Here is a 144,179-nt window from a genome sequence, read left to right on the forward strand (position 1 = left end):
ACTGGAAAATAAAGGGTAGAATTTTCAAACTAAACAAAGTTGATCTGTAATGCCTCCAGTACAGTATTTCTAAATTTTTATTATGTGAAAATAACTGTTGTTACATTTTTATTTGAGTAGATAAATTATAAACATTACTCTAAATGAAAGTTATTTTTCCTTAACAATAAAAAGGATGGAAACAAAGCCCAATTCAGCTCCTTGGTGGATCTTCCCACAAAAAGATACACCCTATGTTTCATAAAAAATAGCTGACTGTTTATAACACATAATATATTCCTTCCCTCCTTTCAAAAGCCAAAATGTCTTAAATCCAAGATTTCTTAAATAGCATTTTTCTTTATATACCTACAAAAAAAAAATAGAATGTTTCTAAGTGTCCTTTGCTGGGAAGAAGTAAACAGAAAAAAAAAAGCATTCTGGAAGGGGAAAATATCCTTACAATAAAATAGATAACTATTATCATCAATACCAAATCCAACTGCTGCAGAAGAGCCTCGCTCAGAGGAAATTGAATTAAGAATGAATTTAGTCCCTCTTTTTCTCTCAACAAAAAGTAAATCACATGGATAGTTCTCAGTATTTGATTAGAACAACCTGTAGAGGGCGTTCTTGCACCAGGAGCCATAAAGAGTTGAGAATTACTAAGGGGGAAAATCTTCAATCAAAACAGTACTTCCCTAGTCAAAGAAAATGTCTGTTGTGTTGTGAAATTATCTTTAACTGTGTGACACTGGCATTACTGTGTTAAAGTGCTTCAAAGATTGCCTAATGTATTTCTATATTATATAAATGAATATTCATTGCAACAAAGAGTAATGAATTGTTGGACAAGAGCTAAATATTTTAAAGGAAGAATGGCTATGAAGCTTTGGATGCAAAGAGACCTAATTATGATTTACCTATCAGGATAAGGTAGTGGCTAAGAATGGGCTTTGGAATCAGATGCTTGGGATTTGCATCCTGACTGTCGAACTGGATATCCACAGTCAACTTGCTAGACTTTAGGAACCTTGAGAATAATAACAGAATGTACTTTGAAGAGGTGTGAGAATTAAGTAAGCATTGAAAAGTGCTTTATAATTAAGATACCGCAAGTTCATATCACTCAAGAGTTCTTGTCTAATTCTTTTGCCCCCTCCCCATTTTGTCCTATCAATTGGATAAGGGACATATTTCACAATTGAAAAGGTACATTCTGTTCTTTTTCCTAATGTCCCATAGCCTAATGTTTATTTAACTTAATTTATGCACATGTCCAGCTTCTTCTCTATGGTTTCTATTTGCTTTTCCCTTTTGAGGTACCCATTCTCTACAAAGGACTGAGTGAAACACCACGCCCAACCCCAGACACAGGATCCTTGAGGCATTTGTCTCAGCATCTGGGTACTAAAGAACAAAGAGAAGTAAACAAAGCATTCCCGAGTCTTGAAAACTTTCTAAGTTTCTGAAAAACCTTTTGCTTCTGTGTTCTTTGCACATTCAGGGAATTAGGCAAGAGGCATAAATCCTTCGTGCTGTGATTCCACTGGATAGGTGATGCTGTTGGCCACTGCCTGCCAAGTACACTTCCCGCAGGCACAGCAGAGCCTTGGTCTTATCCCCAATTGCCTGATTTTTCAGTAACTGAACACCCGCCTCCCATTTTTAAAACCATCGCCAAAATGTGAAAATAATCACAACTCCCAGGGATCAGGTATAGCTATCATCCAGGACCTAGCGAACTCTTCTAGGTACTGCTGGGTTATCAGGAAGACAAATCTCCACACCTGTTGGGTGTCGCTCAAGTGTAGAAAGAAAGTCCTAAACCAAGCCGAATGCCTGCGATCAACACCACTGGACAGTCAAGATTCAAGCATTAACTGGAAGGGATTCAGAGAAGACTGTGTTTGGAAAACGAGGGAGGAGAGAGAGAGTGAAGAGAGAATAGAGAGGGAATATACTGTCGGAGAGGGAGAGAGAGTAGAAACTGTGCCTTCAGTTAGCAACGGGTAAAAAGCCCATTTCTCGGCTCATCCCACTCCCCCACCCCCATGCCTCTCTGACCAGAAGAGGGGACGCGTGACGTCCCAGGGGTCCCTTTGAGGGTGCTTCTCCTTGGGCGTCTGGTCCACCCGCGTTGGTGAGCTCGCCACCGGGCGCTCCGCAGCGTTAACGCGGACTCCAGGGTCCCCCGCCGCCCCGCCCCCCGCGGCCCGCAGCGCCCCCCGGCGGCGACAGGCTCGACCTCGCAGACCCCACTTCTGGCTTGCACCTCGCTCTGGCCAGCCCTTTCTGCTCTTCCTCTTCCACCGTATTTGACCCTCAGACTGTTGGCGTGGCCGGGCTTGCTGGCATCTCCGGCGTTGCCAGCCTTGCGTCTCTGCCTTCTTCTCTCGGCTCGCGCCCCCTCCTCCTGTGCGGCTTGCGCCCGCTCATCCCCTCCTTTCCCCTCCCTTCTCATCGCCTCCTTCCCAGGCTTACTCTCACCGGAGCCGGGAGGCTCCACGTCCAGCAGCTCCGGGTGAGGGCTGAAGCCGAGCTAAGAACTTAAGAACCGCAGGTCGGGTAGGTGCTGCAGGAGTTTCGCCACCCGCAAGGAGGTCCGAAGCAGCATGACCCGGAGGAGCGCCTTCCCTGCCGCTGCGCTGCGGCTCTGGAGCATCCTCCCGTGCCTGCTGGTGCTGAGGGCGGAGGCCGGGCAGCCGCGGGAGGAGAGTCTATACCTGTGGATCGATGCGCACCAGGCAAGAGTGCTCATAGGTAAGGGCCCCTTCCCTGCCCCGTGTCCTCACTCTCTCCATTAAAGGAGGAATACCTGTACTTAATATGTTTAAAACTTAATGTCCAAGGGCTATCGCTACCCACCGCCCCCACCTCCGTTCCATTTTTTTCCATCTGAATGCTTATACTTTTCTCTCAAGAAACGAAGGTTGAGCAAGTGATCTGATCATGCAGCTGGTAGTTACAGCCCTACGTTTTTAGGTGCGTCCAGAGTTTGTATCAATTAATTCCATGTCCATTCCCCCCCCCCCCCGAAAGCATGTGTCTGTTCCCATCATCCTTAAGCACGTATAGAGAAAAAGTAATCTCAGTAGGGTTGTGGGTACCAAAGTCAGGTGCTTTGTGGCAAAAGTGACCCGTAGTAATTCTTTGGTTTTCTTTTTGTATGAAACTTCTGATTTGTATTCTTTCAAGTCCACCTAGTTTGATAGTTTTGCTTATTATTTAAAAAAACAGGATTTGAAGAAGATATCCTGATTGTTTCCGAGGGGAAAATGGCCCCCTTTACGCATGATTTCAGAAAAGCACAACAGAGAATGCCAGCTATTCCTGTCAATATCCATTCCATGAATTTTACCTGGCAAGCTGCAGGGCAGGTAAGTTCTGGAAGTGTGGGAGAAAAAAATGCCCTTTAACATTTCTACTACCTGATGGTAAATAGGAATGATATTATAAAGTGTGTAATATGGTACATTTCATTTTAAAGAGTATTTTCTCATTTGGTCGCCAAAAAAGATGATTCCCATTTATTTAAATATTTTAAGTTGTCACATAAATTGGAGATTCTCAAAATAAAGGGACAAGCAATGCCCCCGAGCTTACTATTCTGATACCACACGTTGTCTTTAGACTACTAGAAATATAAAGACCTCAAATACTAACATCACTATGTCTCTCTGATCATTGTCATTAAAATTTAACATAATATATAAAACACTCATTTTTCCTTAGCATGTGCCGACCATTTGGACATTGTTTATACTTTACAGAAAAATTGAAGGTCTACATAAGTATTTTTGACACAGTGCATTTTAAAAAGCTGATGTGCTAAATGTTTTTCACTGGAATGTGAATGCTGTATATTTCTGGTAGGAGTTCATAGACTGAAAAGGTGTCAGTTACATAAGAATGTTATAAAACACTTCAGCCTATTGATTTTTAAAGTTACTATTTAAATACTTTCCTGTGGGAAAAAAACTGCAGTCTATTTTTATGAAGCATTCTTTTTATTCCTTAGCACCTGAGTGTCTTTTGTACGTTACCTTTTATACATTTTTCAGTATAATACAAATGGCCTTTTATTTTGGAAAGAAAGGGAGAATAAAAATGCTTATGGGAGTTTAATTTCTGTAGTACAATTGGAGAATATACTCTAGAGGACAAATGGCAAGTAATAAATTCTTTTGCTCATTAGTTGGTAAAATGTGCCTACTATGAAAATCATTGTAGTTATAATTAAAATCACATTTTAGGTCTTTTTATTCTAGAATTACTGGAGTGGCTATTTTCAAGAAGAATAGGATTAAAAGAACATTTTATAAAAAGTAACTATTTTAAATTGAAAAACCACTTTGGTTTCCTCTAATTGCCTGTTATAGTATGGGCATGATCATTTTAGCTGTCTTTTTTCCTTCAAGTTTGTCCTCTATTTTAAATAAATTTTTCTAAAATAGATCAAATCTAGACAGTTCAATGCTTTCATTGCTATGTGGTTAAAAAATAATAACGACGCTTTGGATCCACTGACATTCATAATAGGAAGATCATGTATTCTAGTACTCCATTGTGCAGATAAATTCACTGAGGCTTCTATTGTTCTACAGGGATAATGTTCCTTTTCTCCCTGAAATTCCCTCTTTAGAGATACTCTTTGGGCAATTAATTTTGTAATATTGTGAAATTAATAATAAATCAAGGAATGATCTTTCATTATCTTCTTTTCTTTTTATCTGAATCTGTTTACTTATGGTTGACCACTTGACAGATGGGCTTAGTATTAATTCTATGTTTTAAAGAAAGACATTTTGACCTGTATCTTTATGGATCTTTCTCAACCATTAGAAGGTATCTTGAACTGCACCCCATTAGCTGAAGATGTTTGGTAACTACAGGAGAGGCAAACAATGCCAGGAGCTCTCTCCTGCCTTCCTTCCTTCCTTCCTTCCTTTCTTCTTATTCCTTTTGCATATGAGTTGGTCTTCTGAAGAATGGAATTGGAGGCAAAGTCTTCAATTCCATGTTCAATTCCCCTATTGCTTTAGAGCAGTACATGCTAGCAAATATGGGCATATTGTTGAATATAAAATGGATTGGCTTATTAAACAGCCTCGGGAATATGTCTTTTGGAGGATTAGGGACATAGTGAAACTGGCATAAAGATGAAGCTTCTATCATTCCCCCTCCTGCTTAGGTCTTGATCATCCAGATGCATTATCTAGACAGTGTTAGTACCTCAATTAAGTTACTGTGCTCTCTACATTCATTATGCTCTGGGATAGGTTACCTCAGGTAACTACCTGAAATCTGGTGTCTCTTTTCTTTATAGGTGTGTGGGGGGATGATCTACACAATGTCGAACAACAATATGTTTAAAATATTATTTAAATATGATTAATTTTACTCACTAAAGTTGTGTGATTCCAGAACTTTAAGTTTTCGAATGCAAGGACATTTTGAAGATGGGAAAAATAATGACTTCAATACCAATTAAGTAGTTTGAAAGGCATCTATGGCTAAAGCCAAACCACATCAAAACATTTACATGGAAAATGAAAAGTTCTTTCCATTACATAGTTACTTCATCCAAATAATATCAAACACTTAGGTGTTTCAGTAACACATAAACAAAACACATACCTGATTAATGAAATTTTAGACTTTATAGTTAAGTATTTTAGCAACATGAACAAAGTTAAAGCAACTTTAGGATGGAAGACCTAGTAGAGGCAGTAAAGTGTCACCTACTTCCTATAAATTATTAGTCTGGTAAACAAAAGTATTCTTGGAGCTATATAAAATACATTGCATAGTCTACTTTAGACAGATGCGAATAAAAATTATAGTGAGGTTCCTTTCCCCACATCAAGTTGGTCCATTCTTTTAAAAGTTTGTGGGGTGTTTTGTTTTGTTTTTGGTATTTGAAGAGTTTGTCCATACTCATATGTTGCTGATGTTTTGATGTTTGTGTTAGCTTTTTTACAGGGAAAATTGAACTGAATGAAAAAAAGGCTTGACATGAATCCTTTGAATGGGAAATTTTACTTCCATAATTCATTCTCAGTAAATAGTCATAAACATGGTCCAGAAATGTTTCTTATCTTTATTTCTTTTTCTTTTTTTAAAATTTTTTTTTTAGTTGTAGTTGGACACAATACCTTTATTTTATTTATTTTTATGTGGTGCTGAGGATCAAACTCAGTGCCTCGCTAGTGCTAGGTGAATGCTCTACCTCTGAGCCACAACCCCAGCCCTCTTTCTTTTTACTTTTTAAAATATTTTTTAAGTTCTAGATGGACACAATACGTTTATTTATTTATTTTTACATGGTGCTGAGGATTGAACCCAGTGCCTCACTTGTGTGAGGCAAGCACTCTACCAGGAGCCACAAACCCAGCCCCCTTATCTTTCTTTTTATACAAGTAAAAGCATGGACATAACCTAGAGGTCCAGCAATAGTAGCAGAACACAATGAAGCAATAATAAGTATATTCTAAGCCTCCGTTTGAGGCCATGGAAAGATATTCATGACTAATTAAGAAGTCTGCAACATAGCATCTTCTGTATTATTCCATTATGAAATAGGTTGGTAGACACAGGGGAAAAAACCCTCTGATCAACATCTGATCCTCCAAAGTGTAAACATGGATTACATCTGCATCTATTATGTCTTTGTTCTTCCACAATGAGCATGCATTGGTGTATAATATTTAAAAAATTACATTAAGATATGTAAAAATCATGTGTTTAAAATTGTATGATGTTCTAGATTATAAGTATTTCATCCATTTTTATTATCTGGCATAATTTTCCCACTACACCTTACTCAACAAAATGATAAAAACAGTTGGTTGCTGGGTGTAATCTATCTCTGGATATCAAATAACTCATTCACGTGCATCTGATTCTCACCAATTGTTTCTTCTTTCTTTCTTTTTTTTTTTTTTTTGAGGTCTCCCAAAACTCTTTTTTATAATGCTTTCCTGCCTGAAATCATCCTACCTGATCCCTCTCTCTTTCCCTAAAATTCTTGTTTTCCTGGCCTCCATTTTATCTCCTATATAAAATACTCATTTTCTGGTATGCCTCTTTTCCAGGCTTTTAGTTGAGAGAAGATTTTCCACTGAAGAGGCCGCAGCTTAAAGGACTTTCAGTCATTAAGGGGAAATTCTCTTTATTATTGTATGTAACTTTTTAATAGTTAATATTTTTTGATGAGGCATACTTTTTTCCCCCTAAATTTGAGACAGGCAGGGGCCATGAGCAACCATTTTGGTTCTCTAAATTAGGTACTAATTAAACATTTTATTTGGAAAATAACACTTCCTAAACCCAATGGTTTTTGAGTAAAAATTTAATGAGAGGTTTTGTTAGAAAAATCTGAATTCTAACATTAGGACAACGCTACTGATTTCCATATGAACCAGTTTGGTGTAAGGCCAAAAGGTTTTATTTACATAGCTCTTATAAATATATCTTCATTTATAAAGATCATACAGACTTGATCTTAATAACTGTAATATGTTCTATTCCCTGCAAAAAAACACGCTAAGATACCGTGAATCTGGTACCAAGTTAACAAGGCATCTCTTTTGATGTTGCCCTTTTTTAACAGTGGTGATGGATTTATGTTGAGCCATCTGTACTAGTTTTCTAATCTCCTTGTGACCAAAGGCCTGGATTTCTGAGATGGATGGCAAAGGTTGGGGTGAAATTGGTAACTGTGGAATAGGAATTCTCTGGACAAAGATAACCAACAAATATTAACTTCAAATCCACCACTTGGATTACTAAGCAGGCTCTAGCCATCTGTACCACCAGGTTGAGATCTTAGAGTAAACTTTTGTCATGTATAGTGTATAGAATTCCTACAACCACTAGAAGTCAGTGGTGTAGCTTTGTTTTTATCGGTTTCAAGATGTTTAAAAATAAGACTTTAATGTGCTGCTATTGGCTATAGGAGAGGAAGAGGAAAATTTAGCTGCCTTGGCATTGAGTGTATTGTAGAAGAATTGACTTTATTGAATTAAACTGCAGTAATATGCTCCTTTGTTTTTCTGGATGACCATCAAAAGTAGAAAATATTAAATACATTGAAGATGCAGTGTATCAAGTGAAACATTTTCCAACGTGTAAAGCTAATTATAAATTAATCCATGACCCTCACTAGCTCCCTTTCAATTAGAAAAAAATCTTGAATTACAGAAAACTGCCAGAAATTATAACAATAAAAAATAAAACATCAAGTATAAAGAACATTTGAGAACTTTGCCTGGATTGTGGTTCCTTTGTGAATAATAATAGTTAGTACCTCCCCAGTGTAGCAGGAAAATGAGAAAGTACCATTGGCTAAAAAGGAAATTAAAAAACAGGCCATTTTTTTGACAACTGACTCACATTTTTTTTTTTTGCAATTTTTAAAAAACAGAATTGTTTTATTGACATGTTGTGTAATGTCAACTAGATAATCCAATCTCATCATCAAAATACCCCTACAGTCCCAGATAGCTTGTTTTTTCAATATGGCGTTTGATATAATGGTCCCATTAAATTTTGGCTACAGTTTGTCATCTTTTGCTTCCCATTGGACTGGTTGAGTTCAGGGGAACTGTATTTAAAATGTTCTTTCCTTCCTTTCTCCCTTGACACAAATCAAGAGTAACAATTCAGGGTGAATTTTAATTCAAGTACTTCCTCTCTATCTTCAAAGGAGCTGCCAAACACCCTTTCCAACCTGAAGTTGTGATAATACTGAGTTCTATTATTTAAAGCCCTGAATGGGTACTGTCCACATTTTTTTCCTAATGAAGTTATGATTGTTTGGATAGTTATAGCCCAAGTGGTTTCATACCTTTGCCCTCTTGGGGTTTGCCATCATACCTCAATGTGGTTTCATACCACCAAATGAAGGACATACCTTGTTTCTGACCCCTGGTCATGGTTTCCGAGTGGGAATGTGAATATGTTTACATGCTGTGGGCATGATTTTTTAAAGGAGGGACTCATGTCAAAAGGACAGCTTTAAACTTTTCATGTTTTGATTCTGCTCTACTGTGGTATTTTGCATTGTGGTGCTGTGGACATGCCACTAGGGATCAAAGAGTAATTCTGCAGAGAGCCCATTTCATTTAGCAAAGCAGGCATGTGCCAGCCATCTGTTCCATTTGCTGATAGAAAACAGCGGTTAGTTTCTCAAACTTTTGCCAGAAATAAAAAAGGGGCTTTATTGCTTAGAGGAGATGAGTTACAAGGCACCTTGCAAGCCACATCTGGTTCTATAGCAATTTACATGGCATAAATGTAAACTTTGTTATGTCTTCCTTCCATGGTGGTGTAAAAGTGTGTAAACAAACCCACTAGTATCCTCTCTGCTTATTCCTGACTTTAAATTACTCACACAAATAAAAGTCTTTAAAATTGTTGTGGTGAAGCAGAAAGGCATGATATCCAATAAGGCATTTTGTTTTGGATTATACTCATTTAGTTTAACTGTCCTTGGTAAATAAAATGGACATTTTGAGGGAATAATTTGGGGGGGGATTAAGAGTTTAGTGAAAATGTCCTTCACTCTGTTGCTGGAACTCTGGAGGAGGTTGTGAGATCAGGGCTTCTTTTGCTGTAATAATCCAGCCAACTGGCTATAGTTACATGGGAGTGACTTGGTTCCATTCCCATGGACCCTGGTAGATGGGAGAATCGTCTCCCATGCAGCGATTCTGATTCAAGTACTCCATCAACAAACATGGAGCAACACACAGAGCATACCAAAAGGAATAAACCCAGCGCTGCCCAGAGGATGCTCATAGCGTAGGAAACAAATACTCATCACACTCACCCAAATGAGGTTGGAAAGTGCAGGACTAACTGAGAGCACAAAGAAAGCCACTCTTTCTCCTCCTGAGGGAAGATGGGTGCCAGGGGTGCTTCACTGAGCTCTCTGAGCAGGTTATGTTCAAATTAATTCTGGAAGGATGAGTTAGATCAGCCAGGGAAGAAACTACCTCCCACAGAGAGGGCTCGGGATGTCCACATACATGGTCTAGGTGATGATGAAGGGCCTTGAATCTCAACTGACAGGAAATGGGAACCCAAGGAAGGGGAGGTCAGGGTCAAACCATGGAGGAAGGGTCTGGAGGCAGAGAAGTGGAAGTAGAAACAACTCAACAGGGGTTATTTCTTCTTTGCAATGAAGAGATTGGACTCAGTCTCTTGCAGGCTTATCCTAGGGATGTGTTGAGTTGATCCTTGATTATGTGTTGGGCAGACAGTGGCTTCTCCACAGCCTTCATTTAGCTCTTTTTCTTACTAAGCTTTTGGAAGGGTTTATGATGATTTTCTTCCCTCCTCCCCCTCCTCCTCCTCCTTCTTCCTCTCTCTGTCTCTCTCTGATTAGAATATGACACTATAAAAAATAACTTTCTCTGAGTATGTAGAACAAAAAAAATCATTCTAATTTTCTAATGAAGTCTAGAATTTGAATGTAACATAAAAGGGAGCTTAAAGAAGGAAAAACAGTATGATGGTTTAAAAAAAAACATTTACTTAACTTCTCTTTTCAATTCCCACACTACTTTTTGAAGTACTGAGGAAAGTATAATAGAAGTATAGAAATTCAGTTTGACAGGTTCTCCTTCAGTTTAAAGAACGAGAAGTTGAACACTGGCCCTGGATTTATGTGAAATCTGCTTTTTTCAAGTATTTGATTTTCTTTTAAAATTTATTACTATTTAAAATCCTGAAGTCCCAGGACACTTACTGTTCTTCTATGTTTTTTTCAGCTAGGCACATGGATGTTTATCCTTCTGAGCTATACATTTATCTTCTTCTGGGATTTTATGGATAAATGTGATGAAAAAATCTTGGAAATTGTCAGGCATCCTTAAAAACCCATTCACCTGAATAAAATCTCACAGGGCAGCTGGTTGTTAAGGGCCTGGGATAAAGGGACACTTTAGTGGGTAAGTGTTTCAGCTGGCAACATGAGAATAGTCTTGCGTTGCCACTCTTGGCCAGAACTTAGATCTTGCCCTGGAATTAAAACATGATTAAGAACCATTCTTTGCCCTTAAGAAAATTAGCAGCTAATTGGAAAGACAGAAATATAAACAGATTATCTTAATAATTTGGGGGTGTGATATTATGGAAGCCCTGAGGTATTCCCAGGCTAGTGTGAGAATACAGGCAAGTACCTCCTGAGCTGAGTCTGACTGTTGAGCTAGCCAAGCAGCAATGGGGAGGACGGAATGGCCTTTAGGGAAAGGAAAGAGCACAGAGACCAGACGTCTGTTTGTCTGGGTAACTGGGGTTTGGTGTGTCTGAAGAGGATGGTGCAGCATCAGAAGTGGAGAGGTAGGCAGCACAACTAGGTCCCAGAGGGTGCTGTCCACCATGCAACAGCCTGTGGGACTTGTTCCATTGATAATGGTAGGTCAGTCACTGAAAAGTGGAAAGTGGAGGATGGCAAAGTCAGAATTATGTCCTCAGATCATCCTTCTGGCAAGCAGAGGAGAGCTCAACTAAAAGGAGAGAGATCTGGGATCCCAGACGAAGAGGAGGGAAATAGGAGAAATTTTTAGGAGATAGAATCTGAAAGTCTTGGTGCTAGGAATAGGGAGTGACTCATTTCCTCTGCTTTGCCTCACTCACTCCGTGGCCCTGTTAGCCTTTTTTATCCTCTACCTCTGCTGTACGTAAGGATAAGAAACTACTTGATTATCTTTGGTTTTGTCTGACTCTCCCATTCTATGTCAGCTCATGTGAGCAAGGACTCTGTCCTGTTCACCATATATCTCCATGTGCTGGACAGCTCCTGGCTCCCAGGAGGCAGTTGATAACTCTTGACTGAATGCATAAATAAACGGGGCAGGTCCCATTATTATTCCTGTTGGACAGATAAGGCAACTGAGGCACTGAGGAGTGAAGGCCACACTGCTGGTAAGTGGGGAAGCTCGGATCAAACCTAGGCAGTTGGGATCCAGAGCCCTCGTTCTAAGTGCTCCAGGAACACAGAGGGAAAAGCAGCTAATTTTGGCTGCAGCCTTAAAGGGAGGCTTCGCTTGGGAGTATCTGTGACATTAGAACTGGGACTTGAAGGATGTTCATGAATTGTTTAATCAGCTGAGATGGGAGGAAGGCATGAGAAGAAGGGCTGGCAGAGGCAGAGAGAGCAGTTGTGGAAGTGCTTTGTGGGAGAGGTCAGTGGTGTCTGGGGTAGAGGCTGGGCATGTGGAAGGGAAAACACTAGAAGCTGGACGTGGGGGAGGTAAGGACTTGAGGGGCTGGATGTGTGGTGAAGTCCAGATGAAAAACCACTAGAACTTGTGGAAAGGTCATTTAACCATTTGAGTGCCCATGCTTTATATGAAATATGGTTTGGGTTACTTCTAAATTTCTTCCAAATTCTAAAATACTACAATTCTAGCTCAAAAGAAAACATGTTAAATTATTGAACATTAATGATAATGTCTTCATATGAAATGTAAGATCTGTCTCTAGATTTAAAAAATCAAGACACAAAGATTTATTTCCCCAAAATGGTCTTGTTTGTTGCCAGACTTAAAAACATTTATACTATGTTAAAAATAATAATGTCCAATATTAACATAGAGCATACTCTGGGCCAGCCAGTCTTTGGAGCACTTCATAGCTCATCTCTCATCAAATGCTCACAACCTTGAGTTATAGTCAGGCAAACCAGGACATAAGAAAGTTAAGTGACTTGCACAAGACCACACAGCTAACAATACATTTACATACGTCTTTGTACTTCAGAGATCTTCCTCAGATCTGCTCTATAACTTTTGGGATATCTTCTCACTCGAAAAAAATTATAATTCTGAGAATATTTATCAATGCCTACTATGCCATCGTTCATGAAAAATACAAATTTTAATTGAAGTTAACTGCCTCCAGGAGGTTATCAGCTGGGGAAGAAGAATGCTTATTAAGCATCAATAAGGCTATCATAATAACTGTGATAAGTTCCCAAGGCCAACACAGACCAGGTTTTACATTGCACATGGGGATCTAGCCAAAGGATAGGTGGGAGCCAAAAGCCAACCCACATTTCACTTCTCTGGTCTTTATACCCTGGCACAGAGGGGCTGCTTTTACTTAATTTGTGAAGAGACTTCATATGGACTAGCTGTGGCTCTCACAAATGCCCTAAGGAAAGTGCTGTGAGAGCATAAAGCCAGAGGGTTTTGCCATTGTTCAGGTACATTGCACTTGCTTGGATGCTACAGAAGATATTGGAGGTAACATCTGAGCTGTATCTCAAAATATACAATATAGAGATACATTCTACCTCAGCAGAATGGGGCTGAGGTAAGCATTCTAGCTAGCTGTACCCAGTAACCCATAGGGAGGTTTGCAGAATGAGAGTCATTGGTGTCACTGGAGAATGACAATTATTGAAAATGGTTAGAGTTTATGGAACAGGAACTGAGGAATATGGACCTAAAAAGTAAGCTTAGGAAAGATGACAATAGCTTCAGTAAGCCATAGTTGAATTTGTCTCATAGACAGTGGGGAACCATTGAAAGTTTAAAAGAAAGTAAGAATGTTGTGTGTGTATGAGGGCTAACTTCCGTGGCTGATGGAGGTGGATGATGAGATGCCTGACTGAGGACTAGAAGCCAATTAGGAAGTTATTTGAGGGACCACAAAAAGGTAAGATGGGCCTGAACTAAGGAAGGCAATGGAGAGGGAGGAAGGGAGGGAGGACAATGCAATTGACAAGGCTTATTGGATATGGACATGGGTGTTCATGGCAATGAGGTAATTGAGAACAACGCAGATCAATGCATAGTGGTATCTTAACTGAGAAAGTAATTATAGGAGCAAGATAAGAACTATTTAGGGTTCACTGACATTGGGGTCCATTTGGGAACTGACACATTTTCTACCAGATGGCAGAGTCTGATAGGCAGTTTAAAAAAATTTGAGTCTAGACCTAAGACATGAATAGAAAAATATGGATTCTTGTCCTCCCTTCTTCCCTTCCTTCTTTTGACCTCAACCCAAATATTTATTAAGGTCTTATGTAATGCCGAAGTTTATCCGGAACACTAAAAAGACAAATGTAAATTGGATATAAAGCTTGCCCTCAAGGAGATTATTGCCCAAAGTGGAAACAGATATGACCCCCAAATAACCATGATACATGCATTATTTATAATTGCAATATGAACAAGCTACTGTGAAAGTACTGAGGAAGGAGCTGTATTGGAAGAGGAGTGTGTACCTGATAGGGCTTTGATCAGGATGAACCCCAAGGCCCATAACAGTAAGAGATGCACAACTGGAATAACTTTTGCTCTGCTTAACTTCATGGCTTGTGTGTACTTGAGATAATTGAGCCTAATGAATCCTGCCTTCCACTTGCCATCAGTTTTTTGGAGATGGGTATGACAAATGTCACTGCATCACAGAACAAATCAGCTCTCACACATGACACATCTAAAACCACTCTTGAGGAAACTAGTTTGTAAGAGTTGAAGATAGCTTTGAATAAACTTATACTGTAGGGCTTGGTAGGATGCTTTGGGCTTCCAAGTAGTATTTCAGTATCATCCATGGATGTACCACTGGGGGAATTCACATCTGAAGTAGAATCCATGTGGGATACCTCATACTTAAGGCAATCCCCAGATGGATCCCAATAGTCTTGCAGAATTATTCTGGTATTTGATTCTTGTGTACTTAGCGAAGCCATTTGATTTCTACTCTTTGAAGGTTTCATTAATATTCCTATTTTCAGTTAGTACTTGATTAAGATTTGAGATTGTATTTATATTGCTGTCACTTACAGCACTAGCCAGCAGATGGCAATGTAAAAGTTACTTCAGGGAATTTTCCACCTTAATGTTTTTTGAAACTTCAGGTGCCATCTGTCTACCAGACCCATATGGGGTATTGTGCTCTTTATGTTACTCGTTTAAATAGACCATTAATATATTCAGTGGAAGATAAGTTTTCTGAAATCTGTGCCACCAATAACATTAGAACTCATGCCGTTTAAGAACTCACTGTCAATAAAAGTGTGAATGATTTCATGACATATCGACTATATATTTCTTTCTTTTAAACAATTGCTCAAATTCATGTAAGAGTCAAATTTCGAGTTATCTTCCCACGTTCATTCAATAGATTCCTTGCCTTTTCTGGCTGTATATTTAAAAGATGCAGAATAGCAGGGTTTGAAGAGATTGCAGAGCTCATCCAACTCAATGACCCAGCCTTTCTCCAATGTATCCATGAATTGTGGTTTCTTTCACCCTGAATAATCATGTCCAGTGGCTAGAAACTTATTAAGGAAGGGTTTTAAATATATTTCATTGTGTTAACCATAGAGAGTTGCTCTTTGTAAGGAGGCACACTCCTGTCTTCCCAGTGTAACTTGAATATCTGTGTACTCTATCAGTCTATGGGCTTTCATTTGGAGAGTCCCACCTGCATTATCAAGATAGCTGCATTATTTCCTTCATTTGCTCATGGAGGACCTCTAGTTCATTTACTTCTGTTCATTTCCCAGCCAAGATTAGCTCATTTTGAGTTCTAAGAAAGGCTCCACAGAGGCTATCCTGGACAGAAATACCTTGACCTGTGCTGCTGCCACGCTGCCACAAGTAAGAAGGCTGCTTTTCAGGTCCAAGTGCAATCTGTCCTTGCTCCAGGAGCTGTAATCACCCAGAAGGCCACACTGGGCTGTATTCTCCACAGGTCATCTCAGGGTTTTATTGCAGCTTGGTATTCTGTGATGAAATGGGGATGCTGCCCCTTTTCTCAGTCGGGCATTGAACTGTGTCCCTTGGTACCTTAAGACTCTGTTCCTGCAGCCCATGTTCATATAGATGTCAGGCCCCATCTTTAGGGCCAGGCCTTAGAATCATTCAGTTCCAGTGCCTCTTCCTTATTTTTACCCATCCCTGATTTTCCAGTCTACTGAATAAGGAACTCCCAATTAGCGGGTCCCCTCTATCCCATGCATGCCAGAGGATGCCACAGAAAACCAGAGATAGTGGAACCCCAAGTCCCAACTGAGACTCCCCTGGGATGCCTGCTCACATCTGGAATTCCTCCCTCAACCCGCTCTCTGTTGTCTGGACCAATGGTCATGTTTTAACCCTCCTGTCAGTGGAAACCAGACCATAGGCATTTGAGGACGGCTCTTGTCCCCTTCAAATTGTCTTTTCTATATACCAAACACCCCCAGATTCTTCAGCTACTTCATATTTATCAGCTTTGCAGGGTTTTTGTTTGTTTGTTTTTTCTTTTCTTTTTTTTTTTTTTTGTACCAGGGATTAAACTCAGGGGTACTTAACCACTGAGCCACATCCTCAGCCCTTTTTTGTATTTTATTTAGAGACAGGTCTCATTGAGTTTTTAGCACCTTGCTTTTGCTGAGGCTGGCTTTGAACTCAGCAATCTTCCTGCCTCAGCCTCCCGAGCCACTGGGATTACAGGTGTGCGCCACGGCACCCGGATGCTTGGAGCTCTTCATCCTTGACTCCTAGATACTGATCAGAAGTATAAAATTCTCACAGGTGGAAGTTATTGGTACTTTATACTCCAATGGTAAAAGAGTTCATTGCTAGAGTTGGAGATTAAGTCAGAGAATTTTGAAATCATCTTTTAGTCTATACACCTTGTATGATAAATTAAACAAGAAGGGATGGAGCACAAGGAGAAGAAAAAAGAGGAGGAGAAGGAAGAGGAGAAAATAGAGGGAAATAGCTAACACATGTTTTCTCTTTGTCAGTCATTGTGCTGGTCACTTGTCTTCATTATCTAATTTAATTCTCACAACAATCTGATGAGATAAACACTACTAGTTTTCCCATTTTACAAAAATGGTGCTGGGCATGATGGTGCATGCCTGTAATCCCAGCGACTTCGGAGGCTGAGACAGGAGGATCACAATTTGAGGCCAGTCTCAGCAATTTAGCAAGGCCCTAAGCAACTTAGTGAGACCATGTCTCAAAAAAAAAAAAAAAAAAAATTAAAAGGGATGAGGATGTGGTTTAGCGTTTAAGCACTCCTGGATTCAATCCCTGGTACAAATAATAATTTTAAAAGATACCATTTTATAAAAATGGCAGCTGAGTCACAAAAAGATCAAGTGACTTGCCTGAGATCACACAACTAGGAGGGAATGAAACCAGGATTTACACTCGGGCAGTCTGACTCGAGAATCCAAGATAAAATTGCAACTTGAAATCTTCAAAATCAAGATTCTTCTGAGCTTTGTTAATTGCATGCATATGATGGATACCCTGCTATGTGTTGTGGAACATGATTTTGAATAGAGACCCTGACTAAGAAAAGTTATACTTTTAGAGGTGATTAAAGTATCATGGCTTCAGATTTTCTTGAAGTTGTCATTTTTAGTAGTTTGAAATGATCAAATTTCATGGAATTCAACCTAATAAGAATTGACATTTATTGAGTGTTTACTGTGAGCCAGCAGCTGTGCTAAGTAATTTACATGTATTATTTCATTTAATACTTGGACCAATTCTATGAGACAAAGTATTGCTTTTTTTTTTTTTTTATCTCATTCAACATATGAGAAGACCAAGGTTCAGACAGATTAAGTCTTAGGCACCTGCAGAGTTTGAGTTTGAACCCTGACAGTCAGTTGCCAAGGTTGTGTGTATATCATTTCACCTTTATGTTGTACAGGATAGGTCAACCTGCCATTTTTTTAAAAAAGCAGCTTTATTTATAGTACTCTAAAAGGCAAATATCACATCATCTAAGTCAAGCTCTAGTTGAGAAGCCGAAGAGAACAAATACAAACTCACTTGACTCCAGATTGACTGATGGTCTTTAATTCCCAAAGTTGGAGCATTCAACTTTCCGAATTTCCTGTATGCCTGCAGGCTTGAGTTTAAAGAATTATTGCTGAGTGCTCTGTGTTGTCCAGGGGTTCAGGATGCATTTCCTCATAACTGAGGGAGAGAGAGTAACTTGGTGCTTCTCTCCAGAATTGAGATAAGAGGGTCATTCTATCATTCTGTGAATAGTATTAGACACCTTTCATTTAGGTTGTGCATAATAGTTTAAAACATACTTCCATTTATATTATCTCATTAAGTTCACTTAGTCTTCCTAATAACTGTCTTTAGCCATGCATTAATGAAACTTTAGATAGCTAAATGTGAGGAATAATTGGTAGTTAGTAACTTTTAGCCAAAAGTAAAAGACTTCAAACCTCAAATAATTGTGCATTTTCTATAATACACAAAAGATATACGTGTTTGTGGTTTTAGAACTGCTTTTGCCTTTCAATAAGAACAAATAAGAGTCCTTTTCAGCTGAAAATATAAGTGGATTTCCATTCCATTCCATAGCAAGCACAGAACTAATCATCCTTCATCTGTCTTTATACTTGATGTTTCAGATATTCTTTGTCATCAATTTCTTGAGAAACTCTCTATACCCAAGACTTTTCTAGAATGGGATTTACTTGATAGAAATTTGTCTCTGCAATATAAAGTGCTACAAGTTCAGAGAGAAGACTGAATCTCCCCTTCTTTTCTGGGACACAGGACCAGAACCAGGACAGGGCACGTGAGGGCACTCAGGTTGCCTATGTGGGTCTAGGGGATGAGTGTCTCTGTAAACTTACACCCTGCAGGCCCAGCTTGTTCTGTGTCCACTTGACTGAGCCATCAGATGTCTAGAAATTTGGTCAAACATTGTGGTGGGTATGTCTGTGAGTGTTTTTCTAGATGAGATAAACATTTAAATCAATAGTGTGGGTAAAACAGATTTACCTGCCTAATGTGGGTGGGCCTTATTCAATCAGGTGATGGCCTTAATAGAACAAAAAAACTGACTGTTCTGTGAGTGGAGAAAACTCCTTCTGCTTGATTGCCTTCAGATGTCTTTTCTTCCTGAGTCTCTAATCAGCTGGCACTCAGTCTGGAACTATAGTATGGGCTCTTTGGGGACACCAGCCCACCAACTGTAGATCTTGGGATTTGTCAGTCACCATAATCATGTGGGCTAATTCCTTACCATCTATCTGTCTCTCTCAATATGTCTATAATTCTATCTATCTGTTTATCTAGAGATGTATCTCCTATTAGTTTGGTGTCTCTGGAGAACCCAGACCGTACACCAGAGGCTAAAGTCAGCAGCCCATGCTAAAACTTGATCAACTTGACCTCTTGGGGCCTCAGTTTCTTCAAGTACTAAAAAAGACACCATTAATTTACTTTTTACAGTGACAGCAAAATGCAGTTGCTTAATGTGTACAAAGTACTTGGAACATGGTAGACACTGGAAAAATAGGGTCTTTTCTTTCCTTTGTATTTATGAGCCATTAGTGTTAGGTGGGAGTCATAAGGCTAGAGAGAGATGGTCTGCCAGACCCCAAGCAGGGAGGATGCTGGCACAGTGCCCATATTCCATCATCAGCGAATGGCGGCCACTCTCTGAACTCAAGAGTGTCACACTGAGCTGGCCTCGGGAGATCTGGCTTCCAGCCCAACTCTCACACCAACTTGCTGGGACCTCAGACAAATATTGCCCTCTATTTCTCATCTGTAAAATAAGGAGGTTTCTTTCAGTTCTATCACGTCTGTGACTTGTTATTTGTCATTATCATTTCTGCATTGTTAGTAGCTTTGTGTTTTAATCCAAATCACAGTAAGAAAAGCAGTTTGTCCAATATGATTACTTGTAACAGAAATAAAATGAACTTGGAGCAGAATTAAATATTTTCAAAATACTGTTTTCCTGAATAATGTTACTAAAATCTACTGAACTCTAGGCAGTTTTTGCCTGGTTTTTCTGTTAGTTTGGTTCCAAGCCATTCAATTTGGTTAATATGGAACTTTAGGAGTTGAGGTAGACAGGACTGCTATGTTACTAATATTTGCCCTTTAAAATTATCCCCAAATGGTAACCACTTTCTAGATATTCAAAATGTTTAATACTGGTTTGGCTCTTTATAAAGAACTGAGAAAACAGTTCTGGGATTTGTCTCTGTTACAGGCTGAGATTTTTACATTGCTAGTTGTCTTTGTAGCAATTATAATTTGCAAAACCCATTACTCAGGAATATAAACTGGACTTCATTAGAGTATGCCATACTTAATTTCCTGGGTAGAACTATTTCTTTTTATGAATCCTAATAGCATTTTATTCGAGTTCATTACTTTTTTCCATCATAAACTAGTACACTTTCTAAAAACGTTTGGAAAATACAGAAGGAGAAAGAATGGAAGAGGAGAAGTCATATATAGTTAACAGACCTAAGACAATGTTAGCATGTTGGTGTTTTTCCACTGAGTAGTTTTTCTACTGAAGTAACAATACTTTTTTGTTTGTCATTTACTTAAGAACAGTTAGGACAGTTTCCCGAAACTTGATTTTTAATAATTACATAATATTCTATGATATAGGTCAACAGTCTCCTATTTAGATTTTTTTTAAAAGAGAGAGAGAGAGAGAATTTTTTTAATATTTATTTTTCAATTCTAGGCGGACACAACATCTTTGTTGGTATGTGGTGCTGAGGATCGAACCCGGGCCGCACGCATGCCAGGCGAGCGCGCTACCACTTGAGCCACATCCCCAGCCCCATATTTAGATTATTTCTAATATTTCACTACTATAAATAATGCCATGAAGAGCAACGTGATGTATAATTTTTTTTTTCCGTATTAGGATTACTTCCTTAGGACTGAATCCCAGAAGTGGAATTTCTGAGTCAAAACTTTGGACCATTGTAGAGGCTTTTGGCACATCCATTATGATTGAATGGCTTGTAGTGGCTACTCGATACTTCCAGCACAATTATGCAAAAATGTCCTTTTTAATATTCTTTTGTGACTTAAAAACATGAAGTTTTGTAAGTGGTACTGGTGGCTGTTGATTTGTGCCTGCATTTTTTGTGGGAATTTCATACTGTAGGGGGCGGTGGGGGACCAGTACATGGTAAGTAATTCTCCCTTTTCATATGGGACTGTGAAGGTCCTTCAAGGTAAGAGGCTTTGCATAGGGATATTAATTGTGAACACAGTATTCATCAGCTATATAGCGCATTAGACACTATACTTCTAGTCTACAAATACAAAACTAGTGGATAATTTTTTAGATGGGTCATTTCTTTTGAACACAGCAAGAAAGTACATTTTTCTACTAAAATTTAATGAATTGGAGTAAACATTTATGAACTTCTCTGTATGTTTCATATGTAGATACATTTATCCATAATATTTTGAAAAACAGTGATTACAATATTTATTTTGCATATTTACTCTTTAAAATTTTTTTATATATTAAGTAGGTTTACTCTGCCACAGGCAAGGGTGTTATTTCCTGTTTTCTTAGGGACAGAGCAATGTGGGATCAGCAGGTAGATCATCTTTAAAATTCAGAGTCATTGTCATTAGTGGCTAGAAGACAGCCCTTTAAAGAGGAAGAATGGGTATATGTTACATTTTGTCAAAATAAGGGAAATCTTAGCAAATAAATTCTTATGGGTATTTGTAAAAGAAGAGACAGGAGCTGGGTGTGTTGGTGCATGTCTGGTATCCCAGTGACTCTGAAGGCTGTGGCAGGAGGATCACAAGTTCAAGTCCAGCCTCAACAACTTTGTGAGACCCTGACTCAAAATAAATAAAAAAGGGTTGGGGATGTAGCTTAGTGGTAAAGTGCTTGCCTAGCATGCATAAGTCCCTGAGTTCAAGTCCCAGTACTACAAAAAGGGAGGGAAGGAAGGAAGGAAGGAAGGAAGGAAGGAAGGAAGGAAGGAAGGAGGCTGGAGATGTAGCTCAGTGGTAGACCTCTTAGTTCTCTTTCTGGGATCCCAAGAACCTCTCCCCCAAACACAGCCCCCTCAAAAAAAAAAAGAAAGAAAGAAAAGAAATATTAGTTTGCTAGTCAGAGCTTCCAGAGATATATATCTGAGTGAAAGAAAATAAATAAATAAATCTAGGAGTGCCTAAAATGGCCCACGCTGGGCATGATGGTGCATGCCTGTAATCCCAGTGACTCTGGAGCCTGAGGCAGGAGGATCGTGGGTTCAAAGCCAGCCTCAGCAACAGCAAGGCATTAAGCAACTCAGTGAGACCTTGTTTCTAAATAAAATACAAAATAGGGCTGGGGATGTGTCTCAGTGGTTCAGTGTCCATGAGTTCAATCCCCAGTATTCCCAACCCCCAAAACAAAAGCCCAAGAAAAAGGAGAGGAAGCCTAGTGGGTAGATATGAATTATTGTTTATAAACTGTTGGCCTCTGTACTGCAGAACATCTTCTGCAGCCCCTTCAAGCCAGGAGCCATCACACAGCTTCTTTGAGCAAAATATGCAGTGAGCACACGGCACACAGGGAAAGAGACAGTTCTGGCGGAGGGTAACCATTCTCAGCCACCTCATTGGCTTGTTCTATGCAATTTCATAAATTGGTTATCAAAAAACATAAATTGGTTAAACAAAAATCGGTTATCTAGAAAACATCAGGAACTGGTAAAGGCAAAAGTGGGGATACTTGTGCACTGAATTTCCCTATGTTTCTGAGAAGATTACTCATTATCTTAGGTCACTAATAGCACAGACTTTGAGAACTTACTACTGAGCTTATGGATTCTCTACATAGATATACATGCAGAAAGTACTATATTCTTTCCAAATGCTTCGGATCTATGGTAAACCTTGGGAGAAATTGAGAAAGGCTGCCTTAGAATTATAAACTCTCAAAGAGAAGAAATCATAAAGATTAGTTCGACCACCTCATTTTTTTCAGAGGAGAAAAGTAAAGGTCAAGCATGATGGCGGACTTCTTAAAACTTGAGAGAGAGAGAGAGAGAGAGAGAGAACTGGGAAAAGAGCCATGTTTTCTGACAGGGAGAGCAGAGCTTTGTACTTTGTTTCTGTCTTGAACTTTAGGCTGTGAGAAGGCCCAACAACATTACCACATTATAATTCAGTCCTGTGACATATGGATGAAAAAAAAGTTGCCTGCAGTTTCTCTGTTGGTATGGACAAGAGGGAAGTCCTTTATTCTCTTTTTGTGTTACTTAGTCCAACACACTCACACACACACACACACACACACACACACACACACACACACACTTTAATGTTCAATTTTGAAGCACTAGCTGGGTAGGCTGATACAGGCACCTATCACCCAATGTAGTGCTCAGAACATGGTAGGTATTTAACAAAGGCTGATGGAAATGGTTGGTAGGAAGGCAGTTGTGGTATCATGAAAGGTGTGCTGCCAAGTCCTGACTGTGTGGGCTTTGGAAATGTAACTCACCCTCCCTGGTTCTCAGCTCCCCCACATCATCTCCCAGAATTTGTCCAAGTGTCACGATCTGCCATTTTACCTCGAGGGCTTTGTGAATCCTCCCCTGTTTATAAAATTCTCTGCAATACCTTATCATGGAAATTACAACAGCATCAAAAGGAACGACAGACACAGAGTTTTCAGAGTTGAAAGGTGTTTAATAGACAATCTATATCTTTAAAAATAGCACTGTTCTCACATGACTGAAAAGTTGGCCTGACTCTGTGTAAACCTGTTTTTCAAAGCCTGTGTTCATAGATTGACTTTGTCTTTTATCCACTGCCTACGAAGAAAGACATTATGTTAGCACAGTGTGTACTAACCCCTATGTTTTTTTTGTCTTTATCTTAATCTGTTTTGGAACTTTGGCTCTTGCTAGGTGATGAGTTCATCCCAGAATCCTCCAGTCCTAGAATTCCCTCCTCTTTTCCTTCCTTCTTCCATTTAGTGAACATGTTTTGTCTCCCATGATACTAGAACTATTATAACTTAAATTTCCTTTAAAAGTTACCCAAAGTGATATGGCACAACCAAAAACTGAGGAAATAAACTAAAGACAGGAAAACATGAGAGAAGACCAACATGATCCAAAGAAAGGCTTACAGACTTTGCAAAGACTTTACAGACCTCTGCAAAGACTCTTGGGTGAGGACATAATTAGAAATAAATATGGAGAAAATATTTCATTTTTTTTTGAAAGAAAGTGATTTTGGAGGGATCAGGAAGAGGAATAGAATACATGATAAGGCCAAGGAATGGGAAAATTAGAAAACAGAAGTAAGCAATGTCACATCCAGAGCAGGAGGGAAAGTTGACAAGGAAACTTCTTATAAATGTGAGAGTCTTTTAGATGTCACCTGCCTGACAGAGGTTTATGCTTTTGAATGTAGCTCTTAAATGGATTGTTTAGCCTTCCCATCAGATGGTGGAGTCTAGAATTTCCATTTTCTCAGTAAACATGCCATGTGAAAGGAATCAGTATCAATTTTGAAGCAAAGGTAGACCCCTGATATTCCTCTATTTCTCTTTTGAGGAAGGACATCAATTCAGTCTGGCACTTTGTGCTTCTTATGAATTTATGTTGATGTTTAGTTTCTTTCAACAGATATTGAAGCTGCCGGTTCATAGTTTCTAGTCATTTTTTTTAAAGGTAAATAAAGGAGACTTGGTATTCAGGTCTTTTTAGTTTCCAAGCATTCACCAAATCTTGATTCAGATCACACCAGACTTGCTGTACTGCCCTGTATACATCTAGGTGTTCTATTGATCTCTTTCTTTTGATTTTTTGATTTTTTTTAATCAAAATATCTCCTGATATTTTGATTCTTGTTGTCTCACGTGGCCTGTCACAGTTGGGGACCCTAAGAAGCTCACTTATATTTTATTTAAAAACAGCCCAACAAAAGATATTTAAAAGCCAGATCTTTCTCCCCCTTTATTGTTACTGGTCTTCTCTGATCATCACATGTCTATATGTGTGTAAGACTTAATTTTAGAAAATAAACTGGACCATTGAAAATCTATTGATAAATAATTATGGTCTCTTTTAAGAGTTACATAGAGGAGATATGGAGTCAAACGTCAGATATTTTGATTCAGATGAGTTTGATGGATGCTTTGTGAGTCAATACTTCTTAACTTGGAAGCTACTAGCATATTTACAAGTGGAGAGGTTCTGTACAATGGCAGTAGAGACCCAAAGATCATGTTAGCACTGCTATTTTGAACCAAGGAATCTAGAGGTATGTCAGTTTGCTGGGAATTATTTTCGGTAACTTTCATAATATGTTCCAAAGGAAAGAAAAGTCATGATAATAGGTTAAATAATAAAATAAGTACACTGCAGGCTGGGGGGGGGTAGTTATGGTTATTATAAGGGAAGGGGACAAATGGAAAGATAACTCTTTGATGTGGTCTCCATTTTTTGCTGTTGGCCTTGTATACTCACCTCGTTTTAAGTCCCAAATGACAGACTAATCTTCCCTTAGATATCTTTTATTCTGTTATTTTTCCTTTAATTCAGACTTCTTTGTCTCTTTAGACAGATCAGAAATCTTGTTAGTTTTATTTTTTCACTATTGTGGACCTGGGTTGGGTACTTTTCCTCCTAAATCTTCTCTTTCATGCTTACTGCCCTTCCTCCTTCAATGAAGACAATTAAGCTGTGCTCAACAGTCACATTTCTAATTTGCTAAAATAATGGAATTTAGTTTAACAAGAAGGGGGATAAACATAAATCATAGATAATGTAAATAATGACATAATGGCTTCCTAGCCAAGACCAAATCCTTTGAGAACCTCGGATGAGAGATACTGTTGCTAAATAAATACATTTTCATTTATATTTTTAACAATGATTTTTTTGGAAAAGTCTATTTTTCTCCTGACATTTTTTTTTTTAAGGCACACAAGCCACACAATTAAGTAGAACGTTAACTGGCTTTGATTACACTGCATTTCGTAAATGAGTGACTATGGGACAAGGGGGAAATATTTATTATTCTTTTAAGCTTTCCCCAAATCCCACCCTTTAGGTACCTACACCCAAGCCTAGGGGTCTGAAGAGTTCAAGGCTGACAGTAGCTGTGAAAAGTTTCATAGCCTTTTAAGAAAGTTCTGTGGCTGTGTTTGGGGGAAGAGATGTATGTATTATGCAGGACTGCTAGCTAATGCAGAGATTGTAACATATGGGATTCATAAAGGTCCAATTACAGGACCTTCACTGTTTGCGGCGGTCTTAACTTATGTAAGTTATGGATTATACTTTCATGAGATCATAATCAAAAGGTTATTCTTTGGTAATGGTGTGTTAGAAGAGCTTTATCCTGAACTTCAAAGCCATCCTCAGAGCCCTGAGAACAAAGGCTGAGAAGTTTGAACCGAGGCCAGAATCAGTCTGTATGAGTTAACGACGTTCCGGACCATCCAGGAGCCACATCAACCCATCCACGTGCATGAACTTTCTCTCATCACATCAGATCAACAGTCATCACTAAAAGATGACAGTTGATCCAGCTTTAATGTGTCTTTTTTTTTTTTTTTTAATGAATCAGCTTGACTAACTGTGGTGTCTGCTCCTATTTGCCTCAGACCCGTTTATTTTGGCTGTAAAGTCTGTCATTCACTGTGCTTCTACAGGGTGATTATCATTTGCAGGGGACACACCTCAGAAAAGGAATTGCAAGTACTAAGGAATTTACAGAAAAGAACTCCTAGAAATGAAAAAGTTTATGTGTAACAATCTAATAGGAGATAATAAAGAAGAGTGGCAGGTTGTCCTAATATTTTGGCATGTTTTAAGTGGACAGCAAAGACTGTGAGGTTATCTAATACCGAAAATGGAAAATCTGCTGCCTCCTTTAGCTCTTAAAATCCTTAAATAAGGGGCTGGGGTTGTGGCTCAATGGGACAGCACTTGCCTAGCATGTGTGAGGCACTGGGTTTGATTCTCAGCACCACATATAAATATATGAATAAAATAAAGATCCATCAACATCTAAAAAATTTTTTTTAAATACTTAAATAAGGAACCAAGGGCTTAAAACTATTACACCAAATAAGCAAAATGCCATTTTGTGTCTTCACACAGAACAACTGTCCCTCTTTTTCCCAGCAGCCCTGCTAACCTCCTGTGTGGGCAACTTTTCCCTGGGTCTTTGGGTGAATCCTGGAATTTCTCTTGTCAAATAAAATTGTCCTCTGATTACTTCACTGCTGTGATTATTCTCATTTCAATAATTAAAGTATCCACTTCTGTGTAGCGGCTCAAGTTCGGATCTCTAAAGTTAAGATTTCTCCCCTCCCTGGGCTGCAGCCTGGAAGGCAGTTTGGCTGGCTTGTCTCACTAGTTCACCTCTGGCTCCTCTGGGGCTAGAAGATTAGGGTGCCTGTGGAGGGCATAGCAAAGAGAGATGAGTGGAAAGAGGCAGGGCATTGTTGTCATGACAGGGTTTCCTCTGGCCCTGGAGGATGTTTAGAACTGATCTTGTCACTCTGATATGCTGTTAATATCTCAATTTGGAAACTTTTTTTTATTAATTAAATTGGATTTCCTATCAATTTCAGGATAAAAAGCAAGATTGATGTAAAACAAACGTGTTCAGAAAAATAAGCACAGCATCATTTAAGTACTAGAATATTTGACCTGGCATGTTATTTCTTCTATTGAAATTGCAATACAGGAAATTAGTTGCATGGGAATAAAATATTAAATTCACTTCAAACAGAAGCAAATACTCTTATATTTACTTAAATGAGTTCAGACAAATAGGTGTTTTTGTAGTTGTTGTTTGTTTGTTTGTGGTGCAGGGATTGGAATCCAGGGCTTCATGCATGCTACACAGGCCCTCAACCACTGAGCTACACCCTCAGCCCTGACAATCAGCATGATTATCAGAGTTACTCAAAGACATAGACACCTCTTCTGAAGCTCTTGCTGTGGCTAGTGCTATATGAGCCAATGTAGGTGATAAATGTTGCTGGCTTACACCTGTACTTTTTAAACACTCTTCATTGTTTTGTCCTCAGGCTGTCCACAAAGATCAAGCCAGGCCTCAGTTTGTGGATTTTTATCATCAGTGATGCTCAGTAAATTGCTCTAGTTTCTTTTTTCTCGAGAGGATTAACAATGCGTGTGTGAGCGACATTTTTTAAAATAGCAAATGAGTAGAGAAGCTTAGAAGATTAAAAGGGACAATTATGTTATATTTTCTAGAAAGGCAGTGACTTTTTCTGAAGGATAAAACAAAATGTATTAGAATAAGTGTCTATTCTTTGAATCTTTGAGTGCTAGTAAGAGTAGTCCTCTAAATTTTGGACTTTGAAAAGCTGTAACCATGAGGTTATAAATCTTTTCTTTTTCTGTTTGACTCAGGAACAGAGGAAACTAATCACCAGAGGATGTCTTGTAGCACAGTATTCTGACACATGAAATTGTAATTACATAAATGAAATAGTCAAATTAAGGCACATCCCATAACCTTTACCAAAGTAACTTGAATGCATTTTTTTCAAAACATTAGGTTAAGAGGAAAAGTCTGTTTTTCTTAAAATTTTTTTTTTTTTATTAAAGAAGTTAATACTGTCCATGTGAATTCAATAAAAATATATTAAATAATTTAAGAAAACTACCTGGAACTAAGACTAAGGAAAATATGCCTTACTTTAAATATTTTGAAAGTCATCACAGAGAATATCTCTGGATATTTCTAAATTAAAACTTTTCAGATGCTCTTACTTTTTATCACTAGAATGAGACAAATATATATCTTTAGAGATAACTAGATATCTGAAAGAATTGTGAAAGAAATGGAACATTCATTTTTCCCCTTTTGAGCTACTCTCTGTGCTACCTGAGTTTGCGTGTACATTTTATATGCCTTCTGTTCTAAAATAGGCAACATGCTAAAAGGTACCACCAGGTGAACAGCAGGAAAGAGCCAACAAGGCAGTGAGATATGGGTAAAGAACAAATGGACCGCCTGGGGTGGAGGGGTAGTTGCTCAGTTGTTTTTATAGTTATTATAAAAGAAATCGCTTTTAGCACAGTTCCCACCCCCAAGTGAATGAATGCTCAGTGACTGTTTCTGAAACATTAAGAAAATAAATATTCAAATGTTCTTGAGATGAAAAGAGAAAAATACAATAGGGATTTCTTTTCTTTTTTTCCAAACTGAAGTCTCCCTCTCATCTCCTCCAAAACGCTTACCTCTTACATCTGCTTTCTTAGCCTATCCATATTCTCAAATAATTGTTATCCTTGTTATCTCACAGAAATTCATAGCTGTGTACCCATGCTTCTTACTTTGTTTCTTTTCCTGCAACTCCTGTTTGGACTGTCCCTGGTCCCCAAAGTGTCACCTGTGCATTCGTAAATGACATTTTCTTTCCTTGGTTCCTTACCTTACACTGCCATAATTGCTCAAGCTATTCTTCCTCCCAGTGTCTAGGTTTTAGGTTGGCATCACCCATGACTTTGCAACTGCTTGGGTTCTAGCAGTAGTACTATAAGAAGCTGATGCGTGTCCTAGGAGCGTAAGGAATAAAAGGGGAGCAGAATGCCTACAATGCCCTTTCCATTAAAAATGCTGGCAATCCACCATATGTAGTTCTTTTTAAAATAGGACTAAAAAATGTTTTAAAGATTATGTTTATACCTATACCCTTTTTTAAACCTAGAGGCAAACTAAAAAAAAACTTTTCTCTGTCTTGCAATGCTTTGCTTTTCTACTTCACTGTTACCCCTCCCTAAAAAAAAAAATCCTTAACTTTTGGTTTTATTTAATAGAAAAGAGAATATAGCCCTCTGTTGCTTCTCTGTCTTTAGGAATTTTGAAAGAGACTGACTAGCCAACTATTTGTCAGATAGCCAGGTCTGTTTCTGGTTTGCATGAGCAATGGTGATTCCAAACCCTAGGAGGAAAAAATGGAAAATGTCTCAGAAATTTCAAATTTTTGTGAAGCCAAACTGTATGATCTCCTGCCAATTTTAGTTTACAAAATTCATGGTCCCGGATGTGTGTACTTGAACTTTCAAGTTTTAATGTCACCATTATATTCCAATAACTTCATTCCCTTAATCTAGCCCACTGGCTGTGGTCTGGTTTAATGTGTATAAAAATGATTTCTAGAACAGAAGAATCTTGGCTCATTGATATTTTCTCTGTAAGCAATGTTCCTTTCTATGCCAATTTAAGCCAAGACCCATGAGATAATTAAATAACTACTCTATGAGAAGGTGCTGTTCCTTTTCTTTTTAAAATTCTTCTTAAAGATAGTGGCAAAAGAAGACCAGAGGGATAAGCTATTATTGATATCACACAGTTTCCCAGTGATATTGCAACTATATACTATAATTTATAGAATACAAAACGACTAGAGACTCAAGTGGGGAATATGAACTAGAAGAGCATTGGACAAAAGTTTGTTTCAGAACTAGACCTTGTTTAATTATCTGCTTACATTCTTTCTGGGAACCTCGTTTCTAAGGTTGTGTCCTACAACAAGCATAGAACAGTTACATATCATACACAGATTGCCTGGATATTAAATATCAATGATCATTTGATTTTTTTTTCCAAAAGTGTTCTGTATTTTCTTTGTGCACCGCAGAGATTGGCCACACAGCAAAGCAAAAATCTTTTGACCCCATAAAAATAAATACACAATTGCTAATCAGAAAAGCTTCTCCCTGTCAGTAGGATCAGAAGCTAATGCCATTTCATCACAACAATATGTTCTGGAATGCACTGGGTTTAGGCTTATGGATACTTTTCAGTGGGTCATTTATTTTATTCATTCAGCAAACATTTTTCAGATACCTTGCTTGTGCACAGTGGTGAGGGAGACTTTATTAATGTGTTGGGGAAAAAATGTAATCCCATTCTTTTCTATACGGAATCCAAAATTTAGATAAGGATACATGATATATACACACAAACTTGAATAATTATATATGGTGGTATATGTTTAAAGACCAAGCTGCTGTATGTTCAGTGAAATTCTGTAGAGGTGAAATCACTGGAGTATAGGTATGCTGTGGTTTCAAGCAGGCCAACTGAGCTCTGCAAGATGATCCCTGTTGTGGAATAGTAAGGGATAAAGGAAATTTGAAGCAGGACTATGGACATACTTATCAAGATAAATGCCTTATCCTAGAGATAAGAGTAGATAAGAAAAGATTGTGACATGGCAAAGGGATGTTTTAATTAGATTTATTGTTTTATATTTTAAAAGATATTTTAATAAGAAAGTCAAGAAGATGTTCAAAGAATGTTTTAAAATGCCATATGAGGAAGTAAAGGTTGGGCTGGGGTTAGAACAGGGGTGGAGGTGAGGATGAAAGGACAGGACATAATCAAAAGATGAAAGAATCCACTGGTTTTGGAAGACAATGAACTAGGCTCTGAGTGTGAGCGTGGGCACACAGGTGACAAAGAGTCTGCACTGTAGAAGGTAACAAAGCCAGGGCTGGGGTTGTGGCTCAGTGGAAGGGTTCTTGCCCAGCATGCATGAGGCACTGGGTTCAATCCTCAGCACTCCCTAAAAATAAAATAAAGATATTATGCCCACCTAAAACTAAAAAAATAAATATTTTTTAAAAGAAGATGATAAGGCAGATGACAAGAGTCTACACTTTAGAAGAAGGATATGAATAGTTCATGTTAAGCGTTGTGTTAATCAGCTTTGAATCACTACAATGAAATACCCAAGGCAACTAATTTATAAGAAAAAGGTCTTACTTAGTTCTCAATTTGGAAGTTTAAGTCCAAGACTGGGTGGTCCTATGAGACTGGACCTCAGGAAAGGGCATATATCATGCAGGAGCAAGTGCATCTGCTTGATTGTTCAAATTTTTAGTCAAAAGCAGACACAGCAAGAGAGATAAGGGTCCTACAATCTCATTTGAAGTCATGTTTCCAGTGGCCTAAGGGACTCCACAAGGCTCCGCCTCCCACAGGTTCCATCATCTCACAGCAGTACCACCCTGGGGACTAAGCCTAATTACATGGTCCTTTGTGTGTGTGTGTGGTGGGGGGGGGGGGGGGACACTGTTTCCAATGATAGCAAGCATCCTTGCCAAAAAGGATAATCTATAAGAGTTTGAGTTTTATGACAATATGAAGAGAGATGGACCAAGGACTGAGAAGCCCAATGAAGGTCAGTAGAGGTGAAATCACTGGAATACAGGTATGGCTCTATCTTAGTGATGGCTAGATCTTAGTAATTTTTTATGATTGTGAGCGGAGAGGGGGAATATTGAGGAAATGCAGGAAAACCAAGAAATTCGAGGAGAATCAGCAGAGCATCACATAATCCAAAGTTAATGAGTTTTGAGTTTGAAGGATAAAATTTTGCAGAGAGGTAAGAAGAATGCTGAAGAAGAATGTGAAATTGGCATTTTGGGGCCAAATACTCAGGCATCAGATTACCTTAAACATTGGGCATGCTTATTCATTTAGTTTGGGGTTTTAACAGTGCCTTATTTTCCTTTCTTGTTTATTTTAGAAGATTTCTTCTTGCTCTCCATATACAGTGAGGAAGCTATTTTATATTCCTTTAGTGCTTCCATACTCAGTACCCAAATTTGAGTTCACTTGTATGGTATAATAGTAGTAGACAGTTGTGAGATTAGATGAACAGTGACTACAGTATAGTAAACACTTAACAAAAATTGTTTAAATTTTTAAATCATCTGGCTTCTATATATTTTTTGTATCTATACATGCCTGACATTTCCTTTGAACAAAGATGGCACCTTTGGTTTTTGAGTGTTCTCCCATGAACACTTGGGCCAACAACATGAAACTTGAAGTTAAAGGAGGTTTGAGAGTCATGTTTTTTTTTTTTTAATAACTGAAATTTTTATTACAATTATATTGAATCTGCAGATCATGTTACAGAAAAAAATCTTTATAATATTTATTTTTCCTATTCATGTACCTGGAATATCTCTCCATTTACTTAGATTTTTTTTTAATGTCTTTCATCAGCATTTTGTAGTTTTTCTCATAGAGATCTTGTTCATGTTTTGTTGGATTTATACCTAGATATTTCTTGTTTTATTTTTACTAAGATACATTCATAGCTGAACAATGAAAGGGAAATGATAATAGATTAATGTAAAAGGCATTGTCTTTTTAATCTCAAAGTTTAATTATTCATTATTCATATATAAGAAAGCAATTGACTTTTTTTATCTTTCTCTTAAATGTTTTTTTAAATTTAATTTTTTATTGTTGGTTGTTCAAAACATTACATAGTTCTTGATATATCATATTTCACACTTTGATTCAAGTGGGTTATGAACTCCCATTTTTACCCCGTATACAGATTGCAGAATCACATCAGATGCCCTTCAATAGACGAATGGATGAAAAAAAAATGTGGCATTTATACACAATGGAGTATTACTCTGCATTAAAAAATGACAAAATCATAGAATTTGCAGGGAAATGGATGGCATTAGAGCAGATTATGCTAAGTGAAGCTAGCCAATCCCTAAAAAACAAATGCCAAATGTCTTCTTTGATATAAGGAGAGTAACTAAGAACAGAGTAGGGACGAAGAGCATGAGAAGAAGATTAACATTAAACTGGGATGAGAGGTGGGAGGGAAAGGGAGAGAGAAGGGAAATTGCATGGAAATGGAAGGAGACCCTCAGGGTTATACAAAATTACATACAAGAGGAAGTGAGGGGAAAGGGGAAAATAATACAAGGGGGAGAAATGAATGACAGTAGAGGGGGTAGAGAGAGAAGAGGGGAGGGGAGGGGAGGGGAGGGGGGATAGTAGAGGATAGGAAAGGCGAGAGTCATGTTTTTATGAAAGATTGAGTCTTAACTCAGAGGTTTCTGCAATTATTCTGCTGATGGGATCAAGTATACACTATGAACCCAGAACTTCAAAGGTCGAAAAAAAAAAATACTGGATTCTCTTCATTCCTCCTGATGCTCTGTGATGCTGTGCTTCCTTTCTCCATGTCGACCCCACAAAAGAGTGCTGGAGCGAAGACCCGAGGAATTGTTTCATTTTGCTGTTTAAATGATGTCTTCATCTATTCTGGAAGGAAAAACCCTAATTTCAGCCAAGTCAATTTAGAAGGAAGATAAATGGCCCCCAGTACTCCCCTCTTGATAACATTTGGGTGTCTTTTATACTTCTCCATGAAAAGAAAATTTACTGCATGGCAAACCAGGTCAGCAAAAAATTTTTCAGCAACTTCATTTAGGAGTGAATTATTCTCCTGAATAGGCCTATTCTTTGTTTGAATACAAAGCAATCTTTTCATGCATTTCCCAAATAATCACCCTACTTGCCTCTACCTGAGTTTCCACAAATGTCATTTAATAGAACAAAATGTACTTTTTCCTAATGGACATTTCAGATTCTCCAATATAACTTCTCTACTACAGTTTATGCTCTGAGTTCCTTTTATCTAAGTAATAAATCTGCAATTTGTGCAACTTGTTCCCAAACTTTGAAGCTAGTTTTCTATTCTCCTTGGCTTAGAATTTAGGTTTTATTTGCCTCCAAATAAGTGTTTCCAATGGAGACATGGGGTCTAGGGACATTTATTTCATTAAAAAGGAAATAAAAATGGAAAGTTCTGTCTAGAAGTTAAAATATGACATGAATTGATCATTTATTTCATTGGCCAAATTTTATGACTTTTTACTTAAACACATAAGTTAAATTAAGGATGTATTTATTCTCTATGTTGTGGCAATGTATACTTGTAGAAACACTTACATGGTGTTGATGGTTTTGGTAGATCTCTTTACATTGGCAAATGAAACTTTGAAAGAAGTCAGAACATCAAAGGCAAAAGGCTGTTCAGTTTCTAAGTGGCTTTCAAGTTAGATTTTTTTTGTTTTTTGTTTTTCTGGTGGTGCGGGGATTGAACCCAAGGCTTTGTGCCACTCTACCAACTGAGCTATATCCCCAGTCTAAATCTTTTTTTTTTTTTTTTGATGGGGGTGGCATTGCTGGGTATTGAACTCAGGGGTCCTTGACCACTGAGCCACATCCCCTGTCCTATTTTGTTTAGAGAGAGGGTCTCATTGAATTGCTTAGCATCTGGCTTTGCTGAGACTGGCTTTGAACTTGTGATCCTCCTGCCTTATCCTCAAGAGCCCCTGGGATTACAGGCATGTGCCACTCACTGCACCTTGCCTTTCAAGTTAGAATTTTTAAGAAGCAGTAAAAACAGCATGTGGACAAAACTTTGTGAAAAAATATACCAAGTATAAAGAAGATTACAAATTTCAGAGATTCAAGTCCCATTACCGTCTTTAATAAGAAGGATAAATACCGCTAGCTACTCTTTTGACAGAGGATTAATATTTAGAATATATCAAGAAACTCAAAAAAAACACCAAAAAAGCAAATAACCCAATTAATAAATGAATTAATTAAAATGAATTAAACAGGGCTGGGGTTGTGGCTCAGTGGTAGAGCACTCGCTTAGCAAGTGCAAGGCCCTGGGTTCGATCTTCAGCACCAAATAACAATAAATAAATAAAATAAAGATATTGTGTCCAACTACAACTAAAAAATAAATATTTAAGAAATGAATTAAACAGACACTTTTCAAAAGACAAAATATAAATGGCTAACAAATACATGAAAAATGTTCAACATCATTAGCAAGTAGGGAAATGCAAATCAAAATCACACTGAGATTTCATCTCACACCCTTAAGTATGTCAGTCATCAAGAATACAAACAATAATAAATTCTGGAGAAGATGTGGCAAAAGGGAACACTTCTACACTTTTTGGTGGGATTATAAATTAGTACAACCACTATTGAAATCAGTATGGAGGATCCTGAAAAGATTAGGCATGGAACTGCCATATGACCCAACTATACCACTCCTCTATTTATCCTAAAGAATTAAGTCAGTGTACTATAGCGATACATGCACACCCGTGTTTACAGCAGCAGAGTTCATAATAGCTAAACTATGGAACCGGCCTGGGTGTCCATCAATGGATGAATGGATAATGAAAATGTAATATACATATACAATGAAGTTTTAGCCAAAAATAAAAATGAAATTATGTCATTTTCAGGAAAGTGGATGGAACTTGAAACCATTATGTTAAGTGAAATAAGCCACATTCAGAAGGTCAAGGCTTGTATATTTTCTCTCATATATAGAACCTAGAAAGAAAAAAGGAAAATAAGGGTGGGGGTGGGGACCTCATGAAAATCAAAGGGAGATCAGTAAAGGAAAGGGACCAGGGGGCAGGAAGAGGGAAGCAGGGGAGTGTTAGGGAGTGATATTGGCCAAATTATATTGTATTATTGTGTGCATTTATGAATATGTTACAACAAATTCCATCATCATGTACAACTATAATGCACCAATAAAAGCTGTGGAAAGGAATAAAAAAATGTGTGTATAACAACTACTATTTACATTTCATTGACAGCCCAGTGACCTTATCTTTTAATAAATTAATGAATTCACTCAAAAATATTTTTAAAAAGAAGGATAAATAACTAAAAAAGGTTTATTCCAGCAACTGCTTTTTGCTGATAAGATCCAAGAAAGAATACCCATTAAATGAGCGAAGGTCATCATTGTCCTGATATCCTCAGTTCTTAACTCTGTCCTCTGAAAATGCAAAGGTTCAGGGGTTTTCAGTTTTTGAACTATCATTTTGTTATTGCTAACTGAAATTCAGCTAACAAATGTCCATCTTTCCTGCTACAAAAATGATCTACAGAAGAAACTGAGCAGTTTTTGCCTACAACAGTCTTAGAATTGTAGCAGAAAAATCATGTTGTGCACTGATTCTCAAAGAAACCAAAGAGACATACTAAAACCTGTGAAACTTGTTATTGATAAGATCAGAGTATTGGCCATCCAGAAAAATCCATTAAACTTAGCTGCATAATGTTTAGTGTCATGTCACTGCTAATGATAAACTTTCAGACCTGAATATGATGGATTCAGTGCTTCCTAGCCTACTTTATGTGACCATATGGAGACCTGAGCTTTCCTTTCTGGGCTTTGAGTGAAATTCTTTCAGTTCTAAATACTTTGAACACCAAAACTTTTTTTATTTTATTCTTTTTAGTTAGCATTACATTAGGATTCATTTTAACAAAGTTATAAAAGCTTAGAATAGAATTTGTTCTAATTCAGTCCTCAGTACTTCTCCTCTTTTTTCTCCTCTCCTCCCTCCCCCTATTTCCTTCCACCAACTCTAATGATCTTTCTGCCATTTACTTTTGTTTTTAATTAATGTCTTGTGGAGATATATATGTATGTGTATATATATATATATATATATATATATATATATATATATGAAACTTTTGAAAGAAACATTTGGAAGCTACTTTGTCTTGAAGCATGCTTTCAAAAAGATTTAATAAAATTGTTGCATGAGCATAACTACCCTAAGTAGAAGGGGTGAGAATTTCAGAGTCAATGATTATCATCAGCCACACACCTAACAGCAGGAGACATAATTAATTAATGCTTTTTTAAAAAAATAAATGCATTAATTTCACCATAAATAGAACTATGTACAGAAACTTTGAAAAGGAGAGAAAGAGTAAAACCGAATTACCATCAATTCTATGTAATTGTTCTAATTTTGGTGTTTCATCCTTTTTCTTATTAATAAATATTTTTAACTAAAATCAGATTTCTTATTGAAATTATCTTAAGTTTTACAAATGCAATTTAAAAGTATCATTCAGAGAAAGTAGATTTAATTTATAATGAGATAAAACTCAAAGATATGATTATGAGGTAGCAAATGATGACTTATTATATGGTATTTGAAGTTTTTTTTTAATATTTATTCTGGTATTTGAAGTTTTTGTTTCAGCATTTCTGTGTTCTACCCACTCAGTTTTTCACATCATTATGTGTATCATTAATAAAATGTTCAGAAGAAGTTTGGGCACTTAGTGTTTATTACACCTGTGTTATGTTATTGTTGCTTGTTGTTGTTGTTATTATTATTATTATTATTACTGTACTAGGTAATATAAATAAATGCAAATGTAATTAATTATAATGGCATTCAGCATTAAATTCTCTCATTGTGGCAACTAAAATATGTTTTAGAGCAAAGTATTTTCTGGCATAGAGGGAAATAACAGCTGATAGAAGTCTTTAAAACACCTGGATTCATGAAAATGAGTCCACTTTTAATATAATCATTAGTTTTTCTGCAGGGACAGAAATACTATTCATTCTCTTTTTCAAAAGATTGTATTCCAAATTGAATTACCTTTCCTGACAACATTCCTTTCATCAAACTTCTTTTGGATTTCCGCCTTTCCCTAGATAAAATAGGAATCATCTGTCTTATGGCCCTTGCTCCTCAGGTTCCTCCTAGTGGATGAACTAATAAATTAATTCATGAAACTGTTACTACCTAGGGAATAGTTCACTGTGGTGTTCTGGAACCATTGCCACAATTCAAAGAAGGGGAGATAGTGAGGATTTGGTCAATGAAGTTGTTCCTTTCGGCTTACTGAAACAGGAAGTAGTTTCATCTCACTGCGGTTGTAGACAATATCCACATAACAACTGTGATTTCCCCTTTGCATTATTAGCTTCCTATGAAGTCCTTAATGCCTAATGCTTTTCATACCATGATTTAAAGCAGAAAGTCATTTGGATGTCCACCATGCATCTTTTTTAAAAAAATAAATTCTTCTTTATTTAGTTGTAGATGGACGCAATACCTTTTATTTTATTTATTTATTTTTATGTGGTGCTGAGCATCGAACCCAGTGCCTCACACATGCTAGGCAAGTACTCTACCATTGAGCTGCAATCCCAGCCCCCATTCATCATCTTTTAATATCTTCCATGTTGGAAAATAAATTCTATACTGCATGTAGGAAAGATCCTATTAACCTTCTTTTAGCCTGTGTTTACGTAATTAATTACTTTAATTAACCCATCCAAATTCTGGATATCTGTACAGATGACTGCAGAACCATTCAACTTGCCTGTTGTGTTGGCATTTGTTTTCTTGATTGATTGTTCTCTTGTCCCTAAGCAAGAACATGTTGTCTCCAGTACAAACTCTTTTAACAAAAGAATTGAGAATCAGTTAAGCATCAAAGCTCTGTAGTGAGATTATGTGTCTCACTACCTTCAGCATTCATGGCCTTGTGAGTCTCAACTAGTGACTTAATGGGAAAATGAAAATGTTTACATAGTAAAGTTTTATGGCTTGTCATATTGTATTGTTGTTTTGGGCATTTTTAGGCTTTTCTCTCCATAATTAAACTAAGACCTTAAATATAAACTTCTTAAGGGAATGAGGGAAGAAAAATAAATGTTAACAGCAAGATCATTAATTTTGGCCCTTAATGTCTTCTTTTGCCAATAGGTTGCTGTTTTCCTTAGCCCTATATTATAGCCCTACAGATTCTGATCAAAAGATGCATTTCAGATTTGAAAAGAATTAAAAACTGACCCCAAAAGTTGAGATGGATTTTATAAGGGTGAATCAATAATTGTTTTGACACCACTTCTTTCCTTAAAAGCATTTTTCCCTCAGTTCTTTCAACAGACGGCAACAAAATGATGCCATCTTTTATGGATCTTTTAGATAAATGTTTTCAATGTTTTAAAAAATCATTTCTTTCCAAACAGAGGATCTAATTCAATTCTGTACCTACAAAACACAGAGGGTGAGTTATACCTGTACAGCATCTTAAATGTCAGAGGCTCCATAGCTCCATGGGGAATATTATCACTCTTCCATCAAATGGCTGATGTGTTGAAAGTGCCTTCTCACTCTCTGTGGTCTCCATGGTTCTCACTGTCATTACCTTTTGTTGTAGGCAGAATACTTCTATGAATTCCTCTCTTTGCGTTCCCTGGATAAAGGCATCATGGCAGATCCGACTGTCAATGTCCCTCTGCTGGGAACAGTGCCTCACAAGGCATCAGGTGGGTGGTCTTCGCCTTGGAGAAAGGTTTACACTTAAAATGTAATGGTGATGAGAATAATATTCAGAACCCAAATGTCATCCATCAAAGGGAATGTTTTCCTGAAGAGTCGTGTTGAGTTCAGGGCAACCCAATTGTGATTGTTCAGGCAAAGGATTAGGATGAGAGTGAAGAAATGATGGTTTTATAATTTCCTAAAAACCCAAAATAGTCTCAGCCCATAGCAGGTATATAAAAGATTTCAGATTGAAAACAAAAAGGAAGGAAGGACAGAGAAAATAAACACATGTGCTGACATACATTCAGTCAGTAAGTATGGATTCATATGCTGCACTAATGTGCAAAGATTCTAAGTAAATGATTGCAGACACCTGCCAGAAGTTTACATGGTATTAAGTAGGAATTTGAATGAGAGAAACACAAGGAAAAGTGGCGAAAAAGGGATTCAGATCCCATCATCCTTCTTTACTAAGAAAATAATAGTTTGTAATATTTGTTTTCAGTTTTTCATCTTATGTGAAACCCATTCCTGCATTATCTAATTTGAGTACTTTAAGACCAGAATTATAGCTTCATTTTGTAAATTAGAAAATGAAGAGTTATGAGGTTTAACTGACTTTCCCAAAGATAAATATTGATAATGAGCCCACGATTTCTGATTTTTAGAAAGAGATGGAAATCATGTGTGTGAACACATTCATATATTTCCTTCTAGTCTTTTTAAATGAATGTATATTTTGTATAATAGTAATATTGTATATAGTTTGACATCATGATTATTTTCCTTTTAACACTTTATCATAAGCATTTCCCCATGTCATTTATAAATTTTTTCAAAAATTCTTTTTAAATAATCTTTATAAATCATTAAAGTATCCATTATAATATTCTATTTTATGGATGTGCCATAATTTGACAATTCTTTTATTGTTTATTAATGAGATTGTTTTTAGAGTTTGCATGCTAGAAATATCACAGTAAACATACTTTTAAAAGTAATAGATGTTAACTTCCCAAAGGGCAGGAGCCCAATTTGCATTATTCACCATGATGCTTAGCACAAGGCCCAGCAAAGAGCAGGCACACAGAAAGTAATTGTAGGATTAATGTGAACACCAAAATCTTGGTGCTTATCTCATTATTTTATTCAAATGGATTCTTAGAAGTGGAATTATTGTGTCAAAGGACATGAACCATGAACTTTTTAAAAGGCTCTTAAATTGCTACAATGCCATTATTACTTTCCATAAAAGTTGTACCTGTTGGTACCATGGCTAGCAGTGTGAAAGAGTGCCTGGCTTACTATAATCTCATCAACATAGGTCATTAATCCTGTTAACCACCTTGCTGACTTAAAAAGTGAAAAGAGATTTTTTTCACAGCATATTTTTAATTTGATTATTTAAAAAAATCCTTTTAAGATAGGACATACTTATTTCAATCTAGTAGACAACACAAAATACCTATGTTCCATGCTCATTTTTATATTGAGATAATGATATTCTTATTGTTTTGCAAATCTTGCCATAAATAGATTGTCTTTAATGCACTTTTTCAATTTACCATTTATGTATTTTTAAATTCTATTTTTTGGAGAAGGGGATCAAATTCTGTGTTTTCAAAGTATATTTTCTTTTGCAAGTTTTTTTTCCCTTTCCTTTTGCTTTTGGAAATTAATTCCTAGTCCAGGGAACAGTAAAGTGATACCTTACACATGCTTCTATTATTTTATAAAAATTTATTTTGGCAATAGCCTGAAGCAGGGCTTTCAAATTTGTTTTCTGGGTCATCAGCTTTTCTAGTGTGAGAGGTTGCACTGATTCATGATAGGTGCCTTCATTCACTTTAAGTTTTTCTACATGTAGAACTTAGTTACAGCTTACTGTTTAGTTTTGCAATAGTAACAACTTTATTTAAAATAATTGACAACAAACCTCCCTTTTTTAAGAAAAAAGTTTTTAATCTTACTCTACTATAAGGGATGTGGCTCAAGTGGTAGCGCGCTCGCCTGGCATGCGTGCGGCCCGGGTTCGATCCTCAGCACCACATACAAATGAAGATGTTGTGTCCGCCGAAAACCAAAAAATAAATATTAAAATTCTCTCTCTCTCTCTCTCTCTCTCTCCCCCTCCCTCTCTCTCCCCCTCCCTCTCTCCCTCCCTCCCTCCCTCCCTCACTCTCTCTTAAAAAAAAAAAAAAGAATGTTAGAATAGTCTTTTCAGATATCATATAAAAGTCTCTTTAGGAGCTAAGTCTATACAATGATCAAGAAGTCAGGCATCTTCCCAAAGGATGTTTTCAGGTTGCAGTGATCTTCTGCCTCTCCCAGTGCATCTGCATTGCTGCATTACAGTGTTGTAAGAGCTGAGAGCTAAATAAACACTTTCTCTAGTTTCCTGGTGTAAGTGCCATTGTGAGTGTAGTCAGGAAAAGTATGAATTTAGTTCTCTCTGATCATCTCAGTGCTGTAGTGACTGACTGGCAGCCCTCCCAGGGAATTTACTACGCATCTAGATGGATTTGTAGTTCTGTGTGAAGGAATGAGTGCTTGTGCTCTGGAGATTTATTCGCCTGACATTTGTAGCCCCAAAGACATTGGACATCCTATTCCATAGATGTGGATATCCCAGTTCCACTCAGATGGCATTGATGGGGCTTTATTACATCATGGAGACAAGAAAGATGCTACAACCACCAAGTTCTTGGAATATGATCATTAGTTAGCCTCCTGCCATGTCACATAATGTACCTTTTAAGTCAAAGATAATTTTATATGAAATTTTTCTTGATCATATTTTTTGACCTTTTTTTAAAGGAGTCAAGAATAAAATAAATATGTAGCCTGTCTCTCAATTTCCAACTTGTATTTTTGAAAATTTTCTTTGTCTTTTTCTGATTATTAAAGAAAAGGAAGATCAATGCATTAATTACAGTTATATCTGATCAGCTACCAATAAATCTTGCATCTTTGGATTTCTAATTAAGTGCTTTTAACCTAGTTTAAAATTTTTACCAAGATTCTACTTCTCAACATTGAACACGTGATGTGAGAATGTTTTAATAGATCATATTTAGATTGAACATCAATTTCCTCCAGGAGCTCCGAAGTCTGAGGCAGGAGGATCATGAACCCGCCTCAGTAACTTAGCCAGGCCCTGAGCAACTCAAAGACATCCTGTCCCTAAATAAAATATGAAAAAGGGCTGGGGATATGGCTCAGTGGTTAAGCACCCCTGGGTTCAGTTCCCAGTATCAAAAACAAAACAAACAAAAACATATCAATTTCTACTAATTCTGATAATGTACACATTAAAAATAATAAAATTTAGAGGAAAAAGTGGATGACACTTGGAGCAAGGCAAGTTTAAAAGAATAAGCTTTCTTCTGGGACCAGGTGGTATGCTCACATGTGTGTGTGTGCACACATGCACTTTTTTAAAAGAACATGTACTATTTGTTTGCAAAAAAAATGCGGGTGCAAGAAGTTTATGGGAATTTTAGACTATCGCAGGGCAGTTATTCATTAGCCTCATTAGCTCAGTTACCACAGTAGGAGAGGTGAAGGTACATTGAATTATTAAAAAGTAACCAAATCAGTGTGTCTTTGCTCTTAAGCATCCAGGTAGCATTCATTATTCCACTGGGCTATTTTATACCCCCAAGCTGCTAAGCTGTTCTTTTATCCCACAGACTCCTATGTGCCTGAACACTGCGTTGAAAAAAAAAAGAAAGAAAGAAAGAAAACTCTTGATCTTTAACAATTATGAAGTGCCTGCCTTCTGGCATCTGAAGAGAACAAAAACAGGAAATACAAACTGCAGGGTGGTTCAGTAAAATTACTGAGTTGTATAACAAAAAACAGTTTCCATAAAGCCAGGGCTTTGCCTCTTTGAACACTGTCTCTGTCATAACATGAAACCCACAGAGCAGTGGTGTTTCTCAACTATGACTTTCAGGAATTCAGTGCACTTATGTTTGGAGGGACTGTCTCCTTGGTGGCCCCACTTCTTAGCCGAATGTGAAGCCCAAGAGTTAGTGATCAGATTTGCTGAGACAGTGAAGGGCTGTCAGGGCAACTTGAAGAACTGGTGGACATTTACGTGGGATAAATTCTAACCATGGAGCAATTTATAATCCTGCAGCATTGAGACTGAGAGCCTGCCTGTCTTTCTTACCTCTTCCTTTACTAGGCAGTCCTCAAACGACTAGAGTTCGAGACAGTATGAGCACTGTACCCATCTCATGGTGGAAGAGGTATTCAATTAGAAAAAGATTGCACTTACTTCTACATAACAGTTAGTTTACGTGCAACCGGTTGTACATCATTGTGTACTTGAATGCCATGTGAGTGAAATTTAATCTGCTTTAGTTTTCCTAAATTCTTTTAATTCATTCAGTTTAGATTATACACCCTAGACTGCCTGGGCATTCACATCTGGCCTAATTTTATTTAGCTTTTAGTAAAAGTGGCTCGGTACTCATTTGCTGGTTGTTGCAAAAACACAACATGACTTTCCATTTTATTATTCCTTAGAAGTAAAGTGCCTATGCTTTTTCTGCCTTTGATGCCTTTCTTCTATGTGTGTGTTTCTTTCCAGATACATGCTGCTAATATTTTATTCTCTGTACCTCCCATCGTCTATGGTGAATTCCCGTCTTTGTGCATGTGAGCAGAGTGTGTGCCTGAGTATATAAGGAGTGTGTCTCCCATAACCTATATTGGTTCTGTCAGTGTCTAGTTTGGGACAAACAATAGGCTAGAGGCTAAGATTATAAAAAAAATAAATAAAAATTAGATATGGCTCTTGCCTCTGAAAATTTCATCTTTAGTAAAGCCGCAGACCATAATGAAATCATTGTACTACAATGAAATTTTATATAGAGGTATTCATGAAATATGTAAGTGAAATTATTCAGGCAGGAGGTGTTTGGAAAGGCTACAGAGAGCAAATGCTATTTCATTTTGGCCTTGAAAGTTGAGTAGGCAGGCACCAGGCAGAAAAGAAGAGAAAGAACATTCCAGGCAGCTGGGTGTGCAGGCAGCACACTGTGGACATGTACCACATATTTGAGAAACTGAGAGAAATACAGTTTGGGCAGCATACAGGGTTCACAAAAGGCAATTAACGGAGATGAGGCTAACTAAAGTCAGATTTTGTTTTGTTTTCTTTTAAAATGAAATTATTTCAGAACTTATAAGACATTCTTGTAATTCTTATTATTTAAACTTTCTTATGCATAAAACCTGTGTAAGCAAAAAGAAAGGCAAGCAGAATTTCTAGAAATGAAAATTTTCATTTCATATTTTACAGCTCAAAGATAGGCAACTGTAAGTACTACAATTTATACCTTTTTAACTTTTGCTTTTTCATTGAAAATTAATTCATTGAAACTTATGAACAAGGTACCTCCTAACTCCTAAAGTTTATTTTCTGGTTCTTTTCAAACCATTCCATATGAGGGTTCAGATCACAGCTATGTTTACATACCTCCTATATCAGAAGAGATAGATATGTGTAAATAAAGCTTTTCCACTTAGGCTGCTGGATTTTTAATGTGTTCAATTTTTTACTTGGGTGGTTTGGAATTATTCTATATAAATAAGATAAACAAAGATTTTAAGCTTGGAAACTGTAGGATCTTTGAAAAATGAGAAAGAGCTGGGCTCATTGGCACACAGCTGTAATCCTGGCAGCTCTGGAACCTGGGGCAGAATGATCACAAGTTCAAAGCCAGCCTTGGTAGCTTAGCAAGGGCCTGAACAACTTAGCAAGATCCTGTTTCAAAATAAAAAATATAAAAAAGTGAGCTGGGAATGTGGCTCAGTGGTTAAGTGCCCCTGGGTTCAATCCCTGGTATCTAAATAAATAAATAAACAAACAAACAAACAAACAAATAAATAAATAATGAAGGAAAGTAATTTATATACTTTATGTTAATATTAATAGTAATTGGACATAATTTTAGGTTAGAAAGAAAATTCTGAGGGATATCATTTCTATTGCTTTACTAAGAAGAGGAAAATACTACATCTTATATTTAGTTATCTACCAAAATTCCAAAATTTCTTACAGTTTTTCTATTTAAAAACATAAAAGGCTATTTTTCTCTTTTGCCTTAGGCACAATTTAGTATAACTATGCTGTTATGTGTATAGTGCATTTTTTTTTTTTTTTTTTTGATACTGGGATTGAATCTAGGGATGCTTAACCACTTAGCTACATCCCCAGCCCTTTTTTATTTTTTTTTAATTTTGAGACAGTATCTTGCTAAATTGTTAAGGCTATCTTTGAACTTGTGATCCTCCTGCCTCAGTCTCTCTAATGACTGGGATTACAGGCATGAGCCCCCACATCCAGCTGTAAAGTACTTTGATAAGACTTTTTAAATGAAAGACATTTTTTGATGGTGACATAACATTACATTTTTCTTCTTTTTTCCAATTTTTTTTTAGTTGTTGATGGACCTGTGTTTTATTCATTTAGTTATATGCAGTGCTGAGAATGAAACCCAGTGCCTCACACGTGCTAGGCAAGCATTCTATCACTGAGCCACAACCCCAGCCCAACATTATACTTTTCTTTATTCAAGTAAAAGAACTTTACACATAAATTTTCTAAAAATTCTTTTAATAGCATTATTATTGGTCTTATGGTTAAATGAGGAAACTCAGTCACAAAGAGTTTAACTAAACTACCCAAAATCAGTGGGTCATAGCAGATTCAAGTTTCTATTGATCTTGTTTTAAACATTAGGCAATACTCTCAGATGACATTTATGTACCTATTGTAAAATTAAAATATATAAAATCTAGTATTATTAAAATACATGAAGTTAGAGGTAGAGAGATTATAAAAGAGATTAAAATCAAAGAATGCAGTAGTAGCAGACCTAAAACAAACATTGCCACTAATTGTAATTCTAATTTAAGTCTCTGTCTTTAAACACATATCAATTTTTACTTTTCTAAATTTTTAAGTGATTTAAATATTTTGCTATTGCTATATATCTTCAAATTAAATCACTGAAACTTAAACTTCACAAGGACAGAATTTTTCAATTTTGTTTTGCCTACTGAAGCATTTTCAGTGCATAGAATAATGACTGGCACAGAGCAGACATTCAATAAATATTTCCTTTTTAAAAAAATATTTATTTTTTAGTTGTAGTTGGACACGATACCTTTATTTATTTATTTATTTATTTTTATGTGTGTGAAGATTGAACCCAGGGCCTCACACATGCTAGATGAGCGCTTCACCACTGAGCCACAATCTCAGCCTCAATAAATATTTCTTGAATGGATAAACTCTATAATTTGTATTTAGTAAGAAAAGAGAATGGTTAACACCTTTTTTGAAGGAGGAGTTACCAGGATTGAACTCAGGGGCACTAAACCATTGAGCCACATCCTCTTTTGTTATTTTATTTAGAGACAGGGTCTCACTGAGTTGTTTAACAGCCTCATTGTCAGTGAGTCTGGCTTTGAACTCTTGGTCCTCAGCCTCCTGAGCTGCTAGGATTACAGGCATTTGCCACTGTGCCCAGCTCTGGTTAACCTTGAAAACCTTAATGAAAATGACTTATGATCTATTTTCTTCATTGAACTTTCTATTTTATTTTGCAACCTTGTTTTTCTTCCCTGGGATTATGCACAGCCATATATATATATATATATATATATATATATATATATATATATATTTAAGTCACGATGTCATCGTCTTTTTTTTTTTAATAAGTTTAATTTTTTTTTTTTTTTAACATGGTGCTGAGGATCGAATGCAGTGCCTCGCACATGATAGGCAAGCGCTCTACCACTGAACTACAACCCACACAGCCATATTGTTTTTGGCATCCCTGCAAGGGCAGGGAATTCTCTGAGTATATTCTTTACTTTCATTGACATAGAGGCCATGTTAGTAAACCATACACTTTCACGTAAGCAAACTCCCTAGATGTTCCCTGAAAACATCTGAATAAAGTTATAACTTAACCAGATTTGCATAAATGGTCTGCTTTGAATGTATCTGAAGATTAGAAGAACTACTAATCTTAAATGAATTTCCCATACACTTAATAAGGAATTTTTTTGATACTTGACATCGAAGACATGTTTTGAAGTTTGACTATGCTGACGAGGAGAAATGAGATAAGTTTATGTACAAGCATCTTCTCATACCAAGATTCTGAAACCCCAAATAAAATTCAAGTGCCTTTTTAAAAGAGTCAGGTGGGTTGCAAATTGGAGGCTGAATAAGGACCAAGAAAAAGATATACCTGGAAACCAATAAAGTTGGGGTGATGGCAGTAAAGTTTGTGGTAAGAAAGATTCTACAAGCTCAGTCCTGTGTTCTTCCGTCTTTTTATAGCTCAGGGCAATTACTGGTTTACTGATCTATGCAGAAGATTCAAAAGAGGGTAAAGCTTCATAAATGGATAGTGTAAACGAGTTGGAAAAGCAAAGAAGTTTTTAAAAATTATTGATTGACTCCTTTATTTCCTTCTGAAATAGAAATCTCTATTAGTAACTTTTTTTTTTTTTTTTTTTTGATAACTGGGCATTGTCATTTGTAGGATTTCATTTAACCAAGATTCTCAGTGGATGCAATTTTACTTTGAAACTTTGAACGCAGTTTTGGTTTTCTATCTCTTCTTACTTCTGTTAAAATAGCTAAAATTCCTTTTCATCATATAAACCTGGGAGGAAGATTTATGAACCCTCTAAAAATAAAGAAATTTGTCTTGGTTTAATATGATTTGCCCAAGCAGGGTCATAGCCATACCTGCCACACAGAAACAAAAAGAAGCAAAATCTCGGGCTGGGGATGTGGCTCCAGCGGTAGCGCGCTCACCTGGCATGCACAGGGCACTGGGTTCGATCCTCAGCACCACATAAATAAAGATGTTGTGCCCACCGAAAACTAAAAAATAAATATTAAAAAATTTTCTCTCTCTCTCTCTCTTAAACAAAAGAAGCAAAATCTCACATGGGTACCTACTGGCAATATTTCTTTTTTTTTTGAGAGTTTTATTAATATTTATTTTTCAGTTTTTGGCTGACACAACATCTTTGTTTGTATGTGGTGCTGAGGATCCAACCCCAGGCAGCACGCATGCCAGGCGAGCGCGATACCGCTTGAGCCACATCCCCGCCCAATATTTCTTCTTATTCCTACGAAAGACCTAGAGTCTAGTGGCTCAGCTGGAGCAGTCATCCCCAGAAATTTGCCTAGTCAGTCTGTCTATCAATGCTCACACATGATTTGCCCCCATTTCACCCAATGACTTGTGATTATTCCACAACTGGTGGCCTCCTCACCTTCTCCGTACAGCAGTGTTGTTGGTTCCCACTGCCTGCTTTGTAGTGCCCTTGTCAACACCTACACATGCCTAGTGATCAACAGACCCACCTGGAAGAATTGGCTCCTTATTAGGAACCATTAATTATAAGCCCATCCAGGAGATGATTTCATCACACCAAACACTTCTTCATGTTAACAAGTAGCCTGAGAAAAATATGAACGCATTAACTCAAGTCAATGACTGGAGTCTCGTCTGAGTTGTAGAGTATGTTCAAAGGAGACAGTTTGTCACTTTCAAGCACACAGTATAAAAATAAACTAGGGGGGTGTTGCTCATGGAGCTTATTTAATGGATGATGAAATATTAGTTTCTAGCTCTTTCTAGATGATGAAGGTGCCCACAAAATGTCTTCTCCCTAATAAATTTATGCTTCCTTTTTGCACCCTTAATTTCCAGAGAAAATCTTTTTGCTTTTTCAAAGATCATACAAGCTCAGACTTTCAACAAAATATCCTCCAATTCTGTGTTAGGAAAGTACAAATGAATGAGTGTCATCCATTCTTTCTCCACCTGGCATGGCGCACAAGTTCTGTGAAGAATGCCCAGATGATCTAAATACAGTCCCTACTCCAGTAGGGATACAAGAAAGTCATGAAAATGTGAACAGTGTTGCTTTGTTCTTTGTGTCTCTTTCCACGATTTCTGTAAAACTGGAATCATCTGTTTCCCCATACCTTCTCTCTTTTTCTTTTAGTCGTTCAAGTTGGTTTCCCATGTCTTGGAAAACAAGATGGGGTGGCAGCATTTGAAGTGAATGTGATTGTAATGAATTCTGAAGGCAATACCATCCTCCAGACCCCTCAAAATGCTATCTTCTTTAAAACATGTCAGCAAGGTAAGCATTAATAGTGACTCAAGAGGCCCATAAGGATTCCAGGTGTGATTATGACAAAAAATTTTGTTATAGATTTTTTTGGATAATTATAACCATACCAATAGAAGGGAGGATGGGTAACGTAGGGTCCATTGACAGTACTAAGACAGACTTTTCTCTGGTTTTGGCATCACTTAAAATTATAGCAACTCCAATTCCCCTTCAAAATGCCCTCCCTTCTTCCTGCTTTACTAATTGAGACTCTCCCGTGGTATCTTTCCTCTCTTTCCTTTCTCTAGTTCTTCACTGTAAGTGCCAGTCATTACCAGCATTTTCTACCTGTCAAAGACAGCACTAGACATTTCCCTTCCAAAAACTTGGTGCCAGTCACATCCACAGAGGAGAGGATGTCACTGTCACTCAGTGTCCCTGTGGGCAAAGACTCACTCAGCACCTCCCTGCAGTGCTCCAGGTGTCCCGTAAGCATGTAAGCTTGACTTCTTTTCCATCTTTATACAAGCTATACAAAATTTAAGCTCTGGAGCCTGTCAGAGTTCTCAAGATGTATCAAAAATGTCATCCCACGCTCTAAAAGTGAATGCGGACAATACCCTTCATTCTTCTACAGTGTGAATTTAAGGAGGTATGGTAGGTTGATAGGTAGGGATGAAGGCAGGATAAAAATTTGCTTTACCTTTGTCGGTGAGCCCCCTACTGTTGGAAGTAAGATTGCAAGAGGCAAAATTTGACAATGTAGAGAAATGGAAGTGTTGTATGGAGAATAAAGTAGAAGGATCTGGGCACTCAATCTACAGTAATTGGAGAGCTGAAATAAAGATGATCCCTAGTATATCATGTTGGCTGTGACTCACCCAGCATGATTCCAAGGATACCCAACTACCTCGTTTCTCTTTGGTGCAGCTGAGTGCCCAGGAGGGTGCCGAAACGGAGGCTTTTGTAATGAAAGAAGAGTCTGCGAGTGTCCTGATGGATTCTACGGGCCTCACTGTGAGAAGGGTAAAGAACAGAAGCTGGTGTCTCTTGTTTGCTTTCAAATGAACATGATGTCACAGGAGTCCCACGTGGCTTTTTAACACATCTCCTAAAATTATTTTTTTGGTCACATTATAAAAATTAAAAAAACCATAAAAGAGTTATTTGAAAGTATTTCTTCTGCGAGTGGTTTTCTGTGAAACCCTGTATGTGGTAACACAGGGAGAGAACTTTGGAAAGGGTCAACACTCTGGAGGCCCCCTTCCCACTATTGTACACACTGTACTTTAGCATAATCTTAGCAAAGTCTTGAGGTTGATTTTCTCTAGTTAAGTTGGCTTTAAAAAATGCCATTGATTTGAAATTATCTATTCCAATTAAAAGTGGCTTGATTCACAATTAAGTCCATACCATAGCTATGAAGTTATTACAACTAAAAGAAAAAAAGGATGAAAATAACTTATGTAGGAAGTTTTTCCATTTCAGGGAAATTACTTTTAAGATAATTATGTGAAAAAAGAGGCAAGCAAGAGAATGAATATTAATTATAAGATGCTTAAATACCAAGAGCTTATTTGATCAGAGTAAGCAAAACATTTTTTATCTCTAAGAAATAAGAATATTTTTCTTAATTTTCTTCTTTGCACTTATTTTGAAATTGGAAGATCAAGGATATAGGGCAGAGAGAAAATATTTGCAGTTTTAAAAAACCACACCTTAGTCAAGATGATTCTGGAAAAGAAATTTAATCAGGCATTCAAAGTGAAACAAATTCAAAATTATTTTCTAAGAAATTGAGAAGTTGAAAAATAGCCTAATTAAAACCACAAAACATTTTTTTTTTATGTAGCAAACTTGTATCTCAGAAGGGTGCACATTTTAGAATCAACTACAAAGCTTGAAGTTGTTGTATTATTGACATTTAAAAATGATTCCACCCTAAATCCCCATTTGGCCTTAATCAGAATTCTCTCTCCCCATAAGCCCTTTGCACACCACGATGCATGAATGGCGGACTTTGTGTTACTCCTGGTTTCTGCATCTGCCCACCTGGATTCTATGGAGTCAATTGTGATAAAGGTAATAGTTTCTTTTTAAGAATCAAGTTTTACATTTTAAATGTTTGATTCAAATAAGTACACTAAATGTGTCATCACTCTATAAGCAGGATGTATCCCTCAGGGTAAAGATGACTGGTATAATAATTGAAACCCCCATTTGAGTGTAGCTTAACACAGCAGAATGTTATTTTCACTCACAGAACGCTCCAGTATAGGATTAGGGGGTTAGTGGATAGTGCAGCCCTTCTCCATGCAGTGATTCAGGGGACCAGGCACCTTCCATCTTGTGCTCCTGCCTGGAGTGTTGGGGCTCTCTAGGTGCAGTCAACAAAGTAGAGAAGGGAGATTGCAATAGGTATTTCTTTAAGGACACCCCCCAAAAAATGCTAGCCCCCAGAAGTGACCCACAAAACTTCCACATCTATTATGGGTAGGAATTAGCCTCCTGGTCCTCTCTGAATGTAGCCAGAATGTCATCCTGGCTGGACAACTGTCTTCCACTGACCACTCTTGTTATGGGAGGGGATCATGGATTTTTGTGAACATCTGGAAATTTGATATGCCCTGAATAAGTTTTGTAGGTGAGCTTATCAGGTCACATCAAACAACGTGCTCCAAATTGACTGACCTAAAAGTGTACTGACTCCCAACTTAATACTTGGCTCCAAATCACGTCCTTTAGAGGTTACATGCCTCCTTCTTAGCATTGCAGCAATGGTCAAATTTTGTTCTTAGAGACTGGATTCAGACTTGGCCTTACAATATTGCCGAACAATTCATATTCTGTACAAGTTACCATTCTATTTTTCCCAGTTCACATCTTGCAAGTGGGAAAACATTTAGAAGTTTCTGCAAAGTGTGTGTCTTTAATGGAGTTACCTTTGCATCTATAATGCTAATTTTATGAAAAGAGCATTGTTTGGGGCTAATAAAAATGTTTTGAAATAAAATGATGAATATTATTTGAAGAAGAGATACTTTAGTGATCAGTTAGTACCAAGATTATAATGCACAGTTTCTTTTTTTCTTCTTTTTAAAGAAAGAAAAGCTATGTAAAAAACCCTCAGCATGAGTCAGAATAATAACTTATGGTTGTCTGCTATTTTATGACATTCATTATCTAATTGTCTGATTTTACTCTCAACAACCTTTTGAGATATGGAAAGTATTATCCATTTCATTCCCAGATAAGCATAGTGAGGTTTATAGTGCTTGAGCAGCTTAACACAAATTCACTCCTTTCTATGTACCATGGTGCAACCCAGGCTACCTAACTCAGGTCCCAGTTCCCCGTGAGGGTCTCTGGACTTCAGCAGGTAGCTTGCTCTATTTTTGGACCATGTTTTTTCCTTTGCTAAATTTGGAAGGAAGTCATTGACCTTCCTGTCCTGACCCCTGAATTAACTGAGATAATATCCAAAAGCATTTCTACATTTTTTTAAAAAAATGGTCTTTTAAAAATCATAGCATTAAACTGAAAACAATTTTTAAAAATATGTATTCATGAAGACTGAACTCTAATAACACTAATAATAATGACAGACAGTAAGTAAAGTTATTGATTGTGAATCCTCTTTTTGTCTAAATTTAGCATCTCTGCTATTTCTAAATTGAGCATTTCTTCCTGTATGTGTTATTAACCCTTTATTTTTCTTTAAGCATACAGGGGATTGATCCCGGGACCTTGTGTATGTTAGGCAAGTGCTCTACCAATGAGCTACACCCCCACCCTCTAAAACTGGGCATTTCTTACAGCAGAATTAAGCTCAGGTTATATTGAAACTGTTAGAAAATAAATCAAATCTTTCAGATAGTTGAATGAAGAACGCTTATATTCACAGATTTAAAGAAACCACTAGTGTGGTCTGCTTATGTAGATGTGGCCATTATTGGTGTGGTCTGCACAGTGGTGTATGCATTGCAATGTTTTACTAATTCTACCACATCTCGAACACTTCATGGTCACTAAAGAGGGAATATATCTATCTGTATTCCAGTATCTTTATATTTTATATTTCAGATGAAAGTTTTCCTACTTATCAGACACCAGTAATTTTTGTTTTGTTTTTGGAAAGTTCATTGAAATTCCACTTGGTCTTCTAAAGATCTGAGAATATTTTTAAAATATTTTTTACTTTCTCAACAACAACAACAAAAAGGCTTTCATTATTCAGAAGACAGTATGGAGCTTCTGAAAAAAAATGGCTTAGTTACTGGCATAGAGCTAGACTTTAGCACTACATTCTGGAACAGACATTAAAAAACAACTTTCATTGGTCCTTGGGACATGTGCCATAAATGTTAGGAAATGAGTTGTTAAGCATTAGCCAATATATTCTCAGCTCCACTGAAAGTGTCTCTGGCTCATTGTACAATAGAAATTATATTAATCTGTTTTTATAATAAAATACCTAAAGCTGAGTACTTTTAAAGAAAGGAGTAACTAAGCTTACAGTTCTGAAGATTTAAGATCATGGCATCAGCATCTGCTCTCTGGTGAGGATTTTCTAACTATATCACATCTTGGTAAATGGAATTATTATGGGAATATCTGGAAGAGAGAACATCATATGGCCAGATAGGAAACCAGGAAGATTCACAGGCCAGGCTTGCACTTTTTATAACAACTTCCTCTTGCAGGAACTAAGGTCCTATAGAACTACCTTAATCCTTTCTGAGTGTGGTAGCCCCAGTGACTCAACCGTCCTCCATTAGATCCCATTTTTTAAAGATTCCAACACTTCACAATACTGCCACATTGGGGACCAAGATTCCTTCACATGAATCTTTTAGGGACACAAACCATATCCAAATCATTGCAGAAATCTGGAGAAGTGTGGTCAGGGCAGTAATCTAAGAGTGTGGCTCAATTATATAATCAGTTTTATCAAATTTTATTATTCAATTAAGCTACCAGGCTCAGAGCATTTTCCATAACAGTAAGGAGCAGTTCCCACAGGGAAAGGACCACATGGATATTGATCCCAATGTTTCATTTCCTCATATCCTTAGGAGAAACAGGAATGAGTTGGGGGAACAGGACACACTCACAAAAACAACCAGTGATACAGATACCAGCACCAAGTAGCAAAAAAGAGGGCCACGTGAATGGATCTCCTGAATTCTCTACCAAAATGCTTCCGTTCCTCTCTAAGTCAAGATGCTTGGTTTTGCCAAAACAAGTATAGCACTATCTGGAGCTGGGAGATGCTTGTGATTTTAAACACAGCATTTATCACTTAAGAAGCAGGATATTTGTAAAATATTTTAGTTGGAATTCTTTTCCACAAAGAGAGCACACATATAACTTTTGGATTTCCTTTCTGATTTTCCTATTGGAAGCTTGCTTTAGCTTTTGTTCGGCTAGAGCCAATTTTGGCCCATTTTATGTGGGACAAAAACAATTAGGATATATAACTGAAATTGCTAAAAATCCAAACTCTAATTTTAGCCTTTACTGAATGAGCCAGCTTGTCTACTTTTAGACATTCCATTCCCACTCCTCCATTCCCACTTCTCTGTCCTCCCTCTATTTTAGGTGCCAGCAAGCAGTGAAATTCCAGAAACTAAACCAAGAGGGAGGGTTTAGGCTGAATCACAGTATGACTATTAACCTGGATAATGTAGCTAATTAGACTCCCACTAGAATACATCCAGCTTTATCCCTCCAACTCAGCTGCCACCATATCCCTACCTATATGATCTCACAAGGGTCTGCAGTCTTTTTCTGAGTACAGTTATGCTTTTATCTAAATGTCATAAAAGCCCATTTTTTAAAAAAAAAATCTGTTAGATAAAATAAATCCCTGTTCATTTTTTTTCCTAAAAAAAAAAAAAAACAACAAACATTGCTTTCTTCTTTGTTGGATCCCAATATTTATGACTTCTCTCTCTCTCTCTCTCTCTCTCTCTCTCTCTCTCTCTCTCTCTCTGTCTATTCCAAAGTAAGTAAGTTTTACCTTTTATTCTTCTTTTATCCTGCAACCAGATGTTTAAAAAAAAAATCTTGGATTTATAGCATAGCATTCTTCTCCTTTTCAGAGCATTGATTTTATTTAAAAAATTAAAAGGCAGGTTTATTTTATATATTCCATGCCTTTTTTCATTAAGATATAAGCTTCTAAGAATGGGAGGGATAGAATGTATGTGATATCCTATTATACCCTATTATGTTCTGAAATCGTGTAATTGTAATTTGATGGTAATTGTAATTCGAATCAATTACTGTGAATAACTGAAGTAATTGGTTGCAGTTTTTGTATTTGTAAAGTGGGCTTAAGCGGCTTACTTTATGAAGTAAATGAGCAAGTACAGATGCCTAAGAAACATCATGCACTTTATAGAGTTTTTGTTCAGTTTAACCCATTGTCTAATGCAGCCCCTGGTTGTTCATTCTGACAGCAAACTGTTCAACCACCTGCTTTAATGGAGGGACCTGTTTCTACCCTGGAAAATGCATTTGTCCCCCAGGTCTAGAAGGGGAGCAGTGTGAAAGAAGTGAGTACTGACTTTCCACTTTCTCTTTGTTCTCTGGGAATCTTAGCCATTTTTTTCTAATCCTTTCCTTTACCAGAGGAATCCGAAGCCCAGAAAGAACACATAGTTTGTGTGAGGTCTTAAGTCATTGGTTTCTTTTTGCTAGATTCATATGCCACTTATTTTGGCTAAACGTGAGGAGAGACATGGCTCATGAGCCTCAGAGCACTCAGAACAAATGGTTTCTGAGTCGGTTCTCTCTGGGTTTGGACTATTCAGCATGTCATATTATTTCTTTTTAGTCATTTCCACTTTGCATTATGCAGAGCCCACAGCTTCAGCCGTGAAACATAGACCAGAGCTCTGAAACAGGCGAGATCTGTCACCCACCTACAGATACAGCAGGGTTTTCCCTGCCACTGGCTGCCATTGCTGCCAGATATCCTAGAATAGACTGAGTCTTGTTACCCACCTAAGAGAAAAGGGAATACCCTAAAAAGGGACACAAACATGCATAGCAATTAAAAAAAAGAACATGCTAATAGCACATGCAGCAACATGAGAGCCTCCCACCTGTTCAATGAAAGGAGCCAGACACACACCAGTGCCTCCTGATGATTCCTTAGTTTTGAAGTTCAAGAATAGGCAAAGCTAATGGATGATGATGGAAATGAGAATCATGGTTGGAGGCACAAAAGGATTTCTTGGGGTGCCAAAAATATTCTGTATCTTGATTAATGAAGGGTCATGTGAGTGTTTATGTAAAAGAAAATCAAACTGTAAATAAGATTGGTGAATATTCTGCCTTTGCCATATTTGTTACAATTTAAGGTTAAAAATTCCCCATTGTTTGGGGAATTAATATACCCAACTGCTTATCCTGGCTCTACCACCTACTAGCCATGTAGGACTCAGCGAGTCACTTCACCTCTCTGTTAAACTGAGGAGTGAGTCAACCCACCCTACGTTGCTCAGATAGTGGGATGCATGCCCAGGAAGGAGCTAAAGGAATCAGTGTCTGCTTATTTGCTGTGTCTCTGCCTTTTTTTTTTTACTTTATTTTATTTATTCATTCATTTTTCTTTAATGTGGTGCTGAGGATCCAACCCAGTGCCTCACACATGCTTAGCAAGCGCTCTACCACTGAGCCACACCCGAGCCCCTGTCTCTGCCTTTTTGATGTGTGTTGAGGAAGACTTGTTCAGCATTTCTTGTTTCCAGCTGTGCTTTACCTGTAAAGCATCACTGTGTTGGTTCAGCCGTAGTTTATGAAGTTGTAGTGTATTCAAAACTGAATAATACTAAGTTCTGACTTTAACTTTCAACCTCTAATTTATTTGTGAGTTTTTGTACTTTAATGAGTAGTAGGTGAAGTAACCATTTTTTATAGAGTTCAAATGAAATACTTCTGAAGCTTCCATAAAACATGTAATTAATTGCCAGGATGTGGTTTCTATTCTTATTAATTACCCTTCCCTGATAAAGATATCTCAGAATGGACACCCCTCAATTTTCTCCTCATCCTCACCCCCAGAGGTTGCACACTTAATTGGTTTGTGTGTGAATCTTTGCTCATGGTCTCATTTTGTGTAAGGATGCCTTTTCATGCCTTTAGGATTTATACACTTTCTGTTGGCAGAAGCACTGCTTTTATTCTTGTGTGTATACATGTGCATGTGATTTTTTTTTCTCTCTAACTGCATCAAAAATTTGGGTCTTTGAAACCCCCTGACAAGTTTGATCACAAATTTTATTCAAAATTTTTTAGGAAATTTCCTGTTTCTCTTATTACCAGGAAAAAATGGAAATGGGTCTTGATTTGAAAAGTGCCTCTACAAGTATATAGATAAAACAGCATAGTTGAAGTATGTATTCTTATTTTTTAATTAAGATATAATTTACATAGCATAAAACACAACATTTAACCAGTTGTTAAACCACCCAGTACATGCACAAAGTTGTGCAGCCACCACCTCTGTCCAATCCATACCATTTCAAAAAGAAAACCTGTGCCTATCAGCAGTTCCTCCACATTCTACTCTCCCCCCAGCTCTGGCAACCTCTAATCTACTTTCTGTCTCTTCAGACTTGCCTGTTCTGAACATTTCACATAAATGGGAGCATACAACATGTGGTCTTTTGTTTCTGGCTTCTTTCATATAGGTTTCTTCTAGTGTTTTTAAGGTTCACACATGGTGTAGCATATATCAGGACATCAGTCCTTGTGGCTGAATAATAGTCACTGGAATGTATAACTGCATTTTGTTTATGCATTTATCAGCTGATAAACATTTGGGTTGTTTGCATATGAAGACTATTTTGAACACTGCTGTAATGAACATTTGTGAATAAGTTGTTTGTGTAGACATAAGTTTTCAATTCTTTTGGACATAAACCCAGGAGTAGAATTGCTGAATCATGTGTTTTCAAATTTTTTTGAGGAATAGCCAGACCATTTTCCAAAATAGCTGCATGATTTTACAACCCCATCAAGGTGCAGCAATGTGCAAGAGTTCCAGTTTTCCCACATCCTTACCAATAGTCAGAGGTATCTGGATAGATGGTTGTGTGCTCCTAGATTTCCCAAGAATCTTCAATGAACCTTCAGTTAAAAAGACCACACAGCTTTACTTCCATCGCGTTATAAATAAAGTTTAAAACTAAATTAATGGGTTCATATTATAAAGCTTTCAGTATAAAATGTTCTTTGTAAAGACATTTTAGAATATTGGAGAAAATGATTAAAAATCACTCACCATTCTAGAACAACGTTCTAAGAGATGATGAGTGTTGGCCCAGGTTGTAAACCCCTTTGATCTTTTTTGTCTCTGAGTGTCACAAATTTAAGGTAATTTATCCAACCATCCCATTAGTGGAGAAAGTTTAATGTCTTTGTTTTATAAATATCTTAATCACATTGTACTCACAAGGACTCAACCACTGGTTGTACTAAAAATGCTGTTTAAATTTAGTCAAATCTAGTGTCCATAGGCAATGCTTAGTCTCTTAGGATAAAGATGTGTAATCTCTCAGGCCTACTCAGTTTTCCATTGTCTGTTGGATAGAATTTGGCCACAAATTGTTTTCAGGAAAAGGAAACATAAATATTAAAGACAATTGTAGAATCCTGAAATTTAAAACAATCAGATCATGAGGTTTGGTTTCTATAGTCTTTGAACTAGCAGTGGGCTTCTAACTCTCCTGCAGTTAGTTGCCTTTCTGTTGTGTAAAAACCAGGAGAGAATATCCTCCCTCCTGGCTGAGGTGAAACTAAGTTTCCTCATTTCTATCATTCCATGGACAAGAAAAGACCCATTGGGCCAATGAAATGATTCTTGCCAAGGATCAATCTCTGCAGTATTCCTGCTTACCAAGTTCACTCCTCCTTCACTATGGGAAATTAGGGCTCACCAAGTATTTCACATATAAGTAGTCTATCTTCTTTGCCATATAGTTATCATCCCACATTGTGTTTGCTTGGGGGAAAACCCAGTGTGTTGCAGAGTACCATGAACGATTCAATTTTGTGTATGTCTTGGGGTCAGATGTTTCTTTGATGCAAGTAGAAATTTGGAGTTAGATATTCCTTCCTTTTGGGTAAGAGTTGAGATATTAACTAAACAGTAAATTGTTTTATTAGTCAGATTTTCATTCAAAATGCCTGACAAGAACAATTTAGAGGAGGAAAACTTTATTTAGGGTCCATGGTTTCAGAGGTTCAGTTCATGGTCGGTGGACTCCATTGCTCTAGGCCTGAGGTGAGATAGCACATCATGGAGGGAAAACATGGTAAAGGAAAGATACTCAGTTAATGGCTGGCTGGCTGGCTCACTGGGAAGGAGAGAGAGAGAGGAGAGAGAGAGAGAGAGAGAGAGAGAGAGAGAGAGAGAGAGAGAGAGAGAGAGAGAGAGAGAGAAAGGAGGAGCCAGGAGACAAGATATAATCCCCAAGGGCCAACTCCAGTGACCCACTTCCACATTCCACCAGCCTATAGTTACCATTCAGTCTGACCATTTCAAGTTACTATCTATCAAATGGATCAATCCATTGATCAGGTCACAGCTCTCATAATCTAATCATTCTCACTTCCTGTATTAACACAGATGTTTTTGCAGGACACCTCATATCCAAACCATAACAATGTGTTCTTATGTGCAAACCTAGAAAAAGGGCTTTTTTGGACTTTCTGTGGTCAACAAAAAGGTGGTATTTTATTATGAAAGTTGTTTTAATACCCGTTTCTGAAACATGCTTGTTTTAGAAAAAAAAAAATCTCAAAGTCTAATGGTATTCCAGGTTTGTGAGAGACCTTAACACCCCAGTATTGTTATGTCTGTATTACCTCCACAATGACTAAATACTGCTTTCATCAATTTATATGTAAATAAAGTCCTTTAGGTAAGTAAAAAGAAAAAGAAAGTGTTTTTAGTCAAGTGATTTTTATGTGGAATTCACTTCTTATTTTTCAAGAATAGTATTTTCTTTGACCGTAAGAAAAAGTGTTTAGAGAATGAAAGGTGAGATGGTTAGGGATAGATTTCATTAGCTGTCCTTATGTACTCAGAGACCTTTGTAATTAATGTTCTCCTAAAAGTGAAAAGAAAGAAAAACAACAACAAAATTCCAAACTTGTCCTCTACCAAAACCCAAGCTGCTTGCCAACTTGGAACATCACTGTGCCAGTCACAGGCTGTGGTTTCACACCTGGGAGGATAATACTCTTCTTCAAAAACTTCAGTCCTAGGATGGCAAATTCTAAATTGCAGAGAGAAAATAAATAACCTTTAGAGTAAGAAGGCAGCAAATGATTGCATAATTTTTACCTTTAAAGTCTTCTGGTGGGTCTAAAACTCTGTGATTCAAAGATCTGTGAAAACATTACCAATATTCATTTGGTATGAGATAAAAGAAAAATGATGTATCTTGAAGATCTAAGACATTCCCAGAAAATGTATGGTTGTGCTACTGGGTACCTTTTGTGACCTGCCTCATATTCTCTCAGCCAACCTTTAACTCCTGTCATTGCTGAAGCAACCTGTTTTGCACAAGTGTGAGCTGATTGCACTTCATCTTATCCATTCCACACCTTTGCTCTCCACCCAGAGACATCTCTGAGTCCTTAGAAATCACATACTGCGTTTGCAGCATGAAGTGTGAGGAAATTACCCCTTGGGGCAAGTGGGAGTCAAATGCTGATGAACAAATGCTTCCCCCTCTATCTTCAGACAACTCTGAGGTGCAGCTGATACAGCTCCTTGGAAGGACCCAGCAAAATGGGACCCAGTTGCTCATAGTGGTGACTGAACCACACTTTGGTGTTGACCTTCCCTCCTACCCTGTTTCATTCTTCCCATGCCCCATTCCTATTTCCTAGGCTCACTTCCCCAAAATAAGCTATCTGCTGGCAAACCCTGCTTTCTGGGGAATCCTAGACTAAGACTTATGAGGTCAGGTACTGGTGTAGACCTGCTTTCAGAACAAGAAACAATCCAAAGCGGAACTCAGAGAAAAGACCATTTAGTGGGTCATGCATAAATCAACTTTTAGTAAGTTATATCTTAAATTACAATTTGTGAGTCAGTTAAAAGATTATTCTTTTAATAAAAATGTGAATGGAACTATAGCATTGGGGCAGTACATTTATGGTGAAAGAAGATATGTATTCAAAGTAGAAGTATTAACCTGTCTATTTCAAAAACAAAACTCAAGCAATATAAAAGCCAGATTAAATCTGAAATGAGTGGAAAACACTGCTTTTACCTCCTTGAAACCTTGTGATTCTTTATGTAATATTCCCCGAATGGAGCTCTGGGTTCTTTGCTCACTTGCATTGCTCTCTATTTTAGGCAAATGCCCACAACCCTGTCGAAATGGAGGTAAATGCATTGGTAAAAGCAAATGTAAGTGCTCCAAAGGTTACCAAGGAGACCTCTGTTCTAAACGTAAGTACTCACACACCTCATCAATATTGGTTAGGTGACGAGTGAGTTAGCTGTACTCTCCAACTACAAAATGTCACAGTTAACCTTTCCTTGCTGACATACATGATTCTTTTATGTAGACCAAAGGCACTGTATGGAATCCATGCCTATAACAGAATTTACATACCCTCACAGATACAACTGAACGTTTTAATATTTTTTAAAAATTTACTAGAGGGCTGGGGATATGGCTCAAGCGGTACCGCGCTTGCCTGGCATGTGCGGGGTGCTAGGTTCGATCCTCAGCACCACATAAAAAAATAAAATAAAATATGTTGTGTCCACTGAAAACTGAAAAATAAATATTAAAAAAATTCTCTCTCTCTCTAAAAAAAATTCACTAGAGGTTTTCTTAAGGAAAATAAACTTCCATTGCTCACAAGTTTCAAAATCCTACTGAGAGTTTTTTTGTAAATGAGGAACATGATGCTTATTCTCTCAAGATTTTTTCACAAAGTCCCAAACTGACTTTTACCTGGAGAATGGTTTAGAAAGAGAAAAAAAGAAAAAAAAATTAGGCGTTGAAGCCAAAACTAACTCGTTCTAAAGAACTGCAGGAAAAGGAGCTGTGTAATTCTGTTGAAAAAGGAAAGCCGAGGAAACATTTATTTTATCTTCTTTGCTCCAGCTGTCTGCGAGCCTGGCTGTGGTGCACACGGGACTTGCCAGGAACCCAACAAATGCCAATGTCAAGAAGGTTGGCATGGAAGACACTGCAATAAAAGTGAGTTGGAGACCATCTGGGAAGTCAGTCTCTTTCACTTCTTGGCTCCAGGGGCTAATAGACAACCCACAACCCAGCCCCACCTGCCATTTCCTTCTCTGCCCACCATGCTCCCCTCCCTCTCTCGAAACCTTAGATTCTAAGCTTTAAAGTTTAAAAAAGTAAGGCATCATTGTGAAATGTCATCAGCTCTGTAAAATACCACCACAAATATTTTCTAGCTTAGATTGCTAATACAGGTTCATACAGTAATATAGTATGTCAACTATGAAAGATGTGATCATCTCAATTAAGATTTCAAATCAAATGTAGAATCAGTATCTACTTACCTCTGATTTTAAAATTCAAGATTTACCAACTCACATATAATATGTGAAGAGTTTTACTTTTTAAAATTTTTAAATTATATTGGGTATATTTTTAATGAGTCCTTTTGAGGGAAAGGAAAAGTCTGTGAAGCCCTCTATGAGAGAGAGATGTTATAGGAGATGTGTTTTTTCCAAATGTACCAACTACTCAAAATGAAGTAGAAATGTAGAACAAACACTGAACTATTTTATATATGAAATGGAGCTTAATAAAACCAATTATTTAGTACTGGATTAGTGTCTCCCCTGTGCTAAGCAGGAATCCAGAAAATGGGGGGACACATCAATGAAACAGAAAGTGCAGATCCAGTGGAGGGAGAGTTGATTAGTAAGTGAACAAAATAACACAGTCTGTGTATATCTGGCACCCAGAACTCAGTCTCCTAAGCCTGGGACACTGTCCTCTCCACTTGGGGGAAAGGAAGTTCCCAACCATGCAACACCCTTCAATAGCAGAAGTCCAGATGTGGCTACCATATTACATCTCCAAAATACAAGTTAAACAAACCACAGATATTTTTCTAGATCAGTGGTCTCCAAAGAGTGTTGCTCACGGTCCAGTGAGTGTGGAAATTATTAGTTCGGGTGCTGAGGGGAAGTATTACCTCTCAAAATTTTTTTATATTTTATATTATTTTATACATATTTACATATACATTTAATATGTAATTATTTAATTGCAAACTTTCTAATTTCCAATTTTTGTGCAGACCTTACAATATTCACATGTTATTCTGATGTATATATGATGAACTTATATGTGGGTATACATGTTTATTGTAAGGTAGGCTGGTGTCTGGTGGGCACAGTATGGGAAGGAGTGCAGTTCCTCTGGTAAATAGCTCTTCACCCAGTTGTAATGGTTGAATGTATCCCTACTAGGACATGCTTTTGGGAAACCTTTGGACTAACACCCCTATAGGAAACTAACAATTTCTAGAGTCATTTTCAAAAGACTAAGTCAAATCTTTTATGCCACTCTCAACTGGATACAAACACCATGGCTTGTCCAGAATCAAAGTGATTTTCCAGAAGTCCTTGAGCCTAAGGATGATCTGAAGTCTGACTATACACCCCAGGACTCAATTGCAAAGATCTCTGGTCTCATAAATGGGGGCCAGTGATCTCCAAGATGGAGGTGGGGTGAGCACAAGGGCACTGTTTCCACTGATATACCTGGTCACTCTTACAAAAAGAAGGCAAGTTAGGGGTCCTTTGGAATAGAGCAGTAGATGAGCAATTCTATCAAGGAGAACTGCAAGCCTCCAAACAGCACCCCTAGTGTAGACCACATGCTTAATCTTCTGCCATCAGTGTCCCTCCTACAGAGTAAGTCAATGCAAGCCAGGAAGGTGCCCTGGTGCTTGATTCAAATGCAAGTGTGTTTTCCAGGGGAGGCCACCCGGCCAGTTCTGTACTTCAAGAGAATGGAGCTAAAAGGGTTTATTTTAACTAGCGGGAGGTGACAAGGAAGCTCTGAGTCACAGAGTTCTGCTAAGAACAGATTTCCAGTGGGGTGACACGTTGGGAGGTCCCAGGCACCCAGGCATCATAGCAGGAAGGAGGATCCTGGAGGCAGATGTCCCTACTCAGGCTCACCCTCACCAGCAGGGAGGTTTGGTCTTCATGGGTGGCAAGTCAAGCTGCATGGTAGGGATTTACTCCAGCGCATTGTTGGCTCATGTTCTGACCATTCCATGAGCTACCAGCCTACATAGTGACAATTCAAAGAAACATATTCAGGAACAAATATTCTGTTCTCACTAGTTGTTTAATAACATGCTTGCACTTAAAAACCACAAGGAAGAAATGAAGTGCTGAATTTGACTCTGATACACACGAAGATGGTGGTAGATTTTTGAAATGTAATTGCTGTTTTACATCAGTTTTAGGAAACCAAAAATGAGTTAGGGCCCCCCAGCACCTCCAGAAGTTCACAAGTAGAGGGGAGGGAGATCTCAAGTTGTGTAACTGAGTATCACATTCCACTGATAACCAAGTGGAAAATGAATAGATGCCACCTGACCAAAACCCACAAGTCCCCATTGATAGAAGTCAGTTTAAATAACAACCCGTTCTCTAATACACATAATGGAAACTCTCGATTCTTACAACATTCCTGTATGTATGAGTGCTGTAGCCATACTCTCACCGTGGGATCTATGGGAAGAGCGGAGGTTGTTACATATTGAACTGGATCCATCAGCTGGATTGATGGTTCTGCAATGCAATGAAAGGATCAATGACCAAATCATTGATCTTCTGTAGCAGCATTTGAGACTTCAGTGTGAGATCCTTACCAACCCTTGGGTGGAGACTGCTTCCATTCAAACACAGCAGCCAAAATATATAGTGAGTAAGAAACCCAATGGAGGGCAAATTTGACAAGAGTTAGTAAAATGGGTTTCTTTCAACAGAGATCTTGAACCTGTAACATCTCTTCATTCAGGTAGCTTTTTGTGGTCACTGTGGTCTTCCACTCTGGGTTAAAAAGGGAAAATGGATTTCATTTGAATGGTTAATGATGAATCTGAAGAGCCTGTTTTTGTAGTTTCTTTGCTTTTAAGCTGTGAATAATTTTGCAGGGTACAGAGCCAGCCTCATGCATGCCCTGAGGCCAGCAGGCGCCGGTCTCCGGCAGCACACGCCTTCACTTAAAAAGGCCGGGGAGCAGCAGGAACCACCTGAATCCAATTACATCTGGTGAACTCCGACATCTGAAACGTTTTAAGTTACACCAAGTTCATAGCCTTTGTTAACCTTTTATGTGTTGAATGTTCAAATAATGTTCATTACACTTAAGAATACTGGCCTGAATTTTATTAGCTTCATTATAAATCACTGAGCTGATATTTACTCTTCCTTTTAAGTTTCCTAAGTGTGTCTGTAGCATGATGGTATAGATTTTCTTCTTTCAGTCCTTTGGGACAGATTTTATATTATGTCTGTTGATCAGGTTAAAATTTTGTCTTCTCGGTGTATAGTTGGCAGATATTTGCAAAATTACAATGCATTCATGGTGTTGAGGGGCTGGGTCACATTAGAGAGGTTAAATTGGGCAAAAATACATAAATCACAAGGATTTAGATGAAGCAGTTAATCATGTTGAAGTTACAGCATTTCAAATTTTATTGTCATATATTTAGACATTTGTCACATTTTTAATTGCCCTTATTTGTATGCTCTTATACAACATATTTCGACCTTACCATTACTCCAGAGAGTTCAGTATTGAAAAAAGAAAAACCAAAAATTGACACTGTGGTAGTGGCATTTAAACAATATAATATATTGTAAACACAATGAGATAGGGAATATAATGTATGAAGTCTTTGCATTGGCTTGAAGCAATATAATATATATTGTAAACAAAATACTGCTCTTACATAATAAACATTTTATACTGTTTGTATGTATAAAATAAAGGTGCTGCTTTAGTTTTCTGAGTGTTGTATGGAGTGGTCTTTGCATGTGTGATCTGGTTGTTCGCAATTTAGTGGTAGTTAATTCTTTTCAGTACCATAAAAGAGATCCTATGATTCCATTCTTTGCCCCTACCACAGCCCTTATCCTCATCCCTCCCTCCCAGCTCCCTGACTCTGCTCCAGCCATGCTGCATTATACTCTCTTTTTACTGCTTATTTATATCACAGCTGAGTAGTCATTTCTTTCAAAAAGTCTTCTCTAACTAGAACGTGTTAAATAACTATCTTAGTTCCTTTTCTGGTGCTATAAAGAATACATTAGACTGGGTAATTTATAAAGAAGACAAATATATTTGAGTCACAGTTCAGGAATCTGTGAAACCCAAGAGAACACCAGGATCTGACAAGGACCTTAATGCTGCATCATCCCATGGCAGAAGGCAGAAGGGCAAGAGAGCCTGAGAGCAAGGCAGTCCGAACTTGCCTTTGTAACAGCCCACCCTCAAGGCAACTAAGCTGCACCTGCAATCACATTAATTAATTAATTAATTAAGGCAGAACAAATAACTATTTTTTGTGGTAGGGGAGTTACCAGGGATTGAATTCCAGGGCACTTAATCACTGAGCCACATCCCCAGCCCTATTTTGCATTTTATTTAGAGAAAGGGTCTCACTGAGTTGCTAAGTGCCTTGCTTTTGCTTTGGCTGACTTTGAACTCGTTATCCTCCAGGCTCAGCCTCTGGAAATGCTGGGATTTCAGGCATGTGCCACTGTGCCTGGCACAAATCACTACTTCTTAGGTCCTGCCTCCCAACACGGTTGCATTGGGGATTAAGTTTCCAACACATGAACCTTGGGGGACACATTCAAATCACAGCAATATCCCATTAGTGAAAAGTGTTCTAAGCCTTTTTAGAAGTATCAGGATGTCACAAATGAAAAATGCCACCATTTATTAAAAACCTATTGATCTTAAATACATTATATGTGTTATTTTGCAATTCGGTGAGGCCAGTGTTCTTGTACCCTTTTACACATTGGGAAACAAGCTTAGAAAGAGTAGGTAGTTTATTGAAGATAACACAAGCAATAGGGGAAGAGATCGAATACTACGCTGTTCTCCCTCATTCCTTTCCTCAGCAGATGGAATAGAACACAGAATGCCATCTATCCTAGGCAACAACTTCCAAACATATGCTCTTCTCTATTCTCCCAAGGGAATGTGGACCTTATTTTAGAAATAAGGTCTACAGCTTTTCTTCTAATAGGTTGTGGCCATCAGTTGTGTGATATGAGATGACATGATGATGAGAAGTGTTCGAGGGAACAGAGTGGATGTGTTTTTTTGTTGTGGTGCTGGACCACGGTGAGCCTCCTCCTCTGGTTGGAATCCACAGTGCCAACCTAGGGGCAGAGTTGGCCTGAAGATTCCCAATATGAGAACCAATGCATTTATTCAAGCTGTTTAAATAGAAATAATAAGATCTAATACTTGCATAGTGCTTAATTTATTCTATGTGCTTTACTTATATTAGCTAATGATAAATAATAGAATGATGGGGATGTTAGAGTGAGAACAGAATGACACACTGCAATAATCTAGATTGACTGCATATAGACCCTAAAAATCACAAAATACAAGCAAATTATATTATAAATCACAAAATAGAGCTCTTGTGTGTTTTTATTAAAAGTAATTCAGCCAGGTGTGGTAGTGTACATCTATAATCCCAGCAGCTTGGGAGGCTGAGGCAGGAGGATCCTGAGTTCAAAGCCAGCCTCAGCAACTTAGCGAGGCTCTGAGCAACTTAGCAAGACTCTGTCTCAAAATAAAAAATTTAAAAAGGGCTTGGATATGGCTCAGTGGTAAAAGCCTCTCTGGGTTCAATTCCCAGTATCATAAATAAATAGATAGATAGATAGATAGATAGATAGATAGATAGATAGATAGATAGATATTATTACTCATTTATGATATGACTAATAACAAATTGTTGGCTTTAGGCTCCTAAATGTATTTTCCAAGTGGCTACCAGGCATTTCCAACGAGTTGTCCCAATGGCCTTTAAACTCACCATTTTCACCCTTCCCTCTGCTCCCCATTTGTCCTTGTGTTTCCTATTTTGGTCGTTAATCCAAACCATTTAATTACATACTATGTCAGAAATTTGTGATCATACAGTCCTATATATGATGACTATTTGTTCATATAGGTAATTGTACTAATATGTCCATTATGAAAGCTAGAAATGTTAAAAGGAAAAGATAAAATATATACACGTTTAATATTTTCTTGGCTTACCCCAAAGATGGTTTTATGGGTAGTCTATACCCCATAAGACACTTCAGGTAAAGGGGAGAGAAGACAGGATCTGAAATGGCTTTAGGGTCAGGGAATAGAATTTGGACTCTAGAGAGAGGTCAGACCTAAGCAGGGGACAAGATGAACAGCTGTTGTAGGGTTCAGAAAAGAGACGTGCCTGGACAGTGACGCTGATGACCGAAATAGGAAACATAAGAAAAATAGATGAAGGATAGGGGTGGGTGAGGGTGAAGATGTCAAGTTTAAAACACCATTGGGACATCCTAAGGAAATGCCCAGTTGGCACTTGGAACTACATCTAGGAGTCTAAGGCCAATAATTTGTTCATTAGCCATATCATAAATGAGTAATACTAATTATATGTTGAATTACTTTTAATAAAAATACACATAAGAATTTTATTTGGTGAGGGTAATATAATTCACTTGTGTTTTGTGCTTTTAGATTCTATATACAGTTAACATCCTTTACTACTTACTTAATACTTATGTTTATTTATATAACAGTATGGCCTTTATTATTTGGTAAATTGATTGAGTGTTGAGCACCCCTGGCCACCAGATGTATCAGGAATCTTCATCCAAAATACACACTTTGGTTACTTTGTTAATTTATGTAGGACCACAACAGTGGAAACCAGCTCTTAAAACAAAGGCCAATAATTGTTACTTTATGGGCTATGAAGTCATTATTGTTACTCTTATGAAATTACCATACAAGGATAGTTGGAGGGGGAGGGAAGAAAGAGGAAAAGGAAGAAGATATTTGCATAAAGTACCTCTAGACAAGAATTTGAAAGTTACAATAGTAAGGAGTCAAGGCAATCTAAAAAGATGCATACTATTTAGAAAGATGAAGTAGCTAGGGAAAAGAAAAATTTAGAGAATAACAGGGGCTAAGCACTGAGGTTAGCACATGAATTCTAACACATTCATGAGAAGTGGACCGCACATTAGCTCTAGGCTCTGCTACCCACCTCAACAAGGAAACCTCGGCTGGTTATGAGTACTGAAGACCATGAACACAAAACAAACTAGCTGATCAGAAGTTAAATCGTAGAAGGTGCTTCCATTAAGGGTGGATCAAGAGGTGTAGATCTGTGGAAGAGCTACTTTTTTGGCATTTCTTCAAGATGATGATCTTTAAAATATCTCTTTTCCATTATTTATAGAAATACTGAGTAAAGAAGAGGTGATGGGGGAGGCTGAGGCAGGAGGATTACAGTTCAAAGCCAGCCTCAACAAAAGCAAGGCGCTAAGCAACTCAGTGAGACCCTGTCTCTAAATAAAATACAAAATAAGGCTGGGGATGTGGCTCAGTGGTTGAGTACCTCTGAGTTCAGTCCCGGTACCACCCTCAAAAAAAAAAAAAAAAAAAAGAACAGCTGCTGACAAGTTTCAGTTTCTCATGTACCATCCCAGGTCATTTGTTTCTAGCTCTAAAATTCTGTGCCCTTGAAAGCAAATAAAAGCTCTCCAGTTGAATCCAGTCAAGCTACTGGGAGGGAAGTTTATTGGGCATCTTGTTATTCGATCATATTCCTTGAAATTCTTACCACCATCCCAAGTGGCTTCTCAGGGTATTTCCTTTGACTGTATACAGTTCTCTTCTTAAAAGGAGTGTTAGTAACTAAATGTTCCCCATCTCAATCCATATTCAGTGATCTTTATGGCACAATTTTAATTTGATAAGCAAGGCATTGCCCCAGATGAGCTAGTCCTTCAGCCAGCTGTAGTTGAGAGAACTGTGGATTCTCATGATGAGGTCAGAGTGTCATCTAACATACAATCCTCTGAATAATATAAACAGAAATAACAGGCCTGTTTCTTTTCATATTCTTTAAGAAGGCACAATCTCAATAAAGTAGAGTTTAATAAAAGCATTTCTACCAAGGTAGCAGATGGGAAGAGTATATAGTAAGGTGAACTGTTTCTAAATTGGGTACAGGAGAAATGTTACCATTTCAAAAGGATTTCTTAAGGCCATAAAAAGGAAAGGAAAAAGAAAACAAATGACTATCCCAAGACAGGAGTTTTGCTGCAATAATTCTTAAGTTCCATAAACTTATGCAAGTGGCACAAATATAAAAATTTAATAAGCATATTGAATATAAATGTCCTCCATATGGCTCAACATAAAAAAAATTAGAAACCATACACAGGAAACTGACATCATAAAACAAAGTATTCAGGTTTTTGGTAAGATGTTAAAAATCCTAATGTAAACTCCAAATCTAAATTGATTTTGCACCTGTTCATGGTTTATTGTTGATAAGTATATAGAAGTGACAAATGAAAAATAATTTTTATTAAGCCTTATCATTGTAAGATTTTTCCTGGGCAACATATTTGCCTCTCTAAGCATGTTCAGCTGTTATAATGACCTGGCATTTCTTGGAAGTCCATGGGTGGCAAGCAAAAAAAAAAAAAAAAAAAACTACTTGGATGACAAATAAGCCCCTTAATCCACAGAAGGATCATTGAAAATTGATTTGATTCCATGTAGGGTAAATAGTCAGCTCCTGATGCAGTGGACATGAGAATAGGCAGTCCAGCATTGAGCATGGTCAAGAGGCTGGACCTGGAGCTATGGCTGGGAAGGAAAAAGAAAGAAGAAAGTAGAAAGCCCCAGTCAACTATAATCTAGGAGGACTGGCAATAATTTTAGGGGCCTAGGGGAAATTGAAAATATGGATCCCTTGCTCAAAAAGTATGAAGAATTTCAAGATGGCGACAACAGAGCATTGCAGCAGATGAGGGATCCTTCTTAATACAGTCCCGTTTGACTGCGTGGTTCACATACCCTTGAAGCTGGCCATGTCCAGAACCATGCACAAGTCAAGCATCCCTAATCCAAAAATCCAAAATCTGAAATCCTCCAAAATATGAAACTTTTTGAGCACCAACAGAATGCTACAAGTGACCTTATGTGACACGTCTCAGACAAAACACAAACACACTAAAAATATTGTGCTAAAGTATCTTAAGACTATGTATATAAAGTATATATGAAACATTAAATTTAACATTTAGCCAAGTACCTCATTATGGATATTCCAAAATCTGAAATCCAGAAAACTGGTCCCAAGCATTTTGGAAAAGGAATCCTCAGCCCTGCCCAAATGACTTCATGGCTGGCTGTAGGAACCCAGTCCATGAGAAGGGAAGAATCATTAGCCATCAAACCAGTAGAGTCAGTGATCATTTACCAAATTTCTTCTGAATTAATATTGCAAACACAAAATTAGGAAAGGACACAGAGGGTAAATTAAGGGGACAAAAATGTGTTTGCTTTACATCTCGTTCCAGTTGAATTCTTTGAACCTCAGTCCCTATTTAAGAAAGAAAGAATTTGTAGCCTTAAGTTTATAGCTCACAAGGGAAAGATATTTTTCTGAATCCTGTGAACAATCTGTTATAATCTAAAAAGATCATTTTGAGTTAGTCCAACTTATGGCTGCTATTCTTTATTAGAAGACAGAAACACAGAAACCTGGCCGAGTTGGGATCTTATGCATTGTGACAGAAAAGAAGTTCAACCCCACCCATGGAAGCTTAATTCAATGAAAAGCCATATGACACTCTCCAGAAACCCCAAAACAAATGTCCCCAAAGCCCAAATTAGTCTTGCCTCACTTTAAGGAAACACCCAAAACTAAAAAGCAAGTCTGTGATTATTTTTTTTCTTCCTACTTTCTAAAGATGCCTATTTGCTGAAAGTTTGCATTTGAGGCTAAAAAAACAACCATCTTTGGAAAGGAGCTCCCTCTACAGAAGCAAAGCTAGCCCTGGGCACCTTGTCCACAGGCACCTTGCTGAGTGGTGAGTCCCTGGCTTGTATCACATGAACTGAACCCCAAGTGTTCTACTGGGGTTTCAAAGCTGCTTTGCTTTCAGTGGTTTGGATATTCTGCCTCGGCTTGTTTATTTGGATTACATACCGCCTTGTTTCTAAACCAAAACCAGACTGAGGAGGCAGCTTGGGAGTAACGAGCCGAGGCAAGCCTTAGGCTGCAGGCATCCTGGCTCCACATGTAAGCCACCCTTGGAGCCATGATGGGAGCACAGGTTATTCCACGACAACAAGTCTGGATGTAAGTGGCTAAAAATAGTAGCAATTAGGTAATACACAAAGGAAATGACTGTGGCCATTGTGCCTTTCAAAGAAAAAAGTGACCCTTGAAGCAGACCATCAGGTGGAAGTTGCAGTGAGTTGGTGCTTCTTCAGCTTGGCCCAGTGTCCACCAATGCTTTTATGTGGGTGCCAAGCCGAGGCCGCCATTCCACCGATGTGCATGATTGAGATTTCTGGCAGAATGGAGTAAGAGCAGAATTAATAAGGTGACTTTCAGCTAACAAATGTTATCCGAGCACAAAAGCAGCATTCAAAACTCTTTTAGAGAAACTTTCTGTGGAAATTTTGATTCATAGCATCTCTGTGAGGGGATTAAGTAATTCTTAGGAGAATTGGAGAGCTAGGTTGGCTGCAGTCACAAAACAGTGCATAAGCAAGGAGAGCCTAGTGTGGAGAGTGAGATTGTGTCCTGGAGAACAACAGTTGCTCCAAACGTTAGTGGACATCAGTTAGGTGAAAGCAGGGTTCTGGGGTCAGAAAGGTCTAGAAGATGAGAAGCCATACTTAAATCAGGGTGTTTTTGAGAAGGAGCCCTTCCCAGAGATTTTATTACACAAATTGCTCCCTGCATCTACCTACAATAGCGGACTGGTGTGCGACATTCCCCAAACTTATTTGATCAAAGGCATCTTTTCCCCTAAAGCATTTGAAGTCTTTCCCAGGAATAAAATTCCACACAGCCCACTTTGGGGAGCACACCCCTAGTTAAGTAGTTTGCAATCCCCAAAGAGGGTCTTTAGTATATTTTCTTCTCCAAAATTTTTAATTTTATACTATATGTTTGAAGCTAATTCGAGGATAACTGAATCTTGTTAACTTACAACACAAAAACTTCTGGTTTGAATTGTAAATGAGTTGGTTTTAGGTCATTTGCTTATGTATTCCAAAATAAATTGATCTGTTTTATTCTACTTTACTTATGTATAGTAGCAAAAGAAAACCTTTAATTATCTCTATTTGTTAGTTCTAATCAGTTAAACATGACAGTAGAAAGCTCTTTGATTCATTGTACACAAATGGAGCAGAATTTTTCACTTCTCTAGTTGTGTATGAAATGGAGCCACACCATTCGTGCATCATACATGTACCTAGGGTAATTATGTCCGTCTCATTCCACCATCTTTCCTACCCCATTGCCCCTCCCCCACTCCTCTTTGCCCTATCCAAAGTTCCTCCACTTATCCCATGCCCCCCATATGGATTAGCATACACTTATCAGAGAAAACATTCGGCCCCTGCTTTTTTGAGACTGGCTTATTTCGCTTAGCATGATATTCTCCAACTCCATCCATTTACCTGCAAATGCCATAAGTTTTTCTCTTTTATGCTAAGTAATATTCCATTGTGCATATGTACCACAGTTTCTTTATCCATTCAATTATTGAAGGGTATCTAAGATGCTTCCAAAGTGTGGCAATTGTGAATTGTGCTGCAATAAACATTGAAGTCGCTGTGTTACTGTAGTATGCTGTTTTTTTAAAAAAATATTTTTCTTTAGTTGTACATGGACACGATGCCTTTATTTTATTTATTTAAAAATAAATATCCGATAGTAGAGGGAACTGGGACCAAAGACAGAGCAGGCCCAGCGGCCTGCTGAGGGGCAGAGCCGCCCCCCACCCCCCTCGCCTGCCAGGTAGGGGAAGGGTGACCACTGACAGAAAAGGCCCAGTGGCCCAGGGCGGGACAGAGCTTCCAATCACTCCTGCAAGGTAGGCGGGCCTGCGACCCACCGGCAGAAGAGGAGCAGTCGCCTGCTGAGAGGCTGAGCCGCCCCCTCCCCCTGCGCCGGCATAGTAGAGGGAACTGGGACCAAAGACAGAGCAGGCCCAGCGGCCTGCTGAGGGGCAGAGCCGCCCCCCACCCCCCTCGCCTGCCAGGTAGGGGAAGGGTGACCACCGACAGAAAAGGCCCAGTGGCCCAGGGCGGGACAGAGCTTCCAATCACTCCTGCAAGGTAGGCGGGCCTGCGACCCACCGGCAGAAGAGGAGCAGTTGCCTGCTGAGAGGCTGAGCCGCCCCCTCCCCCTGCGCCGGCATAGTAGAGGGAACTGGGACCAAAGACAGAGCAGGCCCAGCGGCCTGCTGAGGGGCAGAGCCGCCCCCCACCCCCCTCGCCTGCCAGGTAGGGGAAGGGTGACCACCGACAGAAAAGGCCCAGTGGCCCAGGGCGGGACAGAGCTTCCAATCACTCCTGCAAGGTAGGCGGGCCTGCGACCCACTGGCAGAAGAGGAGCAGCCGCCTGCTGAGAGGCTGAGCCGCCCCCTCCCCCTGCGCCGGCATAGTAGAGGGAACTGGGACCAAACACAGAGCAGGCCCAGCGGCCTGCTGAGGGGCAGAGCCGCCCCCCACCCCCCTCGCCTGCCAGGTAGGGGAAGGGTGACCACCGACAGAAAAGGCCCAGTGGCCCGCGGCGGGACAGAGCTTCCAATCACTCCTGCAAGGTAGGCGGGCCTGCGACCCACCGGCAGAAGAGGAGCAGCGGCCTGCTGGGAGGCAGAGCCGCCCCCTCCCCCCCGCGCCTGCAAGGTAGTCGGAACTGAGACCACCATCAGAACAGGTCAGACCTGCAACCGAGAGACAGAACAGGCCCAGTGGCCTGAGGAAGGGTAGAGCCGCCCCCCCCCCACACGCCTGCAAAGTAGGCGGACCTGCGACCCACTGGCAGTACAGCCCCAGAGGCCTGCAGAGGGGCAGTGCCGCTGCCTGCGCCTGCAAAGTAGGCAGAACTGCGACCACCGACAGAACAAGCCTAGCGGCCCGCAGAGGGACAGAGCCGCCGCCCGCGCCTGCAAGGACGGCGGACCTGCTACCGACTGGCAGAGCAGGCCCAGCGGCCTGCCGGCGTGGTAGGCACATTGCCCCAATTGGCGGAGGGGCAGAGCCGCCGCCCGTGCCTGCGAGGGAGACTTTGCAACTATACAAGACCAATATAAATATATAGGGGGAAAATTCAATAGCACAACAGTTTCACCAAGAAGAAAGGAACGCGAACAGTATGAAGAGACAAGGAAAGAAAGGACCACAAGCATTGCAGGTCAACTCAACTTTAGAAGAGGTAATAGCTGCAGCTGATGGAATGTCAGATAAAGAATTCAGGATATACATGCTTCAGATGATCTGGAGTCTCAAGGAAGACATCAGACAGCAAAATCAGACAATGAAAGATCACTTCAACAATGAATTACATAAACAAATCCAAGAAGCAAAAGATCAACTATACAGGGAAATAGAGGTTATAAAAAACAAACAAACAGAAATCCTAGAAATGCAGGAAGCAATAAGCCAACTTAAAAACTCAATTGAGAATACTACCAGCAGAGTAGAACACTTAGAAGACAGAACATCAGACAATGAAGATAAAGTATATCAACTTGAAAAGAACATAGACAGCTCAGCAAGACTGTTAAGAAACCATGAGCAGAACATCCAAGAAATATGGGATAACATCAAGAGACCAAATTTAAGAGTCATTGGGATACAGGAAGGAACAGAGTTTCAAACCAAAGGAATGAGCAATCTATTCAATGAAATAATTCGAGAAAACTTCCCAGATTTGAAGAATGAGACAGAACCCCAAATCCTAGAAGCCTACAGGACGCCGAATGTGCAAAATCATAAGAGACCCACACCTAGACACATTATAATGAAGATGCCCAACATACAGAACAAGGAGAGAATTTTAAAAGCTACAAGAGAAAGGAAGCAGATCACATTTAGGGGTAAGCCAATCAGGATAACAGCTGATCTTTCAACACAGACTCTGAAAGCTAGAAGATCCTGGAATAACATATTTCAAACACTGAAAGAAAATGGGTTCCAACCAAGAATTGTGTTTCCAGCGAAATTAAGCTTCAGGATGGAAGATGAAATTAAAACCTTCCACGATAAACAAAAGTTAAAAGAATTTGCAGCTAGAAAACCATCTCTTCAAAACATCCTTGGCAAAACATTACAGGAAGAGGAAATGGAAAATAACAATGAAAACCAACAGTGGGAGGTAGGACACTAAAGGGGGGAAAATAATCAAAGTGGAAAACAAACCATGTTTAGTAACATAAATAAACAAATATGGCTGGAAGAACAACCCATATCTCAATAATAACCCTAAATGTTAATGGCTTAAACTCACCAATTAAGAGACACAGGCTAGTAGAATGGATCACAAAACAAGACCCAACAATATGCTGCCTACAGGAGACGCATTTGATAGGAAAAGACATACATAGGCTGAAGGTGAAAGGTTGGGAAAAATCATATCACTCATATGGACTTCGGAAACAAGCAGGAGTATCCATACTCATATCAAATAAAATAGATTTTAAGCCAAAGTTAATCAAAAGGGATAAAGAGGGACACTACATACTGCTCAAGGGAACCATACACCAACAAGACATAACAATCATAAATATATATGCCCCAAACAATGGTGCAGCTATGTTCATCAAACAAACTCTTCTCAAGTTCAAGAGTCTAATAGACCACCATACAATAATCATGGGAGACTTCAACACACCTCTCTCACCACTGGACAGATCTTCCAAACAAAAGTTGAATAAGGAAACTATAGAACTCAATAACACAATTAATAACCTAGATTTAATTGACATATATAGAATATACCACCCAACATCAAACAGTTACACTTTTTTCTCAGCAGCACATGGATCCTTCTCAAAAATAGATCATATATTATGTCACAGGGAAACTCTTAGACAATACAAAGGAGTAGAGATAATACCATGCATCCTATCTGATCATAATGGAATGGAACTGAAAATCAATGATAAAAGAAGGAAGGAAAAAGAATATATCACTTGGAGAATGAACAATAGGTTACTGAATGATCAATGGGTTATAGAAGACATCAAGGAGGAAATTAAAAAATTCTTAGAGATTAATGAAAACACAGACACAACATATCGGAATCTATGGGACACATTGAAAGCAGTTCTAAGAGGAAAATTCATTGCTTGGAGTTCATTCCTTAAAAAAAGAAAAAACCAACAAATAAATGATCTCATACTTCATCTCAAAATCCTAGAAAAAGAAGAGCAAAACAACAGCAAAAGAAGTAGAAGGCAAGAAATAATTAAAATCAGAGCTGAAATCAATGAAATCGAAACAAAAGAAACAATTGAAAAAATTGACAAAACTAAAAGTTGGTTCTTTGAAAAAATAAACAAAATCGACAGACCCTTAGCCATGCTAGCGAAGAGAAGAAGAGAGAGAACTCAAATCACTAACATACGGGATGAAAGAGGCAATATCACAACAGACACTTCAGAAATACAGAAGATAATCAAAAATTATTTTGAATCCTTATACTCCAATAAATTAGAAGATAGTGAAGGCATAGATAAATTTCTTAAGTCATATGATCTGCCCAGATTGAGTCAGGAGGATATAGACAACCTAAACAGACCAATATCAATTGAGGAAATAGAAGAAACCATCAAAAGACTACCAACTAAGAAAAGCCCAGGACCGGATGGGTATACAGCAGAGTTTTACAAAACCTTTAAAGAGGAACTAATACCAATACTTTTCAAGCTACTTCGGGAAATAGAAAAAGAGGGAGAACTTCCAAATTCATTCTACGAGGCCAACATCACCCTGATACCTAAACCAGACAAAGACACTTCAAAGAAAGAAAACTACAGACCAATATCTCTAATGAACCTAGATGCAAAAATCCTCAATAAAATTCTGGCCACTCGGATACAAAGGCACATCAAAAAAATTGTGCACCATGATCAAGTAGGATTCATCCCTGGGATGCAAGGCTGGTTCAATATAAGGAAATCAATAAATGTTATTCACCACATCAATAGACTTAAAAATAAGAACCATATGATCATCTCGATAGATGCGGAAAAAGCATTCGACAAAGTACAGCATCCCTTTATGTTCAAAACTCTAGAAAAACTAGGGATAACAGGAACATACCTCAATATTGTAAAAGCAATCTATGCTAAGCCTCAGGCTAGCATCATTCTGAATGGAGAAAAATTGAAGGCATTCCCTCTAAAATCTGGAACAAGACAGGGATGCCCTCTCTCACCACTTCTGTTCAACATAGTTCTCGAAACACTGGCCAGAGCAATTAGACAGACGAAAGAAATTAAAGGCATCAAAATAGGAAAAGAAGAACTTAAATTATCACTATTTGCAGATGACATGATTCTATACCTAGCAGACCCAAAAGGGTCTACAAAGAAACTATTAGAGCTAATAAATGAATTCAGCAAAGTGGCAGGATATAAAATCAACACGCATAAATCAAAGGCATTCCTGTATATCAGCGACAAATCCTCTGAAATGGAAATGAGGACAACCACTCCATTCACAATATCTTCAAAAAAAAATAAAATACTTGGGAATCAACCTAACAAAAGAGGTGAAAGACTTATACAATGAAAACTACAGAACCCTTAAGAGAGAAATAGAAGAAGATCTTAGAAGATGGAAAAATATACCCTGTTCATGGATAGGCAGAACTAACATCATCAAAATGGCGATATTACCAAAAGTTCTCTATAGGTTTAATGCAATGCCAATCAAAATCCCAACGGCATTTCTTGTAGAAATAGAGAAAGCAATCATGAAATTCATATGGAAAAATAAAAGACCCAGAATAGCAAAAACAATGCTAAGCAGGAAGTGTGAATCAGGCGGTATAGCGATACCAGACTTCAAACTATATTACAGAGCAATAGTAACAAAAACAGCATGGTACTGGTACCAAAACAGGCGGGTGGACCAATGGTACAGAATAGAGGACACAGAAACCAATCCACAAAACTACAACTATCTTATATTTGATAAAGGGTCTAAAAGCATGCAATGGAGGAAGGATAGCATCTTCAACAAATGGTGCTGGGAAAACTGGAAATCCATATGCAACAAAATGAAACTGAATCCCTTTCTCTCGCCATGCACAAAAGTTAATTCAAAATGGATCAAGGAGCTTGATATCAAATCAGAGACGCGCCGTCTGATAGAAGAGAAAGTTGGCTACGATCTACAGTCGGTGGGGTCGGGCTCCAAATTCCTCAATAGGACACCCATAGCACAAAAGTTAATAACTAGAATCAACAAATGGGACTTACTCAAACTAAAAAGTTTTTTCTCAGCAAAAGATACAATAAGAGAGGTAAATAGAGAGCCTACATCCTGGGAACAAATCTTTACTCCTCACACCTCAGATAGAGCCCTAATATCCAGAGTATACAAAGAGCTCAAAAAATTAGACAATAAGAGAACAAACAACCCAATCAACAAATGGGCCAAGGACCTGAACAGACACTTCTCAGAGGAGGACATACAGTCAATCAACAAGTACATGAAAAAATGCTCACCATCTCTAGCAGTCAGAGAAATGCAAATCAAAACCACCCTAAGATACCATCTCACTCCAGTTAGATTGGCAGCCATTATGAAGTCAAACAACAACAAGTGCTGGCGAGGATGTGGGGAAAAGGGTACACTTGTACATTGCTGGTGGGACTGCAAATTGGTGCAGCCAATTTGGAAAGCAGTATGGAGATTTCTTGGAAAGCTGGGAATGGAGCCACCATTTGACCCAGCTATTCCCCTTCTCGGTCTATTCCCTAAAGACCTAAAAAGAGCATGCTACAGGGACACTGCTACATCGATGTTCATAGCAGCACAATTCACAATAGCTAGACTGTGGAACCAACCTAGATGCCCTTCAATGGATGAATGGATAAAAAAAATGTGGCATTTATACACAATGGAGTATTACTCTGCATTAAAAAATGACAAAATCATAGAATTTACAGGGAAATGGATGGCATTAGAGCAGATTATGCTAAGTGAAGCTAGCCAATCCCTAAAAAACAAATGTCTAATGTCTTCTTTGATATAAGGAGAGTAGCTAAGAACAGAGTAGGGTCGAAGAGCATGAGAAGAAGATTAACATTAAACAGGGATGAGAGGTGGGAGGGAAAGGGAGAGAGAAGGGAAAATGCATGGAAATGGAAGGAGACCCTCAGAGGTATACAAAAGTACATACAAGAGGAAGTGAGGGGAAGGGGAAAAATAATACAAGGGGGACAAACGAATGTCAGTAAAGGGGGCAGAGAGAGAAGAGGGGAGGGGAGGGGAGGGGAGGGGAGGGGGGATAGTAGAGGATAGGAAAGACAGCAGAATACAACAGACACTAGTATGGCAATATGTAAATCAATGGATGTGTAACTGACGTGATTCTGCAATCTGTATATGGGGTAAAAATGGGAGCTCATAACCCACTTGAATCAAATTGTGAAATATGATATATCAAGAACTATGTAATGTTTTGAACAGCCAACAATAAAAAATTAAAAAAAAAAAATAAATAAAAAAATAAAAAAAATAAAAATAAATATCCAACCAGGATCCAACCCAGGGGCTCACACTTACTAGGCGAGCACTTTACCACTGAGTTACAGCCTCAACCCTAGTAGGCTGTTTTTAAGTCTTTAGGATATAGACAGAGTGGGATAGCTGGGTCAAATGGTGGTTCCATTTCAAGTTTTCTAAGGAACCTCCATACTGCTTTCCATATTGGCTGCACCATTTTGTAGTCCTACTAGCAATTTATGAGTGTGCCTTTTTGCTGGGAGCCATTAGCCAAGTAGGTATGACAATTTCCTTGCCAGCGTACCCCATGTTGCAGTGACATTGAATGTAGGTGACCTTGTTCAAGGACCAAGGCAGCAGGATACGCCCTATTCCCAGCAGGAATAATCTTAAACCTTAAACCTGGAACCTAAACCGGGAACGCCCTAATCCGCCTTGGTCCTTGAACAAGGTCACCTACATTCAATGTCACTGCAACATGGGGTACGCTGGCAAGGAAATTGTCATACCTACTTGGCTAATGGCTCCCAGCACCTTTTCCCCCCACTTATCATTGCTTGTATTCTTTTTTTTTTGTTGTTCCCAGTTGTTTTCTTTTTTTTTATTGGTTGTTCAAAACATTACAAAGCTCTTGACATATCATATTTCATACATTAGATTCAAGTTGGTTATGAACTCCCAATTTTATCCCAAATACAGATTGCAGAATCACATCGGTTACACATCCACATTTTTACATAATGCCCTATTAGTAACTGTTGTATTCTGCTACCTTTCCTATCCTCTACTATCCCCCCTCCCCTCCCCTCCCATCTTCTCTCTCTACCCCATCTACTGTAATTCATTTCTCTCCTTGTTTATTTTCCCATTCCCCTCACAACCTCTTATATGTAATTTTGTATAACAATGAGGGTCTCCCTCCATTACCATGCAATTTCCCTTTTCTCTCCCTTTCCCTCCCACCTCATGAGTTGCTTGTATTCTTGATAACTGCCATTCTGACTAGAGTCAGATGAAATCTTAGAGTAGTTTTGATTTGCATTTCTCTAATTACTAGAGATGTTGAACATTTTTTCATATATTTGTTGATTGATTGATTGTATATCATCTTCTGAGAAGTGTCTGTTTAGCTTTTTAGCCAATTTATTGATTGGTTGTTTATTTTTTTGGTGTTAAGTTTTTTGAGTTCTTTATATATCCTGGAAATTAGTGCTCTATCTGACGTGTGTGTGGTAAAAATTTGCTCCCAAAATATAGGCTTTCTCTTCACCTCATTGATTGTTTCTTTTGCTGAGAAGCTTTTTAGTTTGAATCTATCCCATTTATTGATTCTTGACTTTATTTCTTGTGCTTTAGGAGTCTGGTTAAGGAAGTCAGGGCCTATTCTGACATGATGGAGATTAGGGCCTACTTTTTCTTCTATTAGATGCAGGGTCTCTGGTTGTATTCCTAAGTCCTTGACCCATTTTGAGTTGAGTTTTGTGCATGGTGAGAGATAGGGGTTTAATTTCATTTTGTTGCATATGGATTTCCAGTTTTCCCAGCACCATTTGTTGAAATAGCTCTGGGGTATTTTCCTAGCAATGGGGTAGGAAAGATGGTGGAATGAGACGGACATAATGAGACGGACATGTATGGAAAACTCTTTAATTATTTTAAGGACTTTTAAACCTAGATATGAGTTTACAATTTATGAATTGGCTTCATCAGCAAAAAGATAAATGGATCCTTATAATGAATTCATTTTCAAGGCATTTATGTAACATCTAGCATTTAAGGAGTCATGTGAATTGCCCAGCTAGAGCACTTCAGTCAACGGCCTTTGGAATGTGTTCATGGTCATTTCATCAATTCCTGATCTCCCAATTGCTCCTCCAATATTACTCAACTTTCGGGCTGGAGCTGTCACTTAGTGGCAGAGTGCTTGCCTAACATGTGTGAGGCCCTGGGTTTGATCCTCAGCACCACATAAAATAATAATAATAATAAAATAAAAGCATTTTAAAAATATTACTCAACTTTAAGTTGAGGATAAAAATGGTGGGCAGAGAACAAAAGATCATCATCTAAAGACAGTAGGGGGTATATTGTACTGGAGGAACAGTAAAGTGGGCTTGAAGAGACCAACCTTCAATTCTTCTACTCAGTGGCTGATGGTTCTTATCCAAGATCCCCCAAATGGTGCCCTTTATAAGCCCTGTCTTTACTCCTATACTCCAAATAGTCTGAATATATCAAGCACTTTGCTAGAGATGGAGGAGCAACCATTTCCTTAATTTTGTTACCAATTCAGTATGGTTCTTGGATGCTCATGACTTTACATTTGAGTATCTTCTAATAGTTATTAATCTTCTTCGGGGACAAGAGAGGTGGTCTAGATTGATGCCAGGCCTTAGCTAGACCTTTCCCTTAGAACAGGGAAATCTATCTACTTTATGCATTAATGGAACTCATTCATCAAAATAATAGTAGAAGTAATAATAAACTGATACCCACCATTTGCTGATTACAGGGATTTGTTTAAAGTTCTTTTATATACATTAAGTTAAATGAGCAGATTCTGTTTATACCAGCACTCAGGAAAGGGAGTTAATTGTTAATTTGGGGGGAAACTAAAAGATAAGTTGTTAAACTCAGCAAATATTAAAAATTACATGAACATAATTTAATACATTAGTTTTGAAAGAAGTAACAAATACTTAACACTAACCTCTTCCTAATTATTTTATGACATTTTACTATCATCCACATTTTTGAGGTTATGTATATCTATTGTGTCTATATAGAGGAAAATAACATGGTGTGCTACTCAGCGTTGCTTCCCAACTCTACACTCACTGATAGCTTAAAATGGCACCACAGAGAAAATATTCACACCACAGAAATTGGAAAATGCTAAAATTAAGACCCTAATTTCCCAAAGTGGGCTAGTTGTTAAATATTTAGAATTCAAATCCTCAAAATCCTTATGAAGTGCATACTATTATTATTCCTATTGTGTAGATAAGAGACCCGATGCACAATAAGGTATAGTGACATGCCCAGAGCCACATAGCTTGTTAGTGGTAAAGCCAGTATTTGAGTACAGGTAGTCTGTTTCCAGAGCCTTGGAATCCTGATAATTACAGGTAGAAACACAGGTTTGTATGCAACAGAAAATAAGGTCTGTGAAGCAAAGGAGATATGTCATTTCTTTACAGATGAAAAGAACACATTCACACTAAAGAAAGGGCAAATAGAGCCACTAGACTTTAATGGTTGAAAATGAACTATCAAATGGGCAATTTAAAACTTCTCTGTCTCCGGGATCCAGGACTGGGTTTATCACCTCCAGATATGCTGCATTTCAGCTTTCATTCTTGCTCCATCCAGCTACCATTTTTAGCAATTGTGTTTGTTTCCTGGGGCTGCTATGACAAAGTACCACAAACTAGGAGAATTAAAATAGCAGTCATTTATTTTTACAGCTTTGAAGGCCAGAAGTCCAAAAATGGTTTCACTGAGCTGAAATCAAGGTGGTGTCAGAGTTGAATTTCCTCTGGAGGATCTAGAGGAGAATCTCTTCTTTGCCCTTCCCAGCTTCTGGTAGCTATGGCACTCCATGGCTTATGGATACTTCTCTCTCTACAGGGTGTTCATATGACCTCTCCTTTGTGTTCAACCTCCCTCTACATTTGTTCTTATATAATGATATTAGTGATGGCATTTATGCTTAAAATAGGTGACTTACATGGTGTAAAAATTATACCTCAATAAATTTTTTTAAGTGACTAAGAGCCTAACTCCACATATGCTAAGGGTCAAGTGGAACAAACAAATGTTGATGAAAGGATTCAAGTGTGAAGTGATGTCGGTGGGAGGGGGCGCATGCTGCGTGGATATGATAGTCAGATCTAAGAGTTTGTTGTATTTCAACTTATACTAAAAAAGAAAATCATCACATAGCATGATTTTAAGTTAGTGGACAAGTGCAGATTGGGAGAAGACCTTTCCAGAGATACCAGAAAAGTCAAGTTCAGTTCCAGCCGCCGTGGCCCACCCTCTCCATTGACCAGCTGCTTGCCTTCCCTTGGCCAATAGTCAAGTCCTGAGGGTGCTGTGACCCTGTGGATTCCCTGAGCCTCACTTGGATCCTAGACAAAACGCATCACCACTCCCCTTCCCACAGTTCTCAGCCAGACTTGCTGTGAGTCCCCTTCATCAGGTGAGGAGGGTTTGGGAGATGGCGACTCTTAGTCTGCAGCAGCCTACTGCAGCTTTCCAAAGCAGAATGATAACAACTTTCCATTTCCCTTTGGATCTGCCCCACAATATTTCCTAGGGGTATTCTCTCAGTAAAGTTGACAGGAAACCTTGGGATGTTTGTTTGGCTGTCATATACCATCAACATTGTGGAAAATATTTCTTGAATGATGACTTTACACATATTTAGAAACCAACCAAATACCCTAACCTAACCTTATGGTAACCACCAAAATACCAATGATACACACAAATGATTGAAAAATTTACTTCTAACAAGTAAAAGAGAATAGATCCTCCTTCTTTGAGAGTTTTAAACCATCCATCTAAATAGAGAACAGTGAAGATGGATACGATATCCTCCTGTCCTCTTGTATCTCTCTCTTAGGGTCCTGCAAAAAGCAGACTCAAACCAAAGCCTCGTTGCATTGATTCACTCAAAAGAACCAATAACTACATTATCTTTTGCTGAAATCTCAGACTATTATGATCACCAATCAACTATCTTTTTTTTTAATTCAAAAGAAAATATCTTTCATTGAATAAATATAAGATGAGGTTCCTTCAGGAGACAACCCTTCCAGTTGTTTCACATGGAAGTGATTTTTTTATATCATTCTAGACACAAACAAAAATGCCACTGTCTTTGTCCTTTCTGCTAAAGGAACAAAGAAGTGGCTCCAGAAACAAACTCTAGAACGTTTTCTTTCACATAAGTATTAGTGACTGTTAAAATATCTCTGAAAGGCATTAGGACAGTCTTAGTGCCTACTGTCCAATTGCAGTCTCACTGGTTAGTCTTGGGTCTCCAGTCATGTGTTAGAAAGGCGTGTAGCCCATCATTTGGGGAAATACAGTTTGTAACATATACTCTAATAATCATCTCTAGGGCCCCCAGATCTGATAGCAACTGTTTCATAAAGTTGATGACGGGAATCACATGCAATGTGCAGGGACTGGCACACAGAAAGTGGTACCCAACAGATGATTGTGGTAATGGTGGTTATTATTCTTTAAATATGAAAAAAAGAACTGGAAAGATAGTCAACAATCATTTGAAATAGCTTTCAATCTTATTGGTTAATCAATAATAAGTAAATGCAAATTTGAACCATAATGAGATACCATTTTTCAGACACTCCAACACAGTACAAACTTCAGAAAAATGTGAAGCAATAAGAACACCCATCTACTGCCAGTGGGATGTCAATTGATAAGACCAGTGTGGAGAGGAGCTTTATATTAATTTGAAAAGTCAAACATCCTTTATGACCCAGCAATTCCACCCTTAAGTATATACCCCAGAGAGATTTTGCATGTCCCAGGAATCATGAGCAAAATGTTTGTAGCACTGTTTTTTATAACAGCATCTGTCTGCTCATAGGACACTGGATTAAAAAATGGTGGCATATACATATAAAAGAATACTATACAGCAGTAAAAACAAATGAACTACAGCTGTAGGAAACAAGCACTGATGAATTTTAGAAATTCAGTGTTCAACTCCAGAAGACTCCAAGCAGTTTGACTCCATTTTCAAAGCAAGCAAAACTAAACAGTACACTATTAGGGGCACATTTGAAAAAGTAGTGCAAAGATGCTGAAGAATGAAATTGGAAGAAAAAAGAAAGAAATTGGAAGGTATATATCAGAGTTTTAAAACAATCAGTGATGTCTCATTTCTTAAACTGGGTGGTGGGTTCATGAGTGTTTACTTCTGTAAATACATTCTCTTGTATGCATAAATAATTCCTAATAAAAAATAAAAATAGGGGCTGGAGTTGCAGCTTAGTGGTAGAGCGCTTGCCTAGCATGTGAGGGGACCTGGTTAATCCCCAGCACCATGTAGAACTAAATAAACAAAATAAAGGTATTGTGTCCATCTACAACTAATATATATATATATATATATATATATATATATATATATATATATATATATATATATATGTAAATCCTAACATTTACAAAATGTAATGCCCAAAAAGAAAGATACCAATGACTAAAAAGTCAATTTAAAAATTTTCAAACTTACTAGTAATCAAATAATTATAAAATTTGTAGAGTAAATTTTTAAATAACATTTTCATTAATCAAATTGGCAGAGATACTTTTATTTTTTTTGATTCTTTTTTATTATTAGTTGTTCAAAACATTACAAAGCTCTTGACATATCATATTTCATACATTTGATTCAAGCAGATTATGAACTCCCATTTTTACCCCGTATACATACTGCAGATTCACATCGGTTCCACATCCACTTTTTTACATACTGCCATACTAGTGTCTGTTTTATTCTGCTGCCCTTCCTATCCTCTACTATCCCCCCTCCCCTCCCCTCTCCTCCCATCTTCTCTCTCTACCCCATCTACTGCAATTCATTTCTCTCTCTTGTTTTTTTCCAGTTTCCCCTCACTTCCTCTTATATGTAATTTTGTATAACAATGAGGGTCTCCTTCCTTTACCATGCAATTTCCCTTCTCTCTCTCTTTCCCTCCCCCCTCTTGACCCTGTTTAATGGTGATCTTCTTCTCATGCTCTTCCTCCCTATTCTGTTCTTAGTTGCTCTCCTTATATCAAAGATGACATTTGGCATTTGTTTTTTAGGGATTGGCTAGCTTCACTTAGCATAATCTGCTCTAGTGCCATCCATTTCCCTGCAAATTCCATGATTTTGTCATTTTTTAGTGCAGAGTAATACTCCATTTTGTATAAATGCCACATTTTTTTATCCATTCATCTATTGAAGGGCATCTAGGTTGGTTCCACAGTCTAGCTATTGTGAATTGTGCTGCTATGAACATCGATGTAGCAGTATCCCTATAGTACGCTCTTTTAAGGTCTTCAGGGAATAGTCCGAGAAGGGCAATAGCTGGGTCAAATGGTGGTTCCATTCCCAGCTTTCCCAAGAATCTCCATACTGCTTTCCAAATTGGCCGCACCAATTTGCAATCCCACCAGCAATGTACAAGTGTACCCTTTTCCCCACATCCTCGCCAGCACTTGTTGTTGTTTGACTTCATAATGGCTGCCAATCTTACTGGAGTGAGATGGTATCTTAGGGTGGTTTTTTTTTTTTTAGTGAGACATTGTCTTTATTTTTTTTAATTTTTTTATTGGTTGTTCAAAACATTACAAAGCTCTTGACATATCATATTTCATACATTAGATTCAAGTTGGTTATGAACTCCCAATTTTATCCCAAATACAGATTGCAGAATCACATCAGTTACACATCCACATTTTTACATAATGCCCTATTAGTAACTGTTGTATTCTGCTACCTTTCCTATCCTCTACTATCCCCCCTCCCCTCCCCTCCCATCTTCTCTCTCTACCCCGTCTACTGTAATTCATTTCTCTCCTTGTTTATTTTCCCATTCCTTAGGGTGGTTTTGATTTGCATTTCTCTGACTGCTAGAGATGGTGAGCATTTTTTTATGTACTTGTTGATTGATTGTATGTCCTCCTCTGAGAAGTGTCTGTTCAGGTCCTTGGCCCATTTGTTGATTGGGTTATTTATTATCTTATTGTTTAATTTTTTGAGTTCTTTGTATACTCTGGATATTAGGGCTCTATCTGAAGTGTGAGGAGTAAAAATTTGTTCCCATGATGTAGGCTCCCTATTTACCTCTCTTATTGTTTCTCTTGCTGAGAAAACACTTTTTAGTTTAAGTAAGTCCCATTTGTTGATTCTTCTTATTAACTCTTGTGCTATGGGTGTCCTATTAAGGAATTTGGAGCCCGACCCCACAATATGTAGATCGGAGCCAACTTTTTCTTCTATCAGACGCAGAGTCTCTGATTTGATATTAAGCTCCTTGATCTATTTTGAGTTAACTTTTGTGCATGGCGAGAGAAGGGGATTCAGTTTCATTTTGTTGCACCAGTTTTCCCAGCACCATTTGTTGAAGATGCTATCCTTCCTCCATTGCATGCTTTTAGCCCCTTTATCAAATATAAGATAGTTGTAACTTTGTGGATTAGTCTCTGTGTCCTCTGTTCTGTACCACTGGTCCACCCGCCTGTTTTGGTACCAGTACCATGCTGTTTTTGTTACTATTGCTCTGTAGTAAAGTTTGGAATCTGGTATCGCTATGCCGCCTGATTCACACTTCCTGCTTAGAGTTGCTTTTGCTATTCTGGGTCTTTTATTTTTTCCATATGAATTTCATGATTGCTTTATCTATTTCTACAAGAAATGCCATTGGGATTTTGATTGGCATTGCATTAAACCTATGGCAGAGATACTTTTAAATGTATGTTTTAATACACGAGCTATTCAGCTATACTCTGAACAGCTATACTCTGCTACTAAAAGCATAAATTGGAATAGCTATTTTTAAAAACTGTTTAACAATGTATACAAAATGAAGCCTTAAAATTTGTTCCTTTGACTCAGTAACTCCACTTTTAAGAATGTATCCTAACAGTGAATCCACATCATGTACTACCACAAGAATGGGGTGGTTTAATGTGTCTCTAAATAGTGTATTGATTCTGTGCTGGCACACAGAAAGTGGTACCCAACAAATGATTGTGGTAATGTGGTTATTAGCTTTAAATATGAGAAAAAGAAGTGGAAAGATAGTCAGCAATCATTTAAAAGAGCATTCAATCTTATTAGAATAAGTCATACTCCATATATGTATGTCAAAAAACACTCTACTGTCATGTATATCTAAAAAGAACAAATAAAAAAAGAAGAATATATACTAAAAAAAACTTTAGTCAAAGATTCAATGCAGCATTATTTGTAAAAACCAAAAATGCAAAACATTTATCCATTCATTCATCAAGTATTTATTGAGTACCTATTATCTTTCCAGGTAGTGTTTTGGGTACTGTAATACATTGATGAACAGAACTGGCCAAAGTCTATTCCTTCATGAAATTCACATTATTGTGGGGGAAGAAGGACAGAAAATATACAATAAACTTGGTTAAAAGTAAGTAGGAGGCCATTTACAGGTGCAGTCATGCCCACCTGTAATCCCAGCGACTCAGGAGGCTGAAGCAGGAGGATTGCAAGTTTGACCCTGACCTCAGCAACTTAGCAAGGCCCTAAGCATCTGAGGGAGATCCTATCCCTAAATTAAATATAAAAAGGGCTGGGGATGTGGCTCAGAGGTTAAGTGCCCCTGGGTTCAATCCCTGGTACCAAAACAACAAGCAACAATAAAGTAAATAGGACATGAAAAAGGAGAAAGTAATAGATGATGTAAGAAAAAAGTAAAACCAGAGCAAGAAAACCTCTGTTAGGAAAAATAAGTTCAAAGTGTCTATTGTACAACACAATGACTGCAGTTAATAATAATATATTTTATACTTGAAAATTGCTGAAAGAATAAATTTTAAGTGTTTCTACCACAAACAAATGATACTTATGGGAGATGAAAGAGATCAGGAGTGGCAGGAGGCAAGAAGGGGAGGAGCAGCCTGCCTCACTATGGAGGTGATGCTTGAAGCAAGGATTGAAGGAGATAGAATATCTGGAAAGTGGATGCTTGGGAAATCCAGGCAGGCAGAACAGCCGGTACAAAGGCCCTGGAGAACAAGTCCAACTGACGATTAGAGAAAGAATAGAGAGATCAGTGTGGCCTGAATGGCCTGAGACGATCAAAGAGGAGGTGCAGGGGTGGGACATGATGCCTGAGAAGGTAAGGAATGGGAGATGATGCCTGAGAAGGCTGGGAACCAGCCTCCAAGGCCATTGTCAGGACTTGGGATTTACTCCTAGCAAAATGGAAAGCATTTGCAGGAGCAAGACACAATGTGACATATTTTTAAGGAATCTAAATGTTCAAATAACAAGGAAATGGCTAAACAGTAGGAGCTCCGGAAATATTTAGAGAACAAATAAATATAGTGGATTAATATATATTCATTAAAAGTTATACCTTCAAAAAATATTCAGTGTTCATCATACATATTAAATGAAAAAAAACTCTGGCTAAAAAATTAAGTGTAATTAGTAGCCTCAATATTGGATAGCTAGCTAGGTTGAGGTAGAAGAAAAGACAATAGAAAGAGAAATAGATAAAAAGTATAAGGAAATACCATCAAATACAAAATGGCTACTATGGTTTAGATAGTGACATATCCCCAAAAGTTGATATGTGAGACAATCCAAGAATGTTCAGAGGTGAAATGATTGAGTTGTGAGAGTCTTAATCTAATCACTGATATGGATTAACTGGGCAGTAACTGTTGGCAGGTATGGTGTGGCAGGAGGAAGTAGTCTACTGGGGACAAGACTTAGAGTTTATATTTTGTGTCTGGTGAGCAGAGCTTTCTCTGCCTCCTGATGCCAAGTCCTGAGCCTCTTTCCTCGGCCACATCCCTCCACCATGATGTTCTGCCTCATCTTGGGTCAAGAATTATGGACTCAACTGTGTATGGACTGAGACCTCTGAAACCATGAGCCAAAATAAAATTTTCCTCCTGTAAATTGTTCTTGTCAGGTCTCTCGGTTACAGCAATGAAAAAGTTGACTAAAACAAGGATTTTTAAGTAAATTGTTAAACTATAGGTGATTTGTGTTAATAGGTGGTGTATGTATGAATTTTCCATAATAATCATAATGTATTGCTTCTATAATCAGAACAAAATAATAAGTACAATTCTTTAAAAAGCTACCGTGACCACATGGTATTCTTTATAACTTCTATGGCAGGCGTCAGGAAACGTGTCCATCCATCAAAATCATTAGCTTCTTTCTGGGTTCCGGGGAAAATGGAAGGTATTTTATATTCATTGGCTGAGTTTAGCAGCAGGCAGCCTGCAGTTCATCAGTGTGGCTGTCACCAGTAGTTCAATAAATCCACTGGAATCACTACAGAAGAATTTCTAATGGGATCATGGAAACAATTTGGCCGGTAGAAAACAAATGATTAAAAAGTCATTACATTATCTACACAGGCAGGAGGAGAATTGCCCAATTTAACCACAAAAGTCACTACAAAAGACCAACATAATTACAGTGTAAATGGATACTCAAAATAAGAGAATCATTTGATTTTAATGATACCTTGAGAGAAAATTAGGAGTGCAGTGTAAGTTAGCCAGAATCGCGTAAAACAGCTCATTAGGACCGTCATTGGGCTCAATTGACTACGCATTGGGATGGGAGGTGCCCTGTCCCCCTCCTTGGAGCTCCTTGTTAATTTTATTTTGGTGTCTGGGTCTGATGTCTTCAAATGCCTGAGGCTCACTTAAGACATGCTGCAGGACAGGTTTCCCATGAGACAACATCTCCTTTTAAGTTCCTACAAGGCTCAATTTGTAGCAGGATTTCAGCCTTCCGTAGCCAAGAACATGTTGAACCACCAGAAAAATGTGGTAATTTAGTCCAGAGGCATATGGAGTGAACAACAGAGCCCTTTAAGGGAACCAAAAGTGAGATTCAAAAATTTGCTTTCCCTCCCTGAAAAGAAAGGTTCTGAGTTCACTCTTCCCTGAAAGAGTTGAGAGGTGTCCTGAACATCTGTATCATCAAAACGTGTTTCAAGGTGGCTGCAGAATTAAGTTGTTGCTCATTGATTTAATCATGTAACTGATAATCATCAAGTTCCTGCCATGTGCCAAGTTGGAAGATGAATGAGTACCTGAATTAATAAGTGAATAGTCTAGGCATGGTCTATAGTCTATAGCACACTCCTATAATCTCAGCAGCCCAGGAGGCTGAGGCAGGAGGATGCAAATTGGAGGCTGGCTTGGGCAATTTAGTGAGACTCTGTCTCAAAAAATAAAAAGTGCTGGGTATGTATCTGAGTGGAGAGTGCTTGCTCAACATGTTCAAGGACCTGGCTTCAATCCATGGTACTACAATCAATCAATCAATCAAAGATTAGCTGTAGCCACTTAGTTTGCTTGGGAAGCTAAGATAGGAGAATTCCAAGTTTGAGGCCAGCCCAGACAATTCAACAAGACCCTGTGTCAAAAAAATAAACAATCCTCCTGCTCTTGAGGCCGATTGGCTGGGTCACGTGGGCACAGCCAAAAAAGTCCATTGAGATGAAGATAGGAATTCTGGCAATAATGGCTAAAGAAAAAATTATGTAACATTCCAGAAGGCACTAAAAGAAAACAATTTTCTTAACAATTTACATTATCTTTAAGAGAATTATTAAATATAATGAAAAGGAAAGGTAAAAGTAAACAAACAGATCTGTTAACCTCCTTTTTTGTTCACATATTAAAACAATCCTCAACAGTTGTTTACCCAATTTAAATTAAACCATTTAAATCACATGAATATAAAAAAAAAATTGGATCCATTTTTTCATGAGCGCTCATCATATATGATATATGGACATACGTACATTCAAACATATAACACAAAACACAAGTGTGCACACATAATATAATACATACAACACATAACATAATAGTAAAGGCCTTATAACTTTTTACAGGTGAAATTTCCATTGCAATGTTTAAAAACTCTATAGTCAAAAAATAGAACTGATCAGCAAAACATTAACCTAGGTCTGCATGAGCTCAAAAAACAAAATAGAATGTGGGAAAGGGCAATAATAAAATTGATATTGAAAAAAGCATCCTGGTTCTATCGCAGATGTAAGGATAGCCAAACTGGAGTTTTGGATATCAGCTGTTATGGACTTGAGTCAAATCATCTTCTTTTTGGTCTGTAGAAATCGCTTTAGTTAATCTCTCTGGAATCCAAATCGGCTGCTGTTCTCCCTGTGGAAACACACAAACAGGCCCCCGACTCCAGACAATCACTGGGTCAGGACCTTGGTTAATCTCTCTGGAATCCAAATCGGCTGCTGTTCTCCCTGTGGAAACACACAAACAGACCCCCGACTCCAGACAATTACTGGGTCAGGACCTTTCCATTGTCCTGTTAGAATATCCTTCCAACGTACCTTGGGCTTATGCACATTTTTTGGACACATATGCCTTTCTGCAGCACTAAGTCCTGATGAATCCAAATTTAAAAAGTTTAGAGTAAAAAGGGTTATTTTAAGTTTATCTTTGGGGAATATATACCCCTTCCCAATTCCTTCTTTTTGCTTTAATAAGTACATTTTAATAGTTTGATGAGCTCTTTCAACTATGCCTTGTCCCTGTGGATTGTATGGGATTCCTGTTATATGAGTAATGCCAAATGTTGAGCAAAATTGTTTAAAAGAGGTAGAAGTATAACCAGGGGCATTATCTGTTTTTAAATGTTTTGGAACACCCACAGTGGCAAAATTTTGTAAGCAATGAGCTATAACATCTTTAGTTTTTTTCTCCGGCATGAAGGGAGCCCATCAAAAATCCAGAAGAAGTATCAACTGTAACATGCAAATATTTTAATTTTCCAAATTCTGGCAAGTGTGTGACGTCCATCTGCCAAATATGGTTAGGTATCAATCCTCTAGGATTGACTCCAAGATTAACTTGTGGTAAAAAGGTCACACAATTTTGACATTGTTTTATTATTTGTCTAGCTTGTTCCTTAGTTATTTTAAAACGCTTTTGTAAAGTATTAGCATTGACATGGAACTTTTTATGAAAATTTATAGCTTCTTCTAGTGTAGAGAAAATATGTATGTCATGTGTAGTTTTATCTGCTAAATCATTGCCCAAACTAAGGGCTCCAGGCAATCCTGTATGTGCCCTGATATGTCCTATAAAGAATGGATCTTTTCTGTCCCAGATTAGACTTTGTATAGTGGAAAGCAAAGAGAAAACAGTAGAGGAAGGGGAAATCCTACCAGCATCTTCAAGAGATACTAGTAGCGTTAACTATATACTGACTATCAGAAAATAAATTAAATACAGAATCTTTAAACATCACAAAAGCTTGTAATACTGCATTAAGCTCTACCTTTTGAGCTGATTGTTTGGGTACTAAAAATGTAAAAGTTTGATCAGGTGTAACTATTGCTGCTGTACCATTATTTGATCCATCAGTGAATATATTTGGAGCATTCATGATAGGTGTTTTTCTTGTCATTTTTTGGAAAAATTACAGGATGCAATGACCAAAAAGACAATAAAGGATTAGATGGTAAGTGGTTATCAAATGAAACATTAGATTTGCACATGATTATTGCCCAAGTATTTAACTCATTAGCTAACTCATCAATTTGATTCATAGTATATGGAGTAATAATTTTATTGGGAGAAATTCCAAACACTCCCTTTGCTGCTTTTATTCCTTTGAGTATTAATTGTCCTACAGCCTCAGGATACCTAGTAAGAATAGTGTTAGGAGAATAAGATAAATGTATCCATAATAATGGACCTTCTTGCCAAAATACTCCTGTAGGAATATTTTTTGTTGGTAGTACAATAAATAATAAAGGCAAACTTATATCAATTCTATCCAAATGCATATTTTCCATATATGTTTCAATGATTTTTAATGTCTTTCTTGCTTCAGGCGTTAACATGCGGGGTGAATTTGGATCTGATGGACCTTTTAGGATATCAAATAAAGGTCCCAACTCTCCTGTTGGTATACCTAGATAAGGCCTTATCCAATTTATGTCTCCTAATAACTTTTGAAAGTCATTAAGTGATTTGAGTTGATCTACTCGTATTTGAATTTTTGGTGGACGGACCATGGTTGAGGATAATAGAACTCCTAAATAATTAATTGGAAAATTTAATTGTACTTTATCTATTGCTATCTCTAGATTATATTTTTTAATAAGTTTGTAAGTGTGGCATAACATTCTAGCAATGTGTTTTTAGCTTTGTGTGCTAACAATACATCATCCATATAGTGAAATATTTGTAGTTCAGGATTTTGATTTCTAAGTGGCTGGATTACTTTGTTAACATAAATTTGACACATAGTTGGGCTGTTAGCCATCCCTTGAGGGAGTACTTTCCATTCATATCTCTGATCAGGACCTTCATGATTCAGTGCAGGGATAGTAAATGCAAAACGTGGACTATCCTCAGGATGAATTGGAATTGAAAAAAAACAATCTTTAATATCTATAACTAAAACATACCAGGTTTTTGGCAAAGCAGACAACTGAGGAATCCCTGATTGAGCAGGTCCCATTATAACCATCTCATTATTAATGGCTCTTAAATCTTGCAATAATCTCCATTTACCAGATTTCTTTTTGATGACAAAAATGGGAGTATTATGGGGAGATACAGAAGGTTGTATATGTCCTTCCGCTAATTGTTGTTTGACCAGGTCATGGGCTGCTTGTATCTTTTCTTTAGTCAGGGGCCACTGAGGAACCCATACTGGTCTTTCTGATTTCCAAGTAATTTTTATTGTCTCAGTGGCCCTTTCTGAAAATCCAACCCATGTCTGTCTGTTCCTTGATCTATTTGTATTGGTGCTGCTATACCTTGTTCTTGTTTTACTAATCTTTTTCCTTTCCTAAAACCTTGTCTAGTCATAATAGTGGGTGCATTTTGGTTGATGTTATTTGTTAATGTCAAACCTAATTGGTCTAGGACATCTCGTCCCCATAAATTTACGGGAAGATGATCCAATACATATGGCTGTATAGTTCCTTCACATCCTTCAGGATCCTTCCAATCTAATACCATTGCACTTCTATGGGGATTAGTTGCCACTCCTAGGCCTCGAAGCGTTTGAGTGGCTTGTTGTAATGGCCAATGTTTTGGCCATTCTTGACGAGAGATGATGCTAAGGTCTGCACCTGTATCCAGTAGCCCATTAAATTCATGTCCTTGAATATTTAGTTTTAGCATGGGGCGAGAATCTAAATTTAAAGAAAGCATAGCCCAATCTACACCTGTGGAGCCTAATCCCTTGGAACCTCTTTCTACAGTACGACTGGAAAATTTATCATGTAGGCTGGGTATTATTAGTAACTGTGCTATTCTATCTCCTGGTGAAATTACTGATATACCCTTTGGAGAACTGGCTATAATTTTTATTTCACCTTCATAATCGGGATCAATTACCCCAGGACTTATCATAAGTCCTTTTAGAGTAGAAGAGCTGCGTCCCAATAATAAGCCTACTGTTCCTTTGGGAAGAGGTCCTTTCACCCCTGTGGGAATGATTTGAACTCCCATCTCTGGAGTTAGTACTGCTCTGGCGGAGGCGCAGATGTCCAACCCTGTGCTCCCTCTGGTTTGTCTGATGAGGGATCTGATGGACAATGTGTCCTGGGCACTACCCTGATGGGGTTGCTGGGTTCCTCCAGTGCTCCGTATATTTGTGGTTTTGGGCCCCGGAGCATTGGGCCCCCCTGTCCATTTTTTGGCAATGGAGCCCGATGCCTTTCTCCACGATATTGTGGATAAACACCTGGTCCTTGTTCGTTTTTTGATAATGGAGTACCCTCTATGGTGGTTTGAGAACGGCATTCATTAGCCCAATGTCTCCCTCTACGGCATCATGGGCAAATACCTGGTATTCTACTCCTTTGATACCTAGTTTTGTTAAACCCTCCTCCAATGGGGCAATTCCTTTTAAAATGTCCTGTTTGTTCACAATTGTAGCATGTTCTTGGCCTGGCATCTAAAGCCTGTTTTACTGCAGCTGCCACAATTTGCCCTTGTTCATTAATGTCTCTGGCATCTAAAGCCTGTTTTACTGCAGCTGCCACGACTTGCTCTTGTTCATTAATGTCTCTACATAATTTAATATATGTGTTTAAATCTTCATGTTTCCATGGTCTAATGATATCTCTGCACCAACGATTCGCTTGCTCATAAGCCAGTTGTTTTAGTAATGGCATTGCTTGTTCTGTATTCCCAAAAACTCTGGTAGCTGTTTGAATAAGCCTATCTACAAATTCAGCATAAGGTTCATTAGCTCCTTGTATTACCTTAGATAATTGACCTTGTAAACCTCCATGTCCTTGTAAAGTCTTCCATGCCTTAATTGCATCTACAGCAATTTGTGCATATACACCAGGATCATATGCAATTTGTTGCTGCTGATCCTCATAAGGTCCCTTTCCTAACAACATATCTAGATTTCTCTGAGGATAACCAGCTGCTGCATTTTGCCTAGCCGTCTCCTTGCAAAATTCCTCATTGGCAACCTTCCATAACAGGTATTGTCCTCCATTTAGCACAGCTTTACACATATTAGCCCAATCTGCTGGCGTCATGTTCAGGTTGTTAATGGATTCGACCATGCTTACAGTGAAGGGTGCTTGAGGACCATAGGTTGTTACAGCCTCTTTTAGCTGCTTCACTGTTTTGAAATTTAAAACATGGTAAACTCGCTGCCCTCCTGCCTCAAATACAGGGCATGTTAATATTTGAGATCTTGTCTCAGGATCCCAACTATCAACTGCGGGGGTTGGGGACCTCCCAGCATATGGAGGAGGCCTTGTTAGTTGGACACTTACGTCCTCTGGTGATAGAAAGGTGTTAGTAGCAGTCTCCTGTAGAGGTGGTGCTGTTGGTTGGACACTTACACCCTCTGGTGATAGAAAGGTGTTAGTAGCAGTCTCCTGTTGTAACTTTCCCCCTGATGGCTTTTTCTGTTTTACACTTTCTTTCTCTGTCTGACTAGCTTGAGAGGCCTTCTCTTTTACTTGAATTTTTTCCTCTGTCTGATTAGCTCGAGAGACCTTCTCTTTTACTTGAATTTTTTCCTCTGTCTGACTAGCTCGAGAGACCTTCTCTTTTACTTGAATCAATATGTCTTCTCCTTCCTCTACCTTTGTCTGAACTGAAGGTTTTGGACTAAGCAAACAAGATACCAACGTCCACAATGGCAATGTGCCAACTGGCAGAGTCCCTGGGCTTTTCTTTTCTATTCTTTTTAAATCTTCACCATGATGGTTCCATTGTGATGTATTTAACAACTCCTCCTTAAAAAGCCATGGGCTACATTTTTGTATTGTATCAACGTATGCCCTGACTGCTCTTGATTTTACTGGGATGCCTCCTTCCTCTAACAATTTACTTAACACTCTTTCGGTTTGTTTTTTACTAATTTCTGATCCCATATTTCTACTATAATACAACCCATCAAGATAACACCAAACAAAACAGAGATAGAATGAAATAAAAATGGAACAACAAAAAATCATTATAACCTTTCTCCCTATCTGTTCCTCAGACACAAATAGTTTTTCCTCAGATGTGAGCGGTTTTTCTTCCGTCTCACTCATCTCCAGGGACAGGCAACTTAAAACAAAAGTGAAGCCAAACAAAAGAAGAATCTTAAAATGGCTACCCATCCTCTTGCCCTGCCCTCAGGGGCGAGCAGTTTACCTTATCACTTACCCTCAGTCGCTCCCCATGCGAGCCACCAAACGCTGCACAAATAACATCAATCAAAATGCACCCACTATTATGGCTAGACAAGATTTTAGGAAAGGAAAAAGATTAGAAAAACAAGAACAAGGTATAGCAGCACCAATACAAATAGATCAAGGAACAGACAGACATGGGTTGGATTTTCAGAAAGGGCCACTGAGACAATAAAAATTACTTGGAAATCAGAAAGACCAGTATGGGTTCCTCAGTGGCCCCTGACTAAAGAAAAGATACAAGCAGCCCATGACCTGGTCAAACAACAATTAGCGGAAGGACATATACAACCTTCTGTATCTCCCCATAATACTCCCATTTTTGTCATCAAAAAGAAATCTGGTAAATGGAGATTATTGCAAGATTTAAGAGCCATTAATAATGAGATGGTTATAATGGGACCTGCTCAATCAGGGATTCCTCAGTTGTCTGCTTTGCCAAAAACCTGGTATGTTTTAGTTATAGATATTAAAGATTGTTTTTTTTCAATTCCAATTCATCCTGAGGATAGTCCACGTTTTGCATTTACTATCCCTGCACTGAATCATGAAGGTCCTGATCAGAGATATGAATGGAAAGTACTCCCTCAAGGGATGGCTAACAGCCCAACTATGTGTCAAATTTATGTTAACAAAGTAATCCAGCCACTTAGAAATCAAAATCCTGAACTACAAATATTTCACTATATGGATGATGTATTGTTAGCACACAAAGCTAAAAACACATTGCTAGAATGTTATGCCACACTTACAAACTTATTAAAAAATATAATCTAGAGATAGCAATAGATAAAGTACAATTAAATTTTCCAATTAATTATTTAGGAGTTCTATTATCCTCAACCATGGTCCGTCCACCAAAAATTCAAATACGAGTAGATCAACTCAAATCACTTAATGACTTTCAAAAGTTATTAGGAGACATAAATTGGATAAGGCCTTATCTAGGTATACCAACAGGAGAGTTGGGACCTTTATTTGATATCCTAAAAGGTCCATCAGATCCAAATTCACCCCGCATGTTAACGCCTGAAGCAAGAAAGACATTAAAAATCATTGAAACATATATGGAAAATATGCATTTGGATAGAATTGATATAAGTTTGCCTTTATTATTTATTGTACTACCAACAAAAAATATTCCTACAGGAGTATTTTGGCAAGAAGGTCCATTATTATGGATACATTTATCTTATTCTCCTAACACTATTCTTACTAGGTATCCTGAGGCTGTAGGACAATTAATACTCAAAGGAATAAAAGCAGCAAAGGGAGTGTTTGGAATTTCTCCCAATAAAATTATTACTCCATATACTATGAATCAAATTGATGAGTTAGCTAATGAGTTAAATACTTGGGCAATAATCATGTGCAAATCTAATGTTTCATTTGATAACCACTTACCATCTAATCCTTTATTGTCTTTTTGGTCAATGCATCCTGTAATTTTTCCAAAAAATGACAAGAAAAACACCTATCATGAATGCTCCAAATATATTCACTGATGGATCAAATAATGGTACAGCAGCAATAGTTACACCTGATCAAACTTTTACATTTTTAGTACCCAAACAATCAGCTCAAAAGGTAGAGCTTAATGCAGTATTACAAGCTTTTGTGATGTTTAAAGATTCTGTATTTAATTTATTTTCTGATAGTCAGTATATAGTTAACGCTATTAGTATCTCTTGAAGATGCTGGTAGGATTTCCCCTTCCTCTACTGTTTTCTCTTTGCTTTCCACTATACAAAGTCTAATCTGGGACAGAAAAGATCCATTCTTTATAGGACATATCAGGGCACATACAGGATTGCCTGGAGCCCTTAGTTTGGGCAATGATTTAGCAGATAAAACTACACATGACATACATATTTTCTCTACACTAGAAGAAGCTATAAATTTTCATAAAAAGTTCCATGTCAATGCTAATACTTTACAAAAGCATTTTAAAATAACTAAGGAACAAGCTAGACAAATAATAAAACAATGTCAAAATTGTGTGACCTTTTTACCACAAGTTAATCTTGGAGTCAATCCTAGAGGATTGGTACCTAACCATATTTGGCAGATGGACGTCACACACTTGCCAGAATTTGGAAAATTAAAATATTTGCATGTTACAGTTGATACTTCTTCTGGATTTTTGATGGGCTCCCTTCATGCCGGAGAAAAAAACTAAAGATGTTATAGCTCATTGCTTACAAAATTTTGCCACTGTGGGTGTTCCAAAACATTTAAAAACAGATAATGCCCCTGGTTATACTTCTACCTCTTTTAAACAATTTTGCTCAACATTTGGCATTACTCATATAACAGGAATCCCATACAATCCACAGGGACAAGGCATAGTTGAAAGAGCTCATCAAACTATTAAAATGTACTTATTAAAGCAAAAAGAAGGAATTGGGAAGGGGTATATATTCCCCAAAGATAAACTTAAAATAACCCTTTTTACTCTAAACTTTTTAAATTTGGATTCATCAGGACTTAGTGCTGCAGAAAGGCATATGTGTCCAAAAAATGTGCATAAGCCCAAGGTACTTTGGAAGGATATTCTAACAGGACAATGGAAAGGTCCTGACCCAGTAATTGTCTGGAGTCGGGGGCCTGTTTGTGTGTTTCCACAGGGAGAACAGCAGCCGATTTGGATTCCAGAGAGATTAACTAAAGCGATTTCTACAGACCAAAAAGAAGATGATTTGACTCAAGTCCATAACAGCTGATATCCAAAACTCCAGTTTGGCTATCCTTACATCTGCGATAGAACCAGGATGCTTTTTTCAATATCAATTTTATTATTGCCCTTTCCCACATTCTATTTTGTTTTTTGAGCTCATGCAGACCTAGGTTAATGTTTTGCTGATCAGTTCTATTTTTTGACTATAGAGTTTTTAAACATTGCAATGGAAATTTCACCTGTAAAAAGTTATAAGGCCTTTACTATTATGTTATGTGTTGTATGTATTATATTATGTGTGCACACTTGTGTTTTGTGTTATATGTTTGAATGTACGTATGTCCATATATCATATATGATGAGCGCTCATGAAAAAAATGGATCCAATTTTTTTTTATATTCATGTGATTTAAATGGTTTAATTTAAATTGGGTAAACAACTGTTGAGGATTGTTTTAATATGTGAACAAAAAAGGAGGTTAACAGATCTGTTTGTTTACTTTTACCTTTCCTTTTCATTATATTTAATAATTCTCTTAAAGACAATGTAAATTGTTAAGAAAATTGTTTTCTTTTAGTGCCTTTTGTAATGTTACATAATTTTTTCTTTAGCCATTATTGCGAGAATTCCTATCTTCATCCCAGTGCTGGTGAAGTCAAAGATAAAACCAATCTACAGCTTCTGCAATAGCCATCACTGAACTGGTTGCAGAACTTGCCTGGACACATTGTGAACTCACCTGTATGCATTGTGAACTATCTGTTAGTGCAGCGACTTGTGGTAGTGTTGGGGTATTTTTGCTGATGATGTCATCGGTGGTACAATTTTTCCAAAAGGAGCCATCAATTGGCTTGGTGTATCTTCCTCCCTTCTGCTTGTCATGATTGTCCAGCTAAAATTTGGGGGCCAACAGTGGTAAGGCAAAGAACCTCACCCCCCCCCCCCCCGCTGGTACAAAGACCTCTCCACAGGTGTGGCTGTATACTGGACCGGTAGTCAGTGACGGGTAAGATCCAATTGCAATGGTACCAACCTACGGGTAAGGACCATATGTACTATTGGACAACCTAAGGCAGGCACGGTCCCTAAGCCACATGCTTGTTGTTTAAACAGAGAGGGGGAGATGTTGAGAGCCACAGCCGAAGGGGCCCCAGCAAACTTCCAGCTGCCGGCTGATGATTGGCTCACAGGGGCCCCAGCAACATCTAGCTGATTGGCTCCTCTGCGGTGATGCTCATTGGGCTGTTTCCCTGCCCTTTCAGACCACGGAGCTGCTCATTGGGGGACTTTTTTGGCTCCGCCCATGTGACCCAGCCAATCGGCCTCAAGAGCAGGAGGATTGTGGGAGGTGGAGAGAAGCTTGGTTGGAGAGAGAGGCTTGTGGGAAGCCGGTGGTGGCAGTTGAGGCTCTGAGGGTTTTTCCTGAGAGGCTGTTTTGTTTGGCGTGTGTGGTTCTAAAAATAAAGTTAGTTTCTTTTGACAAGTGGCTCCTGATTGTGCCCAGCCAGACTGCGGCAATAAATAAATAAAAGTAAAAATAAATAAGGAGGGCTAGGGCCATAGTTCAGTGGTAGAGGGCTTGCCCAGAATGCACAAGGCCCTGGGTTTGGTCCCAAGCACCACAAACAAACAAACAAAAAAGTGAATAGCCTAGGAGGGAAAGCAGGCAATATGTCAGCATTCTGTGGGATACACAGGTGCAGAGGGTGTTGTGGGAACACAGGATGAGGCACCTGGTTCTGGCCTGAGCCAGGGTGGGAAGAGGTGGTTATAGCTGACTTCTACAGGAAATACCTCAAGTTGATTTCTAAACAAGTCACACTGGTGAGGAAAAGGCTGTAAGAATGGTTTTTACAGTGTCCCATGGAATCATCCCAATGCCACTGGTGCTTATTGTTATTATTGTATCATTTTGTTCTTATGAAAATAGATTTCTTCCTATAATGATAATGTCATGCATACTAACCATGAAGTTCTTTGAGGTAATAAGTCTTCTACTCCAAAGTTCTTAATCTGTCTTTTAGCCGCAGGTAGGACTTATAACAAATGTTCCTGGTGAGTGGTTGGCTTTCACTCACATAGTGGGTTAGAGACCAAGGATTCTTCTATCCTCTGACTGGCCCTCTAGACTTTAATTTTTGTTTATCATAGTTCACAAGGATTAGATATTGAATATCCCCCAAAGGTGCATGTGGTTAAAGCTTGGCCTCTGGAGTGAACTGTGGGAATTGGGATATGGGGACTAGTCCTCAGGTTCTTAGAGGCATGCCCTTGGAAGGTAGTTCTCATGGGACTCACTGGTAGTTGTCTCGAGTGTTGTTATAAAAGCCTAGGGTGCCCTGCCTCCCTCTCTCTGTTTTAATTGGAGATGTAACTATGTAACTCTCATATGTGATGGGCTATGATGGGCTACCCTCACCAGAGGCCAAACCCCTGGGGCTTCCTGATCTCAGACTTTGAATCTACAAAACTGTGAACTAGATAAACCTTTTCTCTTTATAAGTTAGCTGCCTCGGGTACCTTGTTATAATACAAAACTGATTATTCCATATATTAATTTTGATTAGTATTTTAGCTAATATGGATTCCATTATGAGGGTCAGATGATTAATAAAAGGAAGCAGCATGAGAGTGTGAAAAGGACACAGGCTGAAAGGCACAAATGATATTAACCTCTAATGTTCACTGGAGCTAACTGTGTGCCAGGCTCTGTTCTGAGAACTTTGCATGCATAAACTCCTTCAGCTCCCAATACAACCTACAAAACCACCAAATCTTGGCAGCCTAACTTCAGAATCTGTGCTTTTAGCCACTATAAGTTATATTTTTTTCTCTAAGTGAGTTTGAATTTAGGCTTTAATCTTTAAAACTTATGTATCCTTCTTATACAAGTTCCTTGATTTCCGAGAATCTATCTCCCAGTTATTATTAGGATTGAATAATATGAGGCTGCTAAGGTCATAATTGGTACTCACAAATTCATTCAACAAATTTTTTTCTTTTTCTTTCTTGTTTTGTTTTTTGGTGCTGGGATCAAACCTGGGGCCTCATGCAGTCTAGGCAAACACCACTGGGCTCCACCCCTAATACAAAAAATACTTGTTTAATCTCTGCCAGAATTTAAAGCACTCTATTAAACTCTGAGATTACAAGTGGTAAATGAGCCTGAGAAAATTTATAAGGTATAGTAGGAAGTACAGAGATGGAATAAGCAATTGGACAACTAACTACATATGAGAAATCACTATATAACAAAAGTCCAGGTTGATGGACCAAATTACCTTACTGAAGATGGGGGTTAGGGGTAAAGTCCAAAATATAGTTAGGACTCCTATTTTTATTTAAGTCTAGGCTTAAAGGAAAGAAACTAATAGTCATAGATCAGGTCATAATTGTTCATTCTTAAGTGTAGGGACAAATACAGAAAACAGTTGTATCCTCTGGTTTACTAGGACAAGCCTCCGGGAGAACTTTGGGCATGAAAGGTCTCTGGAAGAAAAATTGATAATGGCATTTAAACTGATACTTTTCTTAGGATGTAGATTAAACATCCCAAGTAGAAAGAGAGGTTCAAGGGAGCCCCAAATTCTTGAGGAATAGCCTTCAGGTGGGTATGGTCTTTGTGAGATAGAAAAAGATCAAGAATGCTAGGGAAAGGAGGGAGTGATAATGTGGGTGTGACAGAGAGGCTGCCCCTGGAATGTTCTGCAGTCCAGCCCCGAGGGCAATGGGCATAGAACACTGTCCCCTTCCTCACCCCACCGTCCACCACAACAATCACGTAGACAGGCTCTTGAGTGTAACTATGATCCCTTGAGTAGAAGGAAGATTGGCAACTCAGGTTCCAATGGTCCTCCTGACGAGGAGGTCTAAGCCAAAGCCAGAGCCTTCTGCTACCATCCCTGGAATTGTTACCTGAGTCTCCCACTGTTCTCAGCCAAGATGGATTAGCCAGGGTTGCTTGAAACAGAAATAAGACTTACATGGTAAACACTTTTCTGAAAACTATGGCAAAGAAGAATCAGATATATCTCCTGATTGGTTTGAAAACACATCTCTTTCTCATTGTCAATCAAAAGGTATGAATGAACCATGTAAACAGAAAATTATAAGCTCTTAAAATAATTGGGCTGAACATATTTATCTGGATCAAAATTAAGGAGGAAGTTCTCCTTACCTCTATTTTTTTTTCATTCTGGTCTCTTCTCTTCTCTTCTGAAGAATTCAGCCCTAAAGTCATTAGGTACAGCAGATGCAGGTGGACTTTCACACCAGCAGTGGGAGGGGAAGGGAACTACTGGGTGTCCAAGCTCAGGTGTGATGAGAAGGAATCCATACATGGGGACAGCTTTAAGGAAGTGTCAGAGCCCAGAGTGGGTTGTCTGAGCAGAGTAAGGCATGTTCACACATGGGGACAGCCCAACTCATAGTGTCAGAGCCAAAACTGGGTGAGGAGGACATCCACATGTGGAGGCCCATGTGAAAAGTGGTCAGAGACAAAGCAAGATGTCCATACCAGGGAGACTATGGCAGTGGAGAAGCAAGATCCATTACATATAGGCAAATGGATCAAATAGGCAATATGTTAAAGATAATTGAGTCTCCAACTGTCAGAGAAAGAAGTTACATATATGAACCCTGTGATGTTGGTATCAGCCCAGAAGCAGAGCTATGGATGTGAACTTGAGGTTTTTTCCATAGACAAAACAAGATACAGAAGTAAAGACAGGTGTGCGTGCATGCATATGCATATGCATGCATATAATGTCTTGGAGAAATGGCTAATTCCAACAGGAAAAAATAAGAGAAGCCTGGCATACCTTCTGTCAAAAAAAAAATAAAGAAGTACTTCAGGAGTGATGAGGATGTGTCAAAAGGACACAGAATTCAACCCAAAAGAGATCCACTAGTCAAACTAGGGGACAGTTGTATTAATCAGGATTCTCTAGAGGGAAACTGGACAAAAGGGCATGTGTGTGTGTGTGTGTGGACAAAGACAGAGAAAGAGATTTATCAGACTGGTTTACACAATCAGAGGCTGGAGACCCTGGGAAATCAATAGCTGCTCAGTCCAAGAAACCTCAGAACAAGATGCTGCCCTAGTCCAAGGCTAAAAGGCCTAAAAGCCACTTGCGAAGTCGCTGATGGAGTTCAAGTTCAGACTAAAGAATTTGGAGTCTGCTGTCCCCAACAATGGCAGCAGTGAAGAAGAAAAAGAAGGAGGAGGAGGAGGAGGAGGAGGAGGAGGAGGAGGAGGAGGAGGAGGAGAGAAGCACCAGCTCAAGAAGACTTGAGCTTGTGGGTGTGGGAATCCCCTTTTTTCTTTTGGTTCCACCCGGACCTCCAGCCTATTGGATGGTACCATCCACACTCCACTGGGGGCAATTCAGTTCATGACCTCCAGGCCAGTCGTCTATGGAAACCCTCACAGACACACTCTGAAGTGTGTTTACTGAGTCTCTAGGTATTTCTCAATCCAATTGAGTTGACAAACAAGAAGACCCATCACAATGATTAAAGCCATCTCAAGAAAAAATTATAACAATGCATGATAGCCCACCAAATAAGCGGGAAGAAAGCCATGGGTCCATGAAGATTTAATTAATAAATGAATAAAGCGGAAGTTTGACAATAGTGGGATATTCACATAGTTTCAAAGTATTTCCCCCCAAAATGTTTATTATTACAAGTAGCAATGACACAGAGTCTCCTGGTTCTGTCCCTCCATGAATCTGCTGGAGTGGCAACTACTATGGCCCCTTCACTTCTGAGGACACCCAGCCTTCTGGTCTCTCTTGGCTCTTCACCACCAGGGCCCCTGCTAGGCACCTCTTCAGCCTCAAAATCCGCAGCCACTTTCTTGGGGATGGTCCCTGCTTCCTCCACAGCACCAATGGCTGCCACCACGTCACCTCTAGACATTCAGTCCGACACATCTGGCAAAGCCCCAAGCCCACCTGCCTCCTCCCCTACCCCCAAGCAAGGTCTGCTATTTGGCAGTCAAAAGGCATGCCCTCTGACCCTTCCTCCCCAGCTGCCCCCGATATGTCTTCTGCTTCTCCCATGTTGAAGCCCATTTTTATGATGCCGCCTAAAAGCAAGATAGAAGGACCCTTACAGTGCAGCCCCTCCATCACAGCCACGGCCTCTTACGGCTCCACCATCCCCATGATGACCAGCACTGCCACCCCAACTTTTTTTTATTTTATTTTATTTTTATTCTAATTTGTTATATATGACAGCAGAATGCATTACAATTCATATTACACATATAGAGCCTGATTTTTCATATCCCTGGTTGTATTCAAAGTATAAATTCATACCATTCGTGTCTTCATACATGTACTTAGGGTAATGATGTCCATCTCATTCCACCGTCTTTCCTACCCCCATGCCCCCTCCCACCCCTTTGCCCTATCTAGAGTTCATCTATTCCTCCCATGCTCTCCCTCTCAACCACACTATGAATCAACTTCCTTATATCAAAGAAAACATTCGGCATTTGGTTTTTGGTATTGGCTAACTTCACTTAGCATTATATTCTCCAACTCCATCCATTTACCTGCAAATGCCATGATTTTATTCTCTTTTATTGCTGAGTAATATTCCATTGTGTATATATACCACATTTTCTTTATCCATTCATGTACTGAGGGCATCTAGGTTGGTTCCACAGTTTAACTATTGTGAATTGTGGTGCAATAAACATTGATGTCGCTATATCCTTGTAGTATGCCGTTTTTAAGTCCTTTGGGTATACACTGAGGAGTGGGATAGCTGGGTCAAAAGGTGGTTCCATTCCCAGTTTTCAAGGAATCTCCATACTGCTTTCCATATTGGCTGTCCCATTTTGCAGTCCCACCAGCAATGTATGAATGTGCCTTTTTCCCCTCATCCTTGCCAACAGGAGTGAGATGAAATCTTGGAATAGTTTTGATTTGCATTTCTCTAATTGCTAGAGATGTTGAACAATTTTTTTTCATATATTTGTTGATTGATTGTATATCACCTTCTGAGAAATGTCTATTCAGATCCTTGGCCCATTTATTGATCGGGTTATTTGTTTTTCTGGTGTTTAATTTTTTGAGTTCTTTTTATACCCTAGAGATTAGTGCTCTGTCTGATGTGCAAGTGGTAAAAATTTGTTCCCCAAATGTAGGCTCTCTATTCACCTCACTGATGGTTTCTTTTGCTGAGAAGAAGTTTGAATCCATCCCATTTGTTAATTCTTGATTTTAATGTTTGCACTACAGGAGTCTTATTAAGGAAGTCAGGGCCTAATTCGGTATGATGGAGATTTGGGCCAACTTTTTCTTCTATTAGACTCGGGGTCTCCGGTTTAATTCCTAGGATCTTGATCCACTTTGAATTTTGTGCATGGTGCCACCCCAACTTTTAAACCCATCTTTGGTGACCTTGCCAGCTCCCTTTTTCTTCAAGTCAACAACTGCTGCAACTGCTACTTCAGTGCCACCTGCCCCTCTCTTTGCTGGCCTGGCCACTGCCACCTCGGCCATGGCTTCCACCACCAACCGCCAGTGCATCCACAGACTCTGCTTCCAAACCTGCTTTTTGCTTTGGGATCAGCAGTGTCACCAGCACAAGAGCAGGATGACCAGTAGCATGACCCCCACCTCTTGGCCCTTCCCCTTTGGGGTGCCCCCAGCCTCTGCCGCAGCTTTGCCCCAGCCATGGGCTCTGTATTCCAGTTTGGCAAGACCCATGCCATGCCGACAACCACAGCAGTCACTACCTTTGGCCAATCCCTGCCTGGTACTATTCAGACAACCACCACCACCAGCAGCATTGCTGGCTTCAGTGGCTTTGGCAGCTCCCTCACAACCTCAGCTCCTGCCACTACCAGCCAGCCCACACTGACTTCAGTAACAAGACCACCCCGCCTTCAACTTTCCCTTTGGCTGGAGCCAAAGCCCCCCTCCCAGCATATCCAGCAGCCACCCTCCAGCCCACATTTGGAGTTGCTGATGGGCAGCAGCAGGGGTCCACCAAGCCAGCCCTTGCCCCACAATTTGGCAGCTCTTTCACTTTTGGGAACTCTGTGGCCCCTGTCCCATCTGCAGCCCCAGCACCGGCGCCAGCGCCATCCCAGTCAGCCTTTGGCAGCTCAGCGCAGTCAGCTTTTGCCTTGAAAACCACAGCCTCAGCCTTCAGCACTCCTGCCAGCACACAGCCAGGCTTTGGTGGTTCCATGGCCATTTTCTCTTTTAGTGCAGCCACCACCTCTGGCTTCAGAGCTACCACCCAGACCACCAGCAGTGGGACTGATAGCTCAGTGTTTGGCAGCTCAACTCTGTCCCCTTTCACATTTAGGGGATCTGCGATCCCAGCTGCCAGTGGGGACTTCAGGCTCAGTGTGGCTGCCCCAGGCCCCAGCTCTACTTCTGGGACATTCAGTTTTGGAGCTGGACAGAGTGGGACCACAGGCACCGCTACCCCTTTGGGGGGACCCTGAGTCAGAATGCCCTGGGGAAACCCAGCCAGAATACACCCTTTAACTTCAACATGGCTGACACACCTGAGAGTAAATCTGTATTTGGAAGCACCTCCATACCCACCTTTGGGCAGAGCACCCAGGATGCTAGAGTGGGCACAATAGGCAGGCAGCAGCCTCTCCTTTGGGGCATCCTCAACACCCACTCAAGGATTCACCGGAGTCAGGTATTTCAGATCAGCAGCCCCTTCATTTTCCACTGGTGTGGGATCCAAGACCCCAGGGGCTTGACAGCACACCCGAAAGAAGTAGCCTCTGTCCCTGTCCCCATTTCCCTACCCTTGCCCGAATCTGGACCTCAGCACCTTCTAGAAATAGCCTCTGATCCTTCGAGTTTCATAAAACAAAACTACCCTAGATCTCTGATTTTAGTGACCAGGATGGTGGTAGCATTCCTGAGGCCCTCTCTCTTTTGGAGGAAGTGGAAAGGGGGCAGATGGTGGCAGGGCTGAAGCCCAGATAACTGTACTTAAACAGTTGCACTGATGAGGCCGGAGACCTAAAGAAACATCTGTACATACTGTTGGCTCATTTCCTGACTCATTTAGTCAGGTGTCCTCCTTTCCCACCTTCTCCCAGAGAGCCGGCCTTGCCAGAGAGTGTGGGATGCACCCACTTGAATCTCTGGTTACATTTCGTGGGATTGGGGAAAATAGATTATCCCTAATCTTTACTCGCTTGGCTAGGCTATAAGTGGTTCTCTTCCTCAGGTCCCTTTCTAGGACTCTTATTTCCCCATTTCTTGCTGCTTTGTCCCTCACTGGTCCCCTGCAGGATTTATTCCTTTTTAAATGACTTTGGATCTAGCTTTGCCTTGGAGACCCCAGTGGGTGTTGCTCCACTGCCCTCCTTTGCCCTGCCAAGCCTGACTCAATTTTCATCTCTAGTGCTCTGCCAGTTTGCCCCCTAAAAGCTTGATGGCTCAAGACTGTTAGTCTAGCAGAGCCAGGGGCAAGACCCTTGCTCCAGCAGAGAAGCTCCTGGAACAGGCAGGATGCCCACCACTGCCTTCAGCTGCTTTCTGCCACCTGCTGGCCTCACGGGCCGTTGTCTGCCTGTCCGGGATTGTAGGCTCCATGCCTTGTGCTGTGTTACTGTCTGAAGCCCACATCAGTTGCTCTTTGAATCAAGTTTGGAGGAAGAATTGAATTGTATGTGTGGTGGCATGTTGGTAGTGCTGGACTTAACTGTCTCAAGTCTCCTGGCCTGGCTAATTCAAAGTGGCACCACTTGAGGGCCACAGTGCTGGCTCCTGAGTTTTCCAGTGGTTTTAGACTAAGGGTTGAGAGCCCAAGGGAAGGGACCTTGGAGAAGCAAAGACTCTTTCCTCCATCATCTCTCCCACCTCCCTGACCTCACTAGGCAAGGCAACCCCTAGTATGTCTGACCTACCCCAATGCACCATTCCTTGAAGTTGTACCTTACTTCTTTCCCAAATAGGGCCCTCTCCAACCCTTCCTTCCCCTTTTCTCTCCTGGTTCCAAAACCATACTCCCCAGGCCCCAGAACTTTGCTGCCATGCCCATCCTCTTGGGGAGAAATATGAATGTGTGCATCTAAATTAAAATAAAATATTTAAACATTTTTTTAACAAAATACAAATTTACTTTTGTATTTAAGTTAAATTACCTATTAAATTCCTTCAAGCTTGGTTTATTGAGGTGGTTAAGTATAAATGCTGTAGACTAGGAATTAGCTGTATAGTTAGGTTATGCCTGTGTGAAGAAGGGGTTCAAATGCTGTCCCAGGCAGCTTTCCTGAGGGATTGGAGCGCCTTCTGGATGTATTATATAAATGTAATTCTTATTTTATAAATAATGTGATGTAACTGTAATCAGTCCCCTGCCCTTTGTGACTGAGGTTGAATGTCTTGTGGCAGGGGATGCTCCCACCCCAAGGAGAGGTAGGAACCTGTGTGAGATTGGCTGTGTGCCAGGCTGAGGAAGGATCCTGGACCTCAAGTCTCAAATACCTGTTAAGATTGGAGGGGTGGGGGTGGGGCACAGGTCTGGAGATGAAGCTTCTGCCTATGCCCAAATGTAAGGTGGATCCTCTCAGTTTTAGTCTGAGCTAGTTCACCTCCGCTCCATAGACAGGCCACACAGTCCAGGAATGCCTTGAAGCAGGAAGGGCCTGGCACAGCCTGGGCATGCGTGTGTACATGCCCTGGACAGAACAGGAGGCTTGGACATTCTGTTACAAATAAGGACTTAATTCCTGTTGAGTCTAGTTGGACTTTTTAGTATGAATGTGAGGTTTTTCTCCTTATGTCATTAAGAATAAAAAAACTGTGACCTAAAAAAAAGAAGTGATACATTGGAGAAACCAGACATATTTCACTTTTATTGAGTGATGCCAGTAAGCATGACTAGTCGTGGCACAACTTAAAATCCTGTGTCCTCTGAGAGAATGTGAAGAGAAACATGCCTCGCTTCTGTGATTCCCTACCAAATAAGAATGTCCAAACTCTAATCTTAAGAAAACAGCAGAGAAACTCAAACTGAAGGTTACTTAACTTAAAAAAATGGTTCATAATCTTTTAAATTATGAAAGTCTAGGAAAGACTCAAGAGCTGGTGTAGACTGAAAGAAGCCCCAGGAGTGTGATAACTCATTGCAATGCATGATTCTCAACTGGACCTTCTTTTTGAAATAAAGAACATCATTAGGACAGCTCATAAACCATAAGGAGGCCTAAGGTTTTGATGGTAGTTATGTGTCCCTGCTAATTTCCTAAATCTGATGGTGGTACTGTGACTGTGTGGCAGAATGACCTTCTTGTGGTACAACGGGCACTAGAGTATTCAGGATGAGGGGGCATCGTGTTAACAACTTATTCTCACTTGGTTCAGAAAAAAAATTTTGTGTCAGCATTGCCAATTTTGTCTAAGTTTGTGATTACTTGAGGAAAATATTTAAGCATATATTTTTTTAAATCAGGACAAATATGTCCAGCAGCGAAAACAAAACACCTGAGAGCAGGGGCCCCTGGAAATGTCAGGGTGTCTAGCTGCTCTCTCCTCAGTGGTAGGAAAGCCCCACCTGGGCAGTTCTTTTGGCCCTTCCAAGAGCAGCTGGGCCTTTCCACTACTTCTGCTTTTCTCCATCATGAAGCGTTGGTCCAGATGATTCATATTTGTCATTAGCAGTGGTTTCTCTAGGCTTGAAAATTTATCCTATGCTTAAGAGAATTTAAAACACAAAAGGCCAGGCACCTGTTCACTGAGTTTCCTTGCCAGGGAAATACACTGAGACATTGTCACCAGCTGACATCTGTGAACTGTGTGTCCAGTGGCTCCTTATTCAAAGCCAACATTTCTGAAGGACAACAACAGATGGTTGGAGCCAGGACACCAAAGAAAAGCAGTTTTCTTTCTCTTTCCCTTCATTCGACAAATATTTATTAAGAATCATAATGCGCTGAACGATTGCGTCTCCCCAAAATTCATACAGTGAAACCCAAGTCCCCAGGTTCATGTTGTTAGGAGGTGGAGTCTTTGAGAAGGGTTAGATCATGAAGGTGAGGGTTTCATGAATGGGATTAGTGTCTTTAGACACTAATTGGAGCTCTCACTCCTTTCCATGAGATAACACAGCAAGGAGTCAGCTGTGTGTGATCCAGGAAGTCAGCCCTCACCAGTTGCTGAATTTGCTAGCACCTTCTCTAAGACAATGATTAGGAGGCAGACCTTGTGCTCACATCAAGGGATAGAGCACTGAATAAAAGCACAATCCCTCTCCTTTAAAAAGGTGCTTTTAAAAGAAAACTGTACTTTTTAATGGAACATAATACACACACACACATACACACACGCACAAAGATCATAATCACACTGCCCAGTAAATTTTCATAGACCAAACACACCTGTGTAACCAGGACTCAAATTTTAAAAAACAGTACCTCACTAGTGCCCAGAAGCCTCCTTGTTCTTTTTAACTCCAGCCAAGGTCAACCATTCTCCTGACTTTTAACAAAGCTCAATTTTGCTGAAAGTGGTTCATTTTTAAAGGCAATTTAATGGAAGAAAGCTAAGTACTGGTTCTTCCAGAATGATGGCTGCTCCTCCTGAGTAACCGGAATCACACAGTGCTAATGTGATCTCCCTGAGTGTGACCGAGTCTGCTCCTTTGTAGTACTGAGTTGCTGATTAATGGGTGGCAGTTTGAGCTTTGCCTGGTATGGACCTGGTCAGTAATGCTGTATGAAAGCATCTGAGCAGGGGTGCTGAATACAGAAGCCAGCAGGTAGTTCCCACTGAAATCCAACCTCACTCCTTTTGTCAAAATAGATAGATGCAACATGGCGGGATTATGTATGTTCCTTTCCTGCCAGGGCCTAGTGGCAGCCCTGAGTGTGAGAGTTATTTTGAGTTGGGAAAATGAGTGGAGTGCTGGTATTGTGAGTTTTATCCATGGATCCAATGATAATTCATGGATTTTCATGTTTTGTTTTTTTTTAGGAGTCCCCAATGGAGCCCAGTCCCTGGATCTTTCATTCGAGGCCTTCAGGGATGCCTCTCCAATTTCCTATAGTGCTGCTGCTCTCATGGGGTTGCTTACTTGTGTCAGTAGATTCCAATTGTTTCCCAGAGACTGTCAAATGAAAGTATCCTTTTATCTAACATAAAGTTGGAGGAAAAAAAACCAACAGGTATATATTTTCATCTAGGCCAGCTAATGTATTCCTCATGATTTTAAAAATTTGTGAGCCATTGGAGAGCTGCCAAACCCAGAATTATGGAGTCCCTCTCACTCTGGGGGTTGCCCAGGGGGTGAAGTCCATTCCCTCACCAATTCCTTCCTCACATCCTCCTCACATTCCTCTCATTTTGACCTGATCATCATTTCTCTTGTCTTCTCCCTTCCTTCCTTCCTTCCTTCCTTCCTTCCTTTCTATTCTCCCTTACTCAATTATTGTTTTAAGGCCTCCACTTGAGTCTCATTGGCAGTCATATGAGGAATAGAAAGAAAAGAAGAAGACATATCCTCAGAAGAGGAGGACACATGCGTGATAATATATGCCACATGCCTTTTATCAATGAAAACAAGAGACATGCTACACAGGAAGCTTTCTTCATAGAGTTCTCCTTTGGGAGAGAGTTTTTAAGGAAGTTGGCAGGAGGGATGACTAAGGGTTACCTCGGTGGGGTAGAATAAGATTGTTTCAGTCAGCTTTTCAACACTATGACCAATATAACCAATAAGAACAGCTTAGAGGAGGAAAGGTTTATTTTGGATTATGATTTCAGAGGTTCAGTCCATGGTTGGCCAAGGCCATGGCTCTGGGCACAAAGTGAGGCAGAACATCATGGCAGAAGAAAGCAGCTCAGGACATGACATCCAGAAGTAGAGAGATACCTGCTCACTGGGGACAAAATAAAACCCCCAAAGTAAACCCCCAGTGACTTATTCCCTCCAACCACACCCTACCTACCTACATGTACCACCCAATTAATCCATTCAAGTGGATGAATTCACTGATTAGGTTATATCTCTCTTAATAGAATCATTTCACCTCTGAACATTCTTGCATTGTCTTACACAAGAGCTTTGCGAGGACACCTCATATCCAAACCATGGCAAAGATAAACATAAAATAAACATCTAGAATGTTAAATCGGAGTTTCCAGAGCTCAGAGGATTCTGATGGATCATCTGACCCAACACTCGCATTTCACAGATTAGAAAATATGTCCGGAGATGCTATTTGATTGTCCGCAGGAGCCCACACCCTCAGTCTTCTAATACTGTGCTCTTTCCTTCATGATTGTTCTTGTAAATTGGAATAGCACACATACCAACTTCATCTTAGGTGTCCTGCTTGAGTGGCAAGCCCAAGCAAGTTGAGAAATTAAGAATCACAGTATTATTTATAAGAGTATCCATCAGAACTTATTCCAGCCTTCAGAAAGCACAAAGGAAACCTCTTCTCTACTACCTTAAATTAAGGGCGGCACATTTAGGGAGGTTTCCCTAACTTACTTGTTTCTGGGGAATCCAATCTTTTCGTCTTCTTGTGGTTTGTTTGATATTCATTATCCTCTTTCATCCCCAATGATCCCTTTCTCTCCCTCCCCCTCCTCCACCCTCTCACACCACCCTAGTCCCATGTCAAATCCCAAGAATCTTAAAGGGAAATATCACAGTCACCAAGAACTTATCATTGTCACCAAGATTGATCCCATATGGTGTCTACAAAGATGAAGGGTGAGGCCACAGCTTTTGCATTCTCCACAGGGATGATGTGGGAACATGACTCCTTTTTGCTCTTCATTTCCCATCTCTGAGATGAATTCAGTCTGCTAGACCCAAGAATTTCTCCTCCTCTGGCTTCGATAGAACTTCCAGCCATACTTTTTCCATTTCTTCAACTGCATTTCAAGAGCAGCAAAATTCAGAAGTTTGAAAGGCTTAAAAAACATTTCATCTGATCCTGTGCCTATGGGATTCATGCTCTGATTTACCTTTGAGTCCTTGCCTAGTCTTACTAATTCAATTGTCCCTTTTGTGTCAATAAATTATATTTGGATTTTTTTTCCTTTAGTTTGTTTCATTTCCAGAGTGGAAGAAATCTCATCTTGGGCTCTAATAACAGTACCATCACTAATCTAATATTTGTTTCCAAAATGTCTGAAGAGGTGTCTCACTTAGCTCTTACCCTGCAAGCTGGCCTCTTGGAATGTCAATGAAGATTTAGAGGAGCTTCTGCCATTGGCCATGCATCAGTCTAGAGTCTGAATGTTTGCTCCCAAAATGATATGTTGCAACAGAGGTAGGGAGATCCAAAAGGTTACCCTTATATGCTGGAGATGCTGGGCGAGGTTGGCATCCAGTCATCCCCTCCCACATGATCTTGGTGCCATCAGTTCCTGAAGCATCTTATCCTCAGCTACGAAAGGGCAATTATTGAAGTAATATTTTGAGATTGTTTCTTTTAAGGAAAGAAAGGTCTTACTGTTTGGCTTCTTCCCATGATCTTCATTGTTTGGCAGATTGTGTGTAGAGAAGCCAGGAAATTCCCACTGCAAAAGAGAAGATTTGTCCGGCTGTCCTAATTGCTTACCCAGTTACCGGAGTGTACTGCTCATGCCAATGGCCACATTACAGAAGAGCCTGTTAGAAATGGACATGAAAAGAGAAGGGAAAAAGAAACATAAAAGCAATTCTGCTCTAGTAAATGGCTTCATAGCATTCAAAGAGGGGAAAAGCAAACAACTCAAAATACAACCTTACAATGTGCTCAGCAAGAAGTAAACTGCTCACTGGGGGCCTTGGGAACTTTGTTCTGATGCAAAGTTCAGTTATATACTCAGCTAATGAATTACTGGAGCCCAGGCCATCCTGAAGGAGAATAAACACTCTCATAGAGTGCAGCTCCGAAAGAAAGATTTATCATGTATCTGATGGATTTGCCATATGTCAAGAAAGATGTACTTTAATTTCAAGAATTCTTTTCCTCCCGGCCACCCCACACAAAATGTGTAATTGTGGGGATGGGAAAACGTCTGTAACAATTTTAACATATGTAAGATTGCCCAAGAGGTGTATCATGTTTAGATGGTTTCAGAATTTCATTAATCCACCTTCTAGGAATGTGATATTTTACAGATTGTACTTGTGTACAATACAAAGACAGACAGCTAATTTTTAACAGACACTGAAGAGCAGTCTCTTTTTTCAAAATGCTCCTCACATTTCTTTAGTTGCTCACAGAAAAGTAACTTCTTAGATGCTCAGCACCTGGATTTGTATCCACATCTCCTTCAAAAAAATAAGATCTGCTTAAATACAGTTTATAAGAGACAAGATTTGGGGGCAAAGATTATATTAATTGGTTGAGCAGAAGTGGCCCCTGTTCAGTGTCTCCTTGTTAGATTTGCTGTAAAAACTTCAATTTTAAAGATATAAAAATATCCATCACTGAGTTGATGTGTCTCAGCAGGATACATCAGACAAATTCCCGCAATACATTTCCAGGATGGCCATTTACAGCTGCCCCCTTAACCTGAATATTAAATCAGAATGCCATTGTTTTAGCCAAAAACATCTGTTATCCATGAGGCCCTGTGCTTTTGAGCTAAGGTTCTATGATTAATCCTGCAGAGTTTTTTCTCTCCTGGAACTTGATCTCCTATTGAACTGGTGCACATCACTTGCTCCAACCTGACTGACTGACCCTCTGCCAACAGAACATGCATAGATCTGAATGTAAACTGGAAATGTTTCCCCACAACTCAGGGCTAAGTGCAATCATTGTCAGGAATTTAGAATTACAGAAAAGGAGTTTAGCTGACCACCTTGTCACTAGGTAGAATCATGTTCTGATAACTCCCCAATAGTTTTACAATAATTCTTTTTTAAAAAAAAAATTGAATAGGTAATTATTAAGTGCTTCCAATTCCAGGGGGGGGGAAAGCATCAAACACATCTTAGCTAAAGGAGCTAAATATTTGATGGAAAACAATCTATAAAAAATAATTACAGGGCTGGGGATGTAGCTCAGTGGTAGATTACTCGCCTAGCATACACAAGACCCTGGGTTCAATCTTCATCACTAAAAAAAAAAAAATATTGACTATTACATGATTCTGCTCCACTTTCCTAAGTTCCCTTACCATGATCATACTGTTTCCCTTGTCTCATGCCACTTCAGGCATGTAGCCTCAGCAATTGCTAGCCCCTGATCATCCCCAAGAAGTCTAAATGGCCGGCGCCATCATCTCCCTCAAACCTCTGCTCAATCTCACCTTCTGCATGCCTCTCAGCTGACCACTCTATTAAACATTGCAACCCGTCCTCCAGCCCCATGCTCTCCTTTGCACTTGACTTTGTCTTGTCCACTAACATTCATGACCTTCTAACATACTATGTACTTTATGTGTTAAACACATGGTGCTTCTTTTATAATATCCCACTAGAATGTCAACTTCAAAGGGCACGGATCTCTGTTTGGGTCACTGGTATATTCTGAGTGCACAGAATAGTTCTGGGTCTATTATAGGTGTTCCATAAATATTTGTTGAATGTGTAAGCAAATGACCCCAGGAAACAGAAAGTCATATGAAGATAATCATAGAGGAGAAAAGAATATCTCTTAGGAGCTCTCTTCCAACAGAAAGCAGAAGCCCTTCCCTGCAGGGAAAAGACAGAGGGATCAAGGTAAAGATGTTAGACTGGAGGGCCCTGGCTATCCCTCAGGATATTTAACTTATAATCCTAAAAGCATTGAAACCTCCGGGAAGAAGAGAACAAGGGGAGGTGGAAGCCCCCAGAAGGGCTAGTGGAGAGATCCCAGGATAATTCCTAGAGTCAGCTCAGGGAAATGACCTTCTCCATGCACATATTTCTTAGGCTCCCCATGCCTAAAGAAGGAAAAAGGGAAGGAGCAAGAAATACTGAGAAATAATGCAAATACTCCCCCCAAAACTGAAGTAGATCAAAAGGGGATATTTTAAACTCATTTAAATGAATGAATGACTTTTATTGATTGATAATTTTAAGGATTTTTCTCACTATCAGCAGGAATATGATCTATCATAAAAATAAACAAATTTAATTTCTGGCACATCTGAAGTGTAAGGTGTAAACTCAGCCCTGCTTCATCTGGTTATATCTGTCTTTACGGTCAGACTTTAATGCTCATGAGGGAAGGCCCACATCTATTCTGCACATTGCCATACTCCTAGTGTCTAGTAGGATACCTACAATGTAGTGAATAGATCAATAAATTCATTCCAAATGGGCTCTGGACTCCCTGCCTAAGTTCCAATCCTTGCTCTGCCAGGAACAGTAAGGACAGTGGAATCAGCAAGACCATGTCCTCACCCTGTGGTGACAGGATCATTTACTAAAATACTGGCTTGTATTTTGTTGTCATCATATTTTTCTGTACCCGCCTTCAAAGCCACCCATCTTGAAAGGACCACGATGATCTGGATCGTGAAAATATTAGTAGCAATGACAGGCTGAATATTAGGAATACATTTTCCATTTTCTGAGCACCACAGAAAATTCTTGAAAAGAGTCTCTGAGAAAGTATGTGCAGTTCCACTTGACTAAAAAACTTCTTGCTGACCCAACACACTGAGAAGGAAGTGCTGCTTCTGAACTAGATTTAATTTGATGTAAGTAAAATAAAGACATATGACCTCCTTGTATATCAATATTTGTGGAAAGGACACATATCATACTCTATTATTTAATTTTTAATCCTAAAAGCACATTGACCCGAAAGTTCTTCCAAGGACCCTGCCTGTGAATGATTGCAAATTTCTGTTGGAAGTTGGATAAAGAGGGCACTGGATTCAACTTAACCTCTTTCTAAAGCCAACACTGTAACATATTCCTGGGAGAAGTCTAAACAGAACCCATCTGCCTAGATGTGAGAAGTACCCAAGGTCAGTGTCTAGAAGTTTGATGAACTACAAGATGAACTCCTAGACAAAACTCTCCTGTTGGTAAGCTCAATACTTCCCAAATAGGTCTGCTGCCCAGAGAGTTTGGAAAGGCACTGTCCAATGTTGACTGCTTTTTTTCCATTTATTTATTTTTCAAACTTAAGCCTGAATCCTATAATCATGTCCCTACAAATTTAAGTTTTGGAATGCAATGAAAATTATGTTAAATTTTTTTGAGGGGGCCACTATCTGTATAAATAGGAATTTTCCTTCTTCCAGAGGTTCAAAGGGACATGAAGAATTTTTTAATTATGTAAGTGCTTTAAACTTGGCCTGAGACCAAACTTGGAAAACACATTTCTTTCCCTCAGATTAATTATTACTGCATACAGTCTGATCAGTCTTTTAAAAGATATTTTCATTAAAAAAAAAACTCTTGTTACTACTATGTTTTTCTTTACACTTTCCTTACCATATGTGTATTTTCATATGAAATGCCAACACATTTGAGAATGAGCCCTTCACTGTATAAGTGCAGTGAAAGTCATAATTTCCCTTTTTCTTTCTTTCTTTTGTTATCCTTCATTGATAATGCCCTCACATCCAAATAATAGGATGCCAAGTTTTAGGATATTGGATAAAGCCACAACTCAAAGGTACATATGTAGTAGAACATTGGGAACAGGCTGTCCCCTCCTCTAAATAAATCCATTTGCTTTCTCTCATATCCATGGGAACTTTTGTTTCAAACATGTCTTGGAATGGGAATGTGGGAAGGGGTAATCAGAAGACCACTCCAAAGATCCCAGCTCTCACAATAAGAAGTGGATAATGAAGTGGGTTATTCAACATCTGCTTCCCATCCAGCCTCAGGGACTGAATTTGATTCTCTGTGGTGAGAGGAGGCCAGAAAGCGATGGGACAACTCAGAAACAGTCTTGCAGGACTATGGATATAAACATGGATGTTTGGGGGCTCTAGTGGTAGAGGCGGGACTTGGGACCTCTTGGAGTCCAAGAGGATTGGAAAGTGGAAGATTTGGAGTCAACCCCTTAGCAAGAAATTTGTCACCTCATAATTAACAGAGAACATAAAGCTTCTTCAAATGATGTTTTGGGCATAAAAGAAGCATCCCTTTGGAAATTCAAAAGAGTAACCAGTTATGGAGGAATTAGAATAGAATCTACTAAGCTAGCAGTCACTTGTATTATACACATCATACACATACATGTGTATATAATAAACAAGATTTTATGCAGCAAACTTAAAAGGATGTGTAGCAGAAATAATAAGAAGTTATCTTGATGGCAGGGAAAGCATTAATAATCCCATTTCAAGGAAAGACTGAAATCACAGGTTTTTCCAGCACACAGCAGATGCAAAACAAGATTTTGAATCCACTTAATATCTCCTATCACTTTGTTTCCCATTTGGTGCATTATGCCACACTTTCTCTTCTGTTGGAAACATTTTCCTCCAAATACCTAGAATGGGCTTCCTCATTAGACCCTCCAAAAGAGGATTTCTGTGGGTCCTATGAAAAATAAATGAACAAAAGAACGTGAAAAAGGCACATCTATTGCAATGTTTGTTAAAGCAACAAAAATGAGTAAAACTGAAGGGTTGGGGTTGTTGCTCAGTGGTAGAGCGCTTGCCTCTAAACGAGTAAAACTGAATATTCATGAATATAGGAATAGTTTAATATATGGGAGTATACAATAAAATCTTCAGAAACCGAACTGGAAGAAAAATCCATGATACATTACACAATTAAATATGCGTGTTGCAGAGTAACATATGTAGTATTAGTAAAATGAAAGATAGTAACCAAAACTCCTCATAGGGCACCAGATAGTTTTACAAGCATAGAGAAAAGCATAAAAAGAATGTTTATCAAGCTATCAACATCATCTCCACTGAATGGGGTTGGAGATGATAGAAATTTCTAACTTATTCTTTACATGTTTTTCATGGTTTAATGATTACAATAGGCAAACATTATATTGGTGATTCTTTTAAAGTTTTTTTTTAAATGTATGCACTTTATTTAAAATGGAGCTATAGTAGTAATTCCTCTGGAGCTTAACTGCCACACAGTGCACCCTTGCAATTCACATGTCTCCTTAGGATGTCAACTGTAAGTCACCCTGCAGAGGCATTCCTATGCTACCTGCATGTGATGAGAACTTAACATGATGAAAGCTTTCAGTTTAAAAATTTCCTTTTGGAAAGTTGCCACTACCGATGAAAGAGTTTGAGATCCAACAGGAGAAACACAACTAATCAAAGTCTTATTATATTTGTGCATTTGCTTCCTGGGTGTGTTGGAATTTAGTGTTCCAAGAGGGAACTGGATTTTTGTTTTTGTTTCTTTTAATAATAACTTTTATAGGGAACAAGCAAGGGTAGGTCTAGGGCAAGCTGATATTTTAAGGGAAAGGGGAAAATCCCAGTCATTTCATGCCAAAACTATGGGCCAAATAACTATGACTGGCAGTCATGTGTTTGGCAAGAATGTCTTGAGGCACTGTGATTGCTGCTGATAATATAGAGGAATAAAGACACAGCCTTCACCAAGCTTACTTGCTCAAGTACTTTTGATTCAACTATTTTCCTCCTACTTAGCTAATAGACTTATATAACATTAACCAAGGAAAATGAATGATCAGGGGTGAATCCTCTCCACAATTCATCCCATTATCTACAAGCATCTTCATCCACTCATGCTTGCATCTTTGCATCCAGTATCAGAGGTAAAATCTCTCTCCTCCTGCATCTGGATCTTGATCCTTCAGTGATTTCCCACCCTCTCTTCTAATTAATAATATAAAAGATAATTCAATTTGTCTTCCTCTGTTTGCTCCATTTATTCAGGATTATAAGTAGATTAAAGTGTCTAAAATCATCCTCCCTAATCTTACATTTTCTTCCTTATTTTTTTCCCCTCTCTACTAGTTAGTATGGGCTAAGTTATGTCACAATAACAAACAAACCCCCAGGCTCAATGATCTAATTTAAAAGGATAACTTCTTGCTAATGCTACATAGGCTTCTTTTTCATGGCCATTGGAACACCCTCACTCAGGGACATGGGTAAGTGCAGGCTCCACCATCTGGAACATCAATAGTCCTCTAGTAAAAGATTGAAGAAGAGTACACTGGTTCTTAAATGCTTCAGTTCTAGTATCTCTGAAGTTGCAAGATCCCAATTTAAAGAAGAGAAATTCAAGTTTCAAAGAAGTCAAGTGACTTTGCTAAGAGCACATATCCATCATGGAATTATTTCTCAAATGAATTAGCTTGATTCTAAATCCAGTATACTTTTTCCAGTACCACAGAGAAAAAAAAAATCATTTGTTTAAGTGTTTCATGGTCTAAGTCATTGGATTGATTTTTTAGATTAACAATTTTTGACATGACCTGAGTGAATCAGGCATGAATATAAAGTACTATCTGATAACAATAGACAGAAAATCAATTACAGTTCCACACATGCCCTTCACTCTCAACCTAAAAAGAAATAATATTGAATGAGGATGAGGATACTCCAATTTCAGAGCCTATGTTGGAACAGTTTATCTATGATCACACCTTAGTAGTACAAAGTATAACAGAAGCAATAGTGTAAGATTATTCAATAAATGTTCTGTGGATGTTTGGGAAAGGAGGAAAGAAGTTAAGAAGCGAAAGAAGGAAGGAGAAGTGGAGGAAGAAAGAAAGAGAAAAGGAAAGTTTGCACTGTAAGTCACTGTGACTAAGAGGACAAAAATGTCATCATTTGTAAATGACCAACACCATACCCCACAAACTTAAGAGATTCGTTTGTATGCATAGTGACCTATACTATTCTTAAGAGGCCAGAAATGAAATCAGAACAGATGGATAAGAAAAAGAACAGTTAGAAATGAAATGAAAACATAGTCACTGAAATAAGACAGCCAATTGATGTCATAAATTCCAGGATAAAGTTTAAGAGAGAAATATAAATTAGGAAGGAGCACTGAGAAATTTACACAGACACCAACAAAAGGAAAAATAAATATTAAGGAGAAAGGAGGAGATAGAGGATGAGTAAGAGGTACCAACTTATAAGAATTATAGAGTTAGCTTACATTATAGCAGGAGAGGAAGATAATGTGTATATCAAGATCTCTCCAAGGAATACAGAGCTTGCTTAAGAGGGAACATAGTTCAATGACCAGGATGTAACCAAGCACCCTAGCCCAGCCACTGGAGGAAGCTATTACCACAGAGGCTTGGAGAAGCAAACCACAGAAGGACAGAAAGATAAGGATTAAAAAGTCCCCACAAACTTAACAAAAAGACTAATTGTTATAGTCTTGACACAGAAGTGGACATCAGGATCTGATCCAATGATCAACAAAATGAGCACATGATCACATCAGTCAACATGTTTTTTTGCAAGCCAACTACCATCAGGCCTTAATTTTCAAAGTCAGGCAGAAATAACTCCAGTAAACATACCTCTGAGAGTCAACAATCAACATTTTCTTGCCAACCTACAGTGAGATCTTGAAAGTCTGCCAATCCTGAGTTCCTTGCTTTCCCAAACCCCTATGTAAGATCCAGGGTTTTCTCTGCTTGGGGACACTGTGCTGACTACACTGAACTGAACATATCTCCTTTGATAACCTTCAACAGAGAAATTAGGAATGCATATACCTCAAACCCTCTTTTGTCTCACATCTACCATCTAGACAGTGCTCCTAACACTGTCTAGAAGTCAGAGCAAGAAAGCTCGGTTGACAGAGCCCACACATGACAGCTCCCCAGGGCACAGAGCAGGGTAGATATGGGGAAGAGTGGACAGGGACTCAGGGAATCTTTGACCAGCCAGAGCTATGGGTGTGCTTGCTTCCCTTGCCCTTTACATGATGCCAACTAACTTTATGGAGATGTACTTAGGCAGAGGAAAGGAAGGTGAATGCAGGAAAACCTCCACCCCACTCCTCCAACCTGGCAAAGCCTGAAAGAGCCCAGAAGGGAAGCTGTAATGGAGGCCCTCTCATCAGGAAAGAGGTCCTCTTGTGTGAAGTGGAGTTCTGGAGAGAGATGGGAGGAGGGGCTAGGTTTGCCCTAAGAATGCTCATCAATCATTCTTCTGTTCTTATTGGGATCTGTTCTTGAACTTAAATTCTATGTAATAATCTCTATCCAGAGTAGATCTAGAATCACAATATGGCCTGGTTTCCCAGATCATTCTCTACTCATTAGATTCAAGAGAGTAAACCAGTTTCAATTCAATGAGTGGCCCATGGATTCTGGAACTCATTTTCCCCCTAGTTAATTGTCATCCCTAATATTTATCTTCTTTCACTCTGAACTTGGTGTCTCCTTTAACACCTCTTGAATGGCTCCACCCTTGTCTCAGGTTACCTTTCTCCTGTGATCTCTGGCAACTCCGGAAAAGCCTAGAAATGTGTCTCCTTGGTTCTCTTGCTCGGATTATACAGTGCTTTACCTTGAGAGTAGCTATTGGGAAGACAAGAAGCATAAAAGTCCCAGGTACCAAATCCACCAACTTCACAGCTCCTCTGAGCCATTATTGCAAGGGGTCAGGTGGTGCTCTTTTCCTCCTTGCATATTCCAACTTGGAAAAAAGGGAGTTTTTGTCCATAAACCACTCAGTTCAGAAAGCAGCCTCATGCAGTCCCCATACTTCCATCGTTGCGTGGCAATATGCACATGGCACGGATGAATCCTTGGTCTGGCATTTCCTCCAAGGCTCTTACAATTGATGACTGGATTTTATAGGCCAGAGTTGGCTACTACATAGAAGCAGCATCCTGAGCTCTGGAGAGCTTCGCCTCGTGTCTGTCCAATTTCTCCTATACTATTTATTTTTATGTCTTACTTCAGCCCCTTCTCTTTTGTAGTTGATAACTTTCCAGGCTTAATGCTTAGCCAAAGGAATTAACAGATAACCAAAGGCAATGATTTCATTGCTAAGCACTCAAAATACTGCCATTACACTGGAGAATGTGGAATTTTAGGGCCTCTCCTTTCTGGATTCCATGTCAACAGGGTGTGAAATTCAGGAGTTGTTTGGTGGCAGGAAGCTGACTGGACTCAGGACTTTGGACAGAGTGACTGTTCTTTGGCAGAGTTTTGCTACCTGGAGAACAAGGGAGCAGCCCTTTCCCTTTAAAGGGACTTCAGTGAAGTTTCATAAAATGCTTTGACACTTGGTTGGTTTGGCTTTTGCTCTCAATCAGTCCATTATGTGCTGAAACAATGTTTCCTTTCTTTTGATTTACATAACTTGTTTAAGATTTCTAAATTTCCTGGACCAAAACTTTGTGACCTATTTAATTTTTTTTCCCCTATGCTGTCTCCTATGCTGTACTCTTCTCTCTTCCCAAATTTAGATCTGTCAAGTTCTATACCTGGCTCTATAGTGGTGGAAGTCTCTCTAACAGTCTTGGAAAATGCTTAAAAACTAGAGGAGGTCAATGAATCATTGAGAGATTAGCAAATTTCATTTCAGCTCACAGACTAGGGGAAGGAAAGTTATGATTCAGTCTGATCTAAAACAGCAATTCTGACATGAAACTCCTTTTAGGGGACCTTTCAACGGCCTCTTTACATAGCTGATGATACAGCCAGAGGGATGGGAGGAAGAGAATCAGCTCAGACACACATTCCCAGCAGAAGTATCCAAAGTGGGGTGACACCGTGAAACAACCAACTCTGACATGCAGTGCAGAATATGGCCCTAGGGGGAGACTGGGAAGATAAAGAGAGGGGAAGAGGAAATGAAGTAGCAAAAGAGAGAAAAAAGGGAAAGAAATATTTTTGAGTACTTACCACATGCCACGTGATGTAATGATTGACATTCATCATTATGAGACAATTCCATCTGGGCTTGAAAGTTGGATTTTTCTGGATCAAACCTTGACACTGCCTCTGACCAGCTGTAATGAAGTGGGCAAGCTACTAAGCCATTTGTGCCTCAGTTTTCTCATCTTCAGGGCTAATGAGAGGATTAAATGAGATACTACGTGTAAAGAGCATAGAACAGTGCCTGATAGTGTAACAACCAACATATGCTGGCCAATGTTACTGATCAAAGGTTTTTTTTTTTCCATATAAGACATAGAATGACTATTCATTCATTTATTCAGGAAATATTCATTGGTCACCTTCTACAAGACAGTTTCTGTTGTAGTGGCTGTGGATACAGCCTGAACAGAAGAGACCAAGGCCCAGCCTGTAAGGACTGCTCATTCTATTTCTTTGGAAGGCTGGCACCTAAGAAGGAAATGCTTACATATTTCTTTGACATGAGGCGGGAAGCTAGAGATCTAAATTTGAGAGTCAAAATAAGATTGAAGTATTCAGTCACTTATTAAACAAATATTTATTGAGTACAAACTGTCCTCTAAGCCTCAACAACCCGTCAATGAACAAGAGAGATGTGGAATCTAAATAATGTGCTAATTTTAAATGCTACATATGCCAGTAGTAAAAAAAAAAAACATAAAAATACTTTGTCTAGATTTATACTGAGTAATAGAGTAGTCACTATACTCCTGTTTGGCCATTTCAATTTAAATAAAATTTATATTCATTCCCTGCATTCCAAGAGCCACTTTTCTACTATTCAATAGTGTTCTATTTGAACAGTGCTGGCAAAAGCTCAACTATATTAGGATTTGATATTGTCAGGTCCATATACCAATTGTGCCAGGGCAGTAGGATAGGTTGTAGGGAGACCAAAGAAAATACCTGGAGATGGTGTATGAGACAGAAGGCTTTACTAAGGAATGCTTATGAGGAAGTCCCTGCAATAGGCTAAACACCTCGCAACTCCACCCTCATGACGTGACATTTCATCTAGTGGTGACTGGCTAGATGAGTGACATATATTCGATCCGTAGTGCCACGTATCAGTTCTGCACCAGTCTCCACTAAGGGAGACATTATATATATTATATTATATATAATTTTTTATATATACATATATAAATACTTTGCCTTGAAATATTCCTTTTTGAGCTTTAAAAACTTCTAAAGTCTGAATACTACCCCCAGAGTATCTGATACAGTTTATTTGGGGTGTGGTCTAGACATCAGGATTTTTTAAATCTCCCTTGTAATTCTAATATGCAGCCAAAGTGGAGAACCAACGGTGGAGATTGAAAGTTCTCCTTTTGGAGAACTGGAGAGGAATGCATTCCCATCAAATAAAAGAAGATATGGAAAGGCCCTGAGCTTGGAAGAAGATTGGAGTGTTCGGAGTGTTGAAGGGTCACCAGTGCAACTGAAGCTCAGGAGGTCAGGGGAAAACCCAAGATGAACCTGGAAGTTGGAACACGGAACTTTTCGAGAACTACACTGCAGTTTGAGATCCTCCCCACACAACCTGTGTTCCTTCCCTCCGTCCTTCACAAGAGCGAGACCAGAATCTCTGCAGAAAATCCTCCCCATCACCTTCATCTCCCTCTCTTTCCCACGCAATAAATCCCTTGCATATCTAATTCTACTACAGCATGTGCTTCTCAGAGGACCTACACTAACACAATTTTAGTAAACATACTTGGATTTCACACTCTGCATGTTGTGTGAAAATGGACTAGAGAAACATCGAGTAAATTGGGGAAGACCAGATTGGAGGCAATATCAATAAGCCAGACAAGAGTTAGTATTGTGGCTTGTATTGGGGTGTGTCAACCCCAGTTCATATTAAACATGATCAATTCTAAATTTGAAGAGGGATTTCAAGTTTCAGATTCCACCTGCCTATTGCTTGAGATAGATAGGGTTCCTTATAGCCTACCAATGTATCTCATAATCTAAAAGAAGCAGAAAGTATATTTGGAGGGCTTTCATATCTGTAGCTAAACCAAATTGGTGAAAATAGGCACTGACACTATGGAATCTGGGATGGTTTCCTTCAGTTAGTTTTTAAAGCATTCAGATTTTTTAAAGCATAAATATTCAGCAGCATGAGATTTTTCAATGACAGAGATTATAGCATTGCTATTTGTAACACTATAATCATAGAAGGGTCAGCATTGCTACTGCTAACATCGCATTTCAAGAGCTATAAAACTTACAACATGCTGAAACGTGGCATGCAAGGCTAGCCACAAAAATTTTCTAAATTTCCTGCAAAGACTCAATCACTCCATTCTTAAAAAGCAAGAATGGAAACCTAAGTAAGTTTTCTTCTCATTCATTTAACTTAAAAAGAGGTAATCTCTATTATACAATTACACTCAATGAAGGAAAATCTTCATGTGAAGAAACCAGGACTTTCTATAGGTAGTCCATCAGAGGACAATTAAAACTTTTTTTAACTTCTTGAAAACCCAACTGCTGCTCAACTCAGGGTTTCCCATGAAAGCATTAAAAAGAATCTTTTATACAGGTTTTTATTTTCTTTCTGGGGAGGGGGGAACCCATCCCGTGTCTGATTCTTAAAGATAATGGAGCTGTTGGATTTTATTTCCCAAAAGAAAGGGAAATGAGAGCAAAATCTTGACACCTAATGTTCCATACTAATGCTCTGGAGTCATTTCCTATTCTCATCAGAGGACTTAAGGACAGAAAGTGAGCCTGCTACCTCATTCCTCACATCGTGTGGAGGAAGTGTGGTAACTGATACTGCGGCATTTGAATGTGTAGCAAATCCACTTTGAAAGCGCACTTTCCCCACAAGTGGGAAGCTATTTGACTAGTAAATTTCAGTGGTACCTTGGTGACAGGCAGGGGAACCCTCAGACTCTGGGCACCAGAGTCAAGGTAGTGGTGGTGAAGGGTAGAGTGGGCTTCTACCAGCAGGTAGAAAGGGTGTCTTTCTCTTCCTGAAATACATTGAGACCAGGCCTGAAGGATAGTGAGCAAAGTCTGAGGAATGCAAAGTATCTTTCAAAAGGTGCTTCCTGAGAGATCTGAGGGACAATAAGGAAATAATTTGTTGTTTTGTAAGTCAGCTGACATACCTTTTGATCATTCAGAGGAGACAGCTCTGCCTGCAAGGGATCAATCTTTCTTTTTGTTCCAAACACTAACACCAACAGATAGAAATCAAAGGAGGTGTTCTTTCAATAAAGGAAATTCCAGAGAGGATGCTGAGGCTTAATTAAAATATAACCCTTTGTTTCAAGGGCTCTTCTTTCCCTTGCAAAAGGAAACACGCTTTCTGAAGAAGCATGTGCCAGGGCTGGGGAGATAGAGTTCTTCAACAAGTAAGGATCTGTCTACACTCGGGCACATCTTGGGGAAGCCTTGAAGGGAATGGTGCCCGGAGTCCCATCTGACTTAACTCATCATCACAGTCCTTCATCACAACATAATGAGTGTTATTACTTCCTCATGTGGCCTGTGGGCTTTGTTAATTAAAGAATGGAAAGGTAAGTAGTTCCAACCTTTTGCTTTTAATTAATCAAAAGATGTGTTTTCCATCTACACGTTGCTGAGCAGCAAGTAAAGTATTCAGTCTGCCTTCCAATGCCCAGAAGAGCTTGAAACACTCCGTTGCTGCTTTGAGATCGCAGAGACTGCACATCAGAGGAAAGCTATACTTTTCTAAATTTTAAATTAATTGTATTAGCCAGACTGCTGCCTACTACCTCATAGTATCTGCAGAAAATCAAAAGATTGTTCCGCACCATCTCATCAGTATTAGTAAAGCCTTCTCAAAGAAAAGGCCTACATCTTCAAGTTCCTGGGGTACTTACCACAGTACTAGGGAATCAGGAGGTACTCAACCCAAGAAGTGGAACTGACATTTATTGAGTGTCTGTTATGCCAAAACTGGTGTCTCTGTCATATTATGCTGCCTTCATGTTCATTTTGAGTTATTAAAACTTCTAATACGAGGATCATTTGTCCATATTGAAACCATCTCTGCATACTAAATAGAAACATGTTACCTAGAAGGAAAACATGATAATGCTTAACAAGCAGCAGACCTTAAGAAAAACAGCAACTCAGGGAGCCAGAAGGGCACTAGTATCCTCCCTCTGGAGGGAAGTTAGAGAAAGGCTTTGGAGAGGGTGGCCAACACTCAAGCTGCCGTGCCAACCCTGTGCCATTAGTGTGGACTGCTGCCCGCAGCCCTGCTCTGAGAAGACTTAGAGGCAGAGTCTAAGCTCAGTAGGAGAGAGAATTGCAATTGCCTGGTGATGTCGGCCCTGTAGAAGATTTGACAGTAGAGAAAATCCTAACAGGAAAATCTACCCCACTAAGTTCCTGGGAGAGATGTTGCAGGTACTATGTGAAAATGTTCCCTCCCTTAGTAAAAACCCAAATCTTCTATAAGATGATCTCCATGAGAGAATCTCTGTGTCAGTGGCACAGAAGACCAGGTGACCTCTAGCATTCCCTCCTCTACCAGATCTACTTTCATTTGAGAGTGTCTCACACCCGGAGGGACAGCAAGGAGCAGGTATATTCCTGTCTACTTGATAAATATTCTGGCTCCAATGTAGACAGTGACCCTTCCTTCAACAGCCGGTGGTGCCGCTAAAGCAGGCTGATTTGTAGAAAGAAGCCAGATGGAAATAGACATAGAAAGCAGAGGTTTCCCAAGCCTTTTTGTGTCATGGAACCCTTTGGTGGTTGCCTGCGGAACGCCTTGTCGGAATAATGATTTAATGAATTATTGGGAGGTGGTGGAAACTGTAGAAGGTAAAACCTAGTTAGAAGGAGTCGGTCCTTGGGGAGCACATTCTTTGGGACTATATCTTGTCCCTGGCCCCTTCATTACTCTCTGCTTCCTGGTTGCCATCAGCTGAGCTGCATTTCTCTGCCACGTCCTTCCACCATGATGTTCTGCCTTACCTCAGGCCCAAAGCAATGGAGCCAGATGATCATTGCCTGAAACCTCTGAAACTATAAGCCAAAATAATTCTTTCTTTCGGTTGTTTTTCTCAGGTATTGTCTCAGGGACAAAATCTAACTGACACACTTGTTTCTTCCTTTTTGTCCCACTTTTGTCTCTGCACTCCCCCCAATTATTCATATGTTCTAAAATAATTCCTTCATCCACAGGGGCCCAATATGGATAAGATGCTATCCTTCCCTATCAGGCCAAGATAGTGCCAAAGAGTGACTGACCCCATACATTCTGTCATCCCCTGAATTTCCCTCCTAATAAGCTACGATTCTTAGTAAAATCTCCTTCCTTTTTATACCAACATAGCTTCAGGAGAAGTCCTCCTCTCAATCCAGTTATTGATCCTCTCAAACAGAAATTCTGCAACAGGGATGGGAATGTAGCTCAGTGGTGGAGCATTTGCCTAGCATGTACAAGGATAAGGCTTTGACTCTCCAAAATTGAAGAGAAAGAAAGAAAGAAAGAAAGAAAGAAAGAAAGAAAGAAAGAAAGAAAGAAAGAAAGAAAGAAAGAAAGAAAGAAAGAAAGAAAGAAAGAAAGAAAGAAAGAAAGAAAGAAAGAAAGAAAAAGATATTCTGCAATAGCCACGGATTTCACACAGTCTAGATGTATGTTGGGGATGGGACAGTGACAATCAGCATTGTCTAAAGGTGTTTGATGGGAAAAAAGCTGACACTTGTGAACAATCTTGAAGGAAGAACAGGAGCCACCAGTAAACCAGAAGGACAAAGAGCATTCTGGGCAGAGGAAGCAATGACCTGAAAGAATACAGCCAGTGTGAGTTGTCCCATAGTTCCACATAAGTAGGATCTAAACTCCTTTGTCTTCTGCATACTGCACTTGAAAAATCTCCCTCTACACTTAACTGTTACCAGTGCAAGTGGATAGAATATATCTTCAACATCTCTCCTCAAACACCTACTCATGATCACAGGGCAAGCCGACACCCCTTGGATTTTATGATTTCTGCAAACAGGCTTCTCTTGTCTTTATCACAACAAGGTGGTTCATCATCTATCTCTGCTCTCAGAAGTCAGCTGGTTCCTGTCCTTTGGGCCTGAGGTGAGGCAGAATATCATGGTGGAAAGATGTGGCAGAAAAAATAGCTCAGCTTATGACAGCCAGAAAGCAGAGAGTGGTAAAGGGGCCAGGGACAAAATATAGTCATCAAGGGCATGCTCCCAAGGACCCACTCCTTCCAACTAGGTTCTACCTCCTATAGTTTCCATGACCTTCCAATAATCCATTAAGCTTTGAATCCTTCAATGGATGAAATCATTGATGAGGTCAGAGCCCTCATGATCCAATAACTCCCCCAAATCCCCACCTTTAAACATTGCAGCATTGGGGAACAACACATAAGCTTTTGGGAGACATTTCATACCCAAACTACAACAATCAGCATCATATCATAAGCCATCCATTAATCAATTGATGGATGCACTTATTTTTGTACAAGTATAAACTAAGTTTGAACCTTCCCACTCCTTTTTGTCTACATTTCTCTCATGGTCAAGTTTCTTCACTGCTAGGTAGAAAGGGGGCAGGCCAACAGTTAATTAGCATGGGGATTACACGCAATAACCAAGTTGAAAGAAATTCATTACTGTGTTCCAAGAGGATAAATTATCCAAGGTCTCAAAGAGGAGAGGAAACTGCAGAATCGTGTCTTGTCTCCCAGTAGATGAAACTTCTTAAGGTTTCCATAATTTATAAGAAACTGAATAAAGTGTTCTTAAAATTGTAGTATGTTTTTAGCAGGGCACAGCTGTAGCATGTTTTTAGTTCATGTCAACCCATAATTCTAGCAACTCAGGAGGTAGAGGCAGGAGGTTAGCAAGTTTGAGTCCAGCCTGGATAAGTTAGCAAGCCCCTAAGCAACTTAGTGAGACCCTGTCTCAAAATAAAATACAAAAAGGGCTGGGGATGTGGCTCAATATTAAGCACCCTGGGTTTAACCTCAAGTACCAAACAATTACAATAGATTTTTAAATTGTTGTTTAGATATGTAAGTTAGATAAACTGAGCATTAAGCAAAGTACAAAATAATCATGGTTATTGCTACCCATATTTTTTTAAAGCAAAGAAAAAAGCTGAGCATTAATAATCTATCACTGTTACTTTTCTCTGAATATAGCTCGATATTTCCCAGTACTCCTCCTCCTCGACATTGAAGGGGTAGGGGTAGAACCTTCCCCCCCAGTACACTCATCTTTTCTAGTCCAGGAGGAATGAGCAGGAACAACCATCCCCTTTAGTTAAAATCTTTCCTCAATCCCAGAAATACATTACCTCATTCCCTTGCAGAAAAACTTTCACAATAGACCCCCTTACAGTTCCTGAAGTCTAAATTTCCTGTTCTAACCATCACTGTGTGTAGAGCACCAATAAAATGGTTCAGACAGATTTACACCAAAATCAACATTGCTAATTTTAATTTGCTTTATTTCAATTTGATGCAAAGATCAGATCCCTGGTTGGGCAAATGCTTGAACCAAAAGACCACACGTGTCCTAAGAGTAATCGACCATTTTCAAAACCAGCACAGCTTAAATTCAACTGTAGCAGGGGGGAAAAATCATCTAATATATTGGGGTCACTCTGTAAATCCAAACACCACCACCACCAGAAATTAAAACAACTTTCTCAGACTTTCACTGTTCTCACTCAAATAAAAACTTTGGGAAAAAATAGAAACATTTTAAATGAATTCATGACCTAGCAAGAATGCCAGTCATACTTAGGACAGAAATGAAGTGAAGGTAGGATTCCAGAGAGGTAAGGATTGTTCACCCTGGTGACATTTACCAAATAAGTGTTAGTCATGAAAGCCCCATGGAGCTTAGAGAAATGAACTCCACCTGAGGATTTGTTATCAAAGCCCAGAGAAGGCTGAGGCAACAAAACACAAATTCTAGAGCCTTCCCAAGGTAGATGAGGTAATGGAAGACCTTGCTTACAAAGCTAGCTTCCTGAAGGCATGCACCCTTGGGAAAAGGATGAAATACAAACAATAAATCTCACTCCAAAGCACTGAAAGGGAAATTGCCTTCAAACAGTATTGCTAAGTAGAGGGGGAGAGAGGGAAAAAAAATCCCTTGGGAAATCATCCATATAAGTCAGTCATGTAAAATTGAGCACAAATTTATCCCAACTAAATTTTCTCAAGAACCTCAAAGTAAGAATTTAGTTTACAGGAGACCAGATTTTTAGTGCCCTCAATTATGTGATAGAAACAAGTGTGATTTCACATTGGAAGAGCCTCAGAGAACTTTATCCTATAAAAATGGGCAGCTTCCAGTAAAAACAAAACAAAACAGAAACAAACAAATAAAAAACTCCACAAAACAAGGAACTATGAACAAGAGCCAAAAGAAACCACAGACAGCATAATCAGATCCTCAGTGACTTCAGATACGGGAATCATGAGAATCACAATATCAAATAAGTGCATTTAATATATTTCAGTAAATGGAACGGTTTGGAAGATATGATTAAACAGCAAGCAGATTTTTTAAAAGAATAAGACAGAATCTCTGTAGATAGAAGTTCCAGTAATTGAAAGAAACTCAAGAAGTGGATTCAACAGCACATAACACACAGCTACAGAAAGAATTAATGGATTGGAAACTAGAACTGGAGAAACTATCTAAATTCAACCTGAAGATAAAAGAAAAAAAACCTGAAAGATCGATTCAGATATGTAGAAGATAGAATGAGAAAGCAATTTTCAAAATATTGAAGAAAAAGACCCTAAAACTTCCTGTTGTTCAGCTATGGGGTCTCAAAGGACATATACACTAAGTCTCACATTAAAGAAATGTTTTGAAGCACTTTAAAAAAATCTGAGAGATTCTGTTAGGATGTTATGGTTCAAACATTAGGTGTTCCCCAAAAGTTCATGTATGAGACAAGGCAAGAAAGTTTAGAGGTGAAATGATTGAATTATGAAAGACTTAACCTAATCATCAAATTAATTCCCTGATAGAGTATAACTAGATGGTAACAGGGTAACTGTAGGCAGGTAGGGTGTAGCTGGAAGAGGTGGGTCTTTGGTGGTTATATCCTTGGGGTAGATATTATGTCCCTGATCAGTGAAGCTCTTTCTCCTTCTCCTCTTCCTCCTCTTCCTCCTCCTCCTCCTCTTCTTCCTCCTTCTCCTCTTCCTCCTCCGTCTCCTCCTCCTTTTTGGCACCAGGGATTTAACCCAGAGGGGCTCAGTCCTTTTTATTTTTTATTTTGAGACAGGGTATTCCTAAGTTGCTTAGGGCCTAGCTAATTGGCTGAGGCTGGCTTCAAACTTTTGATCCTCCTGCCTCAGACTCCTGAGCCGCTGGGATTATAAGCGTGAGCCAACATACCTAATAGGAATAGTTCTAAGAACATAAAACTATGTAGATTTTTCATCTTGCTGGGGGAAGATATATTTGTTTATTTTCTTAAGTAAAAAGGACTAAAGAGAAATATAGAAATAGTGGGATGAATTGAAATAATAACCAATGCAATAAAATAAATCAATATATCAGTACATACAGAAAGTATATATAGAGTACATTGCCAGCTCAAAAACAGAAATTGTTGGCTTGAAGTATATGTGTGTGTGTGTGTGTGTGTGCATGTATTTTCTTTGGAAGAGACACATTTTGTCTTTAAACCAGATGGCAGCACCTGTCCAGACAATCCCCTTAGAGAGTAATTGCAAGACAATGACCTCTCAAGGTCTCTCTCTTGCTGAGCAGTGGTGACAGGTGAGGGACTGAAGTCACATTTGGGAGGTCAACGCTCCAAAAAAATTGGATTTCTACCAGCAAGGAAAAAGATAGGAAAGAAGTATCTGTAATACAGATACCCCATGATACCTCTTACAATGGGGATAGAAACGAGTCCCACAGAACTGATATAAAGACAATATTGAAATTTGAAAATTCCTAGAAAGTGTCTTATGAATATTATTCTTCCTTTCATTTTCTGGATCTTTATTTTCCTCTGGTTTCTGTCTGGGCTTTTTCTCTCCTCCATTTATAGGTTTAAGGTATTAAAACCACTGTACATTAACCAGCAGCCTGAGAAAAGTCTCAGAGTGCCTACCTCCACCCTGATGCTGATAAACTACAGGTTTATCAACATCCACAAAGCTAACATCCACTGTCTTTGGGGAGTTCCAGCATGGAGAACATTTCAGTAGTGTAGAAGATCTAATTAGCAGCCTCCTGGTCCTCATAAGCATTCTCTATACCCTATCAAATTATTCACCCTGTACAGAATCTGGGTGCAGGCTTTGGTAACTGCAGTTTTTCTGTGTTTAGTCAACATCAAAATTTACACTTAAATATTTTTGCAGGTTTGTTGTATGATTAAAGTGACTATACATGCAGATAGTACAGAGCTTCAGATTAAAGGCCTGTAATTCAAATGCACACACATAATTTTCTGGTGAGAGTGGCATAGTAACGCTATGAATATAGTGATTTAAAATGCCAAGTGTACCGAACTGTAGCAAAGAAAGAATCTTATTATTACCCTTTGCCTCATAGGTTTCTGAAAACGAACTTCATAGGTTTGGGAAGTTGGTTTTCCTAAAGATAATAATAACAAATGATAGTTAACATTTATTGAAAGCTTACCAGAAGCCAAATACTTTTCTTTGTGCTTTACATTTATTAATCAGATTAGTTTAATTTAATTTAAGTGAAATTTATTTAATTGAAATGAAGAAACTGAGACACCAAACTTAAGTAACTTATTCATGATCACAAGAGTCCAAACCCAGTCTTATTCCAAGGCCTGTTGTAGTAATGAAAACCATACTGTTTAAGAAATCTTGAATTAGGTTTGCTAATACTCACAATATAAAATGAATTAAGTGATGGAGTCTAAAAAGGGAGAGGCTACTCTTTCTGGCCACACTCAGAAAATATTTTGTATCTACCACCTGACTTGATGCCCCTTTCTCCACCTTTCCTTCTCCTCTGCAGACTCCAGCTCAGTTTGTCACTTTTAAAAAACTCACACGTGCACATAAACACACACACACACACACCACACAGTGTCCCTCTTTGACCCAACAGCTCCTACTCAACCTTTCCCTCACATCTCTCATACCCTTTGATCTGACTCTCCTCTCTTAACATCCCAGATGGGATGCAGCCTTAAAGCTGACCCTAGCTAGGTCAAATATGTTATAGGAGTGTCACCTCTCAAGAGGTACCTCAAAAAGCGCACTCATCCTACTCTTCTGAACTACAAATGAGTTGAGTTAATATTTGGCAAGAAGTATGGTATGGGTTAAAGAGATCCTGGATTCTGTTCCCCCCTCTACCATCACTCCAATGTCCCGACATTACTTCCACCATTTTTTCCAACCTGTTAATGCCTATCTTTTACTTCCAAATTATACACAAAATTGAATTTCTCCAGGAAAATTGAAAAATGAACATAAATATTGTACCACATCAGGAAGTAGAGGAGAAACAGAATTTCAAGAGCCCCTTTGGAGGCCTACATCTCTTGGAGTCACTTATGGGTGCAATTATAGAAAATCATAAGTAACAAAATCATTAAAAAGAAGGATCGCATCAGTCAACCCATCTCCTTCTAGCCTAGGTTGCTGTATCTTGCTTACTCATTTCAATAATGTAAGTAATGTTCTAAGAAATTTGGGGGGGGGGGTAACAACAGTTTTTTTTAATTAACCATTTTAATAAGAACATGTAAGAATGGCCTTTTCACATTTAAAAGACACTACTGAACTTTGAATATAGGTGAAAAGGTTTGTAGCTGAAAAGTAGAATTAAGTTGCTCAGCAGAAGAAAGGCAGATGGAAGTGGGGAGCAGGCAGAGTGTTATATGTCCCATTTTAAGGAAAACTAGAGCAGAAGATCTAGACAATGCCTAGGGAAGAACAGAGATACACCCCACTTGACTTCAGGGTTGGACAGACGCAAAAGAGGAAGGCCTAAAGGAACCTCTTGTAGTGAAGTAATACTGGAGTTAAATAATTTGGACTTAAATGACATTGAACTGTGCAATGACAATTACCCTCATTCTTTATGAAACATTTAATAAAGTAAATATTTTAGTCAGCTTTTTTTGCCACTGTGACCAAAAGACCTGACAAGAACAATTGGAGGAGGAAAAGTTTGTTTTGAGGTTCATGGCTTCAGAGGTCTCGGTCCATAGATGGCGAACTCTGTTGCTCTGAGCTGGAGGAGGGGCAGAACATCATGGCAGAAGAGTGTGATGGAGGAAAGCAACCTGGCACCAGGAAGCAGAGAGAGATCTTCCCTCACTATGGACAAAATATACACCCCAAAGACATGTCCCCAGTGACCCACCTCCTCCATTCACACTCCACCTGCCTATAGTTACCACCAAGTAAATCCTTATCAATGGAATAATTCACTAAATGAGTTAAGACTCTCATAACCCAATCATTTCATCTCTAAATCTTCTTTCATTGTCACGCACGTGAGCTTTTGGGGAACCCCTCATATCTAAACTATAACAGTGAATGGCTATTTATTGGCTTGGTCATAGAGAATTCTACAGGTTGATTGTAAGAATTTTTGATATCTGCTTCCAAGACAAAAGAGAGTGAAAACAGAGATACTGCTCAGGGACAGGTTATATACTGATTACATTATAATAATACAAATAACAAAGACTTATCTTTTGTTCCTTCTTTGATGATCATTCCCTTTTTTCTATCTCCATTACACCTTTATTCTTTTACATTTTAAAATATTTAATTGACAAATAAAAGTCATATATCTTCAAGGTATACAACGCAATTTAGTATACATATACATTGTGTGCTAATTATCACAAATTAATTGACAGATCTATCACCACCCATTATTACCATTGTGTTTGTGGTAAGGACACTTAAAATCTGCTCCCTTAACAAATCTCAAGTAAACAATACAGTATTGTTATCACTAAAGACAAGTAACTTATTTATATGTACCACCTACACCTTCACACACACACACACACACACACACTCACACTCTTGCATTTACACCCACACCCAAATGTGATTCAGAGCTTCCTGAGTCAAGAACATTGTCATATTAATTTTGGTATGACCAGTCCCCAGCACCTTACCTGGAAGAGAGTGGATAGTATCAATGTATGTTTACTCAAAAACACACACACATTAAAAGAAGAAGAAAAAAACAGCAGAACTTGAATAAAGCTTTTAGCTTTATACAAAGGATTGCCTTTCCCAGATGAAGAAGAAAAGAAACTTCTATCAAATTAAAACTATGGTATTTTAGTCTCTTGGTTACAGCAGAGTGTACTCCAAATAGTTGAATGTCATAGTCTACCAAGAAACTGTCCTTGAGGGGGGCCAGATATCTTGAAGTCTAACCAACTCAGTTTTCTGCTGCTGGAGAAGAGGAGTAAAGGAACCAGAAGGATCCAGAGCGGCAGACCCTTCATCACTTAGTTGGCTTTGAGTGCTCAGCCTCACATATTCTTACATCGCTATTCTTCAGTCAGCACCTCCAGTTTCCTGGGGTCTCTGAAATGTGCAGCCTTAATCATTTCAACTCCAAGAAATCTGGATACCTCCTATGTTTGATGTTGCTGGAACTACACCAAACAACAGTGGTCAAGAATACATTAGAATGTACGTTAGCTTCTAGTCTAACTGGCTGTTAGTATTTCTGAGGAAGGACAGGATAAAAGGCAAGCTTCCTCCAGCCATAATTGTGATTACTCATGAGTTTTCCATTTACTAAATAAATTTTAATCTGAGTCCACTATCAGAACCTAAATTAAGGTGACAATTATCTGTCAATTAGAAAGGGCTTATACAAAGTACCAAGGAATCAAATAAATAAAGTTTTAGTTGTTACTAAAAGAACAGAACATAAGACATGATGGGACCCTGAAGAAAAGAAACTTATATCAAATTAAAACTACTGTATTTTACTCTCTCATGTTGACACTGTTTGGCAGAACTTCTTCTCAAACCCCAGAAGAATAACTGGTTTTGTGCAAAAATATTAGAAAAGATTAAATTCAGATGCAATAACAATGTGGGTATTTTGCACAAATCATTCTAATTCAAAGGAACACAGATAGGAAAGGTAAGATTTACAAGGTAATCTTTCATTAAATTCAGACATTTCCTAGGGGGCTATGAAAAGCTCTGTTCTGATTGCTTTAAGATAGAGATAGAGGCCGGTGCATTGGCACATGCCTGTAATCCCAGCAGCTCCACAATCCAGTTGAACTTTGTGAGTTCAAAGCCAGCCATAACAATTTAGCGAGGCCCTAAGGAATACAATGAGACCCTGTCTCTAAATAAAATATAAAATTATAAAAAGAGCTATGGATATGGCTCAGTAGTTAAGTGCCCCTGAGTTCAGTTCCCAGTACCTATCCCACCAAAAAAGATGGAGATTGAAAGTAGAGGGAGAAGACTTATGAAAATCATATTGATAAAAATAGAAATTTCTAATGTTAGTAAGTTTTATAGAGTTGGGAGAATTTATCAGTGCAACCAATTGGACCTTGAAATTTTCTTTGTGGTAGGGTTTTTAATTTTAAATATAATCTCAGTGATAGATATAGGGCATTCAGATTTCTATTTATTTTTTATTGATTCTGTTAATTTGTGTTTTTGTGGAGTTTGTTAATTTCATCTAAGTCATTGAATCTATTGGCACAGTAGTGACCATAATATTTCCCCTGTGATTGATTTAATGTCTGTAGGACCTTTAATAATGCCTCTCTTACACTCTTGATATTGTTAATTTGTGCTTTTATTTTCTCTTGATCATATTTTAAATAAATGTATTTAAAATTTTTGTGTTTAGGTTACCAATTTTTTCAATGAGTCAACTTTTGGCTTTGTTGACTTTTTTCATTTTATCGATTTCTGCTCTTCATTATTTCTTTCCTACTTACTTTGTATTTAATTTGACTTTTCTTTTAGTAGCTGCTCCTTAAGGTGGACAATAAGAACAATGATTTTAAAACTTTTTATTTTCTAATATAAGAATATAAAGCTATAAATTCTCCTCTAAACACTGTTTTACTACATCCAACAAATTCTGATATGTTGTGTTTTCATTATAATTCAGTTCAAAATATTTTTCTCCTTGCAATTTCTTCTTTGAAGTGTTGTTTAATTTCTGAATACTCGGCAATTTTTCTAAATGTCTTTTTGTTATTGTTTTCTATTGTGTTCCAAGAACATACTCTGTACAAATTCTGTCTTTTGAACTCTGTTCTTTTCATGGTTCAGCACGTGTTCTACCTTGGTAAATATTCTAAATACATTTGAAAATACTAAGTATTAAAAACAAAAAGAAAATAATAAGTATTATGCAATTGTTTAGTATAGCACTCTATAAATATTGATTAAGTTAAGATGATCGAAAGGGTGTTTCAGATTTTCTATCTCCTTTCTAGTTTTTCATCTGTTTAGTGAGAGAGGAATATATTATGACTTTCAACTATAATTTTGGATTTGT

The 144,179-nt window shown here is 38.7% G+C and overlaps 1 protein-coding gene and 1 pseudogene across 1 annotated transcript; both read left to right on the forward strand.

Annotated features, from left to right (window-relative positions):
• The first annotated feature begins 2,594 nt into the window (after positions 1–2,594).
• Positions 2,595–66,219, forward strand: Wif1 (WNT inhibitory factor 1). The gene is made up of 10 exons (XM_027929525.2): positions 2,595–2,742; positions 3,220–3,359; positions 39,621–39,729; positions 49,790–49,930; positions 50,831–50,926; positions 51,887–51,982; positions 56,365–56,460; positions 62,286–62,381; positions 63,049–63,144; positions 66,098–66,219. Exons 1-10 carry the CDS (start codon positions 2,595–2,597, stop codon positions 66,217–66,219), a joined length of 1,140 nt encoding a protein of 379 aa, XP_027785326.1.
• A 42,370-nt stretch (positions 66,220–108,589) lies between these two features.
• On the forward strand, positions 108,590–111,659 carry LOC114086126 (putative nuclear envelope pore membrane protein POM 121B; annotated as a pseudogene).
• Positions 111,660–144,179: the final 32,520 nt, after the last annotated feature.

Source organism: Marmota flaviventris, chromosome 3 (genome assembly GCF_047511675.1).
Source record: "Marmota flaviventris isolate mMarFla1 chromosome 3, mMarFla1.hap1, whole genome shotgun sequence".
Classification (NCBI taxonomy): domain Eukaryota; kingdom Metazoa; phylum Chordata; class Mammalia; order Rodentia; family Sciuridae; genus Marmota; species Marmota flaviventris.

Bases quoted from the DNA above. Each gene is read 5' to 3' on its own strand.
- Wif1 (XM_027929525.2), top strand. From the start codon at position 2,595: ATGACCCGGAGGAGCGCCTTCCCTGCCGCTGCGCTGCGGCTCTGGAGC. The intron at 3,360-39,620 runs GTAAGTTCTGGA...CTTTTGTTGTAG, and splicing joins CCTGGCAAGCTGCAGGGCAG to GCAGAATACTTCTATGAATT. The intron at 56,461-62,285 runs GTGAGTACTGAC...TCTCTATTTTAG, and splicing joins AGGGGAGCAGTGTGAAAGAA to GCAAATGCCCACAACCCTGT.